Source organism: Podarcis bocagei (genome assembly GCF_964188305.1).
Source record: "Podarcis bocagei genome assembly, chromosome: 4".
NCBI lineage: Eukaryota > Metazoa > Chordata > Lepidosauria > Squamata > Lacertidae > Podarcis > Podarcis bocagei.
Window position 1 is genome coordinate 72,515,519 of NC_138128.1, and position 114,953 is coordinate 72,630,471.

The window sequence follows — 114,953 nt, forward strand, 5'->3', positions numbered from 1 at the left end:
ATCATTTTCATAATATTTTCCTTCAAGGCATTACATGCCGTGAATTTCATTCCGGTGGTCCATAACCTTTCCCAGTCCTCAAACATGATGTTATACCCAATATCCTGAGCCCATTTTATCATGGCTGATTTGACTGTCTCATCCTGAGTGATTTTCTCTTCAACCTGCCCTCCATCCTCTTGCAGAAAACTCTTTGCCTGCCCTGCCCGTATCTCGTTTTTGCTTTTTAATTCCACACACGCACCCTTCGGACTTCGTGGCAATCGGGCGCGCGGGTGCGTTTCCTAAGAGAGTGAGGACCCCCGCCTCCTCCCCACCTGCTCCCTCGCCAGCCAGCCAGCCGCGCGCCCTAGCCGGAGAGCCCCGGCCGTCCCCGTCGCGCAATCGGCTGGATCTCCCTTCAGCAGGCCGTGCTCACAACTCGGCCCAGGGACCCCCCAGCAGCGGATCTCCGGCCCAGCTGAAGAATCCGGCAACAAGCCCCCTCCTCCCCAATCGCTCCGCCGAAATACGCTCCAAACCCCCCCAGATAGGCCGCCGGCCACCAAGTCTAGTGGCGCCCTGAGCGAGGGTCTCTCCCCAACACCGCCACCTCGAACTGCGTTCTCCCGGCTACCCGAGCGAACCAGCGGCAGGACCCCGGTATGGGCCCCCCCAATATTTTTTATAAGTCGGCGCCCCTGAAAAAACAACAACAACAACAACAAAGGTTTGTTATATTTTAAGCCACCTGATGGATTTTTTAGAAGCAGAAACTGCCATAAACAAATCTTTTCCTGGGACTCAACGGTGCTTATTTCTGAGCAGCACATGTACAGAAACGCACTGAAGGAACTCAGAGACGTAGATGACTGCAACACCCCTCCCTCTTGAAAGGGCTTCGGTAACTTTTGCAGGAAGTCCTAGCATCCCCAGGCTGGTAGAAACTTTGGAACGCCCTGCCCGTTTATGAAAACGGTGACCGATCCCATTTCTGAGGGGCTGCAACCAGCTTGGCTTGGACCAAGGCAGCAGCTTCAAACCTCCCAGGCGGGCAGGTGGGGACCTCGCCCCGCCAGTCTGCCAGGAGACGGGCAAGCGCGTCTCGCGCCCAGGCTGCGTGGCGACGTGCACGCGTGCTGCGCCTCTCTCGGGTGCCATCGGCAAAAGCCCTTGAGGCGGGGATGGGACGACCCTCGCCGAAAGTGGGGGGCGGGGCTTGGCTCCGGGGCCGGCCAATGGCAAGTGGCGCAGCGCTGGAAGCGCCACGTGCAATGGAAAGTCCTCTCTCTCTCTCTCCCCACTCTGCGAGTGCCTCCCGCGGGAGAGGAGGCGGCGGCGGCGGCGAGCTGGCTGTGTGCAGCCCCCTCCCCTTTGTATCCCATTCCAGCCGGCGGCCCGCCTGTCACTCAGAGGCGTCGCCGTCGTCACGGCCCTCCCCGCCCCCGCCCCCCCCCGCGGGTTCGGCTCTCCTCAGCTGGCAGCCGCCTCGAGAGCGGGAAGCGCCTCCTCCGCTCCGCCGGCCGCTCGCTGCGCGCCTTGCCCCGTCGCAGTGCATGGAGGGCACTCGTCCCGGGCCGGGCGCAGCGCGAAGACGGGGCCGGCTGGAGGAGGAGGAGCGGCGCCTGCCCTCGCCCGCTGATAGAGCGCCCTTCTCGGGCCAGCAGGAGGCGGCGGCGGCGGCAGGCAGGTAGGAGAAGGGAGAGCGCGCCAGGCTGGGAGCGCGCGGCTTCCCCGGCAGCAGCCCCTCAGGCGACCCGAAGGAGCAACTTTCCGTCCTCCTCGTTCTCCTCACCACCTCCCGGCTGTGTGGGGCTGGCCGGGCGCTGGAGTCCCCGGGTGGCGCGCCGGGCGAGCGTCCGCAAATGGATTACCCGCCTCTCTATGCGATGCTGTCTTGCTTGGTGCCGCTCAGCTGCTGGCTCGCCGCGGGCAGGGGAGCGAGAGCCCAAGGTAGGAAGGAGCGCGCGGCGCGGGGAAGGGCGCGAGCAATCAGAGGAGGGGGGGGGGAGGGAAGCGGGTCAACCTGCCCGCCCCGCCTCGCGCGCCTTTGCATCTCTCTGGGCGCCTTGCTCGCGTCCCGCTGCCTGCGGGCTTCCTGGGTGGGCAAGAAGCAGGAGGCAGGGTCCGGGAGGCGCGCTCTCGGTCCACGATCCAGCAGCGCTGCCCGCTCCCGGAGAGCAAGGCTCGCTGAATTCAGGGCTTTCTGACTGGCAAAACGTGGAAGGATTCCGCGCCCCCCCCCCCCCAGTCTCTGTATCCTCACCGGCAAGCAAGTTCCACTGGGCGCCGGTGGTTCTTGCTGCCGCGTGAAACGGCGACCAGGAATGAATGCAAATACGTCTTCTCGCCAGCCTGACCCAGTGGCCCGAGAGAGATGGAAATGCTGGTTTGGTTATCGCGCGGAAGTGCAGTTCGGTGTTTTGTTTTGTTTTTGGCCGGTCATCTGTCGTCCATCTGATCAAGTACCAAAGTGTTGCACCAAATGCTGCGAAACACCCAGGTTTCACATTTCCAGGCACCCGTTGCCCTGTACCCTGCCCCTGACTGTACCTTAGAGGTGGGCCGGGGGCGAGGGGGGGGGGAATCCAAACAAAAACTACTCTTTGATGTTGACTTTTAGACATTCGAGATCTCTATCGGCTAATCCTGTTTAGGACAGGATAAGAAAGGCAGATTTTGGGAGCCATTTTCAGGTGCCTCTGATTTCCCCACTCCTGGCTTTTAAAGATTTTGTTTCTTACAACAAAACAAAGCCAACAACCCCCAAAACTCTTTAATAAAAACATTTTTTTTAAAAAAATGGAAGGGGAGATCCAGCATTTCCCATATTACCAGTGACATGTTTTCTTTTCAGGACAGGGAGAACACCAATTAAAAACTCACAGCCCCCACCCCTGTTCCTTATTAAGTTGGGATGGAGCCCTGAAACAAATGGCAAGCCCTAAACACAGAATTAAACTTATCACTGTGTTTTGGCTCTATGAGTCAGGTTTTCCAAATTAGCTTTATACCTCTGAACCTAAGCATGTTTCCTCCAAAGGCAGGTTCCTGGATTTCAGCTGGACTGATGACATTTGACTGGTAGGCTGAGAGTTCTTTCCATTTACCTTGCTGCCCACGTATTTTTAAACAGGTTCCATTTTAAAACCTTTGCTGCATTTGAAGGGTGCAGAGATGGGCAGTCAGTAAGGCAAAACAGTTTGCAGGAATAGGAGGAGTGCATCACTCCAGAGATTCTTGGTTTTTTTAAGATGGCAATGCTGTTCACCTCCATAGTGCATTTTTTAAAAAGCTTCATTTTGACAATTGATGCAGTAGCTAAGACAGTGCTGTTTAAGCTCTGATGAGGAATTGGAATACAGAGCTAACACATGGGATTCTTTTGCAAGCCTTGCCAAAGTATGTTACAATGCTGACACACTTTTTTTTAAAGTTCAGTGGGATTCTCTACTTTAGAGGAACAGTGTGACATGGAAACTGCACAATGAATACTTTGGATGCTTGGTGTTAGCTGGGCATGCAAGAAGCATAAGGGCGTGTCAGTGTGAATTTCTTCTGCTGTGTTGAACATGCCCAGTTGACGCTTTGTGAGCTACAGTTTATGAGGGGGAAATCATAAAGGTTTGGCAGGTGGAGGAAGAAGAGCAATAGCTTCCCACTTAACAGAACTGCTCCTCTCCAGAAATATCAATGTTTGCAGCCATCATTCTTTTGGCTTACTCTGAAACAAAAGTTTGAAGGTTTGTAGTTAAATTTAAGAACCACTATAAAAAAACTGGGTGAAGGATGGATAGAGGTAAAAAGTAAAGTGTCTCTACAAACCTTTGCAGGCCAACACAATTATGTAGTAGCCCACCCAGATATGTAGCCTTCAGCCCATGTGTCTATCTATTCTGTTTGTGTTCCGCAGTTCCACATGAGCACGGGGGAGAGTGCATAAAGCACTTATGAGGAACAGACCTGAATTTCCTGAGATTCTCAGCTTTAATTTATAAAATGACTTTCTTATAGGGGAGTGTAGTCAAACTTTGAGTAGGCGCACTGAAATTAACGGACGTGACAAACGTTGGCCCCTGAATTTCAGTGGGGCTACTCTTGAGTCAAACTTCGTTGGCTACAGCCCCTTTGTGTGTGTGTTATAAACAAATTTCTAACCCTTTGGATTGGTGAAAACACACTTGTAAGTTTAGATTTTAAAAAAAGCATGCCTCCTGGAACTTGTGTCTGGTGTGATGGTGGAACTGGGCAGGAGAAGACTTCAGTGCCCTGCATAGTTCCTTGATCCACCCAAATGGTTAGCAAAACCAGCGTAAGTTATGCAAAACACTTGAAATTGCAGAATAAATTTAAAACAATGAAATAGGTTTTGCAAATGTGTCTTATGTGCATTAATTTATTTGGGTGCCAGAATTCGTCTTTTTGGTTGTAGAATTTTTATGTATACATTTGTCCAGACTTCATACAGCTCTGCCTTTGTGTTGTTACTGGATGCCTTGTGTGATAGTTCCTTCAGGTGGCTCACTTGGAAAGTAGTGTGACTTGCCATGGGCCAATGAATGGCTAACTGCAGGACTAAGCCCGTGAGGCTGGAGGTGTGCATATCTTGAGAGGAGCAAAGGCTTTTCAAACACACGCTTACGAAAAAGGGGTTTCCCCGCCCCGCTCTGCTTTGAATGTATTGAAGTATGTCTATCTGTATTTATTTCCACTAGAGCTGCTCCTGTCTGGAAAGCTAAGTGAATATGGTGTGATTGTGCCCTTCAGTGCAGATTGCCAGGGACGGTTCCTCTCGCACGTGGTGTCTGGCTCGGTGGCAGCAAGGAGGGGCAAAGCCACCCACCCTCCCGCTCCTCCACCTCACCCAGGCCGGCGCAGGGTTGCCCGCAGCACCTCCTTTCTGAACCAAGACGTGCCTGGGAATCGCTTGTACTACTTCAATGTTACTGTTTTTGGAAAGGAGCTGCATCTTCGCCTGAAGCCCAACCGGCGGCTGGTGTCACCTGGCGCATTGACTGAGTGGCAAGAGGACTTCCGGGAAGTCTTTCGGGAACCGCTGCAACAGGACTGTGCTTTTACAGGAGGAGTCTCAGGCATGCCAGGTGCCGCAGTGGCCATCAGTAATTGTGATGGACTGGTAAGCAAAAGCGGATTGAGTCGTCTTCTTCTTCTTCTTCTTCTTCTTCTTCTTCTTCTTCTTCTTCTTCTTCTTCTTGTCCGCAGAAGAGATGAATCCCTTTCTCTCTCCTGTTTTCCCAGCCGTAGGACTGTCTTTGCCTTGTTACTTAAGCCCATCTGAGCCTTGCAAATAATTTTTTGCTATGAGTGTGTATTCTGGAATTCACCTTATATTTGTTACGGATATTGGGGGATAAAGTTGTCAACTTCAGATTTCAAAAATTTCTGTTTCCTGGTTGAAGGTCTGGCAGATCAGGGTAGGGGAGTACCAGCAGGTAAGTGGGTGTGAAGGAAATTCCCATTGTTCTGCTGACATCACGATGTTTTCCTTTTTAAATTTAGCAGCCCTGCTTTTCATCAGCCCCTGTGCTGGCAGGATACAAAGTAAGAACACAACAGTCAGTTTCTCATGCAGCAGTGGGTGAAATAGAGCACAATGGGGCTATCTCACTGGTCTTGTGCCTTAGTGGGGCTCAGGGGAAACACTGCTTTTCACAAAAGAGCTTTACTCAAGAACTGTTGTTCATTTTATCAGACTTCTGGCTCTTACGCAGCACAAATTATTTGCTACTAGCCAGGCTGGACTTTATTTTTGGTTGATAGGTAACTCTGCCAACTAGAGTGTCTTGCAGAATGGATAGGATAGGTTCACCTGCAACTATTGGTCTTGATAGATAAATCTCAGGGAACCACATGCTGCCAGCTTTAGGTTATTCCTCTGAGCATCAGCCTAGCTGCTGTTTTAAAGAGAATGGTAGCCTGCATGAACCAGTGCTGGACCAGTTGAGGCACCTGCAGGCAATGATGACTTCAGGGATTCTGAGTTGATTTTCAAACTTTGGAAAATGCTTCCAAGTCACCTGCAGAATCCTAAATATTTAAGTCTGGCAAGGTTTCAAAGACCTGCTTGGCCTCATGGCTCGTGGGACCTTCATTCAACCGCTAACCCTGGGTACCATATCACAAACAGTTCTTGAATCTACTCTCAGTTTCCAGCTTAGTTTGCCATGGGGCAGGGGCTACTGCTGTTGGGAGTAAAACAGGCTTCCTCAGCTTCGGCCATCCAGATGTTTTCGGCCTACAACTCCCATGATCCCTAGCTAGCAGGACCAGTGGTCAGGGATGCTGCGAATTGTAGTCTCAAAAAACATCTGGAGGGCCGAGGTTGAGGAAGCCTGGAGTAAAACAACTCTAAAGTTCACTTGCACTCTCAGGGCTAGTTTCAAATGTATTCTGGAGCTTTGTAAATGCATCACACAAGTGCAGAATTCTATATTTGGTACATAATTCAGCATCCTGAAAGTTTCAGCTTTTATGTTAAACAAAGGTTTTTTTTAGAGAATATATTCAAGTGTTTAATGGTCTGTTGCCATCTATGCCATTTCCTTCTGTACTGAAACACACAACACACACAGAGTGAATATTAGGGTTCTGAAGGCTTGCCCTGTCCCCTTCCTGGGCTACTACTATCAGGTCCACCCAGTGCCTGTACACTGAGTGTCACAGATGAGACCAGTAGGCATACAGCCCAGGAAGCCCTAGTTTGAAGTGTCTGTATACCACAAAATTGGCAGGTCTCTGTGCAATTTTGATGCTGAACAAACAGATGCAGGGTTGGTTGGGTCAGTGCCATCCTAACATTGCACGTTTGACTGAACATCTGTGGAGGTCTTAAAGTGTACCAAGCACACTGTGCAATGTACCAAGTCCTGTGGTTTTAGTAACAATATCCTATGTTAATTGAAATCTTTGTCAATAGCAAACCTATTTATGCACATTTCCAAATATATGAGAATTTTGAAGGTATTTATTTGTTAGCTGCTTCTTCGTCATCACTGATTTCTAGTTAGACTGTATGGCCTTATGTGCCATACTTACTGGCAATTCAAAGGAGTGGGTACAGAGGCTCGGTTTTGCATGCCAAATACCATCTTGGATTTGAATTGGAAATTGATATATTATTTTTTTTTGCTCCGCTTCTTGTAGTAAGGCTCTTCCCTGTAGGTCTTCTCTACAGCCCAGTACTCCTTACATTTAACCATTTATTGTTATTATTTTTGTTTTCAGAGAAGGGGGGAAATGAGACATCCCCCCTCAATATTCTGCTAGTCCCAATATGAGTTTTGTTGCATCAGAATATAACGAGCAATACAGATAAAGTGGAGTATTAAGGTTATTCCTATGTGTACTAAGTGTTAGGCTATACTTAGGGATCTGATAATATTGCCCCTCCGAAAGCTGAGATGGCATAGTTGAATAGCTCGGTGATAGAAACACCTGTCCAAGTTGGCTATGGGAGAATTGATGAAGTTATATCCCAATGCATGGGTCAGTTTACAATGAAGAGGGTCGTGAGTTCTGGTATATACAGGTGGTGACCATTTTGCATGGGGTTCTGTTCCTGGCCTCAGTGCATGTCAGCAGACCACACATAAATCTGCCCTGCCCTCCTTATACCCCACCCCATTCTGCCCCCCCCCCAGTTACACCCCCATTCTGCCCTCTTGTCAGTCCAAAAGGACCCAAATGCCAGCAGTCATGCACAAAAAAATAGTTGCCCCCTGTGTAATATTTCTGCAGGTCATTTCTGTTTCTGCAGAATAATTCCAAGAATTAAGCCCAAATTCAAAGGCCTTGAAGTTGACACATCTTTACCACAGCCCTGACCCTTGTTTATCACACTGCAGTAGCCAAGTGTTTTAGTTACAGTTTTCACCCACACAAGAGGGCAGAAGACAAGACAGGTTGAAGGTAAGACTGGAGCAATGAGAAACGTAAGAGAAACTGACGTTGGTGGACTCATCCATGCCTAGCAAGGATCTAGATCAGTGTTTCCCAACCCTTTTTGGGCAAAGACACACTTGTTTGATGAAAAAAATCTCGAGGCACACCACCATTACAGCCCCGTGATGTCAGCGCGCAGTGTCACGCCGGGAGGGACGCACGAAAGTGTAAGTTTCAATTTTTTTCTCTCCCCCTTGCCGGGGAACCTCCAAGCTTTGGGGGTGGGGGGGAGGAGGCAGCAAAGCGAGGCAGGAAGGAGAGCGCGGCTTGGCTGGGTGAGCTTTGGCAGGGGCAGGGAATGAGAGCCGCGAGGCGGGCGCTGCGGACGGAGGCGCTGCCCGCCGAGCTCGCAGGCAGCCAGGCAGGCAGACGGCGAGAGCCCCGCGCTGGGCGGCCTCTCCTCGCTGCCGCCGCCCCGCCTCTCGCCGCCCGACTCGCCTGCCTCCCTCCAGGCAACATCTCGCGGCACACCAGGCAACATCTCGCGGCACACTAGTGTGCCGCGGAACAGCGGTTGAAAAACACTGATCTAGATACAGACTTGGTCTGCTGTGGACTTTCCTAAACCTGCCAATTAGTTTTACTCACCCTGAGCCTGCAGGGGCATGGCGTGTTTAATAAGTAAAAAGACAGAGCAGTGTCCCTTTGAAGATAAAAGATCAGGTGAAAAACCAACAATAATTGCAGGATATGTAGGAATGAACACCTCCAGATGCTTTTAGTCCCTTACATCAGAATGCTTTTGTCCTTCTCAACTGTGTAATTATGAACATGGGATCCGATTTTCCAAAGTGGTTTAGGAAATTAGAAGTTCTAATTACCATGGAGTTGAAAAGCTAAGTCTTGTATCATTTTGCAAACAGCACTACAGCTGTAGCTCATATGCCCCTCAGCCAGCTGCTTGCCATTTTCTAGGCAAGTGAGTAAGCAAACTAAGGAGATGCCCAGGAGTCTTCATCTGGCTAGAGCCCTAAATTTCCCTTGCGGCCCCTATATTTCATTTCAGTGTCCAGATGTCTGCTGAGTTCTCTCCCCCCTGCCCCATGATTTGCAGAAAGGAAAGATGGTGATTTCCTATAGCCTAAGCAAGTGGTATTTGGGGGACGGCGTGGGGAATAGCATTCTTGTTAAATGTTTAGAATTGTAGCCATATTTTAAAGGGGGAACCAAGTCAGACAATTGAGCTCAGTACAAGAATTCTCCAGGGTTTGACTTCCCCATTTGTACCTTGAGATGCCTGTGACTGACATTAAACAGGCTCCCGCATTCTATATATTTTGTCAGATGCAGGAAAAGGTTTTTTTGTTTTGTTTTCCCAGACATTTCCAGAAGGAGGAGTTTATTTGTGGGCAGTAACTGATATCCTTCGAGAACTGTTTTACCTGTTTTTACTTGCTTGAAACTTTTTTGTTTTGTTTTTTGTATACCTCTGTGGTGGTATTACGAAGCTTAGAGTTCATAAATATTTCTGATGAATAACAATGTTGTGTCTAAACTAACTGGAAGGAGTGTAGTGACATTTAAAGTGGGGGAAGCATAACTTGTGAGCAGTAATAATATGCATTATCTGAATTGGGTACATTAACTAAATCAAGTGATTTCAACCCCAGGTTCTTAATCACCACACTACCCTAGCAATTTCACCCAGGAAGGTTTGATTGCCCTCCCATCTGCTGGCGGGAGGGAAGCTCATCAGTCCCTCACCACTGGGACATAGAAACGTATTCTGGTGACCTCACTTATTGGGGCTGTATCCAATTTGTGAGGGAGGCGGGTAGCGCTGTGGTCTAAACCACTGAGCCTCTTGGGCTTGCCGATCGGAAGGTCGGCGGTTCGAATCCCCACGATGGGGTGAGCTCCCGTTGCTCGGTCCCTGCTCCTGCCAACCTAGCAGTTCAAAAGCACACCAAAAAGTGCAAGTAGATAAATAGGTACCGCTCTGGCGGGAAGGTAAACAGTGTGCTGCTCTGGTTTTGCCAGAAGCGGCTTAGTCATGCTGGCCACATGACCTGGAAAAACTCTGTGGAGAAATGCCGGCTCCTCAGCCTGTAAAGCAAGATGAGCGCTGCAACCCCAGAGTTGTTCGTGACTGGACTTATGGTAACTGTCAGGGGTCGTTTACCTTTTTTTAGCAAATTTGTGGCCAGCTTTGCCTTCTGTCAGCATGTAGGGCTGGTGATGAGGGAACTATTGCCAGTTCCCAATATGCCAGCCAGCCAGATTTAAGGTTTTTCTGTTAAGCATATAAAGCCCTAAAAAAACTGGGGACCAGGATATCCCTATGTATCTATCTGTCCACTGTAGTTGTCTATGGGGACTGTCTTTGCTGCGCCACTTATACCAGAGATTCATTCTGTAGTGATTTGGACTAGGCCCTTCACTGAAGTGCCCCCTTCTCAGTGGATCATGCTGCCCAATGCAGTTAGACAGGCTCCAACATTGTATGCATTTTGTCTGATGCTGAAAACTTTTATTTTTACAGGCTTTCCCAGATGGGTGGGTTTATTTGCAGGCAGAGTTTGCTGCCATTTGATAATTTTTGTTGCAAACTGCTATGGTGGTTTTTTTTTTTTTGTTTTTTTGTTTTTTTTGCAGTGTTTAATATAAATTATCTCTCTCTACCTGAAATTGCCTCTCTTCTTGGCTGGTGCCCTTCCAGATCTTTTTAAATCTTAGTGAAATATTAGTTGCAGCGGACTGTTCTTTTGCAGCTGAGATTCCTTGCCTTATGATCTCCAAGTAGCAGTTTTTATCAGTTTTCTCGTATTTCACTGTCAGCATTTCCTGTCCTGTTTGGCGTGTCGTCCTCTTTACCTCCCCTCCTATTGATTTATTGAGGAAACACTAGAGAGGGCAGTAATTTTATCCATGGCACAATGTGTAATGTCTGTGCCAAACTGTCTGACTTTTCATTAAACGACTGGCACTTTTCCAGCTTGGTGGATTCCACTGTCTTGTATCGAAACAGACTATCAATGGAGGTTTGAAACACCCCCATCCACCCATTCAGTTATTTCATTCCATAAAACCTCTCCGTTTTGTTTGGATAAGTTTATTTTAACGTTTTCCAAATGAAGCAGCCGTGTGTGCTGCCTCTTTCTGTTACAAAATTGAGTTCATTCTGGCAGTGCCTGTCTTGTTGAGCGTCTCAGATAGCTGCTTCAAATTATACGAATCACTGAGTTGTATTCCCAAAGTATCCTCAGTCACAGCAACTTTTCTGTGTCACACATTGGCTTAAAAAAACTTCTAAATGAGAGCCATGTTGTTCAAATGAGAAAGATGAAAGAACTGGGCTCTCAAGTGATAGTATCTACAGTATTTGAAGGACTAAACCTCCCGTTCCCTAGGCATGGACAAGGGAAACGTTGGTGTCGATAAGACTACAAACATAAAGGCTTTTGGTTTATTTCCTTCCCTAAGGATAGGAGGGGGGAACAAAAGAAAAATATTGTAGTATTGGCTTTTTAATGGCCCACATGCAAATTATATTAGAAGGGCAAGTGAAAAGTGAGCACAGACAGCCTGGAGAGCATCACAGGCTGCACTGGTCCTTGTTGTCACCTTCTATTTTGGGATTGCATCCAAAACACACTGGCAATTGAGAACCTCCAGAAACAGACATAATCACTTCAGTGGCATCATAGTTGGTCGTGTGGAAAGTTGTGCCCTGAGATCCACTGGAATAGTGCAAGTGCTTGTGAGGAGAGCACTTTTCAGATTGCACATGGCTTCTGTTAAGTTGTGGGTAGACATAGCAGATGACACAGCGATTCTTCCAAGGCAGCTCTTTATTTGTAAGCTGGAACAGAACTGGCTGAGGGGCTCAGTCAGCCTGCTTATATAGAGCTCCAGAACAATGTAACTGTTGCCATTTTCTAAAGCTATCCAATCACTGAACGTCACTTTCGATCCTTCATTTGCATACAAACTATCCAATCACTGAACGTCACTTTCGATCCTTCATTTGCATAACTATCTACAGTATCCCCCTGCTGGCCCAGGGTGAGAACTTCAGTACATAACATCTTCATTGGCACCTCTAAAGAGATTTCTGACCCTAAGTGACTGCATGCTTTGCTTCTGGTGTTGGTTCCATTGTAGATGATGTTGGCACAGAAGAGGGCTTTTGCTTCCCACCCCACCCCCTTGTGGGCAAAGTCTCCTCAGCTTCAATTAGAAATGATCTGGCAATTTATGATCAGCATTGGCAAACACTTGGATCTTTTCTTTTTTCAACCCCCCACAAATTATACATGCAAAACTTTTTTCTGATCTATGCATGCTCTCTCAGTGTTGGTGGGGAATGGCAAAACATTGCCTAGGCAAAGGCTGGGATTTTAAAATCCACAGGCTGCTATATACTGGTGACTTTCCCCCTCTGCATGATTGGTTATTGTAGGTCACCTGCACCAGCAGACCAAACTGGAAGGCACATGCCAATATTTTTACATTGATTGCCTTGTTAGGTTAAGTTTTAAATCGGTTCATTGGTCTGCTGTTCATGATGCAAGGATTTTGTTTTGTGTTTTTCAAATAGTCAGACTTAGAGTTTAATTTTTTTTATTTTTTATTTTTTGGTAACAGCCAATTTGGCTTTTGTGAGAGATTGCATGTGTGTGCCTGCACTTGTGGTGCATGCATTATTATTTTTTCCTAACAAGGAAATTCCAAGCCAAACTGATTGCTCAAATCACAAATTAGGAGACAGGGTATTATTATTTTTAACTGCATACTCAAAGTCGAACTCTTTGTTTCAGAAATCAACAAATGCTGGGGATACTTCTGAATATCTCATCCAAATATCCTCTGGAATTTTCTGAGTCACCCAGTCTTGCTTCTAAGGAAAAACCAGCACACTTGGAATTCCCACTTTTTCCTTGAATGAATGAATGAATGAATGTGTATTTTGAACTCGGTAGGGTGCTTGTGCAGTATGTGGCAGCTTTTAGTTCCTTGAGTTTCTTTTTGTTCCCCTTGCAATACTTAACTGATGCACAGTGCTTTTTATCAGTCTTTATGTGATGGTATGTGTAATTGCTCCAAGATACTTTTTGTGTGGAGTTTTTATCATTGCTCAGAAGTTCATTGATGTACCAGTGGAAAACCACACGATAATATTTTTTTTCAGACAATCATACAATTTCTTGTTTTGCAATGTTTCATCGAAGTATATGTGCACTGTGGTGACAGGGGACTGTGCAAACAAGGTGAAGCAAGTGAAACTGACATCCCTGGTGACGGGAGGATGGAAATAAGAGCTGGGAGGGGACCATGGCTTGGTGCCAGAATGCATGCTTTGTACACAAAAGATCCTGAGTTCAATCCCTAGTATTTCCAGGTGGAGTTGAGAAAGATTCCCGTCTGAGACCCAGACAGTGTAGAGACGAACCATTAGTCTTAGTCTATATGGCAACTTCCTACGTACCTAACTTGCTGAATTCCTGGTGTTGGATCGAGCTTGGAGAAACACTCTGAAGGAATACTGTTGAGTCTCCCGGCCTCGTTTCTTCTTGTTTTGCCAGCTTGTGCACAAATGAAAACATGCAAATAAAGCTAGCGTTCTTTAAAATGGGCATACTTACAAAATGTTAAGTGCCCAACTTCCCTGGCAGGAATTGAATGGGCTGCTCTGAGGTCTTTTTGCTTTTTTAGAATACACTCATTGTAAGTGAAAAGTGCACACCAGTCATTATTCCATTTACAGTGTAATGGGAACTAGCTGGAGTTTGATTAATGGATGGGGATAGGAGGTTGCAGTTAACTTCCACACGGCCCTTTACAAACATTGCTGTGTCTGCAGCTGGTACAGATGTTGCTTAATAACTGCCTTACACAATGTTCAGTATGTGTGGCTGTTTTAACTCAATCCTATTCGCTCTTGGGATGTGCCAAAATGGGACTCTGGTTTTCAGGAACGCTTTCTGCAATAGGGAGTGACAATGAAGAGCGTAGAAATGTTCACCAATTTTGCAAGACTCCCCTATCAGGAATGGAAGGACAGTGGCAGGTGGAAAAGCATTGGCCTCATTTCCTTGTTCGGTTTCCGAGCCCTGTGACATCTCACGTGCCACGTGAGTCCTGATTGGTTGGAATTGGTTAAGAAGGAAATGTCCCACGATTTGCTGCTGCTGTGGTGTCAAAGAGGGAGAATGCAATGTGCTGGAGGAGGCTGGGGAATATTTCCATAATATGAAACATACCGAAGCTGCTGAAAGATCATTCAATAAACACATAGGAAAAGCAGTGATATGTACATTGTACGTTGTCTTTTGTTGGCCCTGGGGGTGCCAATTCTTGAAATAAATTGTTGGTTCCCGGGGAGGGTCAGGGCCAGCATGTGTGTGTGTGTGGATAGGAATGCTTACCACAAAAGCTGTTTCCACCTAAAGTTGACCTGCCCACAGTCTGATGTTTCCTTGGCAGGGTCACACTGACCTGTGATTCAGTATGTACTTATCTAGAGCTGGATCCAATTTGAAAATGAATGCCAGCATTAAAATTAAGTTCTGCTTAGTTGTTGGGGTGGATTAATGAGGCATACAGTGCGAAAGTTATGTAAAGTAGGGTAGTAATGGAAGCTGTCTAAGATGCAAACTTCAGGAAGTAGAGTTTCCTTCCCTTATGCCTATGGACTAATAAAGACACTTGTAATAGAGTGGGTGAAACCGGGGTGGGGGGGGAGGGCGGATTATCAAGCATGTAATCCGAAATAACAAAGACTAACTGTGCTAAATTTTTGGTCGTACTGGGTGGAATTCAGTGTGGTGCTAAGGAGGTTGTTCCTATAGTGCAAGCATTTCGCCTCCCTCCACACATTGTTCTGGGGGGGGCGTTCTCACAAGCCCCTAGAGTGGATTTTTTTTGGGGGGTGCACAAGGGGGGAAAGCCCTGTTGTGTTAGCAGGGGAACCCTCATGCTGGCTTCTGCTAGCAGAACAGGGTAGTTTAATACAGCTCAGTGTATTCAAAATAAGACCTACCCTGTCTTGAATGAGTGGGGGAAGATATTTACTTCCATCTGCTGGCCATGCAGATGCTGGATATTTGGTATGCCAGAGAATAAGGTGTGGTTGCCCTGGGCGCAAAATTGCTAGGGGCACAAAATTTCAACATCTGGTGCTTCCTCAATTCAGCTGCATGCTTCCGTCGTTGGGGTCCATTGAAAACGGCTCTCCATGCGAACCAGGAAGTGACTTCTCCATACAACAGAACAACTCTTCATTGCTTATCTCTGCGGCTGCGATCTCCTGGGTGGCGTGGACGTTATTAGGCAGTTGAATTCACATGTGTACCTCCCTCCTACCCACTTTGCGCAGCCCCAGGCACTAGCAACCCATGCTAGGCCACTGCCCCCACCCCCTGACCTTTTATATGGAGACCCATCAGACATGCAGTTCTGCACCACATGCTGCTTCTGAACATTTAGACTGGCTTTGTGTGTACAGTGGTACCTCGGGTTACATATGCTTCAGGTTACATACGCTTCAGGTTACAGACTCCGCTAACCCAGAAATAGTACCTCAGGTTAAGAACTTTGCTTCAGGATGAGAACAGAAATCGTGCACGGTGGCAGGAGGCCCCATTAGCTAAAGTGGTGCTTCAGGTTAATAACAGTTTCAGGTTAAGAACGGACCTCCAGAATGAATTAAGTACCACTATACACAGAACGCTTCAGGGTTTTTATCTTACTGTGTAACGTTGAGAAAACCCGCGTCAGCCTAGAGGCTGGAGTCCAGTCATATGCTCATCACCTCCAAGCCAACTAAAATGTTTGAGACCCAACTTTACCAAGATAGCTGGCAGGGAGGTGCTGAGGTTGGCAGGGTCTACTGAAGCATTGCCTACTAGCCTCCCGTGCTGGGGGCTGCCAGGAGCTTCTGCCAAGCCAGTCTCTCTTTGGCTTGGGGCTGGCTCCCAACTCCAGAGCTGCTCAGCTGATGAGATTCCAGCGGAGAAACGTGCTTGGCTGAAAAGGCTGGTGCCAGGCCCATTGGGAGAAGAGAAAATAAGGGGGATTAGGCTCCTGTATGGGATCATTTTGGGACATTTCGTAGCCATGTCTGCACCTTTAGCCCTCCTCCGAAAAGGAGGGAGAAATAAGGAAATAGAACAACTTTTAACACACACACCCAATTTGCTGTTGTTGCTTGTCTTCTGAACAAGCTCTGTTATGTTGACAGTGTGGTGACTTCTTAGGCTTTCTCCCTTTGCCAATGACATATGCAGTAGAAGAAGCTATAGACCAGGGTTTCCCAAACTTGGGTCGCCAGCTATTTTTGGACTACAATTCCCATCATCCCAGACCACTGGTCCTGCTAGCTAGGGATGATGGGCGTTGTAGTCCAACAGCAGCTGGAGACCAAGTTTGGGACACTTCACTATAGACACTATAGACCTTGTGATGTGGGAGTAGGCCTCATTGAACTGTGTGATGCTTGTTCCTGAGAAGGCTGCGCAGGCAATCACACTGTTAGTGCATTGTCCTGTTTGTTTTAAAATTGCTTTTTTTCTGCCACAACAGCAAAAAAAGAACCTGTGATATACAATTAAAGATGCTAGAACTATAAACAAACTAACTGAAATGAACATTTGACTAATAAGATAATTGAAAGCACATCAGAATTTCACTATATCCAGTTAAAAATGCTTACCCCCTTTTTTAAAAAAGAACTACTGCAAGATGTGTCATTTAAATATGATTTTTGGGAGCCTAATGACATAGGAAGAGCCGCTGCTGGTGCAGACCACAGGCCCATCTAGTCCAGCATCCTATTGTCACAGTGAAGAAACTCACAAGCAGAACTGGAGTTCAATAACAATTCTCACTCCTTGCGATTCCCATAAACTAATGTGGAGGCAGGCTGCCTGCTCCAATAGTGGAGGTAAAATAGACTAGAGGCCAATGATTGTCAGTGAATTTTGCCAATCCTCTTTTAAAGCCATGCATGTTCATAGCTCTGTACTGAATTTTCTTTCCTGGACAGCGCAGCAAAAAGTGTACACAAGCCCATGACCTCAACACTCCCATTCATTCTTGCAGATACATAATTTTAAAAAGGTTTTGTTTCTCAGGGTGGCTTGAACAGTGGGGTCAGTGTGAGCCCTTTCCCTGGAAGTAATTATTATTCCTAGCCCAGGAGAGGGGGGTGCAAATGAGGCAGGTCTTCACAAGAACACTTTGGTGATTGCAAAGGTTAGAGGTTGTGTGTGTGTGTGTGTGTGCTGTTTTCTAAAAGTATGATTCTAGGTTCAGGACCAACATTGCGTTGGTCCACTCATTAGCAGAGGCCCTGTGCCACCTGCAGTTCGGTGACCTTAATCTGTTCAAAGGCAGCGTTATAACATGGAAAAATAGATTGCCCAGTAGGGAGCAGATCATTAGAATCAATTGTCTAGACTGTTTTTTCAGTCATCCCAGGAAGCTGACAAGTGTGTAACGCGCAACCTGCGCTTTGCATTCCATGTAAAGGTCATAAGAAAGGGTTGCTTTATGCTTTCTTGCAGAAATGCAAAGGAGCAGGCAATGTCGAGGCAACAAATCATATAAACACTTACTTGGTCAGGGGTCCCTTTACCTTTACCTTTTACATTTGTACTAGTCAATGGAGACAGTGTCCAGATGTAGTAAGGAAAACCCAGAAAGAGCCATGTTGAGGCCAAGGCCCATCTGGTCCATCATTCTGTTCTCACAGTGGCCAACCAGATGCCTCTGGAAAGTCTGCACACAGGGCGTGAGGGTAATGGCAACTCTCTCTATTTGTGATATCCAGCAGCCAGTGTCCGGGGGTGTGCTGCCTTGGGCAGTGGAGGTGGAACACAACCACCATGGTTAGTAGCCACTGATAGTCTTATCTGATTTGTCTATTCCTCTTTTGTGGCCATCTTGTGAAAGCAGCTTCTGTAGTTTAAGCATGTGATGTGTGAAAGTAAAGCTTTCTTTTGTCTCCTGGATCTTCCCGCATTCATGGGTGTGGAGGTCCTAAAAGAGATCAAGGGAGATCTGGTCTCTCTCTCCCTCCACTCTAGGGTGCACTCCTTTTTGATTTGCAAACAGTGAAGGGAGGGGGAGATCTAGGGTTGCCATATTTTGAAGAGCAAAAAAGAGGATGCTATGATGACTCTTATTTTAAATACCCTTACTATATGTAGGCTATAGAAGCTTTGATATATTGTTGAGAGGGGTCTGGCAGGAGAAGAGAAGAGGAAAGTAAGTCTTCAACCACCAGTTGTGCCTATGTCTCATCCAGAAAGTATAGCCAGAGATATTTTGGCAAGTTTAAAAAATCCACCCAGACAGAAATTTCACCCCTGAAAAAGAGGACATGTCATGGAAAAAGAGGAGACATGGCAACCCTTGGGAGCTATTCCTTGTTCCCACTTACTGCAGTTTGGAGCTCTAGTGCTGCTTTGGATGGGTAAACTATTGAAAGGCGGGGAGGTTTTGGAGGTGGTGGTAGGTGATAGGCCTATATTGAGCTCTCTTCATTGATGCTAGCACAGTATAGAAACCAGTTTGCACACGTGTATAACTGTAAAAAATAGAAGAAGGGAAACTGATGGTCATATAAGGCATTCTGAGCTCACCCTAGCTGCAGTACATTTATGGTACCAATATTCCTTCTTGTGTGTATAGTCTAGACTGACTTTTGCCAACCTGTTACCGTGCTGGCTGGGGCTGGTGCAAGCTGCAGCCAAAACATCTGGAAGGTGGCAGATGGGTGAAGGCTGGTTTAATATAATTACATTCCACCTGTACTACATAAACCCCCACTGCCCAGCTGTTTACCCCAGGCAAAGCTCGCTGAGCATTTAATATTCACGTAAGTGATTTTACAGTGCATTCCTATGAACTGCTGCCTGTTTGACATGCAAAATTAGTTTATTACTGCACAGTCAATGTGAGAGCACTACAGTGACTCTTCCAACTCTCTGGCAGTGCAGGCAAATCACCCATTGTTCTCAGGCCTTATTTCCCAGTGTGGACAGACTGGCATGTATTGGCAGCTCTGCGGCAATGAATTAACCCAGGACTAGAGGCCACCAAATATGGTAACATGGCCAGTTTTAGTTTCGAATTCCCAAAGTGTTTGTTGGCTTAATAGGGACAAAAATGTTTCTTGAAAAAATAGTCTGGATTGTTGCAGAGCTTCAAAGGATACCGCTGATGTGTGTTACAAAAGAGCTTTTTCATAGCCAACAGATGAAGAAAAAAGTGGGTGGTGATTAGGGAAAGTCAGTGACCGCTAGGTCAATATTAACATCCTTGCCAAAATCTTGTCAGTCTGCAGTGTGTGATTTGATTTCCTTTTGATTGTCCAAAGCCTTAATCAGGTGGAGTTTCAGAATAAAACTGATGGGCAGCCTCAATGCAGATTTACTGGAAGCGCAAGACTTATTTCAGAGTAAAGACATCTGGTATCGCAAGGATTTCGTGCAGCAACTCCTTGGGCTGGGGGTATTCACCAGTGTGATGCTCTGCATTTCTAAGGCAGATTCTTCCTGAAGCATTCAAAATGTAGCATGTGAACTGAAATCAGAACTGCGATTAACCAAAACCCAGGGAGGCATTTGAAAATGGAGGGGTTGACATGGGTTCTCTGCCAAGTTGCACGTTAAGAAGACTAGTTGGAAAGAGTATAGAGGATCCAGCAAAACTTGTAATGGCACAAATGAGGAAAGTTTACACAATCACCAGGAGTTATTAATAGCACCAGAACTACTGTTGTTATTAATGTCACTCTAAAGTGCATAATAGCACCTTTGATGGCACATATTGGTGTCTTGAAACGATGTTTATGTTACCAGCTACGCCCCACATGCCATTTCTACTATTCTGGATATTTGCTTGCATTTACGGACCCCTGATGTCTTGGCTTGTGATTTGTTGTGTTTTGTCTCTAATGGAAATATGCACAAATTCCCAGTGCTATAGTGTTTAATACAGCAAGAAAATCACAACACTGCTACTCCTTTATCAGCAAGAGAAACTATTTGTGGTGTCCAGCCTTGCAAATAGTATAAATTGCACGATCACTGAAGTTCTGCATTTTCGCTCCAGAAGTTGGGAGGTTCCAGGATATGTCAGTAGTACTGCTGAATACATAGGAGCCAAACATGGCTTTCAAACTGACATCACCAGTACACACTTCCTTATTTTTCTTTTGCCGTTTTCTTCCATGGCTCTCCAGGCAGGCCTGATTCGTACAGACAGCGGCGAGTTTTTTATTGAGCCCTTGGAGCGAGGACAGTGGGAGAAAGAAAAGAATGGGAGAGCTCATGTGGTCTACCGTAGGTCTACTGTCAAACAGAGAGCAGAAGCATACAAGGACCATCATAATGAAGGTAAGTCTTCCTGTTGAGATGGATGCTCATTTCATGGCTCCCACACATCCATTTCCAGATAGATTTGACACGGAGGCACTATCTGCTTCCGTAACAGTTCCAGGACAGAAAAAACATTATGCCTGAAGAGGGACTCTTGCCAAGGTGGTGTTTGAAATGTTGTCCATTTCCCCCCACCATTTCTCCACAGGAAGCAGAGCTGGAATCCTGCTTGCATGCAAATAAAAACCTAGTGCTCATTAGCTTGCTTTTGTCCCTTACTGGGAAAACACACATTTTCTCTTTCTTATATGGAGACTCTGTTTCTCCCTCTTAAACCTTCCAGATGCTTTGGTAGAACCAGAAAGGCAACCACTAACTCTATGTTCATATTATCTGCTCTTTGCTTTGCATATTTTCTGTTTTTGTGGGTTGTGAATCGTAGCTCATATACAGTGGAACCTCGGTTTTTGAACGTAATCCATTCCGGAAGTCCGGTTGACTTAGGAAACATTTGAAAACCAAGGATCAAAGGGCGGTCTGCAAACTTACAGAGAAAATTGAGAAAAATACAGTGGTAGCTCAGTGGAAGCCGTTCCATTAAAAACGGAAGCATTTACTTCAGGGTTTCTGGCGTTCGGCTTCCAAAATGTTTGGCAGCTGAGATGTTCGAAAGCCGATGTTTGACTGTACTGCTGTCTTTTCTGCTGTTGGATTTTTTAAATGATTATAGTCTTGTTTATTTATTGAGGATTTCTATTTTTAACTTTTTTATTGTATGCTATTTTTGTATTGGGGGGATGAATCAATCAATCAATCAATCAATCAATCAATCAATCAATCTACATGCTTACATATAGAAAGCAAAAAGGCATAGCTTCTTCACCCTTTAAGAGCTTCAGGGCCTGGCATCTTTGAGCAGATACAGTTTTCCCCAGGACTGACACACTGTGATGGGAGAAGCTTCCTTCTTTCCTGGAGGACAAAGAGAAACACAGATTGCCTCTGTCAGTCACCAAGAAGTTGTTGCACATACACAGAAGAGATTTATTTGTGTGTGTGTGACAAAAATGCTCCAGAATTCTGCAACCATAAAATCCCAACATATGCAACTCGTATTCTTAAGCACTCCCTCTGGGTGGAGAGAGGTCTAGGGAAAGTACTGGTCTAGCGTTCTTTTGCATGAGAGAGTACTGGAGATTTACTTTGTCTAACAACTGGTTTTTATTTACAAATATGCAAGCAGAGCATAGTAAAAGCTGACAGCACAACTGCTAATCCTGCCCCAGGTGCCCCAACCAGCGGCGTGGACCTCTGTGCCCCTTCCATCTGCTATACCCAAGCTCAAAGCTCTCAGGTCTTTCCACTTCTTTCTGTGTCCAGATTCAGAATGCAGAACTGCTGTTAGCTCTTTCTCTGCCCTTTCAAAACTGACAATGGTTGAATTCTGTAAGCTAAGGCCATCAAGGAATGTAAATTCCAGTATACATGGCAGGGCAATACCTATTCTTAGGCCAACCAAAAAGGTCACAAAATAGTGTTCAAGATTTGACATTTTGGTTGACCTAATAAATAGTCTGGCCCTACTATGTATTTTGGATTTTTTTTCTTATGGGCCAGCATGGCTACCTTTTCCCTGTTTAAGGAGCATTCAGGCTTTCTGATCCAATTCTTGGTCTCCAGCAGGCAGTACTTTAGACACAGATTATAGTGATAGCTTGACTCACAGCAATTAAGATCGTCCGAACACTACAGCATATATGTTTCAGTGTGAACATAACTTGCATGCTTTGGCTTGTGGTGTATGTGTTTCGAGGTTGTTTTGTTTTTTGCAGAATAATAAATTTTAGAGACCAGAATAACTACTGAAATTTCACAATTGTACCAGCAATAGTTTTTTAACCCCTTTATCTTTGCTTTCAATTTTCCTAGTTCCAGGCTTTAGCCTAGGTCAGCTCCCAAACACACTGAACCTAATTGAAGAGCAGGTTGGCGAAGCAGATCGGAAGAGGCGCCACGCCAAGAAAGACGACTACAACATAGAGATTCTGCTGGCCGTGGACGATTCCGTTGTGCGATTCCATGGGAAGGAACACGTCCAGAATTACGTCCTCACCCTCATGAACATAGTGAGGCTCTCTGTTGTTTTATTTTAACTGTTACAGATGGGGACTGGAAGGGAGGGCTGCATATCCACTAGTCACATGAGTGTGGATATCTGCTGTTTGCATTGGATGACGTAGTTTCACTGTGTGAGCGCACATATGTATCCTAGAAGTCTGTGAGGCCGTAACGGTGCATATTGTGAAACCTTCATGTCTTATAATGGCATTTGATGTTGTGTTTGAAGGTGAGGGGCCTACCCAAGCGAAGGATAGTTGGATTGGCTCAATGGCCATTTCCCTGTCGGATTCCATGGGCTGGGTGGGTGGGAAAGTGGTTGTTGAAGCTGGGAGTTGCTCAGATTCTCTACAAAGGAAATCATGACTCTTGATCAAAAGGTCTGATCAACAGTTAGTAGTAACCAACCGTCAGATCCTTCTGGCACCTCAGTTACTGTTTTCGTGGGTGAAATCTTTCAGATGATGTGAAGCCCCATTTAAAACTCTGGCTATATATAATGAAATTTGTCGGAAGTGACCAGCTAAAAGATGTTTTGCTTGCAGTTTTACCAGGGGTCAGACTTCAGCAAATACCAGAGCAGCTTTGGAGTGATTTCAAAAGAAGTGGTTCCCTTTTTGGAGCAGAGGTTCTATCCTAGCATCAACAATGACAACAGATGTCATCGTGATGCTTTTAATTAATGTTTGCCAGAGAGATGAACTCCCTGCCATATTAGGGACCCGAGCATTCACCTTGGCTTGCCCCTCAGATTTATACGCCATTTTATACGCCAGCTGTGTTTTAGAACTACTCTGCATAAACGATGTGCTTCTACATGTGCAGAATGGTTTGTTTGCTATTGGTTCATCTATTATTATTATTAGTCAATTTATTAGTTGCTTGCCCTATAAAGGATCCTCCAAGTGACTTACAACCATTTTAAGGGCACAAAGTGCAGCATAAAAAGAACAATACATTGCGTTAAAAATCATTCAAGAACTCGTAAAGCAGACCCAGTAAAACAATAGCAAAAAACAAACAAACAGGAAAAACCATCAAAATATTAAAATCGTAACTTTGTCACATGGCAAAACGTAAATGCAAAGACGTTTCGTCTCCCTATAAACTTGATGTTTTAAATGAGGTGCTTTGGAAACCCTCCCCTTTCAAGTGCACCAAATTGCTCCTTAAACGAACCCAAGTTGTACAGAAGCGAAGGGGTTTCCGCCACTCCCTGAGCCTGCGCTTGCCCCTCCTGCGCAACTGGGTGTCATGCATGATGTCATTTTCCCCAGCTTCTAGAGGACGGCATGAGAAGCTTGAAATTGTCAGGTTTAATCAAAAGCTTCATTTCCAACCCCATTTCATGGTTTATACTCAGCAGGGAACGCTTTTCACTCTGTGAATGTTCAGGATGCTGGGTTTGGGGGGGGCGGTGGGGGGCGGGGAGGAGTGGAAGAGAGGTAGCTGCCTTTTCAGATGGAAAAATGGCCCATTGGAGAGCTTAATGAGATAGAAGAAAAGATCGGTAAAAAGGAGAAAACATGACCTCTGTGGGTAAGATGCAAAACGAATAGCTTGCTAAAGCATTATTTTCTTTGCCAGCCTCCAGGCAGACCTTTTTCTCTCCTTCCTCTTTGTCCCTTCTTTTAGTTCTGACACTTTCTTTTCGCACCCTTGTCAAGTCTCCCGGCACTTGGTGAGCAACACCCACCATTTAAGGGCCTCGTCTGCTAGTTATCCATCATTGCTGGTGACCTTTCAGAGGCTTCTCTTTAGACTGGACTCCCACCGCGCCACCATGCCACTCGGGGGGCCTCTCACTTCAAAAGGTGTTTTGGCCTAGACCGCTTCCCAAGCAGTAGTCCCCCCACCCCACTCCACACGCAATTTGACAAGTCTCGCTTTCTTCTCAGTACTGTTACAATAGTCCCCAAATGTGGCTGAGGTGGAATAAAATTAAATGGATGCAAGCAAACTCCCCAGGGAGTAAGAGAACTATTTGTTTTCAATAAGTCTTGTGGGTTTTTAGCTGCCTTTTGCCTGCAACCTTATGTACATCGCTGGGAGATATTTGTGGTTAAGCAGTCTATAAATCTTTCTGAATAAGTGGGATGCCAACTTCCTTCTATTTTTTAAATGCCACACAACTGAGAACCAGATTCTTTTAGTACGCTACCAGCCAACAACCATCTTAACCTCAAGGGGTTGCTTCTTCCCCCACTTCTCTAGGAGGTCTCCCTGCTCCAAATATTAACTCTCAACTCATCCACGGCACAGGAACATAGGAAGATCAGCTGCCTTATACTGAGGCAGGCCATTGGCCCATCTAGCTCAGTATCGTGCATATTGATTGGTAGAAGGGTTCTCATAGTAATCTATCCCAGCTCTACTTGGAGATTTTGGGAATAGAACCTAGAATGTTTTGCATGCCCAGCATGTGCTCTTATCTCTGAGCGAAGGCCCTTCCCCAATAATACTTCTGTGTATTCTTTCCCACAGCTTCAAGTTTCTTCCTTTGTTTGATAGGGTTAGATCAGCTGGCAGAGGGGCAGGTTGCTGAGTGGCAACCAGGGTGTGAACCTCCTTATCTGGAGGAGGTAGTCTTTGCTGTGAAAAGAATGCAGGAAACTTTTGTTTTAATGGGTGTTTGGACCAATGAGCCCAAATTAATGGGGTGTTAAACTTCTTACCAAATGCTGACGGTTTGTGACAGCAGTGAAGGGGCCTTATCATTTGGTCTTTTACAAGGCATCCCTTTTGTGGGATGGGAAAATTTCGAGTGCTTTGGATACTTTAAATTGTCCTGCAAATGCTGAAGTCTTGTGTGCAGAGGAAGAAACCATTGCAGGAAGGAGACTTCGACATGTGGAGTGGAAGATGGGAGGACGCCGCAGGTTAGCTCTCCTCAGAAGCAGCTTGTTTCCTTCTTAAATCGGAAATAGGTTAGAGGAATGCACAGCTGAGCAGAATGCCCTTGTGCTTTTGTGGGGTGGGTGACCCGGGGGAGCAAGGCGGTGTTCAGAGTTCATCAGAAAGGAATACAAAAGGGAGCCATGCCAGCAGCTATAAATCACAGCCTGACCAAGACCACACAAATGAATACTAATCCTGTTAGTTCAAGGCAAGGCTGAAGAGGGAGAGCCTTGGCGAAGCTCTTGTCAGATTGTAAGAAGAAAGGATTTGATGAACTGGTAGCTTGGGTGAGTAGAGAGACCACAGTGTTAATGGAGAGAGAGAGCAAGGCAGGGCTTAAGGGAGAACCAAGTCTGTCTCAGAAGTCTTTTGACAGGTTTGAGATACAATACACTGTGTATTATTTTAGCCCTCAAGGGCTAAATCCTGCATGGGATATACTCTCATATAGGGCTGCCTTGAATGGAATTGAGCTGTTTTCCTCAACTATAAACGCCCTGAGATTTTAAAGGGCTGAGCTTATTTCAGTTGTTTGTAAGATGTATCCTAATTGCGTTTTCTTAATGGAAAACGGAAGTTCTCTATATTGAAACAGTTCTATCAACATAGGGATGAAGTGTGTCTTTTGCCCATGAGCTGTTTATGTGGAAATGAAGTCTATATTTAGGACAGGATGATGACTGGATACTCATGTACATTTGTGTTGCCATGGATTCATTTTCCTCTTATTATTGTAAACAATATTTGTTTCTTTAGCAGCTTAGGCTGTCAATGAATCATATAAGTTCAAGCTGTTGTGATGATATAATGTAAAAAGTTGGCTTTAAAAATAAAGTGTATTCCTGTTAGCGCAGTTTTAAGACTGCAATACTGTACACACCTACTGTTGAACATAGTAGAGCTTGCTCCTGAGTAAACAAGCGCAGGACTGCACTGTAAGAAATGTAAACCAAGTAAACATTCAGATATATTGAAAACCGTTTAAAGTGCCTTATGCTGTTTGCAACATAAACATTACACTGGTTGCACAGATTTCCCCAAAAAACATTTTGTTCAGTTTTTGGGATCTCCCTAGAATTCTATCTCTGGTCTGTGACTGTAATAAATTGATCCGTTCATTCATCTTTCTAGAATTGTGAAGATCCAAGCGTTCTTTTATAAAGAATAACGACACAAAGGAAGTTTCTAGCCTTCATGAATGCAATGATACACAACAAGACTGAGCACACAAAATATCAAATGGCCAAATATGTGAGACCATGGACAGTATGTGCATATGTGTTAATTGCTTTTAAAAGCCAGCCTTATAAAAAAGTGTGGAGTCTCAAAATTGAATTCATGGGCACCCTATATGGGACATGAATTTGGTGAATGTGCATAGAAGGTAAGGAAAGCCAGAAGACGAGTGAGATTCTCTAGCCACGTGAACATTCAGGTTCTTTTAGATTCTAACTCAAACCTGAAAGCAACTCATATGCACAGCCTTAGCATGTGTTGGAACAGTGTGGGTAGAAATTTGTGGGAGCTCTGCATTCTTTGGCTACAAAGCCCAAGGGGTGGAGTAAGAGCACTTTAGCAGTGCATGCAGAAGACCTACCATATTCTTCAGGTAGCGTTGAGATTGTCCCTTGTCTGAAATCCCGGAAAACCGCTGCCCATTGGTGTAGACAGTACTGAGCTGGCTGGACCCAATGGTCTTACTTGGTGTAAGGTAGATTCCCCATGTTGCCTGGACATTTTTGTTCATCTGTTGTGTTAATGGAGTGGTTCTCAAAGAGAGTGGTGGCAAGTGTGGCAGGAAGATTCAAGGACAACCAAAGAAACATTTAAACATTCCAGTGTAATGTAGTATGGTATAGTGCCAAAGTATTTTTTTTACTTTATTTGCAGAATATGGTTAGATATCTTCTCAAAATGAGAGCAAGAGGGAATGATTCATATTCTTATGTAGCTCTGCATTGTTTTACAGCATACTTTCTGGATGCCCCATGACCATATTGTAAAGTAGTTGTGTTCATGTGTTGGCAAATGAAGCACTGACAGGAGTTGTTTCTTTTTGTTTTCCAATTTTGGACTCCTTATCGATAAAAGATTAGGTGTGGCACAAGCAAATTTTTATTCTGAAAGTGTGGCCCAGGGGAAAAAGTTTGAGAACCACTGTGTTCATAGAAAGTGCAAAAGATTCCTAATCTGCAATCTTGCAGTGCTGCTTTTGTCATTGATGGTTGCTTCCATGTCCCAATGGTTACTCTTCTCCTTGCTGGTATTAATAATAATAATAATAATAATAATAATAATAATAATAATAATAAGATATTTATTCCCCACCCATCTGACTGGGTTTCCCCAGCCACTCTGGGCAGCTCCCAACAGAATATTAAAAACACGATAAAACACAAAACATAAAAAACTTCCCTAAACAGGACTGCCTTCTGATGTCTTCTAAAAGTCAGATAGTTGTTTATTTCCTTGACATCTGATGGGAGGGCGTTCCACAGGGCGGGGCACCACTACCGAGAAGGCCCTCTGCCTGGTTCCCTGTATCCTCACTTCTCGCAGTGAGGGAACTGCCAGAACGGTTAAGAAATATTAAGCTCACAGCACTTAAAAAGAACAAAGCTCTTTCCCCCCTGTGATCCTTTACGTGGGGCTGGAAGGTGGGTGAGTCCCTTGAGGCAGCTGTCTGTGAGCCTGCCGGGTTTTCATGAGGAGGACTCACTAGTTCCTGCCACCTTAATCTGATTAGAGGGAGAAAATCCTTCCCACCATATTCTAACAACGAGCTGGGTTCAGAACTGTAACAGTTACCATTTGGCACTAATGAGGTGGCCTGCTTATCTACTGTGGCCCAAACATTGGCTTTGGGGATGCTTGGAGACCTATCCAAGTGCAATGGGAAGAATGTTACACGCAGGCACTTAGAATATATTACGCTGATGTTGGCTTGGTTCTGCTGACATTAGTTAAAATGGCAGTCGCTGTTGGTTTAAAAAAATAAATATGAGAAACATTAAAAACAGCAACCTTGTACTGCAGAGGTGTTTGATCTTTTTGGGTCCACGGCTCCCTTGACCAACTACATTCTTTCTGCGGCACCCCTGTGGGGCTCAGGAGCCCAGTTATGTCACCCCTTGCCTGCAGAGCTGGCAGCTCCTTACCCCTTTTCAAACACTCTCCCTTGTGGAGTGTTCCCTCAGCCTCCTCTCTTCTCTCCCCCTCATTGAGAGTCCTTTGGGCAGCTGTAGCTGCTGCCTCTGGTTTCTGAGCTGCCCCACCCCTGCCCCAAAGACAGGTTCCTCCTCCCACTGCTCCACAGGGGTCTGGGAAGCAACTTCTGCCCAGGCCCAGACGCACCATTCTCCTGGGGAGCTTGTAGCCAGGGCTGCTGCAACAAACAGCTGTGCAAGCCTTGGGGAGGCAGAGATGCAAGAGGGCATCCCAGGAGGGATGGAAGGAAAGAGGGATCAAGGCCAGTGTTGCCTGCAGCACCCCTGACCATCATTCAAGGCACCCCAGGGTGCCACGATGGACTGGTTGAAAACTATTGCTGCACTGTAAACTTTGTGATACTGCATCTTTGGAGACATCCATTTGTTCCTCTGTTATCATTAATTCTGTGCCCCAGATTAGTGGGTTTATTTTAGCATGCCCAGCTCAGATTCTCTGCAAAGGATGTTTCCCCACTGCAGAGAAGCAATCATGTTCAGGCTCTAGAACAGTGTTCCCCAACCTTGGGCCTCCAGCTGTTTTTGGACTACAATTCCCATCATCCTTGACCACTGGTCTTGCTAGCGAGGGATGATGGGAGTTGTAGTCCAAAAACAGCTGGAGGCCCAGTGTAAAGAAACTGAAGGTACTTTCTATCACCTTTGGTGGACGTGCCCGAAGATTAAGGCTTTCTGGGAAATGATATATAACGAAATGAAAAAGGCACTTAAATGTACTTTCCCTAAGAAACCAGAGGCCTTTCTCTTGGGCATTGTCGGTCAATTGGTGTCAAAGAAAGATAGAATCTTTTTTATGTATGCTACGACAGCAGCAAGAATACTTATCGCAAAGTATTGGAAGACACAAGATCTACCTACTCTGGAAGAATGGCAGATGAAAGTGATGGACTATATGACATTGGCTGAGATGACTGGCAGAATCCGCGACCAGGGGAAGGAGACGGCGGAAGAAGAATGGAAGAAATTTAAAATCTATCTTAAGGACTATTATAAAATTGATGAATGTTAGAATGTCGAGGTTTGGAGAATGAAAGGGTTACAGCGATATAAGATTAGACTGAGGGAAAGATTAAGAAGACATATGCTTGACAGAACTAACTTAGAAGTTGCTGGAAAATTTTGGACATTGGGATGCAGAAAGGGGAGGTATGGGGGAGTCCGAGAAACAAGGTTTATGAAAAAAAAGGTCATGAAACTATACGTGTTTGTATGTCTTTTTATATGTTTGTATTGTTTTAATTTTTTTTTTGTAAAACCAATAAAAAATTTTATATATATATATATATATATATATATATATATATATATATATATATATAAAAAAACAGCTGGAGGCCCAAGGTTGGGGAACACTGCTCTAGAACATACACGTAGCCCCACCCCTCTGCACACATCTGCACATACACCAAGATATCCCTTTCAGTCCATTGTATGGACTGGATATCTTCCTGTGGGGTCTCAAGGGAGCAATGTATGTAAAGCAGGCATAGGCAAACTCCAGCCCTCCAGATGTTTGGGACTACAATTCCCATCATCCCTGACCACTGGTCCTGTTAGCTAGGGATCATGGGAATTGTAGTCCCAAACACCTGGAGGGCCAGAGTTTGCCTATGCCTGTCAAATGCAGTTGTGGCCCGCTTTCCATAAAAACAAGACTTTGACTTTTTCTTGAACCATATGTGAAGAAAAGAGATATCAAACCAGAGTTGCATTTTCCTTCTTCTAAACAGCTGGGTGCACAATTACGTTTTCTGTTCATTAGTTACAGCTGACTCCTTGTTCTTGGGCCTTCATATCAAACAATATCACATCACTTATCACAGAATCTCCTGCAAACATTTGTTGCACTGTTCCTTGTTCTCTGTCCTCATTCTGTAAAATATATGTGCTTCTGTCTTGTGTTATCTCAGCCCCGCTCTGCTATTCATTCTTCTCAGAGATGGATCTTCCTTCCACCACAACCCTTGCTAAAGCTTTCTGGATTGTGTAGGAAAGAGAACCAGGATGTGCAGATTGATGGCATCATATTTCCTCCTAGAAGGCAATGGCTGCTATGTTTTGATATAGATGTGCTGACTGCTGGATTGTGGGAGACGGAATGGTAGCTGGCCATCCTGGAAGGACTGTTCTCCCCCACCAAAACAAGTTGAATATATGTTTTTAAAGGCACAGCAGGCTGCAAAAAGACGCAAACTTTTTGGGGTGTTTCCCACCTCCCCCCCCCCCAATTCTGACACCAAATGTGCATTGTTTAGGCAACAAAATGCCTTTACCTGAACCATTTTCGCCCACCGCAAGTGCTGGTAGCTGGGAAGCAGCAAAGAGCTGAATTTAGAACTGGTTTAAGAGGAGACGGGTTAGGTAAAATAAGAAGCTCCTGGATTAAAAGCATACCGCATTATGTTAAAATGCAACTTAATCCCAAAGCTAGCGATATTTTCCAGACGGGGAATGCTCTGCGTGATGTGTGGCACAAGACCTTGTTTGGCAAGGAACAGATATTGGCTGCTACAGTGGAGATGAAATTGCTGCTGCCAAAGGAAGAGGGAGGGGGAAAAAACCAGAATTGGATTTTTTTTGGGGGGGGTGTTGGTTGGTGCGTGTGTCTTTTATGTAGCAAGCAGAGGGACATTAGAACGATGGATTTAGCAGCTGGGTGGTAAGAAGTTTTGTTTATTTAGCAAATTGTTTCATTGAAACAATTTGCAAGACTCTCCCAAAATTATCTTCATTCTTCCCCAAGGCACATAACTTTTATTGCCTATACAAGAGTGGAATAGAGAGAAGGAAACGGGTCACTGCATGTCAATTGGAGATGAAGAGGTCACTTACTGTAAGTAGGAGCCTCACTCATCAGGGACACATCACAACGTGCTTCATGAGAACCCCCATAATAGCATCTTGGGGTCAGGAAATGTGCCATGAAGTAAGCTAAGTAGCTTGTATGCCAGGCAACCTTCCTTTTATTAAATCAGCTTAAGGTTGCATAATATTCCAGTACTCTGGCCAATCCAAGTGGCTTTGCTTCCAGGGCTAATTGACAACTGAATGTTTCATTCTGGTGGCATGGAAGCCATCTTTGAAAGTGACCCAGCAGCACAGGGCTACAAGTATCTTCAGGAAAATGGGAAGTACTGTTTTCAATAAGGGAGTAATATCTTGTTAGCATTTCCTAGCCAGTCATTGTTCAGTCATAAGATCTATTATTTTTTATTATTCCTGTGGCATAAGGTAAGTTCTTCCTCCCCCCATCATTCTACTGTGTTCTAGCAAAATGATTTGCCTTTAATTTATTACAGTGGCACCTCGGGTTAAGAATTTAATTCGTTCTGGAGGCCCGTTCTTAACCTGAAACTGAGAGCCAGTATGGTGTAGTGGTTAAGAGCGGTGGACTTGTAATCTGGTGAACCGGGTTCGATTCCCTGCTCCTCCACATGCAGCTGCTGGGTGACCTTGGGCCAGTCACACTTCTCTGAAGTCTCTCAGCCCCACTCACCTCACAGAGTGTTTGTTGTGGGGGAGGAAGGGAAAGGAGAATGTTAGCCGCTTTGAGACTCCTTAGGGTAGTGATAAAGCGGGATATCAAATCCAAACTCCTCTTCTTAACCTGAGGTACCACTTTAGCTAATGGGGCCTCTCGCTGCTGCCGCTCCACCGCTGCGCGATTTCTGTTCTCATCCTGAAGCAAAGTTCTTAACCCGAGGTACTATTTCTGGGCTAGTGGAGTCTGTAACCCGAAGCGTCTGTATTCTGAAGCGTCTGTAACCTGAAGTACCACTGTAATTTTAAAAAAATTACATCTCATTTTCCCCCCTCCATTTGAAAGAAAATTCTCCTGGTTAGCTATCGAGTGTTGTTGGAGATCTTGATGGCTTTGTGACATTTTTGTTGGTTGGATTCTGCTATTAAAGCTTAAATATCTTTTCTCTCTGTGTGTGAGCTTAATCTGTTCGTTAGAAGGATTTGTGCCAAGTAGATTCATTAGTCAAATCTTTCTCAACTTACTGCAAGTGGGGATTAATGGTTTTGCTGGCTCTGGAGTGCAACTTCCCCTCCAACCTTACTTGTGTGTGACCTCCACTTTACCCCCTTTGTGTAGTGCAAAGTTTTCCCTTACCTTGGAGTGATGAATTGCCCCCGTGAAACAACACGTGAAGCTTTTCACAGGTCTGAATATCTTTGCACAGATGTAATTTGCTCAGGACTAAGCTACACATTACATAAATTGTGTGGCTCATAGCCATACTGTGGGATTTTTTTAAAAAAAAAACATTAGCCTAGGTGCAACCCCCTCCAATTTTCATTGGGACCACAGCAAGAGGGCAGGTTTATCTCCTACTCCTCCGGGCACACCCCATCCCACCCCCAGGATCACAGTTTGGAAGGAAAGGGGTAAAGCTCACCTCCACATATGCTACTGTTTCTAGGAAAATTGGGCCCTAAACTGAGCAGCTAGACTGGTGACTGGGAGTGGCTGCCGAGACCATATAACACCGATCCTGAAAGACCTACATTGGCTCCCAGTACGTTTCCGAGCACAATTCAAAGTGTTGGTACTGACCTTTAAAGCCCTAAATGGTCTTGGCCCAGTATACTTGAAGGAGCATCTCCACCCCCATCGTTCAGCCCGGACACTGAGGTCCAGCTCTGAGGGCCTTCTGGTGATTCCCTCACTGCGAGAATTGAAGTTACAGGGAACCAGGCAGAGGGCCTTCTCGGTGGTGGTGCCCACCCTGTGGAATGCCCTCCCACCAGGTGTCAAGGAAAGAAGCAACTATCTGGCTTTTAGAAGACATCTGAAGGCAGTCCTGTTCAGGGAGGTTTTTAATGTTTGATGTATCCTGTTTTTAATATTCTGTTGGAAGCCGCCCAGGTTGGCTGGGGAAACCCAGCCAGATGGGCGGGGTATAAATAATAAATTATTCTTATTATTTTTACTTGTACCTGGGATTAAATTTCCAAACCTCCTGATGTGGTTGCTAGCCACACAGTTAACGTAATTTGCATTTTGATGCTTGCTTGCACTGTTTTCAGAGGTACTGTTTTCTCCCTTGTTTCAGTTGCTCAATGCTCAGCCCAGACCTGGTGGGACCTGGTGCAGAGGGGGACTTGATGGGACCCACTGCAGCTTCCAGACAGTCCTTGTCAAAATCAAGACCCCAAAGGGCCAGAAACCCCCAGATAATGCTAGATCACATCTGGGGTAGAATTTGGCAGTATCCTCAGCCATTTTTTAAAAAACAAAAAATAACCCTCCATATTTATTCTATGCCATTGCTTTAACCATTTGCCCTTGTCATGGTTCCAAGCAATATCTGGCTTCCAACTTGCTGTTTTGCAAGAGGAAACTTAAACATGGTTAGTAAGAAAGACAGTTCAAACCAAGCTTGTCTTGCTTTGAAGGCAATCTGTAATCATGATTTAATCTATATGTTAAGCGTTGTTTCTCAGTGGAACCTGATTAGAAACATATTTTCAGAACAGATGGACGGTGCCCATGATGATGGTGGAGTTAATAACATTGGTGTGCCCTTCTGATGAATGTCTCTTGGAGACCTTCTAAATTTCCCTTCTTCCGTGTGTCCATTGCACTGATCCTGCTTACCCAACACCTACATGCCACGTGAGGATTTTGACTAATGAAGAGACCCATCAGTGGTATGACTTCATTCCTTGAGGCCCACCTGCAAGTTCCAGTCCTTGCCTCCGAAACGAAACTTCCTTTTGGTCCTTGGCAGACTACTGTCTTAGGAGACTCGCTGGTGGTTCTCCATCCACCTCTTTGTGTGTAGATCAATTTGTTTCTCTCTCATGTTGTTGAAACCGTGACTCAGAATTAGAATGAGAAAGGGCTTTCCCTTGCTTTTGAGAAACCTCACTTCCGTTCTCAGGAGCTTGGAAGCGTTGGATGCACAAACTGTCTCAAAAGCCCCGAGAGTGATGTTTCCACGCCATCTGTTTCCATGCTGTCTGGCCCTTTTAAAAATAAAGGGAGCAGTTCTTTGTTACACACAGATGTTGCCTTGCTACCTGCGTCTACATATAGCAGCAGATATATTAAATCTCCCCTCCTAGCAGTAAAAAAATCTCATCTGGGTGGAATAGGAACAAGTGTACAACTTGTTGCTGCCAGCACAAACAGCTCTGTTCTTCCACTTAGAGCTGGCTTGACCACACTCCAGAACACTTTGCGATCTCTCTCTCTGTGCGTAACTATCTCTCCCATTAACTGGGAGAAGAATGGGCATAGATTGGTTTCACCCACCCAACTCCGCTTCAGACTGAATTCAGATTGTGTGCATGTACAACAAGTGACTTAACCCCTTGGAGAGGTGAGGAAAGGAATTTGCTTAACAATTCTGAGCAAGACAAAGTTCTTCCACTTGGCAATTGACTTGTGTTTGCTTTGCTTAATGTTTAAAGGCACATAGTTTTGCGCTCTCTCTCTCCTGTCTTCCCTCTCATTCAGTCCTCATTCTTTTCCCCCTTTCCTTGACTTGGGCTGAGGCCAACCCATTTTCTTGAGGTTTTGTTTGTGAGCTGCCAAAGTCATGCTGAAGGCACTTCAGGTCAGCTCTGCCTGGTTCAGAGACGAGCTGGCATGCTCACTGCTAGTGAAATATTTGGTAGTGACATTCCCTCTCCACATACAGACAATAAATTTGTATCTCCAAGGCAAGGTTGCTTGTATGCTTTTTCTGCTAATAGTTATTACTGATTGTAGCCAGACTCGTTGTGCTAACGCTTTCTATTGCTAAGTATCCGATTTTATTCAGCAGGATTCTTAACTCTTTCTATATAACTATGTGCAAGGGGTAGGCAATGCGATGCCCTTCTGATGTGGCTAGACTACAACTCTTCTTTTCCTTGACAATTTGCCATATGGCTGGGGCTGATGGGAACTGGAGTTCGACAACATCTGCTGCAGGGTAGCTACTGAAGGATTCACATGCCTTAGGAACTGCTTCCAGCCTATCTTCTGTTGTAGCCTCCAACCCTAACCCAGAAAGATGTCAGCAGAGCTGTCAACTACCCGCATGCTGCTTTAAGGCGCACCTGTTAGCATCTAGGTACAGACAGCAGTTGGCTGCTTGATGCCAGCTTTGTCAGTGCTAGTCCTTTGGAGGAAGAAGAGATGGAGAGTCTAGATTCCGTCCCTCCCTCCAAATCACAATTGGTCCTGTCTCAGCCGATACAGCTGGCCATCTGCTCGGAGTTGCACACACAGTTCCCAATCCAGTGCCAGGAACAGTTTTTGCAGGAACAGTGTGCGCAGTCCCAGTTTCTGATGCAGATATCCAGCAGTGGGACTCATGCACCTTTTTTGTCCATGCATTTTCCATTCTAGGAAGCAAGGAGTGCATATGCATCATCTTCTCTGGATCTGTGCATCTGTATTATTATTTGTGCATCTGTATTATTATTATTATTATTGTTATTATATTTATACCCCACCCATCTGGCTGAGTTTCCCCAGCCACTCTGGACAGCTTACAGAATTGTACCGAGGTAGTGGTTGTTACACCATTTATGTACTCAGAGGCACTTCCTTTGATATGGATGAGTTTGGCTAAGGTAGCATAGGAAATGGAGCCCTTCCTAGGTCTGGAAGACCTTTCAGCAAGAGGACCGCTAGAGCCTGAACTTTATTCTAGATTTTCCTATATTGATACGTACTGAGGGGGTGTGGAAGATTGTGGTTCTGGGTTTCCGCTTTGTGCAAACTTTTTCAACCATCAAAATGCGTCCAGTTCACATATTTATTCATAGTTTGGGAAATTATGATAGTGTAGAGGGAAAATATCTCTGTCTCAGATACTTGGAAAATATTTAAATTGTCTTGTTTGCTTGCTGGTTATTAAGCGTGACTCCTTTCCCAAAAATGGAAAACCCCATTTCTGTTTTACATATGATATGGTAGTAAATAATGATATCATGTAGTCTTGGAAGAAAAAAACCCGTACTAAATTGGGCCAGTTTAGAACTCTCTGTTGTCTGTTTGCATTTAGACAGCTAAGGGAACAGACTGGGAGGAGGTCCTACAGGGCATGTGTATCGCCTCAGTGAGGGTCTGTTCTGTGCTCAGCAACTGGCTTCATTTGCCCAGTGTGTGTTGCTTGCCCCTCAGCCATGGCTATAGGCCCCAGAACATTTTTAAGGCCAGTTGTGGGAAAGGGGGATGGGGGTTTGAGGAGTTCACATGGAAACATTTTATGGGGTGGGTGGGTTAGCCACCATTACCGTAGGAACAACTGATCTGTGCCCCTCCGTGTGGCAAAGAGTAGAGCAATAGGGTAATAATTGATGTAGGGAAATAATTTACATACATGTGTGTGAGAAGAGAGGGAAAGATTTCTCCCCTTTCTCATCCACTCCACCAGTGATGGGGTTGAGGGGTGGTTCGGGAACCTGATTCATGTTCCTTTGGACTTTTCCCTCCAAAATGACTAGTAGACATCCAGTTTCTCTGTGAGGTGCAAATGTGTTCGGATGTGAACGTTTTCCTTTTAGCTGGATGAATTCCACCCACTCTTTGGCCATTTGTTGAATCTGCTGAATGTTTGCAGGATGTTTCATGGCTGATGAACTCCTAGTGGGAAATCCAGCTGTTCTCAGTTCCACTTGGTGATATCATCACCACCATCTAGCTTTCTGTCTTTATTTGAACATTTTGTTTATTCAAGATTGGTCTTTTATGGTAAAAGAAGATGTTCCTTCAGCACCTGGCACTGTAGCAGAGGGGCAGAACAGGAAAAGGGGGGAAATTATTAGCCAAGTTTACACGTTGCTACTGATAATATTTCCCCCCCCCCCAATGTATTTGTTTATTAAATATTTATCTCCTGCTACATCTCGACTTCCTTTTCTGTAGAAGACAGCAATCCCTCCTGTAATCTTTCAGAAACATTTTCATGGGTGTTTTGAGAGAGGGAAGAAGGGAATGAAGTCTAGCACAGGGAGGGCTAATCTTTATTGCACAAATTCTTAATGCAAGGGTAGTTGGGGCAAGTTCTCTTTCAACTTGGGAGTAGCCAATGTGTTGTCCTCCAGAGAGTGTTGTAGTTCAACTCCCATCAGCCCTGACCATTGAGCATGCTGGATGGGTCTGGTCAGATCTGGAATCCAACAATCTTTGGGGAGGGCACAGCCTTGACTATCTCTGCTCTAATATAACAGGTTTTCCCTCCTCCAGTGATGCTAATGGAAGTTTATTCTCACCTTTCACCCTTTGCACCTTTCACCTTTCACACCTTTCACCTACAGCGCATGCTAGGTTCCTGCTTACAAATGGAGGACTCTATAGAGACATACTAAATGTGTATCAGGTCAGGGAAGAAGAGGCAGGGAGCGCAGTGAAAGAAGCAGAAAGAGGAAAGAGCTTTGGTGAGACGGCATACAAGTCATTCTGTGTTTATTCAGCATTTGATCCAGGATCGATGGCAGGAATTTGTTTGCGTGTGTGTGAGTGTGAAAAGTGGAAATATGTAAACCACCACAGAAATTTCCTTTGGAAGGTGATACAAAAATTTGTGTTTGTGTAAGTAAGTGAATAAAGACTGGGCCCTATTTGTATCTCATATGCATAAAATGTTTCTTGGATAATATTTTCACAATGCGCCCTTTATTTGCATCAGTGTGTCCCAAGCTTGAGTCTCCAGCTGTTTTTGGACTACAATTCCCATCATCACTGGTCTTGCTAGCTAGGGATGATGGGAGCTGTAGGCCAAAAACAGCTGGAGACCCAACCTTGGGAAACACTGGTCTACATTACCCTTTCTGCTGTGCAAGATGCCACTTTGCGTGACACCATTGGTGGATAAGCCATTATTGTTATTAATAGAAATAAATTTATAACCTGCCCTTCTTCCCACACGAGCCCATTATAGGGTGATTTCTTTATTGGTATTTATGTGCCAAAGCAGCCTTATGTTTCTTTGCGTAGCAAGATCCCAAGCTACCATGTCCTGAGGGGGAAAACCACTTAATATCTTTTCAGCCTAGGGTGGCCTCTTTGCTGCTGCCTCATTTGTTCTATTAGTTTCTCTCACAAAGGCCCCAGTCACCCTCCTTACAACTAGATTCAGACCAAGGGAAACCAGGTCAAAACCGCAACTCCTCTTGAAGTCCTCAGGTAGAAATGGGGGTTACTTTCTACAAAAGTAGAGCTGAGGTTGTAAGTAATAATCACTGTGCTGCTTTGAGGATGAACAAGGTGAGAGGGTTGAAGGATGCTTCATACTCAGAACGTGATGCATACTTTTAAACCTGTGGCTTTTTTTTTGTATTCCCTCCCCTTCCCCCTGGCTCCCTAGGTAGATGAAATTTACCACGATGAATCATTGGGGGTCCACATCAACATTGTGCTGGTTAGAATGATCATGGTGGGATACAGACAGGTAAGATATTAGTAGCTTTTCTTTCTAATGTGATATATGTGCAGGCATTAGGCAGAGGAAGTAAGAAGTTTGCAAACCAGTTTACATGGTTTTTCTGTACTACCTGTTCTCTAATTGGCCAAGCGTTAACATCCCTCATGCCAGAAATAATGGGGTATACAGTGGTGCAGAACCTTTGGCCATACAGGTGTTATTGGACTGCAGTACCCATCAGCTTCATCCAGCATGGCCAGTGGTCAAGGATGATGGGAGATGTAGTCCAACAACTTCTGGAGGGCCAAAGTTTTCCTAGTCCTGCTCTTCTGGGTGGATTATAAGAGATTGTGGGCATTGGGGAGGTGGTAGAGAGAGGGCAGTAGAGAGAACAACAACAGATTTAACGGAAATCTGTACTTTCAGAGAACTGGCATGTTGTAGCCTTGGAGGAACAGGCCACATGTAGGGGATCTAATGTGTTGGCTGTTATCCATATTCTTAAAAATAGAAAGTAGAGGAGAGGACTGAGCAAACGTAGGGCTCAGATGCTAGGGAAAGGCTTGATAAATGTGGAGATGGCTTGTCAGTCTTTTAATTGATCTCCTTCATTTTCTGTTCATCCATCTAAGTCAAGGTTGGCTAGTCCTTTTTAGGCCAAGGGCTGCATAGATGGCCAGCCCCCTCTTTGAGGATCATATGGGTGTGGTCAATGCATACTTGTATGTGAGTTCATGCATGTGCACATGCGCACTCGTGCACACGCACACACATCTGCTCACTTGTTCACTCATCACACCTACAGGCCACCTACAGCACACGCATCACACATGAAGAACTCAAAACACGCACACACATCATATTTGCAGCTGAGGGCTTTCCTGAGTAAAAAGCAGTTACTGCCCCTCTGCACTGCAGCCCTGGAATGACGATGGTCAGTTGCTTTTTGCTCGTCACAGGCTGAGAGTTTTTATCTCCCCATCTCACCTTCGAGAGCTATAGCACTGACGTTGAGAGATAATGCTGTGGCTTCCAGGATTCGGCCCACAGGATAGCTGCCTAAATGTTATAGGGAGTTGTCTCCATGGAACAGCATGTTTTGAGTTGTTTTACGGGGTTTTGTCACTCATGGAAGAATGCCTTTTTAGGTTTCCATCTATTTTTGAGCTGCTGACTCACTATGAGAAGGCAAATTTCCAATCAGCTGCAAGCCTCACGCCGTATTTCTGACACAAGAGTATGATTTTTGAACTAGAGTTTCTGAAACAGACTTTATGAAGCCCCAATTTAAATTCTGGCCAGGCTCACTCATCCTGAATGAATTTCTCATTTCCTCGTTTCCTGTAGTCGATCAGTTTAATAGAGCGAGGGAACCCGTCTCGGAGCCTGGAGCAGGTCTGCCGCTGGGCCCATTCTCAGCAGCGCTCGGACCCAGAACACGCAGAATACCATGACCATGCTGTGTTCCTCACCAGGCAAGACTTTGGTCCCGCAGGTATGCAAGGTACTGTATTTATCTCGATCAGGTATGTGCAGTTTGGTGGACACAGGAGAGAGCCTTCCAGTTCACAAGCATTGTCTGATGACCTTCTGAAGAGCTTTTCCTTTACTGATTGCCCTTAAAGTTTTAAAAAGGCTTATGAAAGTTGGGATTTTAAGAGGAAAGATGGAAGACAGACATAAGTATAGTTTAGCCTTTTGAATTGTTTGTGCATGCTTCCATGCATGTGTAGAGGTGGCGCTAATTCACACTTGCGCTATTCTCTAACCAACCAGGCTAAATACAACCCCTTAGTTATGCAGTGTGACCTCCTGGGTGCTTGATTAACCCCTTTCCACCCAATTTTTGTATTCTTGGTCAGGGATCAAAAGTGGGTTTATTGAGCCTCTATTGCAGCCTTTCTCAACCTGTGGGTCCCCAGATGTTGTTGAACTACAACTCCCATCACCCCTAGCTAGCAAGGCCAGAGCTCAGGGATGATGGGAGTTGTAGTCCAACAACATATGGGGACCCACAGGTTGAGAACCGCTGCTCTATTGGCTATGGGATTTTACATGACTTGGCTGGTGTCAAGCTGTGCCCGTCTGCACTACATTCAAGAATTTAGAACAACAAGCTCAAACTGCAGTCTTAAGAGAGCACTTAAAGGAAGGTCAGTGCAGCAAACTGTATTTGCAAAGAGGTTTCCAAAATCACGTGAATGTAGAGCCTGGAATGGGGGGGGGGGCTTGCAGAGGAGGAGCCCCAGAGGGGATGCTTAATCCCTTCCAGAGTTCTTCTCTGGAAGTGCCACTCCCACAAGTTGATCTCCTCTGCATTCTGGTCCTGGAGTCTGTCTTACAGGTGTGGGAGAGGAAATAGTGTTTTTTTTAATGGGGGATTTGAAGGAGAAAACTGGTGGTTGAGGAAGAGGATTACTTCCCTTGCAGTTTCTCCTCTACAAATTCAATCTGCCCTGCATTGGCATGATGAGAGGTTGGTGTATTGGGAAACTCATTTGGCCCCTTCTATCATGTGGCTTTGCCCTAGAGCAGGCATAGGCAAACTCGGTCATCCAGGTGTTTTTGGCCTACAACTCCCATGATCCCTAGCTAGCAGGACCAGTGGTCAGGGATGATGGGAATTGTAGTCCCAAAACATCTAGAAGGCCGAGTTTGTCTATGCCTGCCCTGGACGGTGGAGGGAAAGGGGGAAGGATTTTGCACACAAAACACATAATTGGGTTTGATAAGAGTTCAGCGTGTGATTTCCAAATTCTAGGTTCCTGTAAGGCAAGGTAAAACTATAGGCTGTTTTAACTCCATGCCTTTGTATTTGTGATTGTGCAGTCTGAGATATTTTTTTTGTAGAAGAAAAGTCATTTGGAATAGCAAAGCGACTGAAACTTGGCCTAAAAATATGTGTTCATATTTGGCTGGTGTTTTTGCTGTAAGCAAAAGAAGTGAGGTATTTGAAAAGAATCTTAAGTATTAGCCTATGTTGCTGCTTTCCCCGCCCCAAGAACAAAGTTTCTGCAACTGTGACAAGTTAACATTTGTTCCTTGTCTGCAATGCGTTTGAGTCCAGTAAACAACACCTAACTTGGACTTCTAACTCTCCTGTCTTCGGAGGAACTTCTTCTTCCACAGAAGTTCTTACTCATTGAAGGGTTTATTTCAGTTATTCCAGGAAGACTATTAAATTCAGATGGCTCCAATTCTGATGGTTGTTTGAGAAATAGACTTTAAGAAATAGAGCAAATTGCAATTAATTCACTGTGTCCGTTGCAGTCTTTATCTTCATGTCCATTAACATTTAGCATGAGTGAACTCCAAAATATTAGAATGATGAAATTAATGAATCGAGTTATGCTCAGATCGTAAAAACCATTCTGACAAAATAATTTCCAACAACCAACGGTTGCCTTTCAAGTGTTATAAGCGGAATTCACGAATGTGAACGTTTTAAAAAATAAATTCTACAGTGTTACATCTTCCCCTCCAAATTTATATGAAGGCAGGTCTATGTTTCGTCATCATGAAATATAACTGAATAGTGATTAGAAAATGATCCTTTAGATGCACTTCGTTTCAAATCCTTATTTGCAGTGGAAGTGACCTTGGAGTTCTGTGTCCAGGTTGTTGTGATGTCAAACCTGTGCAATTGAAACTACTGTTCCATGTCAGAAGTACCCAACTGGCAACCAATACCATCCACATAGAATTATAGGGCTGAAAGGGACCTTAAAAGTCACAAAGTGCAACCCCGTGTTCAGTGCAGGATAGCCAAAGCTGAAGCATTCCTCCTTACTCCTCCTGTACATCTCCCACACAGGATTTTGGGATATTTTGCAAGTTGCTTTCCTAGGGCTACTTCTGCTTTCATAATAAAATAGTTGCCTGCCAAATTGCAGAGAGGGTAGTGAGCCCCGTTTAGTTCTCCCTCGCCAATCAGCTTAAAAGGCAAATAGTAAAGGTAAAGGGACCCCTGACCATTAGGTCCAGTCGTGACCGACTCTGGGGTTGTGGCGCTCATCTCGCTTTATTGGCCAGGGGAGCTGGCATACAGCTTCCGGGTCATGTGGCCAGCATGACTAAGCCGCTTCTGGCGAACCAGAGTAGCGCACGGAAACGCTGTTTACCTTCCCGCCGGAGCGGTACCTATTTATCTACTTGCACTTTGATGTGCCTTCGAACTGCTAGGTTGGCAGGAGCTGGGACTAAGCAACGGGAGCTCATCCCATCGCGGGGATTCGAACTGCCGACCTTCTGATCGGCAAGCCCTAGGCTCTGTGGTTTAACCCACAGCACCACTTGCATCCCTTAAAAAGGTAAATAAACCTAGACTAATTGGTCTGTAATCTGACAGGCTTCATTCACTTCTGTCTAACGGGGGGAGGGGAGTTAGAGCTATTTGGGGCAATATGGTAGGGCATGCTTTTCGGTGAGAAAGCCCAGGGGATGTACGTGGTTTTCAATAAAACGCTTTCCTAAGCATGACAGCTATTGTTGTGATGGAGAGTGTGAGGGATTCTTAAATGAGAGTGTGACTTATATTTTCCTCTTATATTTTCCTCTCATTTTATTACCCTTAGTACAGTTCCACCCAACCGTTTAGTTTATAAATACATTTCAGCACGGTCACATTTGCGCTTATAAAGCCCAATGCCTCATTCATTCATTTTAATTCTTCTGCTTCCGCTGGGTGTCTCTGGAATGAACACCATGGGAAGATCTCGCCCAGTGTCCTGAGGTCAGGGCAAGTCTCAAAGCTCCATGGGGGTGGGGTGGACGGGTGGACGCAGCAGCTCCATAATATTTTGGCTCAGCACAGGGATACAAGCCAAGAGAGGTAGTCAGCAAAACTGAAACGGTAATTAAAGTGCGCACGCTGGTGGCCCGCCTTCTCAAAAGGGGTCTAACGTTGATCCTGCTAAAACCATTTGCTTTAATGGAAGCTGCTCTGGGCCTTTAAACCCAATAGCTATGCAGTGCATTGTAAACGAAAGATCAAAGTTACAAAGGTGGCCATTCATGACTTTGGCAGGGGTCCCTGACTTTCCAGTTCCATTTGGCAAGCGTGCCTGCTTTAAAATGCTGAGGCCTCTGTTTGTGTAGAAAGTAGTGCTCGGGGTTGTGTGTGGTAGTTTTTTAAAAAAAAATCATGGGAAAGAGACATTTCTGCCCCCACCCCTCCATAGCTGTTTATGTGAAGTTTCTATGGCAAAAGTAGTTCGATAACAGCCACCCTGTGGAAGCGTTTTGTGCTGGTTTTGTGGTGTTGTTTTTTGCGTGCCCCAGTGGAAATCATAGACTCATAGAATATTATAACTGTAGCATTGGAAGGAAACCCAAGGGTCATCTAGTCCAGCCCCCTGCAGTGCAGGAAACTTTTTGCCCAACTTGAGGATCAACCCCACAACCCTGAGATTTAAGAGTCTCATGCTTGACCAGCGTTGCTAAATGTTATAATTGGATCATATCAATGGTCTGCATTGCGCCATTTCTATTCCTTTTGTCTCCATTCTGTGTTGAATCCATTTATGGGGATAATAGCCCACTTGACACAGGGTTGGGCAGGAAAAAGGTATAAATTCTCCTCCTGTCTCCAGAAGGAAACAGGACAAAAGTGAATGGCGGTGCTACCTGAAAGCACAATCTGATTGGTCAAGGGCATTGCCATTAAGCCATGGAAAGAGTGAGGAATGTAAAGTGTCACACACACACAGAGAGATATGTTAAATTCAGTCCTTGGCAATAGAAGCCGAGATGACTTCACTGGAAATGAAGTCTGTACCCTGCTGGCTGCTCTCCAAACACTTGGCCAGCTGAGGTATGTGGCAAAGTCTTTTTGGTTTCTGCTTCTTCCTTGGTAGTGTTTATTTCACCCTCTTTGTGCTGTAGAACAGCCGGCATTTCTGTTGCGTTTTTCCTGTCTCTTGACTATGTGATCCAGTGCAGAATAAGAGGATAATGGCTTGTCACTGATAATTCGTTTTTTTAAAAAAGCACTGATTCTGTTAATGTAGCTGTTGCCTCTTGAGAGAAGCTGTAATGTCACTAAATGAGGGTCAAACCATTTTTCTCAGGGGCCAGTAAATTTCAGGGTTGTGGGATCTATTCTAAAACAAAAGAAAACAAAACACCAGAGCCCCCAAATCTACCTGTCCGAGGCATTTGCAAGATTGTTGTTTGGGATGGAGCCAGTCACATAATGGGAAAGAGAATTAAATGCCTGTATTCAACATCTCAAAAGTATCTAAATGGAGAAAAATCTGTATCGAGGGAATAATTTGTATAGCTATTTTTTTTAAAAAATGAACAAATAAACTTAGCAGCACCACTGCATGCCATGCCATATACAAATAATGCACAATAAACATCTAAGCCAGAGACAGAGAACCTATGGCTCTCCATCTGCTGCTGGCCTGATCATTGGGCATGTTGACTGGGGCTGTGAGAGGAGTTTGAAGCCCAGCAACAGCCAGGAGGAGAATCGCAGCCCTCACCACTCCGATCTAACCAGTCACTAGGTGCTAAATGCCAGGAACTGGACCTTATGGCATTTGATGACAGATCTATTGAGAGTTTGACCCTATTTCCCACTAGCCTATTTCAGGGATGGCTGGTGTACAAGCCTAAAGATCCACAGAATCGTCGTACGGCTACGAGGTGCATATCACTTTACCTCCGACTCTGTTCCTTGCTAATAGTCCCCATTGCAAGCCTGCACAACCTGTGGCTCGTCAAACCAAAGGCAGCTCCTGGTCGTACATTTAAAGTGGCCCACCAGAGAGTCAACCAACTTCCTACTTTTGCTACCTGCCTCAGGCTGCAGAAACAGAGGCATCGTCAAGCACGGGGAAGGCCCCCACAGTATCCTTAGTGGGCTGCATTTGCCTTGGCATTTAGTTTCTGTTAGTTTGTCTGAATGCTTTCCCTGCTGGGTCATTGCCACAATGCCGATCGGGAATGTATGTGGTGGTGGGTAAATTACTGTATGTGTGCGTGCTGAGATTTAAAACCATTTTTTGCATTAGTTAATGAATTTTGGAAACAGATTGGTATAGAAATATCGGGAATCGTGGGTAGGAAGGTGGGAATATCTAAATTAATGGTTCTTATTAGTCTAAGTAGCACCGAGTTAAAAACAAAAGAGGAATGTAAACAGGTAAAATTGATGGTAACTGCAGCCAGACAGGTTATAGCGAGTAATTGGAAAAATTCAGAAGAGCTAGGGGTGAACCAATGGAAGAAACAACTGAATAATATTTTAATTTTAGAATATCTAACTGTGAAGATACACAGAATGAAAGGGTTTAAGGTTAGTGAGAAAGAGGAGGATTGGTTTGAGAAGATATTGGATTATTTGTGTGTGTTTGAACAATTTAGGGCAATTAAAATGTTAAAAGTTAAATAAACCTTGTGGATGGAGGAGTGTCAACGTAAATAAAATTGTACATATGGTCGATTTGAATATGTTATTAATGATTATGTACACCCAATGTATCAGCCGCCTGGGGTGTTTCACTGTTTGTGTTTTGGTTGTTGGTAAAAAATAAATTTTTAAAACATTTTAAAAAAAACAAACAATTTTTTATTTTAGGACCTTCCAAGCATATATGCTTTCATAAGGTCTGAGTGGCGGAACATCCTAAAACGATTCATTTGCATTCCCAGTGAAGCTCACCTCCCTCCAGAGAGAGCTGGGTGTGAAATTTGATGGAAACAGCTCTAGTACTTGATTCCCCCCTCCCCGTCCTACATGCCCCCCATTCCTGCCGTGGTTCGTTTTCTCTCCCTTATTCCTCTGCTTTGTTCCAGGATATGCTCCTGTCACAGGCATGTGTCACCCTCTGCGCAGTTGCACCCTCAATCACGAAGATGGCTTCTCGTCGGCATTCGTGGTCGCTCATGAGACTGGACATGTGTAAGTCGTCGGGGCAGGTTTCTCACTGGTATCTCTGCAGTGATTGATGCCTGGGTGCCCTTTGTTTCAGCTGCTCTTAAAAGTTTGCTGGCTTAATGAGAAATTTTAATGCCATGCTCTGGGCAGAAACATCCCCCGCATCTTTTGGTGTTGATTCTCCGACGAGTCTTTCAACCTTCCCTTTTTGGGTAAGGTTGTGGAAGTGCTCATCATCCTGCAGCCTCGTTAGAGGACATTAGATAGCCTGGGCCTGGGCCAGCCAATTGCTGGCAAGGTAAGGGAAATGGTACACTCCTGATCCCCGGAGACCATTCAGTAGCTTCTAATGCCACTGACACTGATGGCTGATGACTCAGCTATGGAACCTGATAGGCCCTTGTGGAACTCATTCCTGTAGGGGTAATCACAGAGAGAACTCATGAGATGTCATCCACCATATGGTCAGAAGGTCTCTCTATGGACTTCTGCAAATTCTGGTCACAAGTCCAGTTCAGTGCATATATTTGTGCTACTGCAAACATGGTGTTGAGTGAGGTGCTCCCATGTTGTTGTTTAATTTCTGTGACATAGAAAGGTGTGGGTCACTTTGATGAGGGACACTGGCTCCCACCAGGTCTGTTTCTAGCCATGGGAGCAAGGAGGGTGGGTGGGTTGGAAGTGGTAAGTAAGTCGGAGCAGTTTTAACATAGTTAGGATTGCTTTAACGTCAGTTTTGTACATGTGGCAAATAAACAAATAGGAACTGAAGCAGTGGCACTCAAACTTCTGCTGTTCCATTATTCACTATTTCATATACCTTAGTGCTTGGGAACACCACTTACAGACTTTTTAAACAGGTTAGGTATGGAACACGATGGCCAAGGTAACCGATGTGCCGATGAAACCAGCATGGGAAGCATTATGGCGCCACTGGTGCAAGCTGCCTTCCACCGTTACCACTGGTCGCGATGCAGCAAGCAAGAGCTGAACCGATACATACAGTAGGTCTACGTTGTTGTTGTTGTCGTCATGGGCTCTTAAGCTATTCTGAAATTTTGTTTTTGTCTTCTATGGAGAGAATGAATGGGTGAGGAGGGATGCACACTGAATGAATAGATATTGATAATTCCGTGTTGAATTAAGACGGTGAAATCCAATCTAGAATGCCCAGCTGTTTAGGAGAACAAGGACCTGTGGGGTATCTGAAGAAAAATGCTAAAGTGGCAAGGAACCTAATAACTTTGAGCTTTCTTTATTGTCTTGCGTTGCAGTTCTTACGACTGCCTCTTGGACGACCCTTTTGAGCACAACTGGCCTAAGTTGCCTGAGCTGCCAGGAATCAATTACTCCATGGATGAGCAATGCCGCTTTGACTTTGGTGTGGGCTACAAAACATGCACAGCTGTGAGTATAGGAACCCTGTTGGTAGGCGGTCTGCTGCTACTTTCCCCATCCTGCTCTTGTGTAAATGAAAGGGATGTCCCACATACCTGCTTTTGGGCTGCCGTGTGGCCCCTGGAAAGTTGGCCTTGGGTGAATAAAGGGTTAGGCCACCCCTGTGATAAATAAATCATAGCTCATGGTTTACCATGTTTTGCCCCAGCTTCACTTCTCCCCTAACAAGTGAAGAAGCAACACTCTGCAACCTCTGGCTTAGTAGCATTAGCCTCCAAACAAACCACGATTGGTAAGCCAAGAACAAAACCTTGGATTCTCATTGAAAGTTGTTTGGCCATAAAGCTAAGCCAGAGATTGTCATTTGTTGCTCCTTCTGCTAGGAAGGAGTGAAGCAGGAGCAGTCTCTGCACTGATGGTAATGGTGTCAGCACAGCTGGTGCTGTTGAAAACTGTCCTGAAATCTAGCAGGGTGGCATAAAAATATTTGAAATAAGATAAAATAAAGGGTGTGTGTGTCTTAGACCCATGTAGGCTTGGATTCCTTCAAAAATGGAGAAAATGCAGCCTTTTTAACGTGGTTTTGAAAGTACTTTGACATACATAATTTAGCAGGTGAAGCTTTTCGTTGTGTAAAAGAATAATGTGATGAGGGGGAAAAAACTTCACTTACCTTAAGTTCTGTATTTTTAGTAGGGGCAGTGCAAAAAGCGGCATGCTAACCTCAACGTTTCCTCATTTAAATAGATGGTTCTCTGGGTGTTATAATACAATAATACACGATCTTCACTAGAACATAAGCTGAAGTATTGGTGGGAACAAGCTACTTGCACTTCCTGTTGGATTAAATGTACAAAGTGAGTCCTTTCTTTGTCTGCATTGTATTTTCCTTCTTCACAGTTCAGAACCTTTGACCCGTGCAAACAACTGTGGTGCAGCCATCCTGACAACCCCTATTTCTGTAAGACAAAGAAAGGACCTCCCTTAGATGGAACTGAGTGTGCATCAGGCAAGGTACCCATGCTGTTGAATCTGATATTGGGCGGTTTCATCCTTGGCAGAAGGCTGGTGTGTTCCACCCCTGCCCTAACCCTTTTGCACAATGCATGTGGGCACCCAGACCATGCCTTGTTATAGGAATATGTAGGGACTGTGTGTATCTCTTTGGGCAGCATTACGCAGGCACCTTTTATTCATCTAGAACATTAAAATGCTTTGTGTATGTCCACACCTTTCCCCAAAATTGGCAGTGGTTGAAAACAACAACCAGGCCTAAGATGTCGGTAACATTCTGCACCTTGGAGAATAGCTTCCTAAGATTAGTATAAAAGTACCATATACTTGAAGGGATGTGAGTGGTGCTGGGGTCTAAACCACTGAGCCTAGGGCTTGGCGATCGGAAGGTCGGCGGTACAAATCCCCGCGACGGGGTGAGCGCCCATTGTTTGGTCCCAGCTCCTGCCAACCTAGCAGTTCGAAAGCAGGTCAAAGTGCAAGTAGATAAATAGGTACTACTCTGGCGGGAAGGTAAATGGCGTTTCCGTGCGCTGCTCTGGTTTCGCCAGAAGCGGCTTAGTCATGCTGGCTACATGACCCGGAAGCTGTACGCCGGCTTCCTCGGTCAGTAAAGCGAGATGAGTGCCACAACCCCAGAGTTGTTCATGACTGGACTTAACTGTCAGGGGTCCTTTACCTTTACCTTTTTACCATGGACTTACAGAAAAAGGTGAATGGAGGCATTGATCAGGAATCGTTCACCTCTCCATCCTCCACCGTGAAAACCATTATGTTTGTACCTACATGCTGCTCATTTATTCCCCCGTTAACTTAGCAGAAAAGTACTTCACTTCTGTTATGCTGACGTGGTTGTTTCCATGCAGACTGTGTTGCTGCTCTTTCCACCCGAGAAAAAGACAGCCCAGAACACAGCAGCAAGACTTGTGTCAGGAGCTAGCTCCTGGAAGCAGCAGCAACTGTTGTTGCTAGTTTATTTACAGGCTAAATTCTTGGTGCTGCCAAAGCCCTATTTTGACCAGCTTAGAAATAATCTAGAGCAGGGGTAGCCAATGTTGCGCACTCCAGATGTTGCTGGACTGCAGTTCCCATAATCCCAGACCATTGGGCATACTGGCTGTGGCTGATGAGAGTTGCAGTCTTACAGTGTCTGGAGGGCACCATGTTGGTTACTGCTGTCTCAGGGAATACCCCACCCTCTGCAACACAGAGACTAGTTGAGATCTCTAAAAGAGATGATGCTCTTGAGTCCACCAACATTGGGCATGAAGTTAAATGCCACCAGAAAGCAATCTATTAACAGTGAATGGCTCTTGGATCATGAAACTCCCCCCCCCAGGTGAGCCCACCCAGACACGTCCCATTGCAGTCATTTGACACCTAGTGCGAAGAAGCATTTGTTCTGCCTGCCCATATGTTTCTAAATCTGGTTCTGTTATCTTCCAGTGCTGTCAACTGCTGGCTTTAAAACGAGACTGTTAAAAATCAAGCTATTTTATAAGTTTCATGATTCTTGCTTTAATTCTGTTGTAAGCTGCTTTGAGCATCTTTTGGTGGAAAAGCAAACTCCTAAATTTAAATAAAGAATAAATGCATACGTCTAAGGGTACTGGTACTAGGTCCAGCGCCGACTGTTACTTAGGTCTGCATTGCTCCACTTGGTAACTTGTGTTTGCAAAGGCTGTGCTGGCCTTACTCTGGTGGTCTCCACAGTAGAGTACGATGGTTAGCTGTGCATCCTTAAATACTCAGAGCCGCACATCAGGAAATCCTCACTACCAGCAGCGCTCTGGTGTATGCCCACTGCATTTTTAGCAACAAGCATTGGGTGTTTGCGCTTTGTGTTCAAGTGCAGTCATGGAAAACAGGAGGTTCGTTCCACCCCTTCCCATTCCGGTCTTTTGAACTGTTCCAGTGTAAATACTGCGAAGTTCTGATGTGGAAAAATCAAGGGCAAGGACAGGACCGCTGACCTCAGTGTGGTTTCAAGTTTTCAATCTGTGCCAGGGGATTAGCTTGGTGCTGCAGAGGTGACAGGCTTTTTTTTCGTGAATACACTGTGCCACCCAGGCCCCCTGAGACCTTTCTTTATTACTTTAAGGTTTCGTGACTTCACAGCCGTCACTGTCCGCCTGACCAATGAGAGTGGGAGAAACAGATTCCGAACCCTATTGTAAAGCCGGGTGCTTCCGTGGCTGTAGAACTGATCTCCTCACTAACACTGGACAGTAATGAAGAGGCAGGTGTTCAGGTAACCCCTGTTTCTTCTCCTGTTCCAGTGGTGTTTCAAGGGTCACTGCATCTGGAAGACTTCAGAACAACCGTACAGCCAGGATGGCAGCTGGAGTTCCTGGTCCAAATTTGGTTCCTGCTCCAGGACTTGTGGGGGTGGGGTACGCTCCCGCAGCAGGAACTGCAACAACCCACCGTAAGTTTGGCCCTTCCGCTAGGAGCGTCGTTTGGGGAAATCGCATCTGGCAGGGGACAGAAGGGGCCTCTCTTCCTTCTAATGCATCTGGGTCACCGAAAAACAAAAAAGGCAGGAGGAGAGTTTGTGAAGGAACAGTAGAAAGTGTCATAAATGAATTGCAATAAAACAAAGCAGAAATTCATCTAGTAACTACTGAAACATGTGATCTGTATCCTTGAGCGATATTTCAGTTGCTGGGTTTACCATTTTATGCCACAGATATGAGTTATCTCATATGCATGGTTCTATATTTAAAACTAAATGCATTGGTTAGTTGGACTGAGATTCTGGCAGTTTTCAGAGACTGCACTCTGTTTTACCAATCATCATCATCATCACCATCTATTATTTATACCCTGCCCATCTGGCTGGGTTTCCCCAGCTACTTTGGGCGGCTCCCAACAGAATATTAAAAATAGAATCAGACATTAAAAACTTCCCTAAACAGGACTGCCTTCCAATGTCTTCTAAAAGTCAGATAGTTGTTTATTTCCTTGACATCTGATGGTAGGGCGTTCCACAGGGCGGATGCCGCCACCGAGAAGGCCCTCTGCCTGGTTTCCTGCAACCTCACTTCTCGTAGCAAGGGAACTGCTAGAAGGCCCTCAGCTCAGGACCCCAGTGTCTGGGCTGAACGATGTGGGTGGAGATGCTCCCTTGGGTTTGCCCGAGCTTCTGATGCAAAAAATTTGGTTCAAAGAAAAGAAAGCGCTAAGATTAGAAAGTATGGAAGTGAATGCAATTTCTCTTTAAGTTTTTTTGGGTGATAAGAATGCAGGGCTCCCTAAACAGTAGCTTGCTTGTTTTCCAGCCCAGCCTACGGAGGGCGCCATTGCCCAGGTGCCACGTATGAGTACCAAGTCTGCAATACAGAAGAGTGTCGTGGTCCCTATGAGGATTTCCGTGCCCAGCAATGCTCCAAGAGGAACTCTTATTACACCCACCAGAACTCCAAGCACACTTGGCTTCCCTATGAACACCATGATGGTAAGGCATTGAGACACTGCTGATCCACCCTGAATCGAGAGCTTACTGAACTGGCCTGACTTCATACGCTAGGAGAGAGATCGACTCACTCTTATCATCACTGTTGTTTCCACACTAGCTGGACATTTTAGATGTGATTCATGCGCAGGCGCCTCCGCCTTATGTGCTCCCTATCCTCCCAAGTGGCTGAGAGGAGCAGTTTGAAAGCTTCTGCTTTTAGCTGGCTACAGTTTACCATATCATTTGAACATGGAACTGTGGTTATTGCAAACTATGGTTAGCTTCAGCAAGCCAGCTGCAGGAACCACAGTTTGATGTTGCCTCCCCCCCCCCAATTTTCATAGTCAAGTTTTTATTAAACTTAAGAATCTTAACATATATAATCCAGATTTAAAATTTGTTATACATTTCTCTTTAAACTTTGGCTTCCTGCCTTTCCCTCCATGCTGTTCTTAATCCCATCCCATTTACATACTGCATTCTAATAAACATTTCACCTAAGACATTTTCATCTATTTCATATGTTCTCAATCTTCTACTGATTCTCATATTTCAAATTCTAAATATGATTTCACCTGATTATAATATTCTTTCAGCTGGCCCAAAAAGGGCTTCCATTCTTCCGTGAATAGTCTGTCATTTTGGTTTCTTATTTTTGCTGTTAGTTTTACCAGCTCCACAGTTTGATGTTGGCTTTTGAAGTTGACCGTAGTTGGGGTTGTTCACCACCATCGGGCAACGCAGCGCATTTCATGGTTAAGGGGAAATCAACGCAAAAGCTTTTGGATTCTTCCTCTTGGCCAAGAGGCAATGGGCAGCATGTGGACCCAAGGCTTGTTCTTGCTTGTGCATGTTATGCTAAACAATGATTCAGCGTCAGGTACTCTTTAAGCCGTCCCTTCTCCTGCTAACCTAGCAGTTCGAAAGCACGTCAAAGTGCAAGCAGACAAATAGGTACTGCTCCGGCGGGAAGGTAAATGGTGTTTCCATGTGCTGCTCTGGTTCGCCAGAAGAGGCCGGCTCCCTCGGCCAATAAAGTGAGGTGAGCACCGCAACCCCAGAGTCGTCCACGACTGGACCTAATGGTCAGGGGTCCCTTTACCTTTTTACTCTTTAAGCCAGAGCCAAGGTCCTCCTATAAGTGTATCAAGAAAAGTCTTAAGTGGGGGCATTTTTAAAAATCTGTTTCAAAATGGAGGATATGAAATGCACCCCAAACCTGCTAAGCTCTTTCACACGTTAAAATATGGTACACATGTGTTCTGTGACCTCCTGATTTGAATGCCCTATGGGAAAACATTTGGGATAGGGATGTTTGACCAGTACAGAGCAAGAAAGTTCGCATATACAGAATGTTGGGCTTCAAGAGGCACTTGAATCCCATTTGGATGGGTGGAAAAAACGCTTTCCAGGAGCAGAAGGCAAGGTGGACTTCAACTCAAGAGTAGTTAATGTGGTGCTATCCAGATGGTGTTGAACTCCAGCTCACACCACCCCCCTCCAGCAGTTTTTTTTTTGGGGGGGGGCTCACCATTGACAGTGGAGGCAGCCCTCCCTCCACTCCCTGAAGTGAAGGGTGTTGTGTGTGTTTTGCCACTGTTGCAAGTGACAACGGCAGCAACTGCGTGTGTAGCCTGGGTGCCATTTTACATCCTCCACAAGGTCTGGACCCAGCTTCATTCTGGTGCATTGTGTGGGGGAAATGGTGGAGAATAGCCAGAGAAAAATTCTGCAAATTCTCCATTTTCTAGGAGGGTGAGGAAAATAAAAAACAAATCTCTTCTGAGAACATTGGATCAGCTGTACAAAATACTGTGGTTTCACTTTTGTCAGAAATCCACACACATAGTACCTAATACCTCTGTGTGTTTGTTTTACTGCAGATGCCCAGAAGTGTGAGCTGATTTGCCAGTCTGAGGAAACTGGAGACGTGGTATTCATGAATCAAGTTGTTCATGATGGCACAAGGTGCAGCTATAGAGACCCATACAGTGTCTGTGTGAGGGGAGAGTGTGTGGTACGTAATTGAACTTGCTGGGTCATCTGTTTTCCTATACATTTTGTGTCAAAAGGACGAGCAGAAGACATTGACAAACCACATGGGCAGTCATAACCCATAGGATAGTTTTATAACCAGAATCATACACAAATGAGACTGGGGACTTTGTGAGGTTGAGAAAAATGGAAAAGGGGGAAACAAGGAAAGCATCAAAACAAGGCAAATGTGTTTGTGGCAAGTGCAGAAAACTCGCCAAAAGTGATAGGGTGGGGTTTTTTTGATGCTCACAAAATAGGAAACATGAGTAATTTCAGCTCAGTCTTAGTTTAAAATTCCTTTCATGTTGCCATTTTGGTTTGAAGAGATATTAAGAAGTCTTTGTTGTTTGGGTCTTTAGCCAAATTTCCTCACTGTTATTTAGGTTGCATGGAAGGGAATATCCCCACCCTGGGTGTGTATTTGAACTTTGCACACCCCCCTTTACAATGCATTCATTTAGAGGGTAGTCCAGTGGGTGTGTAGGGAGTTTGCTTCTAAGAACATGGGCATAGGATCTCATCCATCCTTCTTTATTCCTACAGCCTTGCAAAGCAGGCCTATGCCTTGCCATTTTGCAGACGGGGAAACGATCCACGAGAGATCGTACTTGCTTGAGGCCACCCAGCAAGTTCGTAACTGAGCAAGTGGCTTGAACTTTGCTCCCACAAACCCAGAACTCCTCACCAGACAACCGCACTGGCTTTTTGTGTGTTGCTGCTATTCATTCGCACCACACACAGGGCTGTAATTGTGGTGATTGCAATAAATCCTCTGGCTTACTATTTCAGTATTTATAGCACACTGTTCAGTCGCCGAAGCTGAGCTTGCTAGATATAGAATAAAACACTGGACAATGCTGATTGCTTCCAGGATAATAGGAAGATTTTGGTTGAGTGTGGTGTTGCAAGATCCAAAGCAATTTGAATACCATTACACCCGCACCAAACATTTTCTAAAAACACTTGGGATTATAACGTTGTTTTAATGATACTGGTGATACATAGACTCTATCTATCTAATCTGAAGCAAAACTCTATCTGTGTATATATTTTCTCTGTGTTTGTGTTTTTCTTCTTCTTATGACAGCACGTTGGGTGTGACAAAGAAATCGGCTCCCTCAAACAGGACGACAAGTGTGGTGTTTGTGGGGGTGACAATTCCCACTGCCGGACGGTGAAGGGGACTTTGGTCAAATCCCCAAAGCAGGCAGGTGAGAGTACAAAGACAAACTTCTCTTAAAGGCGGAGAGGCAAGGACCTAGAGTGCTTCTAAGACAGAGTGTCTTTTAAAATTTTCCTTACAAGCTATATAGATTGCCAGAATTAGCAGCAGCCCTTTCCCCGCCTCTATTATTGGAGGGGGAAACTATTTAAATTGGAGTTAATGTGAGCTGCATCTAGTGTTTGCATAAACACTGGTGATGGAGTGTATCTGTATGACGACATGCAGAGTGTGCACCAATGAACACGATCAGCAGGGCATTTCTGGAAGTTGCCTTCCCAGTAGCCATAGTCTCTGAGTGACTGAGGATATGAACTCATCCGAGGGATTCCATCCATTTGTATATATTGACCAGGCAATGCGCAGAACATCCTGTTTGTTCTCTAATTTTGTGTATATTCTCCAATGTCATCTGAAAGCTACATGGGTTGAAATTTCCTGTTTATGCTCTCCATCTGGGCATATTCTGGTGTGTGTGTGTGTTTCTTATACACAAGTACAAATTTCCTTATTCAAAAAAATGATATAATTGGCTTCCTGTACTCAAGATCCGCAGAACTGGATTGGATTACTCAGTCCATGGGGGACATCTCCATTCACTTTGAATGTGGTTTTGTGCCGGAGGTGTCCCTAGGGTGTCAAACACATACTTAAATAAACATAGCTGTAGCAAAAGTCAAAAGAGAAAAATACTTGTGTGTGTTTTTCAAAGCCTGTTATTTCCTGCAGCTTCAGAGAGTCTAAAAGCGAATATTTCGTGGAACTTATCTCTGACTGTTGCTCTACCCATTTTAAGAATGGTTTCTTTTCTTCACGATTTTCAGTGGGAGCTTTGAAAATGTTTGAGATTCCAGCCGGCGCCAGGCATGTGCAGATTGAAGAGATGGAGCCAGCAACCCATACAATTGGTAAGATCCGAAAATGGGTTTAGGTAGACGGGGTCGATTTTGCCTGACACTCTTTATACAAAGGTCTTTTTAACAGTTTAGTTCTCAAGAAGAGCTTGTTAAAGAGATTTGCAGGGTTCAGTCCAGTCAGCATTAAAGCACTTTAAAGCCTTGCTCATCTGAACGGGAGAAAACAAACTAAAGATGTTTAACTCTCTCAATGAAATAAGTGGGGTTTTAAATTTTGGCTGGATCTCACTACCCCCCCCCCCCTCCATCAAGCTAACTTTGGGTATTAGGCCACAGATTGCTAACACCACATGTCAGATGCACATTAATATTTATAAAGTTGTTTTTCCTCTTTCTCGTCCTGTGCCAGCTTCATTAATCGGTGTGTGTGTGTGTGTGTGTGTGTGTGTGTGTGTGTGTGTATTGTAAATAAGCATCACAGGCTTGGGTTGTGTGTTTGCATATGTTGTGTACTCTGAGAAAAGGACTACATGGGAGTATCTCCTAACAAACAATTCTTCACCGAACTCAAAATATTGAGGTGCAAAACTTTACAAAGTAAGCCTATTCCAGATCAATTGACATAATACCCACCGTAAGATATAAGGGTTTTGAAGGGCTGTTCCACAAATTACTGCACGTGATAAGCGCTTAATCTGGAGTAAACGGCAGGCTAGTCCATACCCTGGTCTGAAACTAAACTAAAACATATTCCCCCATATTTATCTTCGTTTCTCTTGTCCTTCACCTTTCTTCCCTGTTTCCCTCTGTTCTTTCAGCATCATCATTACACAACTATTAAGCCCCTTATTAGCCCATCTGAATCTGACAGCTTTTGTAACACGTTGCAGCATCACAGTAGACATTTTAAATTGCATTCCACCAATGTGCTTAGTAACGTGATATCAAAACTTTGTTATTATTATTATTATTATGAAAGGAAGTGTGGGTGGCAGGAATTGATCAGTTGGTAGATAATGTGAAGCAGTGGTTTCCCTCCCTCTTGTGCGTCTGTCTGCATCTCACGTCCTGCTGTCTGTAAAATCTGTAAGACTTCTGGTGGAATTGGCTGTGATCCTTTATTGCTGCTCACACAATGCTCCTCTATGCGCTGTACAAACTTGGAGAGGTCCAGACTGGAAGCCAAATCTCTCGTGCTCATAGGGGGAGAGGAAGGGGAAGAGAGAGTGTATCCCCCCCCCTTTCTGTTTACAAGCTCTGTTAATTCAGAGGACGACTTGGAATGCCAGGCATGATTTAAGTGTGCCAGCTGATTACAAACCAGCCAAGCAAAATGAAAATGAACAATAAAGAAGACGGAGGGGAGATAGATTGGGGTTTTATTTTCTACCTTTGCCCAAGAAGAGAGGCAAATGTATTGCAGAAGGTCTAGCTTTAAAGAGTACTGTTTTTACATTGCAGCAAAATGTCCGTCATACTGATGGATGAGGAAGTGTGCAGAAGGCGAGCCTTTATATTGCAAGAGGTCTTGGCTTGTGTGTGGATGTTTTGCATGTCTGTATGTATGCATATGTGTGCAGCAGCAGGTTTTGCTTTCATTGTGTCAGTATCCCAAGCACAGCACTCCTCCTCCCTCCATAGGAGCAAACAGGAGAGTCGTAGAACCATAGAACTGTAGAGCTGGAAGGGACACCACAGGAATGGGAACAAAGCTTGGTTCATGATTACCCCAGTTACCTCCCTTTCTCTGCACCCTGGGGCTTGTTTCTTGGTGCAGGACGGAATCTTGGAAGACTTTTCAGCCCCTAGGCACTCAGCGTGATTTAGCAAATGGGTCCAATTTTAAAAGTTATCTTAAACCATCTCAAAAAACGTCATCCGTGCCAAATTATTTTACTGATTAGTAAATTGTATAGCCTGCCTTTCTCCAAATGGTTCCATAACATAATTAAAACACAATATAGTAAAAACGTAAACATAAATCAAGTATGCACACTACAGGGGAACTTGATCCCTTTGGGAAGGGGCGAAGTGTCATGCTTCTTGCCCTGGAACAGAAAGAGAACCTACCCATCTGACACTGACACAAAAACCCCCATACATACAAGAAAAGAAAAGCCTTGAACACTCCTGATTGCCTAATGCCCAAATTCTGCTGCATGTAAAAGGACGTTGATGAGCGGAGATGACCCTGAGCACTACTTTCCCCCACAGCTGTTAAGAACCAAGCCTCCGGCAACATCGTCCTTAATCCCAAGGGCAAAGATGCCAAGAGCAGCACTTTCCTGGAGATGGGCTTGGAATGGGAGTACGCCATTGAGAACGGCAAGGAAAGCTTGAAAACCAGCGGTCCCCTGCATGAAGCCATCAGCGTCCTGGTGAGTCCTGGAGAGAGAGGTAGATGCATGTGTATGCTCAGCAACACATGTGCAGTCTCCCCCCCCACTTTTCTTTTTGCCCTTTAAGCCTTTTGCTCAACTGCACCAGGCAAAACTATTTCAATGCATAAACTTAATTCAAGAGCACTTCACACAACCAGTGTTGTTTGCAGAATCCATGGAAAAAATAGGAAAGTTGGCATTTTCCTTTTTTGCACATGAGAATGAGAGAGAGAGAGAGGCTAGGTTCAGGTTGAAACACAGCTGTCCTTTCCCCCTTCGCTTTCCATTCACTGGGCCACGCCTGTGCCTTTAAAAAATTTCTGCTGGAGTTTCAGAGGGAAAAAAATAGCCCTATTATATTTCCCCTTATGAAATTTAGCATGTTATAAAAGACTTTAGTTTGGCTTTAGCCCTTGGGAGCCTGGATCTGGTGGACTCAGCAGAAAACTGAAGAAGTGTGCACAAAACTATACATTTGTGAAGACTTGTGTAGCAAGTGGAGAGGGCATTTTGTCTCTCATTGCTCTTTCTTCCCTTTCCCTGCATCCTAGGTCATCCCACAAGAAGATGAATCCAAGAGTAGCTTGATGTACAAGTACATCATCCATGAAGATCTCCTTCCTGTCATCGGAAACAACAATGTCCTCCTGGAAGAAATGGACACCTATGAGTGGGCCCTTAAAAGCTGGTCTCAGTGTTCCAAAGCCTGTGGAGGAGGTATTTTCCTTGCCCTGCATTGCTTGGTTTAAGTGTCTCAGATACACTTCCAGTGTATGGAATGTTCCTTGCTTGCAGAGGTCTGGTTCATGTATGAATGTCTATCCCAGGACTGCATGCATGAACCGACTCTTGAAAAGCAGTGTTTTTGAGGTGTTCATTCTATGGTACTTCATCCATCACTTTTGGTTGTGTAGTCAGTCTTTCAAGTAACGAACCTGCATGTGTGAAACTAGCTGTTAGCTGCTGTGCTTGGAAACCTTGAGAAAAATAAGAGTGCCTTCTTTGTTGCAAGCTTTCGACAGGTTTTATTTAGGTGTTTATTTCAATTGCTTAGTGTTAAACATGAATTCTTTAAAAATGAATGTCTACGCAAGTGGACATTCTGGTTCCAGTCTAGGAATGGCATGTTGAGTGTCACTTCAGGCAAAGCCCAAATCAGTCCGCTTTAAAAGGAGTAATATTTTTTGCATGCTGTTACTGGCGCTGCAGGGTAAATCAGGACATCCCCTGGTGCACATTTAAGCGCTCCCACTTCCTAAATCTTGGCATCAGTCATATACTGGGATTGCACCCTATAGTTTCTTGATGTTACCAATATGAGAAAAGGAAAACCGCTGGCAATATTAATATTCTTACGTTTTTGAGGCAAGTAAGCTGCTTTTAAGAGAGTGTGAATTCAAACTTTAGATGGGGGTCACAGTTCTTCTCAGTGCCCCTTTTGAAAGGAAGTGAAATAATAAATATTGAGCAGATCAACACAAGCTTCTGTCCAGAGCATTTAAATACACAAAGCAGGTTTTGAAAAGCCAGGTCAGAATTTGCTGACTCAAACCTGCTAACATTGGAGTGGCATAAACTGCATTTCCAGGGATATGTCCTGGGAACAGCTGACAACGTCCACCCTACACACCCCAAGTTGTGTTGGTGACTAGGGTTTGATATCTGTGTTGTTCTTTACTGGGAAGGTGAGGAGCACATCAAAGCAGCTTCCTCGGTCGTCCCCTATCTATGTTTGTCTCAGCAGATATTACATCAGAAATATTGCCCCACCCACACCAGTCACCCATTTGTGGAGCTGTTGGATTCTGACCTTGTTCAGTTGTGCTTGAGTCCAGGGTGAGGGATCAGCTCCGCTCCTTATAAGGAGGGGTTGCACTAAGAAAACTGGCTAGGCCAGAAATGCCCTGTGCAAGGCAAGAGTTGCAGCCTTCCTCTGTCCAAATGAATGGAAATACTTGAGAGAAGGTACTCCGATCTGTAGTCACTTGTATCATAGACTGGGGTGTTTTACAAGTAGTCACTGTGCTGCCCTGGGGTTGCCAAGCAATCACAGTAGGCTGTCTTTTGTGGGCCGTCCTACGAAGTGAAAGCCAAGCCTGAAAGACCGAAGCTGCCGATTACACCAAAACCCAGCGTCCGTTTTGTACTGCGTTTGCGATGCAGAATGCTTCCTGCACCTTTGCTTCCCCAGAGCAGTAAGGAGCTAATGGTGGCAGCAGCAGCTGTGTAATATCCATTCATTCATTTATGTGATGCAAAGATGTGAATGGGAAGTAGAAGTCACACACACAAATACTGTAGTATATTGAAGTCCGTTTTTCAATGGGCACGTTTTCTGTATGGCTGTGCTATCTGTGTAATATGGCTGTTCAGTGAAGTGCCCTACTATGCAAATGAGCATGGTGTGAAAGCGGAAACAAAAATGGGGAGGGGGAGGGGAAGGGGGAGGATTTCAGCTGCTTCAATGAGCCTGTGTTAGCCAGAGACAGAGGCGGGAAAAGAGAGAAGTGATTTTATCAGGTGGCATTCATCCAAAAGTAGTTTCTTATGCCGCATGGAAGTTGCCTATCTGCCCCTGCTGGGCACTGTGACACCAGGATTCCAAATAGCTCACTTGCACTATTTTTTAACATATTTGTTGCATCATGACAGTGTTTTCAGTGTCTTTACATAGGGCTCCCAGGCTATCTCCATATATTGTCTGGACCTATTTTCCACTTAGTTGACAAGAGTACAGTCATACTTCGGGTTACAGATGCTTCAGGTTGCGTTTTTTCGGGTTGCAGACCGCTGAAACCTGGAAGTACCGGAATGGGTTACTTCCGGGTTTCGGCAGTTGCGCATGTGCGGAAGTGCTAAATCGCACTTTGTGCATGCGCAGAAGCGCCGAATCGCAACCTGTGCATGTGCAGACACACAGACATGGGTTGCGAACGCTGTGGGTTGCAAACGTGCATCCCGCACGGATCACGTTTGCAACCCGAGCGTCCACTGTAGAGTAAGTACATCAGGTGCCTTCAGACCATTTCCTGGACCCCCCAAAAGCATTAGTGCCTGTCAGGAGGATGCCCACACATCTGTGTGCCTTGAGCAACCTAGACATATTGGTTCCTTCATAGCTGTAGTTTTGCTTCTGCTGTTTTGCAGGAATACAGTATACCAAGTATGGTTGCCGGAGGAAGAGCGATAACCGGATGGTGCACCGGAACTTCTGCGATAACGGGAAGAAACCAAAACCCATCCGTAGGAGATGCAACATGCAGGAGTGCACGCAGCCTTTGTGAGTCATTTTTTCATTGTCTTAAAGGTCCAGGGGCCAATTCACACAACCATTTTTGAGGTGCAGAACTCACCTCAATATTACCACGGTATCGTGGTCTTGTGAAATAGCCGTATGTAATAAAATATCAAGTGAGTGAAAAACCATTGAGATCTCTCTGTTTATCCAGAATGCGGCAGCTAGACTGGTGACTGGGAGTGGCCGCTGAGACCATATAACACCGGTCCTGAAAGACCTACATTGGCTCCCAGTTCGTTTCCAAGCACAATTCAAAGTGTTGGTGCTGACCTTTAACCTAAATGGCCTCAGTCCAGTATACCTGAAGGAGTGTCTCCACCCCCATTGTTCTGCCCGAACACTGAGGTCCACCTCCGAGGGCCTTCTGGCAGTTCCCTTGCTGCGAGAAGTGAGGTTGCAGGGAACCAGGCTGAGGGCCTTCTCAGTGGTGGCACCCGCCCATAGCTGTCAACCTTTCCTTTTTTTGCGGGAAATTCCCTTATTTCATTGCTGTTTCCCGCTGCTATCCCAGATTGTTAGATATCCCGTAGACTGTCTCCAGGACAGGTGAGGCTGCTGATCCCTTATTTTCAAATCCGAAAGTTGACAGCTATGCACCCACCCTGTGGAACGCCCTCCCATCAGATGCCAAGGAAATAAACAACTATCTGAGTTTTAGAAGACATTTGAAGGCAGCCCTGTTTAGGGAAGTTTTTAATGTTTGATTTTTTTTATTCTGTTTTTAATCTGTTGGGAGCTGCCCAGAGTTGCTAGGGAAACCCAGCCGGATGGGCGGGGTATAAATAAGAAATAATTATTAAATTGTTATTATTATGAACATTGAAAGAAAAAGCCATCATGTGACTATCACTGCATAATAGTCGTGTGAAATAAACTCTGGTGTTCTTGCTTTTGATAGATGCTTATTCTGTGGTTATTTGGCAATGTTTTTTGGTTAAGGATCATGGTATTGTAGTGCGAGAACTTAAGAAGTTCTCTGCAGGATCAGAGCAACTATATAGTTCAGCCTTTGATTTTGATCTGTGCAGAGCCAGACACCTATAACCTGAAATCTTAACAGCCTTCATATTTTCAACCTAGGTGGCCTAGTTCTCACTGAGATGGCAAATATGCATCTGGGCTAACTACCCTCATCCCTGCCTATAGAAAACTTACATGTCAAGGTTGGAAGCTAGGCTACATTCCTCCCTACTCTTGATATCTTGGTTTTTTCTGCGAAGGGAATTTGTTTTGTGAGCTTGTTCCTGCAGGCTGAAGTGGCTCAGCCCAGATTTATCCCGTTCAGTGGGAACCGAGCTGACGAGTCTTTCTGTTAAGAGTGTCTGGTTTTGCTGTTCTCTTTTCAGCTGGGGGGCTGAGGAGTGGGGGCCCTGCAGCAAGTCCTGCGGCAAGCTGGGAGTCCAGGTCAGAGTGGTGCAGTGCACCCAGCACCTACACAATGGCACAAACAGGACCGTGCACACAAAGTACTGCACAGGAGACAAGCCAGACGCACGCCGGCCCTGCAGTCGCGTCCCGTGCCCTGCCCAGTGGAGGACAGGTGCCTGGTCTCAGGTAAGGGGCTGCCACCACTTAGCTACTATGCCACAGCCAGCAATCCATTGCCCTAAGCAAAGCAAGGAAAATATTGACCCTTTGCACTTCTGCAGTGCACCACGGAGCACCTTGCTTTGACAAGCAGCCCTATGACGTGTCAGAGCACAGTGCGACTTTTTAGGGAAGGAACTTTATGCACCCAAGGCAGAACAGTTGTCCATCTAGCTTGACATTGTCTGCACTGATGAACAGCTGCTCTCCAGGGTTTTGGACAGGAGTCTTTCTAGTTGTTCCTGGATCCTTCTGCATGCAGAGCATATGTTCTACCAGAAAGCCATTGCCCTACCTTAATCCACAGCCTCATATTCCCTTCGCTCGGTGACAGTAAGCTTGGGAGCCAGGATCCCCAGTGATGATGCTTGTTGCTAGGAGTTATTTTTTTAAAGATACCAGTAGACACCTATCCTTCATTTGACCACAGCCCTCTCCTTAACAGAGCCTGTCTTACTAAGTTTGCTGTTAAGGAAGAGCCTAGCCAAATAGCTCAGACTACATGGCAATATTATTTTTCTTCTTTGACTGGATTTGAGAAGCGTTAGCTGTCCCAGGAGGATGCTTCTTTAAGAAAGAAAGAAAAAAGCAAAGCAAGCACAGAGCAGTGCCACTGGTATTATTGGGTGAGGAAAAACATGGCTTGAGAATGGTGTCGGAGCAATTACATTTGCTGCCTGCAAACAAATGGATTGTGGTTATGATGCAGCTTTTTAGACACTTTTGAGCTGCCTGGGAGTTCTTGTCGGAATCCTGAACATCCTAGACCTTGCAGCTACAGAGAAGTTCGAAAATATCTCTGGCAAAAACTGTAATTACTGAAGTTGTCCCATTCTTTTTAGTGCTTTTCTAAATCTGTGTATCAAGACACAAACTGGCATTGTTTTGAGGGGGTCCTTTTCTTTCTTTCTTTCTTTCTTTCTTTCTTTCTTTCTTTCTTTCTTTCTTTCAATAGTTTGGGAGCAGCCAAGTTTGTGAAGATAGATGGATTAAGCGAAGTGTTGTAGAATGTAAAATATTGACATCCTCTCTTGCCCTCAAGGTTGAGGGGATAAGTTACACTGCAGTCAAAAGAATCATTTTATTTGTATTTCTCAAACGCATACCAGTCCTCATCCAGAACCTCTGATGGCAGCTTTGATAGTCAGCCACTTGTTGGAGGGGAGAGGACATTGTGTGTTTGCGGTCGTCCCAATGCAGTGACTGAAATCGCATTTGTTTTGGGTGTATGAATCCAGACAGAGGAACCACCTGCCCTGCTCCAGTGACATGTACTTCCTGCAGATCCTCCTTGCTGGCTCAGCCCTTTTTTCATGGGGGTATATTGGGGAAGTGCATTGAAATTGCTCCAGCCCTTCGTTTCCCCTTAGCCTTGATAGATGGGTTTTCCAGTGTGGTGTAGTGGTTAAGAGCAGTGGAATCATAGAATCATAGAATCGTAGAGTTGGAAGAGACCACAAGGGCCATCGAGTCCAACCCCCTGCCAAGCAGGAATCGTAATCTGGTGAACCAGGTTCGATTCCCTGCTCCTCCACAGGCAGCTGCTGGGTGACCTTGGGCTAGTCACACTTCTCTTAGCCTCCCTCACCTCACAGAGTGTTTCTTGTGGGGGAGGAAGGGAAAGGAGATTGTTAGCCGCTTTGAGACTCTTTCGGGTAGTGATAAAGTGGGATATCAAACTCTTCTTCTTCCTTCTTCTTCTTCCTCCTCTGTGGCAGTGCTCTGTCAGCTGCGGAGAAGGCATCCAGCAGCGCCAGGTGGTCTGCAAGTCCAACGACAACAACCTTGGCCAGTGCGAGAGCGAGAAGCCAGAGACCATCCAGGTTTGCAAAATGGCAGCATGCCCAGGTAAGAGAAGAGCTGCAGTTGCAGAAGGAACGAAAGAAAAAATGCATGCAAAGTGAATGAAATAGATGCAGCATTAAAAACACACACACACACAAGCGAAACATGGTGATGCCCATGGGTGTGTGGCATTGTGCTTGTTTACACATAGGTGTTGGGTCATTTGGTGGTGGTGGTGGTTGTTATTTATTGAATTTCTATATCACCTTTCATCCCAAGATCACAGGGTGGTTTGTACCATGTATTGTACATATGTGTAGAATCCTAAGGAGCCATGACACCTAATGACCCCCCCCCTCAAGGTACTCTGGCATCCTGTTAGTCTCTAGAATGCCAGAGTGCACTTTATTTTCTTCGAACCATTTGAATCCATTATTATAGGAAAGTCTCTGGTGTCCCACCTGCCCCGGAAAAACAAAACAAAAACTTGACTCACTGTTGTGATCTAGATACTTTGACCTGCCTTCCTTTTTGTTCCCCCAGGAAACCTACCAAGCGTCACAACAAACTCAGGCACCAGTGATCATGTGACTCCTAAGGTCCAATGGGTGCCTCAGGAGAGCGCCAAAAATCCTGTTACCAAGATATCATCAAGTAAGTGCCCTCCGGCTTCTGAGTTCTGCAGTTTGGATCATCACTTGTTCCCCTCTCGATTTCTTTTTTAAAAATAAAAAATGCTGGATACTGCTCAGAAAAGATGAGTTTTGTAGAATATTAGAACAGCTGTTGAGGCTTTGCCAGGTCAAGCAGCTGACTTCCCGTGACTTTAATGGGTAGGAAGTTGGGGTAGGGGCGTAATCCAAGGAAAAAGAAACCTTCCTTTGCCTGGAATGCTTCTTGGACGGCTGTTGTGTGCTTGAGAACGGGAAGCCGCCATCTGGGACCTCCCCTTACCCTTGGAGAATTGAGGAGAATGAAAACCTTAAATGTTCTCTGTCTAGTTCTGCAAGTGAGTAAATACACTAATTCTGAAGTCAGAGGCCATAGGTGAGGAACCTCAGTCCTGGAGGCCAGATGTCTCCCCACCACTGCCACCAAGTCTCTCCTCCTAGCCTTTGGGATTCTTCCCAGGCTGTAAACCCTCCCTGGCCTTCTTCCACTGCCTCTATAGAGTATTTTGCCTTGCTGGAATGTGTTGGCTATTTGCAGTATAGTAACGCTGCAGAGAGCTTGCTGGGGAGACCATGCATTAAAAAGGGACTCAAAAATAACTTAAACCAGGTTTTAATTACAAAAACACCTTATACACTAAATACATCAACAACAAACCAGACCCAACCACTAACCCATTCCCCAGGGTAATGGGAGAGCTAGGTGCTGCTCCTTATATACTACACCCAATTGCTGACACAGCTTAATCAATACAACTCAGCAGCACCTGCTATGTTTCACAGCTGTAAAGCTGGGTCTCATTATTTTGCTCTGGCCCCTTAAAGACATACACATCGAGTGGAACAATGATGAACCTTTACATTTAAAGAAACCATTCAACAGAACGTAGCCTTGAAGTCTGATGACTCTTGCTTGCCTGCACTGGATGGGTGAGTATAGAGGTAAAGAGTACCTTCATTGGTCTATGCACTCTGGCCTCTGGCCTCACCCACCTCTGGCCCCTGGAAAGCTGCTCATTAGGGAATGTGGCCCTTGGGCTCCAGTAAGGTTTTCCACCCCTGCCAGGGGCCATTACATGGAAGTCGACACATCCCAATTCAGACTTCTGTTGTACTCTGTAGATCAGGTCTACTCAACTGGGGACCCACCAAGCTGAGTGCAGCCCATCTGCCAGGTTTCTGGACCAGCTGCAGCTGGAAGCATATTTATTGAGTTCTCAGTGGGCCACCATGCCACAGTTTGGTTCTCACGGTGTGCAGGCCTGCTGTAACATCACACATGGTGAAACATAAATAATTTGCAGAAAAGGTTAACTACAAGTGGATCTGCTGCTGCTGCTGCCAATGTGACTATATAGCCTAAGCTGAGAGCACTTATAATTCTAAGCAATCACTGGGAGGAAGAGGCCAACCGTATTTAGCTTAGAGAGCCAGTAGAATCTTCTGCCCCTTAAAATACACCAAATAAAGTGGAAAGGCTTCCCTTTGTATGGATCCCTAGATGCATGATCCCAGTTCAGAATTAATTTTGGATTAATGCTCATCCAAGAGCCTTACAGTGCAAGCTCAACTCAGAAGCAGGTCCCATTGAATTTATTGGGGCTTACTCACAGGTAAGTAATTGCAGACACTTGAGATCATTGTTTGAAAATGAATCACTGCCCTCTAGCGTTCATCTGCAGGTATTTCTCGCTAGTGTTGACTCTCTGGGATGTTTATACAAATTCCTGTGTAGGTGCTTCTGTCTGCCTGTCTGTTTGTCTGACTGTTTCTCTTTCAGCTGTCTCTACACTTGCATCTCACTGACTTTTACGTTCCTCTCTTTGTCTTCTCCTCTTAGGCTCCCCTGCTGACATTCTGCAGTTGCTGACATATCCATAGGCCTAATGGCGTTTGGGTACATGCTTTTCTGCAACTTGATTCCTGTAAAGAGTAAATAATACAGTGGTTGTCTCTATATATGTATCATCTTGAATCTTCAGGCACACCCCACCACCTATGGTTGTCCCCCCCCCCCAAGTTCCCTCCCCTCAGCACTGTTTCTCTTTAGAAATATGGTTTGAGTCTAGCAGTTCTTTAGTCTTTGTATCATAGGGGATGGGATTTTCCCATAGAAGGGAAGGTAGATTGACACACCCACAATCCCAAATTTCTAACTCTGGATCGAAACCACCATACGCAACCAGGATCATAATATGGATGGAACCCACCCCTCCTGCATCATTGACACCCGTTGCCACTTGCCTGAGATTGCAATTGCCCCACAACTCTACTGGGGTCTGTGATTCTTTCTCTTTCTTTTTTGTCTATTCCTATTTCTGTTTCTCTCTTTGCTTGATGCCGCTTCTGGTATCACTGCTATGTATTGTTTGTGTAACTGATATGGAGCATTCCTTCTATGGCACGGGGTGGGGTGGGGAAGCCCAACCCCAACAAGACCCACCCAGCGTGGCCCAGTCTTCAAGGATGATGGGAGTTGGAGCCCAGGCACATCTGGGCAGCCACAGATGCTATTCTATGGCGAGAAGAGAGCTGTAGCCTAGGTCAACATGGCTTAACTATGCACGAGTCTTTGGGGATAATAGTCTTAGACTGCACTGTAGCACTGTTCTCTTGTGTGTGGTCGTCTGAAGTCAGGGTCACTTTCACGCCAACTTTCTGTAATTTCCCTTCATTGCAGAGGAGCCGTGCCTTGGAGACAAGTCCATATTCTGCCAGATGGAAGTCCTGGCTCGCTACTGCTCCATCCCTGGCTATAACAAGCTCTGCTGCGAATCCTGCGGCAAAAAAGTCCCCACCAGCCAGCCTCCCGCCATTGACCAAGGAGCTTCTGAGACTGCCCTTCCCGGCCCTCTCCCACAACTGTCTCCCCATCCCACTGCCACGAGCCAACTGCGGAGGATGAAGGGCACTTCTCCGAAAGAGACAGAGGCATCCCGTGGCCTCCTGGCTACTCTCGCCGGCTCCACGGCCATTGGCACCTGCCAGGTTAACGCTGCTTCACAGCCTCAGGGCAGCCCTGACAATAGCACTTCGAAAGTGGGCACGTCAATGCTACTACCTCCTCCTCTTCCTCCTCCTCCTCCTCTTCAGCAGGCTCCAGCAGGGTGGGACCCTGAGGAGCATAGGAGCAGCTCGCTGTCCCAATGGCTCCCTGCCGCCTTGGACAAGCCTTCAGTTTTTTCGCAGAAAGGAGCCCCATCTCCTCCTCAAGATGGAGGAGAGTGGAGAAAGGACAGCGTGGGGCCCAAACAGTCAGCTGCCACTCTCAGGACCTCCTCCCCTGTTGTGACATGAGTGGGGGTGGTGCTTTCTCCCCCCCCCCAGAAACCCCTCTCTTTTTTTGGGGGGGGTTTCATTACGTCTCTCTACACCGTTTACATGCAGAGGAGCGGAGCGGCAAAGCCACCATGTTGTTGTTTTATCTGGGCCCCTTTTCCAGAATGGAAGGAGTAACCATTTCCAACGCAACCACATTCGTTTTAGCAATGGCGGTGATTTCGCCGTTGTTCTGTGGCACTTTTTAGAAATATATATGTGTGTATATATATATATATTTAAGAAAAACCCAGTGAAGAAAACAAATTGAAGTTGCTGAGGTTGGACACACACACACACACACAGTGCTTCTGTAGCCCAGGTTACGTCGCCTCAGAGGGCTTTTCCGTCAAGGTTGCTAATGAGATTTCTCAATCAATAAGGCAAGACAGAGCCAAGCCAGCTCAAGGACCTTGTTTCCCCTCCTCAGTTTCCACTCATTGCTGCTGCTATCCCAGCCATCTGATGGAGCCTTGAAATGGTGCTGCAAGGGACATGGTTTCAGTCCGAGTTACTGTGGACAGCAAGCCTGATCTGTCTCTGTAACAGCACACTATGCGGACTGAAATTGATTGTGTCAGGAGAGAGGAGGAGACCTGGGGTGCTTCCAGGTGGAGGGCTTAATACTGCAAACGGGTCTTACAGGTAGCGCAAACGGGTTGTTGGCAACAGGTTATTGTTGTTGTTTTCTACCTTGGCAAGGGCAAATGTAGATTAAAACTGGCGGTGGGGAGAGAAATGCAGGCTGGCTTTTTTGTTGTTGATGATGATGGCACCGTGTAGATGCTGCAAAAACCTTGCATGCACAAGGAGCACCAATCCCAGGAAAGTGTGTGTGGTTTGGACTAACGGGCTCCTGAGCCAGCAAGCCAGCTGCCTCCTTGCAATGCTAAGCTGGTGAGCTGAGAGTCCTGGGACAGGGGTGTTGAACCCCCCCCCCAAGCTCACTTGGAGTGTCCCTTGAACAGGGTTTGAGCAACGAACACCTTGTCTTTAAAAACCATTTTTATGACCTTTTTGTTCACCATGTCAGTGACAATTCTCAGTCAAACCAGGGAGAATATGAGAACGTGAAGATTGCCTTGCTAACTGGGCCCAATGTCCATTTGTTCAAGCACTTTGCTTGCGCCAGTGGCCAGCTAGACGCCCACAAGCAATTCATGATTGCTTTTCAGCCATTATTTGTCTGCCCCCAGCGATCTGGTCGTCAGTGGTGTGCTGCCCTCAGAATGAGTAGATTTTCAGAGCAAACCAGGGAACCAGAGACCCAAGCGTGTTACCAAATGCTTTGTGTTTTAAAACAATGTTATTACTGCAAGGATGTTGTGGGCTTCCTGGTTCTCTCTCCCCACACCTCCGTCTCTCTCTCTTCTCCCTCTGAAAAGCCACTTTTCTTCCTCACAATGCAGTTTATGTCACTTCTGAGTTTGAAGATGTTCTCTTGCATTGGCAGGTTGCTGTTCTGGAACTCTGCTTGTGATGGGAGGTGACGCCAGTTTTAATAAAATATGCCCACCACAGGAATTCTGAATAAGTTAGGTAACAGGTGTGTTTTTAAAAACAACAACTCTGGAGTGACTTTTACCCAAGAACAACAACATGAGCTGCAACAGGCAGCTTTGAAACTGTCTGATACGAGCTGTGTTTTGCCAACGGTGGATGCTAAATAAGATCGAGGTGATGTAAGGTTATGCAAATAATTGAATTGCCTTTTGGGGAGAAAGGCTGGTTTAATATTAAATGGACACCCCATTCCACCCCTACACACAACACACTTGAGTCTCTCTTTTCTGGGATTTTGGTTTGTTGGTGGGGTTGTTGTTTTTTTGGATTTTAGTTTGCTGTTGGGTTTGTTTTGGCAACCCCTTTTCTTTTTAATCGTGTTTGCACCATGTTATCTGTCCTTTCTAGAACCTTGCAAATGCCACAAGCGTAGTCTCAGGGATCAGGACGGCTTTGGATGGTGCCCACTGAACTGCATTGATCACTCGTGCTGCTTTTTGTGACTGGGAGATGTTTCCTGTGTTACTCTGAAAAGACAAAAGTCCTATCATTTTAGTATCCAGACAAAAACACACCAGGCCATGGCAAAAAGAGATGAGGGAAAGCAGGGCAAATATCTGGAAAGTATCTGGAAACATGCAGCCGCATGTTTGCATTTGCAGAAAGAGATTTGCATGTTTTGAAGTTCATTGTTTATAAAAAAAACACCCTCAAATTATACTTTCCACGTTGCATGTTTTCATGGGACTGTGTAGAAATGGCTTGTGAGAAACATATGGTGTATATAGTGTTTGAGAACAGCACTCAAGATGGGCCATTGGCTTGATCCAGCAGGCAATTCCAGTTGACAGGCTCAAGGCTGAGCAGAGGCACTGCTAGCTTCCCTCCTTGTTCTAGGCACTGATTTACTCATAGGATTTGTGTAGCTCTACTTGGAGATCCTCCACCGAGAGACGTGTTGGAAGGGTGCTCAGCTCTCCAGTCTGTTGAGCAACTTAGATTTCTCCAGTTGAATTCAAGGAAATATAAAAGTTTTGATCAAATGCAAGGGGACTGTACCTTTGGTAATACGATAGCTGCTTTTCTGAAGCCCATCACAGTTTTGCAGCATGATAAATATAGCTATCACGTTCTCGTCTCCTGCTGAAAGTTCATTCACAGAGGCTTGCTTCATCTGTCACTAATGTGACAGTCTTTTCTAATAAATTAAGTTACTTCGTTTTTTAAATCACCATTTGCTTTATACTAGAAAGCCATTTTATACAAATCATGTCACTGCAACTAGATTTTTTCTACCAAGAAAAAACAAAAACAAATCTCACAAACACCACCAGAAGCTGCTTCTGGCTTTGCTGTCTTCCTTCTAATTAAATGCAGCTAAGCTGGAATAAGCACATAAATAATGAAGTCAGAACATTGCAATGATTTGGTGACAGTTAGTTCTTACAGCATAGCTTCCTCTAATGTGTTGATGGACAACCATTTCCCCTATAAGATTGTAAGACCTGCCTAGTTTTTCAATGTATTTGTGCATCAGCTTAACTAATTGTCTACCGGAGGCTTCCTATTTTGTTTCCCATGATACAGAATGGCTCACTTTAATCACTTATATTCCATGCCACTGCTCCTGAAACTGCTCTCCAAATAATCACAATTTGTCCGTAGCACAGGGCCTTCTTAGCCTGCAATGATGAACTCATCACAGAATGCATGTTGGTGTATTACTCTGTCCATCCACCAAGCATCACTGATGTACATCAGAACTGGGGGACCTGTGTCCCTCCAGATGTGGCTAACCTGCAACTCCCATCCTCATTGGCCAGCAGGAGGGAGACTAGGTCCTAATCCCTTTAGAACAGGCCTGGTGAACTTCTTGATTCTGCGGGTCAGAACCTTATCCGATCATGGCCCAAACATATCAAATGTGGCAGGTGGGTCAATCAGCTGGTGTCAGAATGACACAAAGTGTTTGGGTGCTTTGAAGTCCTCAAGTTGGGGCTTCAGGGAACTGGGTGGGGCTTGCAAAGTTCCTGAGGCTTCAGCTTTCCTGCTCATCAGCTGCTGGGTGGCAGGGCCAAAGCCTGTTTTCCTTTGCCAAGGCATCATCGGCAGCTCAGTTTAAGGCTCCCAATTGTGCATTGGCAGCTGCCTCTACCTGCCCCATACCTGACATCAGATGGGCATGGTTTGGGTAACATGGTGTTGCAAGTCAGCTCAGAAAGGCTACAGAATGGTACTTCTGAGCATCTGCTCAGCATGGGGGGAGAAATTAATTCAGTTCGCGTGTAAAGGCAAATCTGGAAAATGGAACGAGGAAGGAAAGTTAATGGCTCCTCCCTCCCACTCTACTGCTCCCCCCCTCACCAAACTGACCACCCACCATGTGTGACTGTATTTCAGTGAAAAGGTAAAGCAAGGAGATGAATCTATGGATCCGCTGCATAATTATGTACCTTGACCCTCAGGCTGCAGTCCAAAGGACATGTCCCTGGGAACTCGTCCCGCTAAACTCAGTAGGACCTCTGAGCAAACAGAAGTTAGCAAACATTGCTCAGGATTGTGATGCATGACTCCGCTCTGTAGTGATGAATAAGCGGCCATGGACAACGGTGTGAGGGTTGACTGGGCAGCGGTGGTTTTTAGGAAAACAAACAGTCTCGTGGCATCTTAAAAGAAGAACAGAATTGTGTCATCACATGTTGGGAGTAGAACTTCCTCAGATGACTGAAGTGTGTGTGTGTGGGGGGGCGATAAACACTACCCTGGTACATTTCACAGCCATTTGCTAACCCCCCATATTTTTCAGTTTCTTCCCTCAATACCCAGTTATATCTGCCAATGAATGTGCATGTAACTGAGGATCATACATCGTGCATCTGATCTAGGGCTCTAATCTACTAAAGTTTATGTCACAGTAACTATATTGTAACTTGACTAATGGCACAGTCCTGTGTCTGTTCAGAAGCATGTCCTACTGAATTTAATGAGGCTTAATCCCAGGTCAGTGGGACTCGGGCCTCAGCCTAACACCCTCCTCCCCCCCCCCCCCGATAATGTTCATAGAAGTAGCACATGCATTCTACATTTTCTCTCTACATTTTCTGCCTCTCTAAATGGTGGTAAAACAGTCGCAGGTCATTTTTACTCTGGGCCTTAGTGAATACAGTATTGTACACCTTTGCACACTGAGTCATTTGGGCTGCTTCCTCTGGTGGATGGGGAATATTATGCAATGTATAGCCAGTTCAAGAATTTGAACATATTTTCCCTATCCTTATAATAAAAGGAGCCAGGTATTGTTGCATGAGAAAGACCAAAACTTAAGTAGCAGGTATTAGATATTAATATGATGCTTCCATCATAGTAGATACTGGAATTTTGCGGACAGGAGTCAGCCATTCTCTAAAGCTGTGTGGTTTATTTTAAAAAGCATTAGGATTCGCTCCTTCACTATTTTTGCTTCCACTGAAAATTGTTGGTGAGTGAGCAGGGGTTTCATGTCCACACAGTTTACTGAGATTTCCCCCTGCTCACCGTTAAAAGAAGTTGGCATCCTTCCTTTGGGTACAAGGGCTTTTGTTTTAGTTCATAGGCACTCGTTCAGTTGCATACACTTTGCAAGCACTAGAGGTCACTGCTGGACTAATTATTTCTGAGTTCAATGTCAGCAGTTTGGAAAGATCTAATGGCTAGACTCCTTTAGCAATTGAGACACAACGTTGTTTGATGATCATGCAACAGGATACAAACCAGGTCCTGGCAAAGTCAGTGGCAAAGTCTCCCAGTGATTCGAATGGTTGTCGACTGCAGCCTTAGCAATTAAATAGGGCTCTAATATGGAGGTGTCTTCCTAGTGGGCACAGCATTAAATATTGAGATTTTCTCCCCTTCCTTAATTTTTGTTTATACTTCTGCAAACGTCGGAATCACCCCCCCCCCCCATATTATCTGAAAGCTTATTCAGCCCCTTTTATTCAGAAGCAAAAGCAGAGGACCAGCAGTTGTTGCGGAAAGGTGATCCGATAGCAAACAGCAAAGTACAATCTTTTCTCCCCCAGTGCCCTGCAGCAGAGGGTAGAAAAGAACAAAGGAGAACATTTCAAAGAATGGGCTAGCAGGGTGAGCCAAACTTGAGCTATCCCATGTAAAGGGGCTGATATGAAAGAAGCTGTGAAATGATCAAAAATGTTGGCGAGAGTTCCTTTCTTGACTCTACCGCCTTAGCAACTCGATAACGGCACAAAACAGCATCCGTTGAGATTGGAAATGTGAGGGATTTGTGACCTGGTTGTCTGTGATGTACTGTTTTGGTCCATCCAAAACTTCTGTCAGAATAAAAATGTATGTGGGAAAAAGGAATCAGGAATTTACGCACTTTAAACTTTGGCCTAGGTATAAGATGTGAGTGGGAAAAGAGGAACAGCAAGTACAAGGTGACAACATATGGATGCTGCTTTTTATTGTTCCGTTGTCTCTGCAAGCAGGATCCTGCACATTTCAGAGTTGGCTCTGTGAAAGGAAAGCTCACGCCCAGGGAGGGTGGTCCATCTCCCTTTGCGGACAGTGGTGCTGTGGTTTGCAGAGGATTCTGAGACCGAGAAGATTTCTCTGTGAGGAAATAAAACCACAACCAACAAACAGTGAAATCAATCTGACCTAGCATTTAGCATCTGTAGGATAGCTTCTGGGATTGCAATACAAACAAACAAAACCCCCACATTTCTCTAGCACAAGTCATCCATACAACTAACTTTAGATATGTCCCTATGGCCGGAAAATACCACCTTTCCACAATATTATCTAAACCAACTGGTACTGAAGAAAACATATTCAGGTAAACCATTTTCACGTTATACGCTCCCGGAAGACTTGCTTTGGGAGACCTACATTGTATGTAAAAATAGCTGGTTCTTAACATCTTTACGAAATAGTTTTTGGAGGGATTCTTAAAAATGTACTTTTCCCACCTCAGATGGTGAATGCAGCCTCAATAAGCCTTTAGACAGGGCACACAGACACACAGCCTTCCCAGTTTCCCTTCCTCCCCTGCAAATATACTAGGAAAAGTAGAATCTTGGAAAACTCTCAATAACTCCCAGTAATTTACAACATATGGGACCTGCAACAAAATGTGCTCTTGTTCAGGATCTTAGCCAACCAGCTAAGGGGTCATAGACACTTCCACTTCCCCTGTGCCTTGAAAGCACATGTTCAAGAGGTGCATGCCCTCTCCCAGGATATTCCATTCCATTTTCTCCTCCCCTTGCATTCTATCCTCCCAGTTAATATTCCATGCCTACGGAGCATGCTCATTCCTTACTGAACAGTTTATGCCCTCCCCTAAGTTTCTGCGCTAAATATTTGTTGCATTTCTGCAAACTTTTGGAGTTCCTCCAGGCCTGCTGATTTTACTCTCTTGTGCATGAATTATGCTGTTTTGGCTACTCCAGGATAGGGCTAGGAGTGTCTGTTTTGGTTCCTTTCAGGTTCTCATTTTCACAGATGCAAATCTACATGTTTCTACAATTTTGCAAAACTTTCTCCTGAAAATTCATCAGTGCAAATTTCTCTTTTTTTAAATATACCCACATTTTTCTGAAATTTTGCCTTTCATACTCATATTGGCAAGGCACTTGTAAATGTTATTTTCCCTAAAAAAAAATTACACACACTTTTGTACATATTACTTGGCTGAAGAAGTGCCTTGCGAAATTCACTGAAGTTTTTTTCTTTTTGTATGGGATGCTGTGTTTCAGTTTCTGTATTGTTTTAGAAAACGTGAATTAGGTAAGCTCTCCTCTCAGTGTGGATGGCATCGCATTTACCTTCTCTGCTCAAAGATCCGCAATTGGAGAATGAGCTTGCCATTGGTGTATATACGATTGGAACCTATCTGCACTTTGCCTTTTGTAGGAGCATGTCAGGCAAAGAGGCTGAAGGTTTGGCCCTTGGGGAAGCTCTACAAATAAGTTCTACAATATGAAAACCTGAGAACATGTGACCTCCATGGAAGAGGCGGAAGACATGAAATAGTTCTGATTTCTCCCTAGTGCCAATTCCAAACCTGTTTGTCCCAAAGTTTGTCTCATGTCCCCGAACTAGACGGATATGCCAAGGCCTTTCTCTTCTACACAAGCAAAGGCTCTGTCTCACAAGCTTGGATGAAGCCTGGGAACATTGCCAAGTGCATCAGTGCTGGATGTCATACACAGCACCCGAAACCTGCTCTGGGTCTATTTATGTCAAGAGGCAGCCATGAAAGATTTATCGGCGAGAGCACAAGAGAGCAGTGATGTTATGTCTGGTGGGAAATCAATCTTGGCACAAGATGTGGTAGTTATGGTCCTAAGGAAGGGATTTATCGCCATAACACTGTAAAAGATAAGCCTGCATTCTTTGTATTTGGGCAGCACCTCTTAAAGCTCCTTAGTCTGGCATTGCCCAAGGCTTCCATTAACCTCCCGGGGACCTTCCTAGATGGTGGATTTATTTTAAGAGAACCAGCTTCAGCTCAAACGGTAGGTACGGAACTCATTATCGCTTGTTGCTGAAGACAAGGGCGATAAATATTTGGCTCCCTAAAAGGAGAGGCTTTCCCAGCTTCCCTCGGCCTGTTGTTTCTGCATTTTTACAAAGCCCAAGTGGCAGCTAAGCTCATGGCGTAGTTGAACCAAAGCGCTGCAGTAGCCAGGGACAGAGGCATACCTAGGGGTTGGTGAAACTAGTCCCTGCCACGGGCACTCTCATGAACTGGCAGGACAATGGGAAGGAGGAAGAGAATCCCGGCAAGGTGTGTAGCCGGGACTGGGGTACACCAGGGCAAGCAGCAGATGAGGAAGGAAGTACAGGGTGATGGAGAATAGCCAGGGGATGGGGGTCCATGCACAGGAACGAGAGTAGCAGGAGGGGGCCATCACCAGAGGGGGCCCTGTCTCCATGAACATGGCAGGTTCTGAGGTGTAGGGAGGAGCAGGAGGGACACTCCCAGATGCTGAGGCAGGCAAGGACCCACAGCTCAGCTCCCTAAGTGGCCAGGGGGGCTTGCCAGCTCTGGGAGGAGGGGTGTGATTCCTAGGCTGGAGTAGGCTTGGAGCAGGTGAGGGTCATCTGCCTCGTCAAGCCCAGATGCTGCAATCAGCAGGCAAAGCACAAAAGAGAAGCAGAGCTGAGGTGTTGTGTCTGCTCAACTGCTCATGTTGGTTGGGCCCTGGCTTGGAGGCTCCTGGTCCTCCAGGGTTGACTCTGGATGGTATTCTGACTGCTGGGCTTCAGGCTTGGCTTACTTGGACTGTGTTTCCTGACCTTTGGACTCTGCTTGTGTCGATTGGCCCCTGGACTTTGACCTTCGGACTTGACATACGGATGCTGCCAGGTAGGCCAGGGGTTCAGGACAGGTGCCTATCAGACTATGGAGGATATGATATATATGCGTCTGGTGACACGACACCGCATTCACAGCGAGATGCAGCGTGGGAGGAGCTTCCTGTCCTTCTTGCAGCACAGTGAAGTGATTTGGGGGGCAGAGAGGGGATGCCGATACAGCTCCTTTACTGGGGGTGCAAGGGACCCTAGGTATGCCTTTGGCCAGGGATTTGGCAAAGACTCCAGTATTAACCAGCAGCAATTGTGACCAACAGAATCTAGGCAATATTAACCAACAGCAACAATAACCAACAGAAATGGAGGACTACTGTGCCCAACTCATACTTTATAATTCAGGGATGGGGAACCACAGGCTGAGGGCTAGATGCCCCCCCCCGACTTCTCTGGATTCTCTCCAGCAACACTTCCCCTTGAGTGGTTTTTGCCTGGTTGGAATGTCTCCTTGAACCCTGACAATGCCTCTTATGTGTGTAGAAACTAGCCTTAACATTCATTGCTCTGGCCCCACGCACCACTGGCCATGTGGCTCTCCTCAAGGGTACTCCAAAGGGAATGCAGCCTTTGGACTGAAAAGTGTCCCTCGCTCCAAACTGTGGTTGGTGTGTTATATGTTTGGAATCTCAGACTATGAGGTGGACTCTGAATAATGGTTAGCACAAAAAGTGTGATATGTGGAGTTGAACTTTTCTCTGTATTTGACCTGTGATGGTGGTTATTATCCATGCAAGCGATTCCTTAATGTTGAGGTCGTTGAGTGTTGCATTCTTGGACAGGGCTATAGTTGTGTGGATGTATGGGAGTCAAGAACAGCACCTGCTCCAATGCCCCTTATGGAGAAGCCATTGTGACTTGGAAGAAAGTTAGGTGTTGTAAAATTGGAGAACGTTTGACATTATCCTTGGTTTGGATTCCATAGCTATGGAAGGTGCTTGAGATCTACAGCTCACCTGTAAGCGACTTCCTCTTCTGTAAGCTGCAGACACATGAGCACGGGCATGGCAGAAACTCTTCCAGCTGTATTGAAGTTTGTGGCCATTTCGACTTCTGTTTGGGTTTTGACAGTGGCTTGAAAAAATGGCGCATCCAGTTCTGCTTGGAAATCAATGGTCAGTGCGCCCCTGTGATTGGAGAGGGAAAATGAGCACTGCTTTTCAAGGAAGTTGGCTAACTATTGTTGGCAGTGGAAAGCTGGTTTTAACCTTGATTTGCACCAAGTCCTGCCGTCTCTGATTAGTTATTTCAGGTGTACCCCCCACAATGTAACAGCTGATGTCTGCTACTTCTTAGCAAAAGAGTCATCATCTGAAGTGATATGACTCCTGAGTAGCATTGACGCAACTGCTCGGTCCCAGAAAACAAAAGGACACACATATCTGACTGCTTTGGCTTGAAGACCAGAGGTGCCATTTTGGATATGAAAGTAAACTGGGATGGGTCTGAAACAGTGCGTGTTTAGCATGGTTGATATAAGGGGCAATCCAGACTCTGAATTGTACCTTTGTCCCAGCATAGAAAGCATGTCCAGCAATTTGCATGAGGAGATGGAGATTGAAATGCAGAGAGCAATGCTGGACAATCAAATAGTCATTTTATGGGCTTTATTGAGTTGGGATAGCACTAAGAATTTTCTAGAGTGTTTGACAGAGTATTGGGTAAGGGTCCATCACACTTAGGAGATGAATCCACTTCTTACTCACACGTACCTTGTTTCGACGCCTGTTTTGAACTCCTGCTCCCACAAATTCACATTGATGTCAGCTGAAACATCTAACCCAAGTCCTCCTCGGAGAGTGATCACAGTTTGCAAACCAGACTGAAGTGGGATTGCCTATGCAGCACAGTAACATTCACTTACTGGATTGTTCAAGCGCTTATCATGGGCCTACAAATGTTATTAACAGGGCAGTCATACATGTGTATGTATCTACTTGAAAGTAAACCCCACTGACTTCAATGGGGCTTACTGTTGAGTAAGGTACATCTTGTCTGTGCAGGTGTTCTCCCCCTCCCCCCATAGCTAGTCTGTAGGGGACAATCGGTGCTCATTGCTTCAAAATAGTAATAATTGCAATCACATTCCTAGTCTATCTTTCTCTAAATCAAGGATTTAAATGTGGTGCTCTCCAGCAGGGGTTGGGCTGCAGCTTCCATCAGCCCCAACCAACCTGGCTAATGGTCAAAGATTGGACTGAATAAGAGCTCTTGATCAAGGAGCCCCACTAAATAGCCCTACACAAAGAAGTCCTGCTTCCTGTAGCTCACCAAGCTAGCCTCCAAAGGTGGTGGCACCAGGAGCAATGGGATGTTCTTATGGGTGCAGCTCTTCACCTCTTCCCATAAGCAGTACTCTTGATGCACATGGAAAGCTAATGCAGGTGTACAATGTTGTCAGTTGAAGGGTGGATGTCCTTAGGCTAAGATATCAAACTGCAGGCACTGGGAATGTTTGGTGTTCTACCTGAATGCACCAACTGTCATGGGAGGACTTGTTCTTGGTGCTTTGGTTCCAACATGGCTTAAACAAATGCAGTGTGGAGTGTGTGGGTGTGGGTGTGAGTAGGGGGGGGGCTGGTCCCACCATGACAATTCCTTCTATGCCATCAGTGTACACGGGTATGCAGGGGCTGGTACCTGTAGGTGGTCCATCAGCAATACGTTCCCTTTGACCACATTTGTGGGTTCTCCTGAGCTCGTGAAGAACTTCGACATCAGATCTGTGTATCCTTCAAAGAAAGTGATTGGCCGTAACTGGACATCAAGCAGAGCAGCAGACATGCCGGCCATTAATTCGTCTTCTCCGTCGGCTGCGCTGCCTCCCAGGATGCTCTCATATCCTTTTGCTTCTATGGCCACCTAGGATACATGAGATGGGAAAGTCTGTGTGATGTTCAGAACTACTCCTTTTTCTGCAGCACTAGACCACCACTTCAGAACATACTCCTCTTTCTATGTTGTTGTAGTAGTAGTAGTAGTAGTAGTAGTTGTTATTATTAACGCTGCTACTACTATTATTTTGATTTATTACTTATTGTATGCCCTGAAACCTTAGGGTGAAGAATATCACACTTGAAAAAGGACGGGCCCTGAAAATGCACGTCTCAGGTGTCAAAGGCTAGAGTGAAGGCCAGCATCCCCCAAAGTCTGTATGGTTAAGTTGCCAGGTGTGCCTCCATGGAGAGGCAGTTCCACAATTTAGGGGCTGTCACAGAGAATACCCTCTCCTGGACCACCACCCACCTGAACCTCTAAGGGTGGTGGAACCACCAAGAGGGTCCCCTCCCCCCGCTTATCTTAGGGAAAGAGTTGGTCTTTCAGATATTTAAAGATGTGTACTCCCCACCCTGCCCTAGTTCCCAAAAAGAGAGCTCCCTTTTCCTAAATAAAGGGAGGAAAAGAGTCACGATGTTTCTATACACCACACAGCAAGGCCTCGGCCCCTCATCCTAAAGCAGGTCTCCTACTATGACATTGAGCCAATTATCACTCAGCAGCTATCTTCAGGATGTGGGCTGGTGTGAGGAAAATACCAAGCACCTGCCTTGGTTTCTAGAGCATTATTGGCCATTGAAACTCCTCCTCCTTTGGCATGGGGGCCACTGCCTAAGCAAATTGGGTCGCATCTTTTTGTGTAAATTGACAAATAACACTAATAAAAATTGGGAGAGGGAGAAATCTGTTGAAAATTAAAGGGTACGCTTGGACGACAATTACGCATTGCCCATAAGGCAAGGGTGAGACCTAAAAAACATTCAGAACCATCTCGAGCAACAACAGAACAATGAAATACGGGCTGGGTGTAGACATGTAGAAAGCATTTCATGAAAACGCGTTGTAAACTTCAAAGTGGGAAGCCACATTGGCGAAAGATGGGACTTCACAGTGCCACATGGTGTCGCAGTGTCATAACGCATATAAAACGTTTTTTCTTTACTAATGTAGCCAAGTCCACAATGGCGCAATAGGAAAAACCATACCTGAGCTGCTTGGAGCTGGTAGCCATGGCTTAGGATATTGAAACTGGTGGTGCTCTTCCTCAGAATGCCAATGTCTGAGAACAGGAGATCCAGGCCAATAGTAGAGAGAGTGTCATTGGTTGCTGAAAGGGAGATCCGAGAAAGAGACACATAGCTTCACATCACGGTCAAGGGATATTGCATGAAGAGACATGCAGACAGCTTTCCAAAGGTTTTAATAAAAGCGTGGCAACATGGGAAGTATCTGTCTGAACATGTGGTCTGACCCTTTGACCCCAGAATATGCAGGAGACTATGGCTGCCTAGTGCATGAGGGGGGAAAGTTACCTGTCACTGGTCCTGAGAAGGAGATGGAGCTGCCAGCTTCAGAGGAGAGGAAGTAGTAATTATTTATCTGCGGGTCATTCAGAACCTCTTTAGCGACCTTCCTGTGGGGGAAACAAAACAAAAAAACCAGGAAGGGGTGTGTGATATGGACTATAGCTGCAAAGGAGAGTATGTTGGGAAACTGCCAGGGAGATAGTGTCCATCTGAGCCCCCAAGCCAGCTGCCGGACGATCCATCGGCCTCCCGTAGTCACGCAGATCCAACAGTTAGCGGCACGAAGCCTTAGAAATAGATAGGCTGCATTCCAGGCTTGTGCACAATGTTTATCAGCAGAAACACAGGCAGAAAGCTGCACCGCAGAAGAGCATAATTTACAGACTTTATTTAACGTAGAACAGAACAAAAGAGAACATGTCCGTTCTGAGTCAGCGTCTCTGGCCAACTGGCAAAACCGAAAGGAATATCAGAACATAAACATCCTGTGACTAGGACATGCGCAGACTCTGTGACTTACAAAGCCTGCTCCCTTTTAAGGTGGAACGGAAATATCCTAACAGAGTAAACTTGTTTTGGGGAACCTGGCTGCCATTTTGGAAGAGGTTAAATTGATTTGTGAAATATATGGTAAATGCAGAGAAGGAGGAGTGCATTCCCTAGAATAATGTAGAAAATCTGTGACCATGGACACCCACAACGTGGGGGGGGGGGCAGAGAGGTTAATTTCTCACTTAAAAAACAACCAGTGCTAGTACATTTTGCCTTGTAGTTCAGGTGCTACAAATGCTAGAAACGACCGCATCCTGTCAGACAAGGATTTCCGCTTGTGCAATGGGACTTCCTCTTCTGCAGGCGCCCACACTCTCCCAACTTGCTCCAGAGTGTTAGGGGAACCCCTAAAGTATATTTGAGATACACTGGGGAAGAAGAGGGGGAGAAGCAGAAATCCTTTCACTGACAGAAACATTCACTTAGTACTACATTGGATCCTACCCTTACACTTTCCTATAAATGAAATCTGAGAATCTGGGGATTATGATTCATTGGGATAGGGCTGCCTCCCCTTGCCTCACACCCTGTGAATGCCTATGCCTGCCATGTTCCTAAAAGCCAGTTTGAAAGAGAGAGAGAATCAGAATCAGAACTTTATTAGCAAAGCCAACAGGCCACAGCTATACAAGAATTAAAAATAAAATAGGATAAACATGAAAAGGGGATAGAAACAAACAAAAGGAGGTCCGTCAGATGAACAAGTCTGTCACTCAGATGGTGGCCCTCAGTTTCACAGCTCTCTCGATGTACCTTGCGACCTTCTCTGTTGTCTGACTATCCGTATCAGATAAGAGAAAGAACAGCATAATATCTTGTGGACGGCCGGGGTTGGGGAGAATGAGTGGAGTAATAATCTCATTCCTTAGGTCTTTATAAAGGGGGCAGGATAGGAGGACGTGGGACACTGTTTCCGTGTTACCATCTCTACATGGGCAGAGTCGTTTTTCAAATGGAGTCTTTTGGTAACGACCTTCGAGTACAGCTGAGGGAAGAACATCCCATCTAGCCAATGTAAAGGCGCGTCTGTATTTTGGGATGGTTAGTTTAAACAGATATGAAGCTGGGAAGTCAAAGTGGGAAGGGGGAAAGTAAGTATACCATGAGCACATTTTCTTTAAAATAGTCAGGTTGTTTTGCCGTTCAATGTCTTTCAGGCGCTGGCCTATTAGACTCTTTGCTTTAATGAGGCCCATTGATAGTAGGGATTGCGAATGCAGACTGCATGTAAGGAGTTTTTGATGCACGGTTTTGAACCACATGCTTTTATGAGGGTCTTGCATTACTAGATTCATTGGGATAGGGCTGCCTCCCCTTGCCTCACACCCTGTGAATGCCTATGCCTGCCATGTTCTTAAAGCCAATTTGAAAGTGTGGTTGTTCTGATCTCTCCCCAAGCCCAAACCGAATATTATCATACAAGGATATTTTTACCTGGTTGGATGATGACCGGAGTGTACGATGTTTTGGATTTTTGACAGCAGAAATCTTGACATTTCTGGTTCAAGTTCTCTGGTGGCCAACAGGATATTGGTGAAGTCCTCTGGCAAGGGATCATTGTTCAACAGGATTTCTGCAGCAGCCAGCCTTGAAATTTTTGGATAGCGTCTGTGCACTTCATGGAATATGCGTTTCATTGCCATTTTAACCTGGCAACGCAGAAATTGAACACAGTCTGTTTGTTTTTAGCATGACATTCAGCAACTAGGTTTGTACAGAGGTCATTCATGAAACCAAATACCTTTCCAAGCTACAATTTTAACCCTGACATACTAGTTTTCTACATGTAGGGGTCTCCCCCATGCTCTCAGTCATGTAATCCCTTAATTACATTGTGAAGTGGTATAGTCACAGGAGGATTATACCATATGCTCTATTTTTTTATTTTTTTGACAGGGTGATATATTTATACCCACTGTGGTCACCTCCGCACCCATACATTGAGAGCATTCTTATACCACTTTAACAGTCATGGCTTCACCCATAGAATCATGGGAATTGTAGGCCTGTAAGGGGTCTCCTAGCCATAACAAACTACAGTTCCCAGGATTCTTTGGGGGAAGCCAGGACTGCTAAAGTATTATAAGAGTGCTTGCAATGTACGGTATGGAAGTGACCCTTGACTCTCCCTAAATAAGGGGAGTCTGTCTCAAAGTCCAGCCTCAGAATATCTCCAGGTCCCACCAATAGCGGGAGATGGAGAAGGAGGAGGAATATAACCTTTCAAGCAGAAGTGGAGGAACCTCCAAAAACCACAGAGGGTTGGTGAAATTATTTTCTGTTGGATAAACCGAGCCCTTCTTGGCACAAGAGGACCTAGAATGTTTCACTGATGAAAGCTTACATAGGGGGAAAAATATATATATTTTGGGGAAATGCTCTTTAAGTAACGGAGACTGTGCCATACCGTGCTTGAGATGTGCTGTGCAGAATACCTCTGTAGTGCGTTCAGTGCTGTGGCTGAGACCGTGGCAGAGCCCTCTTCTGCATAATGCAGGAAGATGGGGATGGATTCTGGGAGCAGAGCACTTTTCAGGGACAACAGATAAATCACCCTCTCAGAGTCCTTCTTGCTGTTCTTGAGCCTTTGCACGATGGAGTCTACTTCAAGTCTTACTTCCTGTTTGTTTGACACGGGAGACACAAGAAAAAGGGAGGTGGGCACTAAATTGACAACATCCGCAACCTGAGCTTTCCTAGGTGTGGGTGGGTGGGAGTAGAACACGGCACTGGACGGGCGTCAACTCACTTGAAGACCACACAGTTTCATTTGGCACAGCTTGCCAATCAGGCTGCCGATTACAATATTCCCCGTTTCCCAGGTGGCTGCTTCTAGTTTCTTTCCATTCAGCTTATCCTGGAAGAGGAATGAAGACCGGTCATAGCATAGAGTTGCCTGGGAAATTTGATTTGATTTATTTGTTTTTGCAAATTCCAGTTGGGAATGACCTGATCCACACCTCTTGGGAGTGCTGGGAGGATCAGAACACAGGCTTCCTTGGCACTGTACAAGCCGCTTTAAGAAAAAATGTATCGGAAGATGGCTTGAGATGCATATTTTGTGAGAAAACGTGTTCAAAAATACCTATGTGAACATGGACTTCCATGCAGGTTTTTCACACGTGCGTGAGAAACGTTGGTTGGCAAGGCCAGAAGCAAAAGTAGGTAGAGCAACGAATATGATTGTTTTATTTTGTGCACCAGTTTCTACACACTCACACATCTCTCTGTATCCTCCATCCAGACAAGCAAGAGTCCTTATCTAAGTTCAAGGATGCCTTTCAGCTAGGCATAATCACTTAAGGAGGGTGCAAAGCAGGATGCGTGAGGGGGTGTGGCTTAGGGAGAGGGGGTGTGGTCTGGGGAAAGTCCTATGGGCTAGATAGAGAGTCTTGTATTCAGCTCCTGGAACAGAGATGCCCCCACCCCTAGCTTGAGTGTTAACCTGCATATATGAAGAAGCCACCACTGATGAATCACTGCCAATATTTGCTACCAATGGATATCGACTCAAACATCACTTGTTTCAATGGAGCCAGCTTAAACATTCACCTGAGAGTTGTCATGAGCTGAGCACTCAAGTACAGTGCACAGGTGTGTGAACAAGCCCAAGAAAATCACTAGTGAATTCTAGGTTTCCAGAATGTCACATTCATGCATTTCACATTTTCAAATTCCTTCCTTCCTCAGGGCAGCAAAAAAAGGAAGCAGTCTGCCCCCTTTAATTTCACAAAAGCCCTGTGAGGTAGGTAGGTCAAACTACGCCCAGATCTAAATCTCTGTCCATCCTATGTCACAGGGACATCCATTCATAAATAAAAGGGGTGAAGTAAAGCGCAAGAAAAGGCCCAGAGAAATAAGCCACAGTGCCTTCTACTTACTACCACCAGACGCAAGAGCTCCTTTGAAGGGCGAGGGGAGAAGGCTGCAGCGTAGAAAAACTTCTCCAGCAAGGCGGCGTTCTTTTTGCTCCCGAAACTGAGAAATTCGGACAGGGCCATCAAGGAAGCTGTAGAATGGGCAGCCACTGCAGCTTCAACATAGAAGGACCTAAAAGGTGGGAAGGGGTGGAGAGAAAGGATCAGGTGTGCTGGAAGAAAAGGAAGAGACCTGCAGAGAACCCAGGATTAACAAGACAGGTGCAAATTATAGATACCGTATATAAATTAGATGGGCATCTGACATCAGGTGACCCAAAATTTAATATCAGCGCCACACACTGTGTGACAGCAAGGGATGGGCAAATCTGACAATTTTTGTTTTACTCAGTTTCTCATCCTTCCATTCTTCAGTTCTCCATATTTTCTCCATATTCTCCATATTTTCACATCAGTTTGTTGTTGTTGGTTTGTTTGTGAATTTTCTGGGCTTTTTAATTGAAAAAACAATCACTTTCATTCAAATATCTCCTAACATAAATGTTCTTGCATGCAGTTTTGCCCAACAATTTATTTTTCTGCAAAGCCATTTTCTCTAATATAATGCAATTGTATATTACTTTCGTTACTATATTCACTTTTATGCACACTTTACCCTAATAAAATGCATTTTTTTGTATCCATTGCTTGGATAGAGAAATGTACCACAAAATTCCTCCTGCAAACTGATCAGAACAAATGCTCAACGAATAGCAGGTGTCCTTGAATCTCCCCACAAACTGTGTGCAAACAAATCAGGAAAGGTGCTTAGCAAACAGGTCATCTGATTTTAATTGTTGCAGACCACCCTGACTCATCCCTTTAGAAGGTTCTGAGTAAAAAATTCATTTTTAAAATAAATACACAAATAATTTCCACAAATAATTACTCTTGAGAAAGAGTAATTCTTCATTTGCACTGCCATCTCTTTCCTTACGCCATCTCTTCTGGTGCTTTCTTCAACAACAGCAGGATGTCTTTCTTCTTGGCATCACGCAACATCTGGACAACTTTGCAAAAATGCCAAGTGGTTGATGCCTCAGAGAGGTCCAGTCTGCGTTTCTTTTTAGCCAGTGTTTTCAAGTAGGTTTTGAGCTAAAAGGGAGAGAGGAGGAGAGAGAGAGAGAGAGAGAGAGAGAGAAATTAAAACACACAAACATCCTCCTTCATAGATTCCAAAAACGGAAATTTGCAGAACTCCTTCCTGACAAACAGTCTCCACAAGCTATGTGCTATTTTCACACCTTGTGAATCAAGAAACCAAGGGATGAGGTCTCAAAGCTCTAAATAATTCCTGATCGGGCCTCCTCTACACTGAAGTTTAAATAGAAAATGGGTACATCTAGACAAAAGCAATAGTTTTCTGTTCCACTCACAGATGGGTACTGGGTGTTGGTCCTCTTGACAGGGTCGCTCACTATGTTAATGGGTTGCGGTTTCCTCAGCACAGCCGCCAGGGCTTCCTGAGGACTTTCCCCAGGTAATTCTTTTGATCCAGGCACTTGAGTCACAAGTTCAAGGTGTTGCCTGGGGAGTGAAAAGACACTTGTTGATAAGGGCCTCCATCTTTAAATATCACAAACATAACTTACTGTGTGGCATGGACTCACATTTGAAATTATGACAGCGGGGACCCCTTCTGAACCAAAGTAAGGCACTTTTAAGTTTAGTTAGGTGCAAAGTATTGGTAAAAATGCAACACTCAAGTGTCCACAGTATCCTTGCAAGAGGAGAAAACCAGAACAACTTGGGCACGTCCTCATTAACACTCATTGGCCACACTCCCATGACCTCCCAGCAGCTCCACCAGACACACAGTGGTCTACTGTGGTTGAATGAAACAGATATGAATTCAGGTGAACTCCTTGGTGTTTTTTGCAGGTTGTGGAAATGGGAGAGACAGTGCTGTTAGGGTGCTGGACCAGGGCCTGAAAGAGTAGGGTTGAAGTCCCACTCAGCCTTGAATAACATTGGGCGATCTTGGGACAATCAGTCTCCCAGCCTCACCTCCCTCACAAGTTTGTGAGGATAAAACAGGGAGGGGGAACTGTGTATGCTCACCTTAAGATCCTTGAAGGAAACATGGGATATAAATAGATGAAGACATTTGAGAAATGGTGAGGAGGCCATTAATACTACGTTGTTGCCACTTGTTTGGGGCTTATAGGTTTCTCCTCATACTCTGGCCTCAACTCCAAGGAAATCAAGATTCCACAGGACTCCATTTTCTAATTCTGACCAAAGAAGGCACCATTTGCCACCCCCAGTGTGCCAGGCCAACTGAATGTAGCAGCGCAGAACCAACCTGGAGGTGATATCGACTCCAACGGAAGACTTCAGGTTTAGAGAGATTGTATGACTTTCTTCGGACAATGCGGACTTGAGGAGCTGTCCTTCCATGGAATAAATACTTTTACTTACAGGTTGCCACAGGACTCCAAACATCTGTAAAAAGAAGATGAATATTTCCTCACTAGACCCTGGCTCCACCTCTTCAGGTAACTAGATAACTAAAATCAACCAGTTGCTATTAAATATTATAAAGTGTCATTAGCCTCCAATGGTTTTCCTCCAAAGAGAAGTCAGACCCCAGTAAGTGGTTGCCTATGGGAAAATAATGTTGCTGCCTCAGTGCAAATAAAGAAATAAATAATAATAATAATAATAATAATAATAATAATAATAATAATACCCCGCCCATCTGGATGAGTTGCTCCAGCCACTCTGGGTGGCTTCCAACACATATAAAAACCTGATAAAATGTCAAACATGTGGGAGGGAGAGAGAGAACTTAATGTGCACTCTATGTATGGCATTCATCAAATATCGCACAGTGAATCAGCCTAAGAAAAGTAGTTCTACATGGACTTTGAAATCAAAACCCACTAATTTTCAGGCGCAGGATAGACTGGTATTTTGAAAGTGGTTAGAGAAAGCTGGAAAATGGATAGAGATGCAATTATCAAACTTGCCTTGTTAACAGAGCTGAATCCAAACTTTGTTCTTTTGCAGCCATGTAGGTCTTTTGTCTTCAGAACAGAATCCTTGGAGACTGTGTAGGTCACTGGGCAGCTCCCAGAAATGTCATCCTAAACAACATAAATGGGAAAATTAGGAGTAGAATAGTGGATGCTAAATTAGTCCTGTGTTTGGTTCAAATGTCTTTTTTACTATTCCAGTGATGGAGTTGGCTGGATCAGATGTTTTCTGACTATGCTGCAGACTCCATCCAGACAATGCAATAAATGGGATTCTGGTGGGATGACTCATCTGTAACAATGGTGGGGGATCTGTGGCCCTCCAGCTCCCATCCACCACTGCAAAAGGGCAAGGAGGATGTTTTCCAAATTCCATGATTCTTACACAAGATGCAGAAGCGCTCTTTATCGATGCTGAAAGCACTTGGTGTTTGATTTTTTGCAAACGTAAAAAGTGGAGTGGCTACATGAGCAGAACTGGCCGATTATGAAGTTGAGGCACAGTGAAATAAACCCTCATGGCGCTTCCTTAATCATTGGCCTTATTTTGTGGTGGGTGAGAGCACTTTTTAGAAGACGTAAAAGGTGCTAGGTACTACAGCTATATAAGAGTACAAGGATATTTGCTGCTGCAGTGGAAAGAAAGAAAGAAAGAAAGAAAGAAAGAAAGAAAGAGCCTTGTTTTACCTCAGTCACTGTCCCAGGGTGGGTCTGAAACTGGAGAAGGCTGACCAGGCCTCTCTTCAGCTCCAAAGTTAAGGGGCTTCCAGCTTGGTCTTCATAAATGCCTTCAACCTGCAAAGTGAAAGCAAGGCCATGGTGAGAAGGAATCTGAGGAAAAAAAGTGACCAAGGATAGCAGAAAGAGGTGCATGAACTAAATGGTCATCATTTCTCTTCCTCGTGGGCTATCAGTAGTTTGATAATGAGTAACAGCAGCATGAGGTAGGAAAATCTGCTGCTGCTGCTTCTTTTGGCACCCATAAGAATGGTAGGAAAATCTGGTTCCATGAAACTTCCCCCAAACTCAAAGCAATGACGGGAACCTTTGGAGTATCCCAGACAACATTTCAGACAACAGAAGGATGAATTGTGACTCTCAGAGGTGAACAGGCCATCCCAGGTCCAACACCACGGATAGAACTTACGCACCTCCTCAAAACAGAATGCTTTTCCAGCAAACTCAATCCACACACTTCAGCTGCTAATTATCAAGCATTTAAGTCAAAGCTGTGTGGAGATGACCTCTTGAAATTTGTGAATAGGTGGGCTAAGTACTCCACCAAATTTCTCCAGGGTGAGGAGAAATTCTCCAGTGGTTCCTCAAGAGGGGGGTTTTCTACCTGCAGTGACAGTAGAACAACTTATTTTTTCCAATACAGTACATTTATAATGGGCTGGGTGATAGGGCCAATTATTCAAAATCTGCAAAAGCAGATCTAGCCAGCTGCCTGTCTTCCAGAAAGTGTTGTTCACGCTGCTGAACATTCTAGTTGTATGTACAGTAAGGGTGAAGCTGAGATGTTCTATTAACTTAATTTACGGCATTAAAAGAGCACCATCCTTTACAAGCCTCTAGTCAATATCAATGTGTTGTAGTCACCATTAGCCCTATCCTATACTTTTAATTTTCTTTTTGTGGGAAAGAAAAATAAGTTTAAATTTCATGTTATATTTTATTACCCTTTTACAAAATAAGCTTGCATCACCTCTGCACCTGGCATTGGCAGAGGATTTAAATTATGTTTGAGGTGCCTTCCAATTCCATGAGTCTCAACAAGCAACACTACGCATAAAATCGTTACATTATGCATAGGTATGGGACACTGTACCCCGGAACACAGAAATTCGGTAAGATTCAGAAAAGGTAGACAAATAGATTAAAAGTTATTTGAGAACTGGAACATTTTAAAATGTACACCGGAATATGAAAGCACAGGCTTCTGTTGTGTCCTTACACAATATTAGTTCTATCCTATATTTATTGTGAAATATATCTGGCTGAAGCAGGCTGGGTAGTACAGTCACTCCCATCTCCTCCTTGGCTTGCACAAATGCATTATTAGTGGTATTAATACCTGGCATACTACCTGATACTACTTGGGCACTGCCACTAGTCCATAGAAAGCTGTGCTTGTGGTTTCTGAAGGGAGCTTCCTCTTAGGCAAACGTTGACAATTGTCCGCCACTAATTGCTTTCTAATGACAATGAAAAGTATAAACATCCTTGTTGGTGATGCTGGCTACCTTGCATGAAGCTGAAACTGGAGAGAAAAGTGAGCAAGCCTTTACCTCAAAAGGTCTGCCTCATATTAACATACCTTCCCATTTTTCCAATGCAGGAAAACGGGCTGCTCCAGTTCTGTAGTGTTCAGTGAAACCTGGGCAGGTTGATTGTTGTTATCCGTCTGACTCTTACTTTGTTCCGGATCATGATGGAGTTGTAGGCCATGCATCTAAGTTCCCAAAATGAGCAGAAGAAAATTAAGACTTTTGCCCACCTCCCCAGTCCTTCAGAGTTACACCTTTGGGAAAGGTGGTCTGAAGGGGACAAGATGGCACCCCTTCTCATTCTCTCTCTCTTGCTTTCCCATCCCACAAGTTATTTGTAAATGCACCACACCGTGATGTCCCTCTCTTCTCCCAGCTGAAAGCAGTGGGGCTAAGTGTCTATAAACAGAACAGGTCTCCAAGAGAAGTATCCATTGGTTATTCTATGTACTCAGGGCTAGCCTGAGGAAAAAGACCTGAATTTCTCTAATCCCCTTTTAATAACAATGCTAATTATTTGTCCAATCCCTTTCTAAAGCCATATAAGTTAGTGGAAATGAGCTCCCCTTCTGGCAAAGAATCCCATAGTTCAACTATGTGCTTGCAGTGTATAAAATAATATGCAACGTTCTTTTGCTCGACGTCTGTGCAGATAGTGTTGGCAGGGAACGGGGAGGGTTGTTAGCTGAGGATGATCATTTCCAGATCAACCTAAGTTATTGGTCAGACTAGGTGAACATTCTAAGTGAGCAATGTCAGTTCTAATGCCGAATAGAAGCCCAGCAGTAGCAGGAGAAACATACAATCTGAGCATGCTTAATGAAATCTCCAGCGTTGGTTAGTAATGGAAAACCAGTGTTTCCCCTCTCAATCGTTTAAAACCCATTTTAGGATGAAGATGTCACCAACTTGGACTTGGAGAAGGTGCTCCCCGGCATTGCTGGGATTTCTCCACACGAGATGCACATCAACCAGAGCTTCAGCCTGCAGCTTGCTTCCTTGCAAAGTTGGCCTTGACAGATATCTTAGCTGGCCACCCAGTGAGTAGCGGTACTGGTATAGGATTCCTGACTTGAAAGATGGTGCCTCCAGATTCTCTATAAAAGAGTCCTACACTGAAGTCACTTGAACACTTTTAAATAAGATGCTGAGTCTCAGCTGGTCCATGTGAGAAGGAAGGGATGAATTTGTTGGAGGTGCTGGACGCCAAGAATACTGACCAGTTGAGTTTCCCCACCAACCTCACAACCCCCCTTTGCTAAGGCAATGTGGCTTGGTCCTATGTCACCCCAAGGATGGAATATCAAGCACTGTAATTCCTTCTCATGCCATGAACAGCTGGACAGAGGTAGGAGAAAGTCACACTGGATGGCAGAAAATGGAACAGCTAGATCAGCATAGTTCTGTGTGATTATCTGTCATAGGCTTTGATTAGTATCATAATATTCTGGAGGGGCAGTGCAATTATTATGCTCACTCCTATAGAGTGTGGGGAGCCTGTGGCCCTCTGTTTTTATGGACTCCAACTCCTATCAGCCCCAGCCAGCATGGCCAATGGTTAAAGATAATGGCAATTGTAGTCAAGCAGGCTCTAGAGGGTCACAGGTTCCCCACCCCTATTTTAAATAGAAGAGGTAACAATCATTGCTGAGATATTACCATGTCTGCAGGAAGATGCTCTTAGACACTATTACAGATATTAATGGACATTTGTTATTCCTGATCCACACCGGGTAAGTAAGTTCCAATGATTTGAATAGGATGAGACTTCCATAAAATATATTTATAATTTCAGCCATAGAGCTTAATGGGGGGTGGGGGGAAATCAGCCCAGTCCAGTTAGAGCTGATCATTTTCAATCCCCCTGTTGCCAATAGCTTTAAAAATGTATTTAATTTTGGTTGAGGTGTGCCACATCTGAATCGTCTTAATACGGATTCTCTCCAATTTAAGCCACCATAAATTGTAGGGTTTAAAGATCCTTCTTGTCAAACGCTAGGATGGTCCAATATGTTGTGTTATTAAAATGATTGTTGTTTTATATAACACGCCATTTGAATGCTCATAGCAACCAAGTAGTTACATTTCATAACCCATTTTGATTTGGCATCCTTAATTCTGCAAATAGCCCATAGCAGATCCAAGGATGGGGTTGGGGCATAGCTGTCAACGTTTCCCTTTTTTTTAAGGGAAATTCCCTTATTCTGAATAGGATTCCTCACAATAAAAGGGAAAGGTTGACAGCTATGGGTTGTGGGGGGGGGGGGGAGCATAATCAGCTTTCCACTGACTGTTTGGTAGCTATGAAAGCTAAGTCACGTTTAAATACTTTCCGTGCCACTTAATTTTATATTTCCCACGAACATGTGGAAAACAACAGGTGCTCAGGGAAATTTGCAGGCAAGGCTCTGGGATCCGGGAGTCTGAATCTGAGTCACAAAGAGCTGCCCCTCAGGATCCACTAGTTGATAGTTGCCATGCCAATAAATTGTACATGAATGGGACTGAGAAGGGGATCCTTTTCACAGCTTCCCACCTTTGAGCTTGAGAATCCCAACGAGCAAATAAGTTAACCAGGACTCACCTCAGTGAGATATTTTTCAGATTTCATGCCCTCCCCCGAGCTTCCCAGTGCCTTGTCTCTCTTACCTTTTGCTGCAGAGGGAAAGAAAAAGAGAAGCAGCCAGCAGTATCTTGAAGCTGCCGGCGAGTTCATGGTGCAGATTGTGTGTGCAAATCAAAATGCATGGATGGGCAGCGAATCCAAAAAGGGGGTGGGGAAAGACCCCTTGAGCCGAGATTCACAATATATTGCGGCCAGCCCTGACTTGCTTCCTATCCCCAAATTACACATCACCGGGAAGGCAAATGATTAATCAGCAGCAGCAAAAGGTACAGATACTCAGGGCCTGGAATGTGATGGATCAACATTTACCAAAGCTCTGGGGATGAATGCTGCAATGGACTTTTGAAGCGGAGCCTTTGGAATCTGCATTCCTGTTTTGCAGTCTTTCTATTCCCTACCCATCTGTAAGAAAGTTCTGCAAAGGGGCCCCCTTCACCTTCCTCCTCCAGAGGGAAACTGGAGGAAGCAGGCATAGCACTAAGAGGCAGCGCCTCTCTCTCTCCTCTTTACCAACTTCAAGGGGCTCAGTGTTCCAGCCTCTAAGATCAAGTTACTTCAAGGGCAGGCTGGGAGGGAGGAAGAAGCTTGGCTTTGTGAATGCGCTTCTGGGGGAATGAGCACACACATGCATATGCATGCGCAAACACAGCCGGACGAGATCCATTCTAGCTTGTATGAAGGCTTCCCTCACGCTGAATTGAATTGTTTGGGAGGAAATCATTCATAGTGAATGAAAGGCAGACCCGATACTGCCTTTGCTTGGATGGAATTTGGCATCACTGATAGGGATCACATGGCGGCACAGAAAGTTTAGGTGTTTCCCTGACACTGGAGGAACAGTCCCTTTGCAGAACAGGCTTTCCATCGCAGAGGAATGTGCAAACCGCAAGCACTTTGCATCCTTGTTTCGCCTCAAGAACCGAACGGCTTCTGGAGGCAGGCAGGGACACATGTTGAATGTTTTTGCTCATCGTAGATTTATTGTTAAAGAGGCTGCCTTTAGAAACCCAACAGCAGCAACAACAAAACAATTCCGTATGATTAAATCCTTGTTTCACGTAATATACGGTACATGACTTTCATCAGCAAATTCCTGAGCAGGAGGAATCTTTCTCACTGTCCTCTCCCCTTCACTCTAGTCAGTTTCACAGAACAAACAGGTAACTAGAGCCTAGCTCTTTAGGGAAAGTTTCAGCTCCTCCACACCCAGGACAATTCAGAGCACTAAGCAGCAGCCTCAAACAACTAGCTTTTTATTTTTAAAAAACAAAGCTGCAGAATTTTGTAACATCTTAATTGCACTCCTACTATGGTCATTAAAAAGCAAGCAAGCAAACAGCAGTGTGGGGATGGAATGCAAATAGTTCCAAGAGAGGAAATAATTAATTGACATACTACCAGCTATCAAAGAAGGAATGAAAGGCTCTGAGTCCTTGTCTCAAAGTTCAGAATTGTCCTACAATAGGCACCATGCCATTAAAGGTGCACCTTCCATGTTCATCATTCTGCAACTTCTTGGAGTTCCTCTCTTGAATCATGCTGAATACCAAGCTGGAACACAGGAGGACACAGCGGAATGGGTCTTTCCAACGGTTTCAGAATTGTGCAGAGTCTCATTGAACAATGTCTCAAAATGTCATCCCCCTTGAAGACTGCGGTGCCTCAATCCAAGAGGCACGTTCTGAGATGCCGGGTTTTTCTAAAGAAGCCCCTTTTCTTGCAGCATTGTTGCCATTGGGTGAGTAGCAGGAGCGGTAACACTACAAGCTGGAGCAGCAAGAGTAGTCACATCAGGAGGAAGGTTTCTTTCTAACTGGTTTGGTCTGATTGGTTTAGCTTTTCATCTGCAGAGGGGTGAAACTGGAGAACCTCTGCAGAGCCAATGTGCACTGAAAATGGAAAGCACAAATGAGATGGATTGGTTAATGTGTTTCCAGTGGATATGAGTGTTACATACTGAAGTTCTCACCCTGGGCCAGCAGGGGGATACTGTAGATAGTTATGCAAATAAGGGATCAAAAGTGACGTTCAGTGATTGGATAGTTTTAGAAAAGTTGTTACAGTTACGATGTACTGGAGCTCTATATAAGCAGGCTGACTGAACCCTTCAGTTCAGTTCAGTTCTGGCCTGTGAATAAACAAGAGCTGTTTGAAGAATCGCTGTGTCGTCTGATATGTTCACCCACAACTTAACAATGAGAACCAGAGATTATGGCCACATTTTTGTAAACTCCCTGCCCAAATTTGCTACCCTAAACACTATAAAGGCATACCACCAGACTTCCAAACCTCCTTTGGGCAATTAGGTAGCATATTATGAATGATGACTGACTGATTGCTTGCATCCACCGAAGTAAACCAGAATCAGCAGAGAATTCAATAGGGTTATATAAATATGAAGCAGAAAGATAATCCAAGTTAACTTGGTGCCTGAGGTCAAAAATCAAAAAGGCCCACTCAGTTGTGTGTGGGGACGGGGAAGTAGCAATAAGCAACTTTTCACCCCTTTAATGGTATTCAAAAATATATATGAAGTATGAAGGAGTCCCCTCAAACTGTCTAACAGTAAGGCCGGAACTGACTATAACCTAAACTTGAGACCAAAATGCTGGGAAGCACTCAGGAAAAGTAATCTGCAGGAGAAATTTTATTAGCAACAGAACAGTAAAGTAAAGTATCAATCAGTTTCAATGAAGGATCAGGGAGCCTGGTATTTAAAAACAGGTCACATTCACCAGTAAGGAATGTTAATTACAAATATCTATCAAGTCCCATGGGAAGCATACATGGCTAATTTTCTTTCTCCAGTTGCTGGTTACGAAATATCAAGTCGTGTCCTATGTGTAGGAGCATGGCTGATTTTGACTGGGCCCACTGCCACGACAGAAAACGCAAACAGAAAAACCTTGCTTAAGTCAAAGATCACTTTGATAAACCTGACGCTTTTTGAGGAAGTGCCAGCATCTTTCGCTTTTCTGGATGCAGCTCACCAAAGGCTTGACTTCACATAGGCCCCAGGTGAGAGCACCTTCCTTCTTTAGAAATACAGGAAACAATTGAGCCATCCATTTTGTAATTATATAAGTCCTGCTGTAATTATATGTCAGGAGGGCATGATGTTGGCTCTCCGTGTGGTTCAGCATGCACAAACCAGGCATGAAGCATAATTCCACATTAAGTGCTTACACAATACATATGCAGTCCTGCTCCTCCACCTTAGGGTAGTTCACTGAGCCTAAGGAGCAAGCATACCCTGCGCAGATGGCCTCATAGGAAATAGTTTGATGGGAACATGTTGGAAGCTGAGCTGTGTAATCGGCTTATTCTGTGCCCTTGGCTTATTCTGAGTCTAGAGTCTGAGTCTCAACCCACCTGAAGCACATCCAGCAGCTAATTTCCTGCTTAAGATCCCTACACAGGACATTTCCACTGGTTGCTGCAGGGACACCTACTTAATGCCTTGCATTTTCCAATGAAAACACAGCATTTTCTACAGGGTGTTTTTTGTTTTTGTTTTTACCTGGCTTTTCTTCTTCTGGGATAGGTTCTTGTTTTTGTCTCATAACAGACAGCCTGCAACAAAATAAACCAGGGCCAACATGATTATAAGAGAAGCTACGCACCTTGACCAACATTTCTGGCATGAAAACTACTTTTGTCATTTTGCAATCATCTTGGACAATCTGTTCATCTTCAGCATTTGCATAGCCCTTTAAATGGTTTCTTTCCAGCAGGAATGATGCTGAGGAGACTTTAGCAGTCTGCTGGCTGTGTCCCTAATGTTCATGCAGTGCCACATTTATGTATAAGCTAAACAAGCTATAGCTTAGGGTCCCACTCTCTTGCCGCCCCCCAATTTCACTATTAATATACTTCTTCTTAATTGTATTTCAGTTCAACCATTACTTTGATAAAATACATATTTTGTTATGCGCAAATGGCTTTAGATACCTATTAGGTCCATAAATTACCATATAGCATATATTCAACATGAAAAACAGTGACAATTTGTTGTTGACAAAGGACAGCTGGACATATAAAGGGCCCCATTACCTTCAGTAGCTTAGGGCCTCATCAAACCTAAATCCAGCCCTGTGTTCATATTAACATATAACCAGTGGGTTTGAAGTTCTACTGGAAGTAGAAGATGATAGCAATAATGAGAATGTATTAATTGTAGTCCATCCTAGCCACTTGTCCCAGCCACTCTGGGTGGCTAGTAGCCATTGGTAGCTTTACCCTGCATGAATTTGTCTAGACTTCTTTTAAAACCATCCAGGTTGCTTGCTACCACTACCTCTTGTGGGCACAAATTCCATGATTTAAGTCTGTGCTGTGTCAAGAAGTAGTACTTTCCCCCATAACGTGTCTAGTTCTTTTCTGTAATATGCAACAGAAATTCATTTTAGCAACCATTCAAAGGACTTGCAAAGAGGGCACCTGGTTACATGATTTCTCCCAAAGCTGCGCGGTTTGGAGGCAAATCCTGAGGCATCTGGGGGCAACTGTGATGGAAGTCTCTCTTCCATGCTTGTGGTCAGCTCCTGGGGATCAAGATGTAAATTGGCAGTTGCTGTCTGCAACAATCCCATGACAAGGTCCTTTTCTGCAGGGAGAGGAGAGGACATGTTTAGGAATCAAAAGATCTCGCCTGCACAGTTTTAAGGTAAAATAAATAGGTTTGTCCCAGCTGCCCTTCTTTTTTTTCTGCATGCAATTTCACATATAAATAAAAATTAGCCCACAAGTTATCATTCCCATATAAAACTATCAGTTTGTAAATAACCACATGAACCTGCCCAGACCTTGAGATATTTGAGGGGGATCTAGATAGAGCAGGGTTTCCCAAACTTGGGTCTCCAGCTGTTTTTGGACTACAACTCCCATCTTCCCTAGCTAGCAGGACCAGTGATATGCGATGATGGGAATTGTAGTCCAAAAACAGCTGGAGACCCAAGTTTTGGAAACTGAGGGTTGGTGATGAGAGAACAGGCCTTCTCTGTAGTAGCCTCTTATTGATGAAATGCTCTCCTCAGGGAGGCCTGACTGGCACAAACTTTGTCATCATTTCAGCATCCGGCAAAGACATACTTGTTTCCCCAGGCATTTGGGCAACGCTGGTGATAGGACTGTGCTTAATAACGTTTATGTGATTTTATTATTGCATTTTCACTTTGGCTGTAAAGTCACTTGGGGACTTCCTTAGAGGAAGGCGTTGTACAGGTGTTAACATGCCTGAACCACACTTAGGAATTATTCCTATGTTGCTAATTTAGGTGCATATCTAGGAATCTAATTTATTATGTTTATTCATCATGCAGGTTCATATACTGCCAAGTCACAAAAAGGGTGATGTGCCTAAGACACTAATAAAACAACATAAACTTAATAAAACAAAGAAAACTGTTCATAATATGCAGATTGCACACAGCTGAGTCACAATACTGAATGAATAAAAAAGGTTTAAGTGCCCAATGCTTAATAGTGAGGGTGTCTGCTTAATATCAGTTGGGAGTTCCATGCTTTTGGCACTGCCACTATTAAGGTCCTATTCCTGGTAGTTCCACCATGCACCACTGGCAAAAGTGTCGTTCCTAATGATCTAATGGTCTGGCAAGGCTTTATGGAGTGAGGTGGTCCAGCAGGTAAAGTGTTTGGCCTGGTGGCATATTGGCAGCCAGGGCAGATATTTCAGCAGAGATGATGTGTGCGGTCTCGATGACCCAGCCAGGGGTGGAGGAAGGGGAGGGCGGTGAGGGCAGGCTGCCCCGCCCTGGGTGTCGCCACTGAGGGTGTGTGTGTGACAAACTGCCAGGCGGCACTCACCGCGGGGCCTGCAGCATGCCTGAGCCACGCATCTCTCCTGGGAGTGATGCGGTGGCTTGAGCGCCCGCAGGCTCCATACTGCCCCAAACAGCCCACCCACTGCCTCCTCCCCAGCTGTAGGGCGGCTGAGTGGGAGGAGGCAGGCAGACTCCTCTGAGGCCCTGTGGAGCATCCTGCCCCAGCTGGCCCCACCCCTGCGGGTGGCTGGCCCCATCCCCAGGCTGCCCCAGCGCCCAATCGGCTTGCTCCGCCACTGGGCCCAGCCCAGTCAACAGCTGAGCTGCTAAATTCTGCACTAGCTGCAGCTCCCAGGCCAGTTCTAAGGGTGGCACCACACAGAGTGCATTGCAGTAATCCAGGGTACCAACGCATGAACCACATTGGCTGGGCTATATAATCTGCAAATGAGACATAGCCGGAAACAATGACCAGAAAACCAGGACTGACTTGTCGGCTGCACATTCTGCTGCAATCCCCCAGGTGCTGCTGTGTTGTAATGTGTGGAAAGGCCTATGCTTCAAGGTGGCATTGCAAATGTGCTGCATGCCCTGAGTGTTTCGATGCATTAGACAACAACCCACTGAGCTGCAACGGGTGTTAATAGGGGGAGATAATTGATAACAAAGTAGAGATAATGCACATTTCCAAAGGCTTTTGCTCCTTGCAGGCTCTGCATGCACCTTACCCCTCTGCGCAGCCATGAGCAGCCATTGCTGGATCGCAGTCAAGGAGTCTGTCTGCAGGATCTGAGAGAGCAGCTCTAAAATCTGTTGGCAGAAGAGTACAGTGGGAAAGTGTCAGCACAACCGGGGTCGGAGTGACATTGATACAACAGGGTCAAGAGGGTATACACACAGGCTTATCTCGGTAATTTTTATGCTGGTGAGAACTTTGCCCTACCTTACCATTCGTTGTTCCTATGGTGCAATCTCCCCACGCCTCTCCCCGCAGTCCCAGGCAGGGGTCAGAATGAGGACGCTGGTCAAACCCTTGGTGGGCTTCCATTTATACCTAGTAGCTTGCAGGCAGCAAGGTATGGAGACCTAACTTAGGGTAATTAGGGTTGCCATGTGTCCTCTTTTTCCAAGACACACCCTCTTTTTCAGGGGTATAAGGTAAAGGGACCCCTGACCATTAGGTCCAGTCGTGACCGACTCGGGTTGCGGCACTCATCTTGCTTTATTGGCCAAGGGAGCCAGCGTACAGCTTCCGGGTCATGTGGCCAGCATGACTAAGCCGCTTCTGGCGAACCAGAGAAGCGCACGGAAACGGCGTTTACCTTCCCGCCAGAGTGGTACCTATTTATCTACTTGCACTTTGACGTGCTTCCGAACTGCTAGGTTGGCAGGAGCAGGGACTGAGCAACGTGAGCTCACGCCGTCGCAGGGATTCGAACCGCTGACCTTCTAATTGGCAAGTCCTAGGCTCTGTGGTTTAACCCACAGCGCCACAGTGTGAGATCTTCCCCGTTGCCATCACACTTTCCTTAGGACCCCTCAATCCTTAGACAGGTGTGCTTTTTTCTGTCCCCTCATAAGCACACCTGAGTTACACAGCCTAGCAAAAGTTGTGTCATATGAATCTCCGATCTGTTTGGGCACTCGCTCTATGTAGGGCTCTCAGAAAGTGGCTATTTAGAACCAGGTTTCATTCTTTTCAAAGTGCAAAGAGTTCTGCACTGGTTGCCCATTTGCTGCTGGGCTGGACCAAGTCCAGTGTGTTATTGTTGGCCCTTAACAGCTTGGGACCAGTTTACCTGAAGTATCACCTTAATCCATATAAGCACATGCAGCTGCTTGAATTTGTGAAACTGGCGCTGTTACAGATGCCATATAATACTCATTCCACAATTGTAAGAAATCAGTCCTTTAGTTCAGCAGCATCTACACTTTGGACCCCCTCACCTATTGACACCAGGCAGGTTCCTTCGCTGTACTCTTTTCAGAACTTCTTTGAAAGATTGTTGTTTAGGCAAACTACATGTGCTTATCCCTTTTTTGGTTACTGTTCATTTTAATCATCTTTTGAATGTTTTTAAACACCTGTTTTTAACTGGTTTTTTTTAAATTAATGTTTTGCTTTATAGTTTTGTAATCCACTTGGATTTCTTACAACCAAATGGTATATAAATTTTGTTTTTGTTTTCTTTAAAAAGATAATCATTTGCTGCTTTCCTAACTTTCCCCCCAAAGCAAATGAAACATAACATTTGTGTGTCTGTGCGATAATTATCTGCTTTATCAGGTTTAATTTCTAATCCATTCTGAGCAGAAACTGTTCTTATTATTCCATCAAAATCAAATTTAATTTATAATCAGCACTGAGCAGAAACTTTTCTTATTACTCCATCAATAAATTTACAGGAAAATAGTTGTAATTGGTTTGTGGTATAGGTTAAAAAAGAAGAAGAAGGGTCTGTTTGCCCCTTTTTTTTCATGCATGGCTTACTATAAGTTCTTGGTCCCGGAAGACCAGGGTCGCATCCTTGCCTTTATTCTTGGCATTGTTCCTGTGCAAACGGCGGGACGAATGGCAAGCTGTAGCTCGAGAGGGAGGTGGGATGAGACGTCCTGTTTCTTCTGAGTATTGCGTCTCCCTCCGAGACTTTTCTGCCTTAAAATACAACAACAAGCTACAGTAGAGGAACTGGACATGGAAGAACAAGTCAGACACAAAATCTTGCAATGTATGGTGCTCCTGTTCAGAGTTGTAGTAAGCCAGCCATACCGTCTTTCAGGATACGCCATTCCATTCCATTCCCCTCCTGCCCATGTTTTCCTTTCCCACCTGCTCTCATCTGTCAATCAGCATTCCATGTCTACTGAGCATGCTCTGATCTTGCTGAATTGAGTTTGCAGTCTGCCCCATATTCACTATTAGCATATATTACAGCAAATTAATTCTCTGATTATGGATCTGATAAGGAACCTTTAATGTGGACATAATCTCAGGAGCCTATTTTTGCTCCAGTAAAGGAAACACATTTCTTAAGAAACCATTGTGAATGCATTTTGGCCACATTTAAAGGGCCCTCATACCACTTTAACAGTCACTGCTTCCCCCAAATAATCCTGGGAACTGTAGATTGTTAAGGGTGCTGAGAGTCCTTAAGAGACTTCTATTCCACTTACAGAACTATAGTTCCCAGAGTCTCCTGGGAAGAGAGATGGACTGTTAAATCAGTCTGAGAGGGGAATAGGGGTCCCCCAGGATTCTTTGGGGGAAGCCACAACTGTTAAATGTTGTAATAGTGATTTAAAGGTGTGTCCTTTCAGTATCAAGAACATTTACGAAAGACTCCAAAATATGACATGGGGAAAGTACTAGATGTTGAAATCAAAATAACCCATCCTTATTTATAGCTGAGGCTTGTGAGCCATCTACTGGTGGCCAACAGTGTATATGTGTGTGAAAGGTTTGTAATGACTTTTAGTTAAGCATGATTGATTGAGTGATTGGTTGGTTGGTTGGTTGGTTGATTGATGTGTACGTGAGAGAGAGAGTGTGTATAGTTGGATGGATGGATCTAGATAGATCTGTGGTGCTCAATGTTTAGGTTTAATGAAAAGAATGTAATTAGAACTTGTATGTTATAACTGGGATATGTTGCAAGACTGTCTCAATGTGCATTAGAAAGGGGTTATGCAAGAGGTTTAATCAGAGGTTATTTGTAAAGACTGTGTCCAATGTCGAGAATATAATCAAGATGCATGTGTATTGGAATGTGTGTACCTACTTCTGAGCATCAGGAATTAGCATGGAAAGAGGTAAATGTTCTAAGTGTTTACCAATCTTTAATCCTAGTCAATCAACAAGTGTTGATGAAGGCAGGGGAACTCCTTTGTTAGGTGAAACCTAACCATGAGTACTTCAAAGCATAAAAAGAACGAAACTGAATAGAAGAGGATTAGTTTTTAGGAAGGTATAATTAGGAGCGATGCCTTGGACTGACTGCTGCACTGACCCTCTTGAGATGACCGTGCTATAAAATCTGGACTCCATCCATGCAGACTAAATAGGTGGGGGGGGGGGAATCATATTTCTTAAAGCTACAATGGTCTCCACTGCTTTCAGTTCTCCAAAGGAGCCCAAACCCTGGGCGAGTGCCTGGAACCTTATGAACTTTTGCTACTGCTTGGCAGAGAGATGGGGAGGCACACAACTTTTGTGTATATATCTATATCTATAGCTACGTGTGTGTGTGTATGAATCACTGAGCTGTGGCTTTAAACGATTGATATGGAAAGACAGAGCCTTGAATCTTGTGTTTCTAAATATGAGTGGTTTGTAGCACTCAGTGAATTTGAGCTGGGTGAACAAAGCTCCTCCCAGAAAGTGCAGCGCTTCATTTTTGAGCTGCCATCCAGGTTAGGTTGGAACAAGCTGCTCCCAGTATTATCTGTATTTGAGGAAAAGCTCAAATTTCGGTTGTGCTAGTCTTCTGCTGCTCCATAATTCTGACCTCCGGTAGAGTTTCAGCACCAACCCTTACAAAACTAGAGATGTTGTGTAGTTGTGTACTTGGTTGGCCTTGTGTAACCGGCCACAAATATTTAATTGAGAATTGGCCCAGGCAGCTGCTCCAGAAAGTCAGTTGGAGCCAAAGTTTCAACAATGGGAAGGCTAGCAACTGCATGCCATTCTTTGCCTAGGAATCACCCCAGTCTTTCCACAGTGTCCTGCCCTCTGGTATTGGACCTTAGCCTCAGAGTTCAAAGAAGTAAGCTGGATTGGAGTGTTGACATCCCTAAATCTGGAGGTTGCTTAGATCTCGTGGGTTTTCCATGGGCACCTGGTTGGTCACTATGGGAATGCTGGACTAGAAGGGCCATTGGCCTGATCCAGCAGGCTCTTCTTATCTTCTTGGAGTTTCAGTCTCAGCCCAGCCCATGGTGGAGCTGAGTTTGGGAACCGGTCCACCTCCAGATGATGGCTCCAGCTCCCATCAGTTCTAGCCAACAGAGATGATGGGAGCTGGGAGTCCAATGACATTTAGAAGTTGCAGGTTCCTTGCCCTCTGCAGGGGAGTGTTATGCATGCTTATTCATTTCAACAGAAGTCCATCATGTCACTATATCATAAAATCACAGAATTGTAAGGTTGGAAGGGACCTCAAGGACCTTCTCATCCAATCCCCTGCACTGCAGGAATCCTGCCCACTGCCATCCCTGGGTGGGCTCAAACCAGCAACCTTCTAGTTAACAGTCAGACACACCAATCCACTGTACCCATGGGTTTATCACCCCCTACCTGTACATTAAGCATTCCACTAACTCGTCTTTGGGTATTCTTTGAATGAGAAATAATTTATTCTGATATCAACAAAATGAGGAGTTGTCATCTTCTGAAAGAATCACTAAAGAAGACAGCCCAAGTCTGAGCAGGGTTACAAAATGGAAAACAGAAGTGCTATTTTTCCTCATTATCCGAACAAATAATTGTACTGGACTGTTTTTGCTCCCATCCACTGTACTTGGTTACTTTCATTCCCAGTGTTGGGCTCACCCCCTTCCTTAGCAAATCAGCCCCACGGGATGGGATCACAATGCCACCCCCTTTTTCCTACTCACTGCCTCCTTTTTCTCAGTGGACGAGGCGGCTCTGACTCTTGCAGCAAGTTCCCTCAATTCTTCTCGCCAGGCATTGGACAAAGAACCTGCTTGAGAGAGGGGAGGAATGAGGAAGATGGCAAATTTGAAATAAAAACAAAAGTGGCTGGGATGCGGTCATGTGGGAGCCAGGATCGGCTGCGGATTCCCTCCCTGAGCTTGCCTCTGTGTGTAATGTGTGGAACAGTCTTATAGGCAAAACACATGACTGGCAGTTTTGTGTGATATATTGATAGCAGGCAGTTGGATTGTACCACTTCAGAAGGCAGACTGAACGTTCCACTACACAAAAACCTCTTGTGCATTCAAAACTAGCATGCTCGTTCTATTATTTCTTATATGCTAGTTTTGACAGAGGCATCCTGGCCTCTGGGTTATGACGGAAGATCATTGTTTCAAATGAACATTCAGCAGCAACTTGATGAACATTCGGAAACAGCTTGGAAATGAGGCCACATTCATGCCATACATACGAAGCACTCTTTTACCACTGTAACTGTCATGGATTTCCCCAAATAAACCTTGTCTGTTTATTGTCTAGCCTCGGTCCAGTATATCTGAAGGAGCGTCTCCACTCCCATCATTCTACCCGGACACTGAGGTCCAGCACCGAGGGCCTTCTGGCTGTTCCCTCACTGCGAGAAGCCAAGTTACAGGGAACCAGGCAGAGGGCCTTCTTGGTAGTGGCGCCCTCCCTGTGGAATGCCCTCCCACCAGATGTCAAAGAGAACAACAACTACCAGACTTTTAGAAGACATCTGAAGGCGGCCCTGTTTAGGGAGGCTTTTAATGTTTGACGTAGTACAGTATTTTAATATTTTTTTTGGAAGCTGCCCAGAGTGGCTGGGGAAGCCCAGCCAGATGGGCGGGGTATAAATAATAAATTATTATTGTTGTTGTTGTTGTTTGTTAAGGGTGCTGACCTCATGGGCCAACAATTCCCAGCACCCTTAACGAACGGCATTTCCCATGGGGGGAAGCCATGGCTGTTGAAAGTGGTATAAGAATGCTTTGTATATATTGGTATGGATGTGAACCCAAGTTAAGCCCCTGGCAAGAATTTGATGCAGATTCAGAAACAGCTGAGAACCATATTACAGCCTGCTGAGATCACATGAGAAACAGGCACACACACACCCTGTTTCTGCTTTAATGTGGGTGCTATTAATCACCGTGTCCTCAGGAGGCATATTCATCATGATGGTATTTAATGGCACAGTCTGTGATATAATAGCATTGACAACCCTTGTTGATTAGGATAGATTGCAGGTGGTGAAGTGGATCTCGGAAGGAAGCTAAGCTGAGCTTTTTGACAGTAGTGCTCTCTGTGGTATCGTAAGATGGGGCAACAAATCATACACACACCAAAACCTGTTTCATACGACTATCAGGACTGTGCGAAAAGCTCTCTCTCCTTTGGAGACAAGCTTCCTTGTAATTGTCCAAACAGGCAGGAAAAAGTCTTCACCCGGAGACTCTTATCAGTATCTGATCTAAGCACCAAGCTACAAAATATACCAGCTCCAGATCTGTGCCCTTATGCACAGATATTTGGATGTCGGTCGTGCTGTGGTCTAAACCACTGAGCCTCTTGGGCTTGCCGATCAGAAGGTTGGTGGTTCAAATCCACACAATGGGATGAGCTCCTGTTGCTCTGTCCCAGCTCCTGCCTACCTAGCATTTTGGAAGCATGCCGTTGCAAGTAGATAAATAGGTACTGCTGTGGTGGGAAGGTAAATGGCATTTCTGTGCGCTCTGGTTTCCATCATGGTGTACCGTTGCGCCAGAAGCGGTTTAGTCATGATGGCCACGAGACCCGGCAAGCTGTCTGTGGACAAATGCTGGCTCCCTTGGCTTGAAAGCGAGATGAGCACCGCAACCCCATAGTCGCCTTTGACTGGACTTAACTGTCCAGGGGTCATTTACCTTTAGCTTTATATGTATACCATATTTTTTTGCTCTATAAGACTCACTTTTTCCCTCCTAAAAAGTAAGGGGAAATGTATGTGTGTGTTATGGAGTGAATGCAGGCTGCGCAGCTATCCCAGAAGCCACAAATTTTGAGCATGAGGAACATGATCCAGACTGAGACCCTAGCATGTTTGTGGAATAGCGTGTGTGTGTGTGTGTAGAAGGTTTAACTATTAGCCCCAATCCAGATCAAGGCCCCTGTGGGCTATTTGCATAGTGGGGGGAAGCTCATATTGAAGTGAATGGGAGGTGTCCCCCCCCCAAAATACTCTTGCTTTGCAAATTGCCAGTGTGCACCCCTGGAAAGTTGTGCATGTGTGAGTGTGGCGCTTGCGTTGGAAATATTCCTGTTGCATACTAACCTGTTGATAGCCAAGGGACTGGAACAGGTTGTGGGTCTCCGATGGGTATCTGAGCCCCAGGCGCCCCCAAAATAGAAGCACGAATCTGACTTTTTATCATTGGGTGAGGTGGCAGAATGGTCTGCTCGTACCACTCGTCATTAACGGTGCAAACAGGAGCACCGTTCAAACCTGCAACAGAAGAAGGCATCCATGGGTAAGTTGCACAGGAAAGAACCACATTATAGAAGAAAACTGGCTTGAACCAGAGATTGGAGGAGCTACCTGGTTCTGCTTCAGAAAGGATTTCCTAGACTCAGATTCTTCACCTGTGTGCCTGCTGAATCTTTAGAACTCCCTTCTGGAATCCATTTCGGATTTTGAAGGCTCCAATTCTGCCTTCAAACTGTCTGAAAGGTGAGACTCCAGCTATGTACACACCATACATTGAAAGCGCCCTCAAAGAATCATGGAAACTGTAGTTCCCATCACCCTTAGCAAACTACAATTCCCAGTGTTATTTGGGGAGGTCATGTGCTTTCTGTGACGTGGTGAGCCTACATTAGGGTATTAATTACCAGAGGAATTTTTGTTGTTGTTGCATGCCTTAAAGAGCTAATTGAATTGTCACACATTGTACTTTTTGCATTCTATTGCATGCAAAGCACATAAATATGCCACTGCAATTTACAGCTATAAGCAGCAATTTTGTGCTGCAACATTTGCGCATTTTTATTTATTTATTTAAGCGCTTTCAGATTTTCATTACCTAACAAAAGCATGCCTGAACTTTACTTCTGAACAGACTCGTACAGGATGGCACTGCTGCCTGTTTACCTTGAATATGAGTGACTCTGTGAGGGTGGGGATTGTGCCGTGAGAAGAAAGAGTGATGGCTGAGGCAGCCAAACCGAGCGCTGTTCTTGGAATGGGGTCTCAAGGCCTGAGCGCTGAAACGGAGTGGGGTATTCAGGGCCATGTGTTTAAGCTTCCCTGCCAGAACAGTGATGTCTTTGCCTGTGAAGGGGCTGGCAGATGGACTCTTCAGATCCCCCATTTCCTCTTTCTTAGATGGTCCTGAGTAAAAAGAGAAGAGGCAAAGTTTTAAAAAACAATTATACAACTTGCAGAGCAACGGATGCCTAAAGGATGTCTCTCCTAGGAAAACAGTGAAATTTGGTTCCCTTGGCTGCCTACGTAGTACCCACGCTCCTCGTTCCAAATCCACAAAGGTGTGCAAAAATAGTTTGACAAACAACTTTAAATAATTGCAAATACCCCCGTTTCTAGTGAGACAGGGCGCTTCTAGACTGTGGCGAGTTTGCAAGTAGAATTGCAGCAAATTCAGCTTGTGCAATTAAAATGGTTTTGGATCTGGTGCTCTTATGCATCAAGCCTGGTTCAAAAATAACCTGACTTTCTACAGCAAGGAAGGCAATGTAAAAGCAATGAAAAAGCATGGGATAACAATTGCTTGACATGATGCTGTATAAACAAGCAAATCCGAATAAATTCTGAATAAAAACACATTGTCTGGAAGCCAATACAGTTTAAAACATTTCTATTCCCTCCCACTGTAGTGAATGCCTTTAAAAATACATTGATTTTGCTCTGATCTGGCCTAACTATTACACGTTATCTTTTACACTCCAGGGAATCCAACCAACTTGATCAAATCCAATGTCTAGATGAACGCTGGCGAGTTCTTGTATTTTTCTCTCCATAAAGAAGTCAATAATTCAGAATGTTGTACTAACCTTAAAAGCCACTCTTAAACAGACTGCCGCAAGTAAGGATGATGTGAACAATCTCGCATAGGTGTGCAGGAAAGGTTTTAATGCCAGAGACTCTATAACAGGGAGCCTGAGTCATGTGATGAACGAGAACTTGAGAAACAGAGTCTGCAACAGGTTTGCTGAAGAACAAAACAACGGGCCATTTAAAGACACCCTCCCTTCTGACAGTTTTGAAAGGTGACCTGGAGTCTTGGCAGTGCCACTGAGATCATATTCTGAAGACCCAGCAAGCTCTTTCTCTCAAAGGATTGTGTGCTGTTCAACACCCACACCCACACGTTGCATCGTCAGCATCAATAAAAGAGATGCAATTGTGAAGAAGCATTGAAGCATCTTATCAAAATGAAAACAGAAACTCAGAAACATAGCTCAGTTTAATGATGCTATCTTGAAGCCCCACAGTGCTGCATAAGTTGACTTTGATGATGTTTCCATGTAGGCCTGTGTACAGCATGTGCTATATGGAAAGCAGCTAATTAATTACATTAAGATGTTATGGTTTCAAAGTTTGGTTTGCCCAACGGAGGTGAACAGAGCCAACAGCGATTACTGGAGGTGAATGCTGGAATCTTTCTTCATTGAAAGTAATCAGAATTTGTGAAATGGTGATCATGCAACTTGCATTGCAATATTAACTAGCCCCTGCTAGGTCCTGTTTATTCAAACGCTGCTACCATTCCTGGGCAGGGATATTCCTATCCTACATGAACGATGATACATAACAAGAGTGGGGAACCTGTGGCCCTTTAGATATGGCTGAACTACAACTCCCATTATCCCTACATGTTACTGATGGGAGTTGGGGTCCATCAACATCTGAGCGACTGTAGTTTCCCCACCTCTGGTATACATTTTTCACTCAAGGAAAGATATTGCATGTACCATTTAGGCTCATGGAAATGTGATTGCCAATTAGGGTCTTGATTTGAGCAGTACCAGGCCTGGAATTTATTGTTGAACCCGTTGTTGAGTTTGGGGACCTGGCTCTCCCATATCAAGTGTAACCCAGCACCGTTTCCCAGCCAAATGGAAAAAGAGTGTTATCTCTCTGAAGTTTGTCCCCTCTTAAAGTGACTCCGTGCAGCTGCTCTTCCTATTTCTGACTTTGGGTGAAAGGATTCCTCAGTCAGCTTCCAGGTGGGCTTGAACCCTCACACTTTTTGGTTTACAAACAGATGTAATCATCCACCTGAAGAGCTTTGAAACCCCCATTTCAATGGAATATTCTTAAGCCAGTGGTTGTCAACCAGTGTGCCATGTCACCCTGGGGTGCCTTGAATGGTGGCCAGGGGTGCCACAGGCAACATTGGCCTCGGTCCTTCTTTCCTTCCCTCCCTCCTCTGCCTTCTCGCATCTCTGCCTCCCAAAGGCTTGTGTGCCTGTTTGTTGCCGCAGCCCTGGGTATAAGCTCCCCAGGTGAATGGTGCCTCTGTGGCTGGCTAGGGGGTGCAGTTGCCAGGAGCTGAAACGGCCTCGGATTAAGCAAGCAAGGAAGTGGGCAAGGAAGTTCAGACAGCCAGCCTGTCAGCCTTTGCTGTTGGAAATGGACAGACAAGTCCCAGGCCCCTGTGGGGCAGTGTGAGGAGGCATCTCTCTTTGGCAGGGGTGGGGTGGGGACACAGTGCAGAGACCAGGGGCAGCAGAAGCGGCTGCCTGAAGGACTCTCAAGGAAAGGAGGCTGAGGAAACACTCAAGGGAGGTTGTTTGGAAAAGGGTAAGAGGCTGCCAGCTCTGCAGGCAAGGGGTGACATAACTGGGCCCCTGACCCCACAGGGGTGCCTGTGCTGGGCCTGGGGGTTAAACCGAGCAGCGTTGTCCAGGTCCAGTCCTGAATCCAAGGATTCCGCGAGGAGTCAGTCCAACAGGGCCAAGGCAGGACACCAGGAAACAAGGCTAGGTCAGGCACAGGGTCTCAGGCAGGTTCTGGCAAACAGCAATGTTGGTCCCGCAATCTGGGGTGGGGTCCGGCAGCCTTTTATCTTTGTTGGGGTAACGGCTGGTCCTGATCCCCTGGTTACTCAACTCCCTGTCTTGCCCAAAGGCAAGCACTCAGGTCTCTCCTTCTCTCAGACCTTAGTCTCTGCAGCTGCAGAAATATCGGTGGGTTACTAGACCCAGAGGCCGCCTCAGCCTCTCCTGACCCAACTGGAAGCGGAGCAGCTGTAAGTGGTTGCCCAGCTGAAGGCAACAAGGTAATCCCCGCATCTGGAGCCAGGGCAGGCTCAGGCCCCAGACTTGGCCCCGCTGGTGCTTGTTGCAGGGGAACCTGTGCAGACTGGGGCTCTTCAGAATCAGGCCCCAGACTTGGTTCAGATGCCGCCTGAGGCAAAGGATCCGGTGCGGACTGAGACTCCTCTGGTTCTGAGCCCGAGTCCCAGGCCATCACAGTGCCACAGAAAGAATGTAGTTGGTCAAGGGAGCTGTGGACTCAAAAAGGTTGAAAACCTCTGACTTAAGCACATGCTCTACTATTCTTCTGTAGATATCAATGATGCTTTGGTTAAATTGTGCCATTGTTACTGAAAGTAAATACTTCCCTCCACCCTTCAGTTCAAAAACAAATTTCACCATCCTATCATGACAGTGAACTGTCTCAGCAACAAAGATAGTTGCTTTTGTTTTTTATTCTTTGCAAGGATGGGGCAGATGCCTTCACATTTCTTTCATTCTAAATGCTGTGTACAGCTCTGGTTGCCCATCTCAAAGAGGATGTAATAGAATAGGAAAAGAGGCAGAGAAGACAAACCTAAATGATCAAGGTGAAAACATCAGAGTCCTTTTGGCTAGGAAATATATATATATATATATATGACTAAGTGGGGCCGTTATAGAGGTTTATATAATGATGTATAGATGGAAAAGGTGGAGAAACATATATCCTCTTTTCTCATACTACTAGAATCTGGGAGTCAGTCATAGAAATTGGTTGAGGAGAGGTAGCAGAGACAAAAGACAGGATTTCTCCGTACAAGACACAATTAATAGTATTCGCTACTGCCAGGTTCTGATGAGGACCAGCTCAGGTGGCCTTAAAAAGCAATTCGAGAAATTCACAGAGAAGTCTGTTGATGGCTCATAGCCATGATGACTACATTCAACATCCTGATTCAAAAGCAGTGTGGTAGCGTGTACCAGCTACTGGGAGTGAGTCATAGTGGTTTGCCTTCACACTCTGTTCGTGGACCTTCCAGAAGATCTAGCTGGCCACTGTGGGAAACACAATGTGGAACTGATCCAGCAGTTCTTCTGATGAGCTTGTACAGATGTAGCACACCTAGTGCTGAGAACAGGCAGGTCTTCTTCTGTGGCATTGCAAAAGTTTTAGTGCAACGCAGTGTAATGTCTCAAGGCCATGCCAGGGACTGACACAATGTCCTATTTCTCATCACTCTCTGCCTGCGCCTCTGACAGAAAAGGCAACCGTGGAGAGGGGTTTATGTTGTGCAGATGGGCCCGTACCTTCCAGGGATGCTTATGTAGTGGTAGAAAGCACAGGTGAGCCTGTGGTGGACCAGGAAAGTCCTTGTAAAAGGGAATGGATTTTGAGGAAGAATTTGCAAGGAGGAAGGGGAGTTGACTGAATGGACACAGTGAAGCTACTTCAGTCACAGACTGGGAGAAGATTCAGACTGTGTTGACAAATGTTTATTGGCCACCATCTCCTGTGGAGGCACTGGTCTTGATCCAGCTTCAGTAGGCTGGTCAATGTATAAATGTAATTTGTGGGAATGGGTTAGGGTTCTCATATTTGGAGTTGCTTCCTCATGTCCCATGGAAGTGAAAAGAATGGAGAAACTGACTCAGCCAAATCCTAAGCAGTTTCTGATCTAGTCAATTTCACCCATAATGGAAAGGTTGTACTTCCTTTTCTTTGTTAAGGGTCACATGACTGGCTGGTGTGGGAGACAGAGGAGAAAGGATCTCCAGGGGTGGGAGGCTGGAGTAAGAAACAGAAGTTCTCAGGTGAGAGCTAGGAAGGTCTACTTTTCTGTATGTGGATAAAGGCTATGATGCAACTACTTTTAATTTCTTTTCTCTTTCTTCTTTCTCCCTCGCCTTCCTATTTCTTGCTTTTTATTCTCTCTTTTCGCTTCTT

The 114,953-nt window shown here is 45.1% G+C and overlaps 2 protein-coding genes across 5 annotated transcripts; one reads left to right on the forward strand and one right to left on the reverse strand.

The window, feature by feature from the left end:
• The first annotated feature begins 1,501 nt into the window (after positions 1-1,501).
• On the forward strand, positions 1,502-71,560 carry ADAMTS14 (ADAM metallopeptidase with thrombospondin type 1 motif 14). Of its 4 annotated transcripts, none has more exons than XR_014006976.1 (23): positions 1,502-1,932; positions 4,695-5,116; positions 20,132-20,285; positions 22,197-22,393; positions 38,824-38,907; positions 40,228-40,384; positions 46,684-46,789; positions 47,626-47,769; positions 48,040-48,172; positions 49,064-49,177; positions 51,457-51,605; positions 52,459-52,634; positions 54,518-54,651; positions 55,759-55,882; positions 56,718-56,801; positions 58,965-59,128; positions 59,683-59,848; positions 62,279-62,411; positions 63,776-63,983; positions 65,735-65,864; positions 66,345-66,455; positions 68,313-68,404; positions 69,153-69,286. XR_014006976.1 is itself a non-coding variant. In XM_081189570.1 (23 exons), exons 1-22 carry the CDS (start codon positions 1,845-1,847, stop codon positions 68,351-68,353), a joined length of 3,219 nt encoding a protein of 1,072 aa, XP_081045696.1. In that variant the 5' UTR covers positions 1,502-1,844; the 3' UTR covers positions 68,354-68,369; positions 69,153-69,293. The 4 variants fall into 4 exon arrangements, 3 of the variants coding, with proteins under 3 accessions (XP_081045696.1, XP_081045694.1, XP_081045695.1); XM_081189570.1 differs by having other exon boundaries at positions 68,313-68,369; positions 69,153-69,293; XM_081189568.1 differs by lacking the exon at positions 68,313-68,404 and having other exon boundaries at positions 69,153-71,560.
• A 4,177-nt stretch (positions 71,561-75,737) lies between these two features.
• Positions 75,738-111,026, reverse strand: TBATA (thymus, brain and testes associated). The gene is made up of 25 exons (XM_081189860.1): positions 110,819-111,026; positions 109,899-110,138; positions 109,083-109,253; positions 106,711-106,796; positions 103,589-103,753; positions 101,826-101,907; positions 99,755-99,920; positions 98,835-98,887; positions 93,598-93,785; positions 92,739-92,873; positions 91,106-91,213; positions 90,413-90,529; positions 89,746-89,885; positions 88,817-88,967; positions 88,378-88,535; positions 87,405-87,573; positions 86,273-86,380; positions 85,931-86,143; positions 84,958-85,172; positions 82,978-83,078; positions 82,651-82,772; positions 81,308-81,529; positions 80,380-80,504; positions 79,624-79,794; positions 75,738-75,901 (listed from the first exon to the last, which is right to left on the reverse strand). Exons 2-25 carry the CDS (start codon positions 110,116-110,118, stop codon positions 75,751-75,753), a joined length of 3,537 nt encoding a protein of 1,178 aa, XP_081045986.1. The 5' UTR covers positions 110,119-110,138; positions 110,819-111,026; the 3' UTR covers positions 75,738-75,750.
• Between the last annotated feature and the right edge of the window lie 3,927 nt (positions 111,027-114,953).

Bases quoted from the DNA above. Each gene is read 5' to 3' on its own strand.
- TBATA (XM_081189860.1), bottom strand. From the start codon at position 110,118: ATGGGGGATCTGAAGAGTCCATCTGCCAGCCCCTTCACAGGCAAAGAC. The intron at 109,254-109,898 runs GTAAACAGGCAG...CTTCTGTTGCAG, and splicing joins CAGAGTCACTCATATTCAAG to GTTTGAACGGTGCTCCTGTT. The intron at 82,773-82,977 runs GTAACTTTCCCC...TCTCCCTTTCAG, and splicing joins CTTCTCAGGACCAGTGACAG to CAACCAATGACACTCTCTCT.
- ADAMTS14 (XM_081189568.1), top strand. From the start codon at position 1,845: ATGGATTACCCGCCTCTCTATGCGATGCTGTCTTGCTTGGTGCCGCTC. The intron at 59,849-62,278 runs GTATTTTCCTTG...GCTGTTTTGCAG, and splicing joins TTCCAAAGCCTGTGGAGGAG to GAATACAGTATACCAAGTAT. The intron at 62,412-63,775 runs GTGAGTCATTTT...TTCTCTTTTCAG, and splicing joins CAGGAGTGCACGCAGCCTTT to CTGGGGGGCTGAGGAGTGGG.